Source organism: Dipteris shenzhenensis, chromosome 30 (genome assembly GCF_047967505.1).
Source record: "Dipteris shenzhenensis isolate YYH24624 ecotype China chromosome 30, Dip_SZ_1.0, whole genome shotgun sequence".
Classification (NCBI taxonomy): domain Eukaryota; kingdom Viridiplantae; phylum Streptophyta; class Polypodiopsida; order Gleicheniales; family Dipteridaceae; genus Dipteris; species Dipteris shenzhenensis.
The window spans coordinates 46,193,353-46,337,531 of record NC_141625.1 but is presented as its reverse complement, the minus strand read 5'-3'; the positions used below and the strand labels follow the sequence as shown (position 1 = coordinate 46,337,531).

At 42.6% G+C, this 144,179-nt stretch overlaps 2 protein-coding genes across 6 annotated transcripts; both read right to left on the bottom strand.

Moving 5' to 3' along the window:
* Window positions 1–23,213: 23,213 nt before the first annotated feature.
* Window positions 23,214–32,046, bottom strand: LOC147882222 (TIP41-like family protein). 3 transcript variants are annotated; one of them, XM_087401752.1, is made up of 9 exons: window positions 31,774–32,045; window positions 30,452–30,637; window positions 30,106–30,199; window positions 24,806–24,910; window positions 24,470–24,529; window positions 24,307–24,348; window positions 24,059–24,193; window positions 23,855–23,954; window positions 23,214–23,609 (listed from the first exon to the last, which is right to left on the bottom strand). In XM_087401752.1, exons 1-9 carry the CDS (start codon window positions 31,971–31,973, stop codon window positions 23,599–23,601), a joined length of 933 nt encoding a protein of 310 aa, XP_087257878.1. In that variant the 5' UTR covers window positions 31,974–32,045; the 3' UTR covers window positions 23,214–23,598. The 3 variants fall into 3 exon arrangements, with proteins under 3 accessions (XP_087257878.1, XP_087257880.1, XP_087257879.1); XM_087401753.1 differs by having other exon boundaries at window positions 23,216–23,698; window positions 31,774–32,042; XM_087401754.1 differs by lacking the exon at window positions 24,806–24,910 and having other exon boundaries at window positions 31,774–32,046.
* Window positions 32,047–55,451: 23,405 nt separating this feature from the next.
* EER5 (proteasome family protein) lies at window positions 55,452–128,255 on the bottom strand. 3 transcript variants are annotated; one of them, XR_015543934.1, is made up of 14 exons: window positions 127,904–128,255; window positions 127,680–127,816; window positions 127,504–127,597; window positions 127,300–127,389; window positions 94,651–94,716; window positions 89,531–89,620; window positions 89,346–89,402; window positions 81,339–81,400; window positions 67,943–68,030; window positions 56,971–57,047; window positions 56,782–56,856; window positions 56,592–56,697; window positions 56,274–56,461; window positions 55,452–56,026 (listed from the first exon to the last, which is right to left on the bottom strand). XR_015543934.1 is itself a non-coding variant. In XM_087401450.1 (13 exons), exons 1-13 carry the CDS (start codon window positions 128,078–128,080, stop codon window positions 56,330–56,332), a joined length of 1,251 nt encoding a protein of 416 aa, XP_087257576.1. In that variant the 5' UTR covers window positions 128,081–128,255; the 3' UTR covers window positions 55,452–56,329. The 3 variants fall into 3 exon arrangements, 1 of the variants encoding a protein (XP_087257576.1); XR_015543935.1 differs by having other exon boundaries at window positions 55,452–55,986; XM_087401450.1 differs by having other exon boundaries at window positions 55,452–56,461.
* Between the last annotated feature and the right edge of the window lie 15,924 nt (window positions 128,256–144,179).

Here is a 144,179-nt window from a genome sequence, read left to right as displayed (position 1 = left end):
ACCTATAGACAAAGAGGGCACTTGTGGATTGATAAGAAAGAAAGTCAAAACATTTGGTAACAACTTAGGAAGAGGTTCAGACCTTAGCAAGGCCCTACCCAATGGAAGGGCTTATGATGTAGTTGTAGTAATTCCGTAGTCAATCATAGTTTTGTTAACAAGCCCTTAAAGGATATTTGAAGCTCTTTTTTGAAATAGCTCTTGCTTTGGAAGAATATCATTATCATCGATAATATTGTGTTGTCACCACTCGGCTTATGATGCAGTTGTAGTAATTTCATAGTCAATTATGGTTTTGTCACAACAAGCCCTTCAAGGATATTAGGAGCTCTTTCTCAAAATAGCTCTTGCTTTGGAACTTGAAAATCATTATCATGAAGCACACCTCACAGAAAGTGGGGGTGTGCACAGGGAAATGGGGGTGTGCACAGGGTGTAAGATCATATAAAAGCAGATATCCAAAATAATAATTCATGATCTTTAGCAAATTCTAGGTACATTTCTCAATCCAAAAGGCATAATATGGCTCTCAAAAACTCCAAAAACACGGATATAAATGCAGTTTTCAATTTATCTTTGGGTACTATTTCTATTTGACTATATGATGTAAAATAGTCCATGAAATTGTATAACTCCTTTTTAGCTATTTGACTGAAAATTTGATCGATGATGAAAGGAAGAGTGTATGAGTTAGGAATTGTCACCTTGTTGAAATCTCTCAAATTGACATAGACTCTTATCATAGTTCACCTCTTTTTAGGGACCACTATTATAGGCAAGCATTATTCCAATACTCTTACTAGAAAGCTGAGTTTGGAATCTATGAGTTTCATCTTTTTTGCATAGCATACTTCTTCAATATTTTCGACTAACCTTTAGCAAGACTATCAAACTAGTTTTGCATCAGGTTTCAAGGGAACATTATGTACCACTCTAGATGGATATACTCCTTTAAGATCCTACAAGGTCACAAAAAAAAATCTATAAATTCCTTGCATAGCACTATGAACTATTCTTGTATACTAGAATCTAGATGTGCTCTTATTTAAATATTTTCCACTCCTTCAGGAGTTTCCAAATTGATCCTCCTCACATCAGCTTCCCTTACTATGGGATCTTTATTGTTAAGGGAATTAAAAGTGCTCTCTTCCATCTCATTTTGGAAGATTTTATACACATTCCCCAGCTCAAATGGGTATCAATTCCTTTTTGAATTCATTCGTCCATATTTTGGTACGTAGTAATAATGCTCATGGACAGTTTTCATGAGATCTTTGTACATGCCATGAATTTCCCACTTCGAGAAGCTATTTATAAATATAGAACACCACTATTGGGAAATCATCCACTGTTGGGGAATACAGAAAACCACTATTGGGAAATCATCCAAATGTTTTTGAAGAGTCCATCCATCCATTACTTGTTGCAAGAGCTTCCATTTGGACATGGTATCCTCATTTTTTAGGATGTGCATATTCATGGGTCCTCTTCACTCTATTATGCAATCTAGTTAACCTATGATTTCCCAAGTAGTAGTAAAATTTACATGCCTTGTGATAAACTGTCTGGGCCCCAAAATATTACTTCCCAATTAAAGTGCAATCAAGGTCCCCCTCCCACACATCAGGGTAACAATCCAAGTATGCATGTCATGAAGTTAAAATTTGTATGCACAATTAATGGTGTTAGGGTGGATGCCCTTTGGAATCAACTTATAATCTCAAGGGAGTGGCTATGCCCTAATTTGTCTAGTATAGCAATCCCCATTTTTAGATATGGAAGCATTGAAGGAGCCATTTCTTGAAAGTTTAGGGTAGGACAAAATGATAGCTCAACCACTACAAAAGTTGTGTGCTATTAAGCAAGGGAAGGGATCATTGATGGATTAGATGGATGGTGTTGTGGGTTAGGGGACTTACATGGTCCATGGTGTTGTGTGGTGAAGCAAAGTGGAAAAACGAGCAGGATGCATGCAAATGGCATGGGGAGATGCCAAGCAGAGAACCAAAAGAGAAGAGGGTGAAGAATGATTTAATGTGTCCACTATCTTAAGGGTGTTGTTATCCACCTTGGCCTAGTTGCATAGATGAGGTCATGGAGTGCTCTACAAGGGTGGGGACATGTGAGACAAGATGTGGATATGATGGAGGGTATGGACTATGTGAAAATAAAACTTATACTTGATGTTGTTTAGAAGCATAAAGTTTCTTTGAATGATTTAATGATGCTTGAATTTAAATATGCTTTTATTCCTATTGATGGTTTGGTTCCCTTACCCATGTCTAACTTTAAAAAAATCCTTAGTGTTAACCCAACCCGGTGCTGTCCTCGGCAAAGATGCCTCTCTTGCAATCCTAATGATAGCATGTGCGGGTGTTGGAACAGATGACAACATTCACACTCAAATTTGGGGTTCGCTATCATAGGAGAACCGTATGGTGACAGGAGAATATCGAGTTACACACACACACACAAAAAGTACTGAGCATTTCATTAACAAGATAGGTACATGGACAAAATATAATCAACTTATATCAAATCAACTCGTAATGTTTGAGTACAACTAAGCTGCCTCAGATTGCAATGAACACTCAATCGCTCCCTATCCTACCAACTCAGGTAAGAGGAAGAGAACTCGGCACACTACTTGTTCTCTTCTTTGCCTATTACAGTCATATCAACTACCTAACAAAATTTCCTTCTAAATGTAGATGCACTCGGTGTGTCAAGATGCAACAAGTGATTGGTGGTGATGCCGCACTCTTTTGCACCTCTACTAAGTGGTGCTCGATCAAGACTCCACCGCTTGTAAGGTCGGCACTTGGTGACTGCACTTAGACTTGTGTCTCCATGTTAGCCTAAATTGAGGGCTAACAATTTGCCTCGGATACCCTTAGCCATGTCCTCAGGAATTGGATGGGACTAGCCGTTGTTTGAATGTGGATGCTCCTGCGTTGAAGCCACATGGTCGCGCTGATGATGGTGCCTTTGTTATAATGGGGGAAGCGGATGAATTGGTTGATGAAAAGGGCCAGTATCATTTGTAGTGGAGGCTCAAGGATGAGAGCTAGGGTGCTCAGCTTTAGAAGTCCATCACTCTTTGGGTGGCCATGGATATAGTGAGCTCATGTCAACAGGAGGTTGATCAAGGTTGATAAACTAGTCCATGGTCCACGCTTTGGCCACTGGGTCTTCAGAGGGCTCGTTGATGTCCAGTGCTATTGCAAAAGTCATAGTGTAGTATTGGACCTGGTCACCCTCTCCTGTCACTTAGTATCGGGATCTTTTTGAGCTCCCTCAAAAGGCTAGCATAATAAGAAGGGAGCTCAGCCATTGTAGGCTTAGGCGGTTGGCAAATCTAAGCCATGATCAACCAGCACTTCGTCTTGAAAAATTATGCTGATGTTGGATGTGCTCTTCAACAAAATGGTTGAAGGCTGTAATTGCTCAATCATATACCAGTATCATGGCTATAGTGATTTGAGGACACCTTGATGCATAGAGTGTGGGGGAGTAGTAAACTCCATTTCTTCCATCTGTCAATAAACCTGAGAATGTATAGGCATCTCTTCTTGACCTAAACTCAATGCAAAACTTTTGTGGGTTGGATGGCTACATGGAGATCTATGTGGGCAAAATGGCCTCGGCGTCCAAAATGTACTTGGTCAACACCCACTTCACAAGTGTCCATCAAATTTTTGGCCTGTACTATGGCATCTTCTAAAGTGCTAGCATCCCCAAAATCACAATACTTCTATGTGGCTACCTCCTTGCACTCTACTTGGCTTGCTGGATTGAGCATTAAGAGTGCCTGGGCCATGATTCCTTTCGCTCCCTTTGTCTATGAACCACCTCCACCTTTGGTTGTTCTCTACTCCAAGGTGCCCACTTGGCTGTCTTGCTATGAGATGACAGTCCGCACACACTAACCTAATCATCGAATCCATCATGGTTTACTGGTTGTCGATGAGGTAGCTTGTTGGGGTATTCATCGGCAACCTAGAGGAGACAGACTAGTTATTGGAGGTGGGTATACACAAAAAGGTTATACTTTACGGATGCCACGCTTGGGCACCTGGATTGTTTAGGATTCACTGGAAAAGAATAGAAACTTTACATAAATGCTTCCTAATAGGGGAGTTAGGGGCTAAGGCACATACACCCTACCCCATCCTACTGGCTAAAACAGGTACGATACCTCTAGAAGGGGAAGCATTGTGTCAATTCATGGCATACCTCAACAAAGTTGAGAAGATGAATGGCAGTAAGATACCACACAAAGTGATGAAAGCTACACAACTCATGGGTTGGCACAGAGAGGGGATGAAGTGGATGGAATCATGGGGTATAACTGCCATTGATATACCAAAAGATGCATGTGAAATAAGAGAGATTCTGGTGCAAAAAATGGTACAAAAACTATGGCAAAACCTAGGGACAAAAATGTAGTTTTATAAACAAGAAATTAACTCAATGGATAGTTATGGAATGCATAAATACCTTGGGGAACACATATCAACATTTAAAAGACATTTGATCAGCAAAATCAGAAGTAGTTCACATGATCTCGAGGTAGAGAGGGGTAGATGGCCAAGACCAAGGATCCCCAGAGAGGAAAATATGCCCCAAAGGAGAAGTAGAAAATGAGCAGCATGTACTCTTCAGATGTAGAGCATATGCACACATTAGAGAAGGCTATGGGGAAAGTAGAGATGTAAATAATCCCTTGGAGCAGCTAGCCAAATAGCTAGGATGCTACTTAAAGAGATTTTAGAACATCACAAACAAGGTACTAGGTCTAGCTCACAAGCTAGCCCAACAAGCTATAAGAATTTTCTCTTCATTGGATATAAGGGATCACTATTAGGTAATAGTGATCACCAACCCCATAGATCTTGAAGGGTCTCACACAAATTTTAATACAATCATACAATCTCTCTCTCTCTCTCTCTCTCTCTCTCTCTCATGCACACGCACGTGCACGCATGCACACACACACACACACATGCACATGTGTATGTGCACGCATGCATGCACACACACACACACATGTGGATAGGGAAGCCTTGGCCGACTAGAGAGAGTGTGCTTCTGGGCTCACTTTTCAGACTCGCCAACAAAGAGCTTGCTCTTCAACACCCTAGTGAGACCGATTGCCTTGTACATAGTGCCATTCTGGGGGAGTGACCTCTCGGCAGTAGAGTGGAAGATATTTGAGCAACCGCAGGTGGTTATGGGATCCAAGATGATTTGAAGTAAGCCCTCAATCCCACATCAGATAGTACATGTAGAGTTTGCCATGAAACCTCTCCAAGTTGATGCTTCCAGACAGTGACTTACCTCCATAGAGTATGGCACCTAGCTCACAAGAGACTAGCGAGGCTAGCACTAGACGTCTTCCATTTAACTAGAAAAGAGCAAGATTGATACATGGTATGCACATGTCTCCACATAGTTTGCCAACCACAATATCTAGATGGACTAGTTGCCCCCTTTCTAGTACAACATGGACACACCACTTGAGTCGCTCCATTGTGATGAGATTAACCACATCATATGGTTAGATATCCTCCAACTATGCACATCTTGTACTTGGTGAGGGGACCAAGTGTTCACCACCAAGATTTAATTCTATTGTGACCATTTCTTGATAGTATGGGGGGAGGGAGTGATCATGAGACCCCAGTACCTTGACGATAGAGGAGTATTGCATGCATTGAGGATTGCTATGGGATTGCTATTGCTTAGATGTAGGTCTCATCACATCACCTAGGGATCGAGGCAGGAAGAGTTGTAGGCATACCTAGAGAGTAGTAGATCAAATTATAAACACTCGAGTTGAGACACACGAGCATTTCCTATGTGTCTGCCTAGCCTATTATAAGATTTAAGAACGCTATCATTGCCTCTTTCAGGAGGGCCATGGCTTTGTCCCACTATCCCAACTGATCCACTTCCATGATCAAGTTTCTATTATACTCTATATGATCAAGATGAGATCACACAAAGATACGTGAGTACAATAGATTAGAGAATGCATTGGTAGCACCATAGGGTGCTCAGGCAGATCGATCATAGTGACATGTCATAGACTTCTATGCATTTGAGTCAGCTCTAGGGCACATAAGAGTGGAGGATGTGGAGATAGTAGACATGCGAGCAGTAGCAAGGGATGATATAGTACTATGGACTACGTTGACACACACTCTATCCAATTTAATGGACCCATACCGAGCCGATCGACTCATTCTTGTACCCTTTTGTTCACAACCTCCTAAGCTATCTTACAATGTTTATGCAATTCCAAGATTATATTAAGCACAAAAGTGAATGCAATGACGTCCCCCCACCCCCCCAAAAAAAAAGAAAAAGAAAAAAAAAGAGTAACTTTTATTATATATGGGGGGTCAGTCACAAAAAGCCCAATACAAAATGTGGCCAAGGAGAGCGACGACCCTCAAGGCCTACATGCTATGAGCAACTAGAGGACACCATAAACAGGTGTGGGATCAAACCAAACAAGAAGCAAACTAGAGAATGCAACTACTGACACACACACACACATACGCACATGTACGCACGCACGCACGCACACACACACATGCACACACACACATGTGGATAGGGAAGCCTTGGTGGACTAGAGAGAGTGTGCTTCCGAGCTCACTTTTCAGACTCGCCAACAAAGAGCTTGCTCTTCAACACCCTAGTGAGACCGACTGCCTTGTACATAGCGCCATTTTGGGGGATCGGCAATAGTAGCAGAGTGGAAGATATTTGAGCAAATGCAGGTCGTTATGGGATCCAAAATGATTTGAAGTAAGCCCTCAATCCCACATCAGATAGTACATGTAGAGTCTGCCATGAAACCTCTCCAGGTTGATGCTTCTAGACAGTGACTTACCTCCACAGAGCATGGGACCTAGCTCACGAGAGACTAGTGAGGCTAGCACTAGACATCTTCCATTTAACTAGCAAAGAGTAAGATTGATACATGGTATGCATGCATCTCCGCATAGTTTGCCAGCCACAATATATAGATGGACCAGCTACCCCCTTTCTAGTACATGGACACACCACTTGGGTCGCTCCCTCGTGATGAGATTAACCACATCATATGGTTAGATCTCCTCCATTTATACACATCTTGTACTTGACCAAGTGTTCTCCACCAAGATCCAGTTCTATTGTGACCATTTCTTGAGAGTATGGAGGGAGGGAGTGATCACGAGACCCCAGTACCTTCACGATAGAGGAGTATTGCATGCATTGAGGATTGCTACTGCTTAGATGTAGGTCTCATCACATCAGCTAGGGATCAAGGCAGGGAGAGTTGTAAGCATACCTAGAGAACAACATATCAAATTATAAACACTAGAGTTGAGACACATGAGCATTTCCTATGTGTCTGCCTAGCCTATTATAAGATTTAAGGACGCTATCACTGCCTCTTTCAGGAGGGCCATGGCTTTGTCCCACTATCCCAACTGATCCACTTTCATGATCAAGTTTCTATTATACTCTATATGACCAGGATGAGATGACACAAAGATATGCGAGTACAATAGATTAGAGAATGCATTGGTAGCACCATAGGGTGCTCAGGCAGAGTGATCATAGTGACATGTCATAGATTTCTATCATTCGAGTCAGCTCTAGGGCACATAGGAGTGGAGGATGAGGAGATAGCAGACATGCAAGCAGTAGTGAGGGATGATATAGTATGACTGATCGAGGGATCCAAAGTCCACATGGAGTGCGACACACGATCATGGTTCGACCCATATCTGCCTTCTTTGGAGGAAATCCCTTGAGATGAGGTGTCACCCTTGATATTGCTCTTCAAATATAGAGGTCAAGGAGACCATGCCCTCCACCATAGTAGAAATAGCTCGATAGATGTAGATCTAGGATATTTTTGCAACCCACATATTAGCTAGCACAGTGTTAGGTTTTAGCTATTGAGTTTTTGTCTCTGAGACTTTTTTGAGCTATATAGTTTTAGCTTAGCATAGCACTCAATAGGGGCCTTAGCGAGCCCTTTGCTTTATCCCTTTGTGGCTTTAATGGGTTTTCTTTTCATTTGGTATACATTGTCCCATACGTCCGTGAGGCCTTTCCAGAACATTAATACATATTTCTTTCTTTCTTTCTCTCCACGTGTGTGTGTGTGTGTGTGTGCATTGTATACATACATGCACATGCACATATGCATGTGCATGTTTATATAGATGCAGAGAGAGAGAGAGAGAGAGAGAGAGAGAGAGAGAGAGAGAGAGAGAGAGAGAGAGAGACTTTATAAAGTCATAGTAGATTTGCCTTTTGCAAACTTTGTAAGAAATAAAAATTCAAAGCACCACCCTGCCCTCCAAGGAAATGCCGTTTAGTGAGATAGTGCACTACATCACGGTTTATTAAGGATTGAGAATAGGAGATAGGCTTGATAAAATTTAAAATGTTTATAAATGTATTAAATGGGTCAAAAATCACGATGGCCCTATAAGAGCCTTATCTCATCTTGGATTATTAGGAAATAAGAACTAGAGCCAAGGTAGAGAAAACAACAAATGTTTAGTTCATTTTTTACACCAATTAGAATCACAATAATTTTCAACAAATCTTCCTTTCTGGATTCTATGTTAAGGACCTCCTATTATGAACCGTGGTAGTTTGGGATAGCCAAGGTTATTTGGGCATGTAAACTATGGAACCTCAGGGTTGCTTAAATGGTTAGACAATTGTGGCTAAGCGGAGGAGGTTTTGGCTTTGAATCTTGCACAAATAATTGGGGAAGGTATCTCTTTTTGTCACACGACAATCTGCAACCTCCATAAATACTCCAAACACAGACCTTGCCAATACTTAGCTATCAGACTCCAACTCTAACAATGGACTAGAGACACTATCTCACAGACTATACGAGAAAACCAACACCAAATAGGCATATTGTATTAATGATGGTTTGACGACTCTATTGATGGTTTGATAGAGGGTAGCACCAAAATGATTAAGTTGATTGGACTGTGTTGACACAAACTCTATCCAATTTAATGGACCCATACCGAGTCGATCGACTCATTCTTGTACCCTTTTGCTCACAACCTCCTAAGCTATCTTACAATGTTTATGCAATTCCAAGATAATGTTAAGCACAAAAGTGAATGCAATGACGTCCCCCCCCCCCCCCCCAAAAAAAAAAAGAAAAAAGGAAAATAAAAAAAGAGTAACTTTTATTATATATGGGGGGTCAGTCCCAAAAAACCCATACAAATTGTTGCCAAGGAGAGGGATGACCCTCAAGGTCTACATGCTATGAGCAACTAGAGGACACCATAAACAGGTGTGGGATCAGACCAAAAAAGAAGCAAACTAGAGAATGCAGCTACTGACCAAGGAGTCATGCTAACCCAGCACCTGGTCTAGGTCAAGCACACAAACCTTTATTGAGCTGACAATCAAAGACTCACAATAACCTACTGTCAAACCAAAATGTAATGATGAGTAAAATGGTATCTTCTCGCACTACTCTACCAACCTATCAATCTAGTCAACCATTCACACTTCTAACCTAGTCTATTCATCTAATGCAAAATGCAAACAACAATGAAAGACACAAATCCAAACCATTTCACTTAAAGCAAAACACCAATTTCAAACCATATTTCATCTGAGAAGTGAACATTCCATAGAAATGGAATCAAAACTAATGGAAACAACTAATTCTTTGCAAATGCTATTCATAGCTTTTAAATTTTGTACTCATCTATACCAAAAAATAGATAGATTTGGATTTGATGTATTTCAATCAGACTTCCTCTAGCTTGATGGATTGCTTTTAGCCACAACCAATTCATGAGCTAGCTTTGGCCTTTTATAGACCTTCATATCTTTCAACACTCTTTTGCGAGCATCCACTCAGGTCGACCACTCAATAATCTCTCACACACTCAAGATAAAAGGAGATAACAATAGTCCAAGTTCGGTGCAATGTGTCCCAATCACTCATAAAACACTTAGACTAACGTGTCTAGTACATGACTCTCTATTCACTACTCTCTAGTAGAGCCTTTTGGCTTGATATAGTCTAGACCACTTTTGCACACCTTATGCAAAGATGAAAATGAAACACAATAGTGCACAACCAATTTGTTGAGAGAAGGGGAGCTAGGGGGTACATGATATTTGACATTTGATAAAATATGTGAGAGATGAGGAACATCAAATAGGTCCTCCTTTCATAGATAGAGTTGAATCGCCTGCCCTGTCTCCTTTCGATTGACTTTACCAATGTCAAATTTTGAGGTAAGCAAACCCTTTCCACAAGCCATGAGACCTCCATCGTAGTCGGCTCATTGGATCTACTAATGCTAATGATCGACTGATAGACAACTGCAGTCGAAGTGGCCAACTGTGGCACCAACTGCACCACATTTGATGTAGGGAAAAACCCATGTATCAGGGTGTGATCAAACCTAAGATAGCCTAATCCCAGAGTGTCCAACCCAACGTAACCATAGTCACACATAACCCTAGAAATGGAAAACCATCTACAACTTCTCACTGACAAAAGTGATCCAAAGCCAAAAATGGATTTAGGTGGATTACGAACATCATGAGGATAAATCCCCATGGAAGCATCTAAACAACCATCACTGGAATGTGCTTGCATCACTCAAGCATGTAAGGTCTCCCATGCATTGTCTATGAAGGCATTGCCAAGTTGCAGTGTAGTAGGCATTGGCTAGTAGAACTTTGGTAACCCCACTAAAGCTCTCCTAGCCAAAGAGATTGCATCGAGCTCTATAGAGGAGTTTACAATGCATTGTTCTAGAGAATAATGCATAGGATCTCAATACATCACCGTACCACCGTATGTATCCAACATAGGCAAATAACCATGCATCCAACGAATTGTCAATGCATCTCAACGAGGCATGTACCATTGTCAAAGCATGTGTCACTTCCACTGCCAAAGTGATGTACAGATCGAAAGCTCCTTGTGCAAGATTGCAAAATGGCATATGACCAGTCCAAGCAACAGCCTCAAATCGGCCTATCCACAGCTGATGTCCATACTTCACAACATCAATGGCAATCTGCTCGGCATCCAAGTGCATCCATAGTTCACTCTGAGTGCTCACAAGCTCGCCCACTAGAAATGACATGTTCCTGTAGCTTCCTTGTCAAAGATATATTTTCTTCCACGACATGAAACTAAGTTCCTCCAATTGAAACAAACATTGACCACAAACTATGCCACCACAGCCACAATATAGGCTAAATTGCAATGGAAGGAGCTCTCATAGAAGTAGCCCAGCAACTCCAACCTTTGTTAAACGAATCAGGTATGTAAGCAGTGCCTCGATTCCCAAGGCATAGAGGATTTCTATGAGGGAAGACTTTCCAACTCCCAAGTTATTGATTCGCAGCATCAAAGGATGATTCGCAGGCTCACAGCCCGTTAATTTTGCTCCCAACATCCGAGGTAGTAGAGACGAGTCCAGTGCGTAGTAGATGAGGCAGCAACACCTGTATGAAAGGAATTAATTCAGGGCAACGATCGTGAGTTATATGCTCTTCATCAAGGCATAGATCACCATCTGCCTATGCTTGGGCAGGGAAAAGATTACGAAAACTTTGCCATGGCAAAAGATAAAGCTTCTCCTCTTTGTCCATTAATCAGCAAGAGCTGCAGTAGCTATAAGTCATGCCTGGCTCCAGCAGTAACAAACGATGCAAGCTTCATGTGTTTGAAGATCTCATCATGGTTGGAAGCAGCTGCTCCTTAAAAAGAATAAATAATTCTGTCATCTATCCTTCTTCATGTAGAGCTTACAATCTTCTCTTCCATTCTTGTTGTGATGTACCCATACGCAGTAGTGGAGGTCAAGCAATGCCTATACGCAATAGCATATCCCAGGCGCCAGCTGACTAAGCACCAAGTCGAGCTACCTCCATCTTCATGCAACAGGCAATGCATACAATGCCACACCCATCTCCAAGCTCCCGGTAGATCTCTCGAAGCAGTGTCCATTCTCCTCTCACCGAGCTCCTCGTAGATCGAACCCCATGGGCTTTGATACCAGTTGTGGGAGAGGAGAGCACACACAAAGGGATAAGGGGAGACACTAAAAAAAGTAGTGGAGCAAAAGCTACTCCAGCTTATTCCTCTATCATATATATATGAGTATACATGGGCACTGTACAAGTGGGTGGGCACACTGCCCTTTACCCCAACAGAGTATTGCCATCCAACGATAAATTCCGACACTGGAAGAACTTCAGTTAGTCCTACTTGGTGAAGAACTCAGGACTCAAGCCATTCATGCTCGAAAAGGTCATTCTAATGATCAAGCATTCACAGCTTCAGACAGAAGCAGAGGCAAAGGTAGAGGTAGAGGAAGATAATTCCATCGAAGTGTTAATCATCAACAACAAATTCAAAGTCAGAATCAATATCAGCATCATCCTCAATAACATCAGCATCAGCAAAGAGGAAATCATTCCAACCAAGGAAGATTTCAAGGACAAGGGAATGCATCTACCAACGTGTCAAACATCCAATGCAACTACTATCATAAGTTTGGACACTATGAAAGAGATTGCCACAAGAAGCAGTATGACCAAGGCAGTCAATCCAGCAATAATCGAGGGAATTTTTGTAGAAGAGGAAATTATTGTGGTGGACATTCTAGTCATAGTAATTTTGCAAATGAACATGGGAATATGTTTCTTGCAAGCGAGGAAATGCAACGAACTGATACAATGTACCTAGACACTGATTTCAATCCAAAAGAGGAGTTCAACTATCAATTCGACCAAGCAGAACAGGATCCTTGGTATATCGACAGCGATGCATCATCTCACATGACAAATCATCAAGAATGGTTTACAGAAATGAAGCCATTAGAAAATCAAAAGAATGTCACCTACACAGCAGCAGATAATATACCGAATCCAGTTCAAGGGACAGGAGTTATCCCTATGAACAATGTCACTGCTACGAAAGGATTGGTGAAAGATGTACTCTATGTTCCAAAGCTCAGCAAGAACCTCTTTTCAGTAGGTCAAATGACAGAACACAACTACCGAGTCATCTTCGACGGAGATGAATGCACTATCAGAGACAAATCCAGAAGATGTCAACTAGTAGAGCAAAAGGTGTCAAGGAAGGACGCTTGTACATAATGCTAGCTACAGTACCAGATAAGCATGCCATGTCAACTTAACTGCAAAAAATGCCACTATCTATAAAATGGCACAAGAGACATGGCCATGTCAATTTCAAGTACTTGTTAGATCTCATGAATCAGAATATGGCAATTGGGATCCCAAAGCTACAATTTCTTGGAAAAGTTTTCAAAGCATGCTGTTTCGGCAAACAAAAGCGAACCAACTTTGACAAAATTACCTCTCGTGCACAAGGTATTCTTGATTTGATACAGATGTATGGGGTTGTGCCCAGACCTGCAGCATGGTTCACTTTACTACTTGACTTTCATCGACGACTACAGCAGGTATTATTGGGTCTATTTTTTGAAAGAGAAATCTAAAGTCTTTTCGAGATTTCAAGAATTCAAAGCCATGGTAGCCAGACAGGCAGAAAGATCAAGGACATGAGATCATATAGAGGAGGTGAATACATGTCTTTAGCATTCATGAACTTTTGCAAAAGTCACGACATTTGAAGACAATTCACTTGTGCAGATACTCCTCAGCAGAATGCAAGAGCTGAAAGGAAGAATGGTACTTTAGCAGACAGTGCTAGAGCAATGCTTAGTGAGAAGCATCTTCCAAATAAGTATTGGGAAGAAGCAATAGCCACTGCAAACTAGTTGCTTTATCGGCTTCTTATTGAACCGATACAAGGTATGACTCCTATGAAGCATTCACTGGACACAAGCCACACATTGGGCATCTCCGTGTATTTGGTTGCATAGCATATGCCCACATACATGATGCTCATTGCAGGAAATTGGATACGAAGTCACACAAATGCATCATGGTTGGCTACAGTGAAGAAAGCAAAGCATACAAGTTGTATGATCCCATCAACCGCAAGGTCATTATCTCCAAAGATGTAATCTTTGATGAGGAATCAGAATGGAAAACCTTAAATACATAGGAGATAGAAGCATCGACTTCACAATCATTTATAGAAGAAGTTGATGAAGAAGAGCAAGAATTGCCAAAAACACCCCAAGTAGAGCCATAGCACCTCAGACGGTCTACTAGGAAAAGCAGACCTCTAGCCAAATTGACATATGCTCAGAAAGGCAAAGCAATTCAGGTTGAAACCACCAACTATGCGCTTATGACTATCATCATGGCTACAGAAGAGCCAGTGTACTTTGAAGATGCAATAGACAAGCCAGAATGGCAAACTGCTATGAATGAAGAAATGGATGCTTTGTATAAAAATAATACTTGGGAATTGTGCGAACTTCCACTAGGAAAGAAGGCCATAGCAAACAAATGGGTATACAAAGTGAAGTACAATCTAGATGGAAGTATTCAAAGATATAAAGCTAGACTAGTTGCAAAAGGATTTGCACAGCAATATGATCAAGACTATGATGAGACTTATGCTCCAGTAGCAAAAATGGATTCCATATGGTTCTTGATATCACAACGACACTCAGTAGATGGGAATGTCTATCAGCTTGATGTCAAGAATGCATTTCTCTCAATGGTTATCTAGATGAGGAAGTCTACATGCAACAACAAGCAGGTTATGTTGAACCAAGAAAGGAGAATAAGGTTTATCATCTCAAGAAAAGTCTCTACGGCATAAAACAAGCAGCCAGAAGTTGGTACAGTAGAATCAACAAGTATTTTGCTGATCTAGGATACATGAAGTTCGATGCAAATCATACTCTCTACTACAAAGTTCAAGGGGAAGACATTACTATTACACTTTTGTACGTAGATGATCTGATTGTGACAAGAAGCAAGGATAACTTCATCCAAAAACCAAAACGAGACTTATCTGTAGAGTTTGATATGAAAGATCTTGGACTTATGCACTATTGTCTTGGTATTGAGTTCTGGAGAGATTCAACTAGCACATTCATGAGTCAGCTCAAGTATGTTGACAGTATCCTAAAGAAGTTTCATATGGCAGATTGCAAGATTGCAGCCACTCCCATGGAACAGAGTTTGAAACTTACTAAAGATTCAAAAAAGCCTACAATCAATGACAAGTACTATAGGCAGCTCATTGGATCTCTTATATATATGACTATCACACGGCCATATATTTGTTATGCAGTTTGCTCACTGGCACAGTTTATGGCAAATCCAAAACTGTCTCTTTGGAATGCAGCCAAAAGAGTCTTGAGATACATCAGAGGTACAAGACGGTTTGGGATAGAATATAGAGTAAGTCATCCACGGTTGCATGGATACTGTGACAGTGACTATGTCGGAGATCATGAGACCAGGAGATCGACACAAGGATATGCATTTTTCCTTGGTCAAGGTGCTATATCATGGTTGTCAAATAAACAGCCAACTATTTCTTTATCTTCGACTGAAGCAGAATATAGAGCACTCACTACAGGCGCATGTGAGGCTATATGGCTCATAAGACTATTGTCAGAAATAGGTTACTTTGATGAGTCAAAGCCAACAACAATATACTATGATAATCAATCGGCTCAAGCATTGGCCAAGAATCTAGTATATCACTCCAGGACAAAGCACATTGATGTCAGAGAGCACTTCATCAAAGAAAGAGTGTTACTTGGTGACATCACACTGCAGCATTGTGATAGCAAAGAGAATGTTGCAGAATGTGAAGGTATTCTTATTGTATATAATGTTGGCAAATTTGTGATATTGGTAAAAGATATAGGTCCTAGGGTCTACTAGTGTCTAAGGTTAGGTTGAGAGAGGGGTTTTGGCCACCTCTAAAAGATAAATGGTTTAGCTCGCACTTTTCACGAATTGGAGGTTATTGCCAATGAGGTATCTTAGTGAGGATTAATTGCTTTGTAAGGAGAACATTATTTTTCTCCTCATAGTCATTGAGCTCTTGCTGGTGGATCATGGTCTAATCTCCAATTTTTACTATATTGTGTAAAAAATCATTACCCTTCTCTTCTTCCTATGACGTGTCATCATTTAAATATTCACAATGTAAAACTTGTGATTATCTTTTGAAGTATTTTGTATCACTATCAGGCCTTCCAGCTTATACATTTTGGTGGCTCTTGATCTTTATGCACTTTCTTGATGTATTATTGGTACATGATTGCAATACAAATTTCTTCTTTAGAGATGGATTTCTATTTATTGATCTAGCATTGTTAAGAGAGAGTTGGAGACTAGGTCAAGGGGGACGATTGTTAGAATGACTTCTCAAGGCCTACAAAACAATCAGAAGGGGGAGATGTTGTTCCCATAAGGAGGATGGGGAGTCCATAGGTCTTGATTTGGTTTTGCTTCAAAGAGATAAGAGAGGGTTTGAAAGGGGCAACATGCCACGGCAGAATCAAAGGAAAGAAGATTGAAAAACACTTGTATTGAGCATCATTGTTGGGGAAGAGGGTGAGGCAAGGGTCTAGTCTTGAGTCGCTAATGGATGAGGAGATCTTGAAATTAAGGTAGAGGTTAATCAAAAGAAAGGAGGGTCGGAGAGAAGTGTAAATTTTGGGAATTTCGTGGAGGTCCCATTTGGGAAATTTAGGAAGGACTTCAGGGCTTCGGCTAAGGAGGCATGAGCTAACAACATACATGGTGTTGGAGCAGAGGCTAACAATGGATTTGCACATTCCTTATGAAAATCATCAAATTCAAAGAGTCTCTTACTAGCATTTGCATGCACATTGTCACTTTCCATTGGTGGGTTCTTGTGTTCTGATTGCCCCATCTAGGTTTATTTTATAGGGCTTCCGTGGAACCCTACATATCACTGGTAGAATAGTACAATCTTGATTGGAATCTTTTGTGGATATCTTATAGGTACATTGGGAAAGGTTAGTTGGTTCCTTCTACTACTAGCAAGCCAAGAGGGGTCAAGAGAGCATCGATTTTATGTTACAAGACATGTAGAATGAGATATTATTGGTGTTAATATTGCAAGAGAGATTGTTGAGATGTTTCTATATTCATGTTACATTTGCAAAGTAGTAAGGCATGTGGCAAAAGAGTGCCCATCCAAGGATCTGAGATCGCACTATCAGGCAGGTGACAAGAGTGTGTTAAGGTTGATTCGAATATACGAGAAAAGGAGTTTGTTTTGCAATTCAAGAACATAGCCAAGAGAAAGAATTTTTAGAAGGCTTACAAAAGAAGGATCCACAAGTCATAACTCATATGTGATGTTGATTGAACAAGCTTGCTAATCAAGGAGTGTGTGGGAGGATTTCATAAGAAGGTGGATATGCAAGATGCCTAGGGACATTAATACGTGAATATATAAGGTTTTTAAAGAGTAGAGAATCAAAGTGTGAGGATGGTATCTGCACAAAAAAGGAGGAAGAGGAAAGTACATGCAAGTGATGCAGATGTTGCTATGGAGGAAGGACGGGAGAAGGTATAAGAAGGTGGATAATGAAAGAAGGCTTGAGGACATTAAGGAGGAGATGCCTAGTAGGAAATATCATATGTTTGCAAGTGAAAATGTTTTGGAGAGTAGAGAATTAAGAAAGAGAAGGGTATTTTGTTGCAAAGGGAGCAAGACTTATGGGGCACACAAATGATACCGTATCAGTAGGGATTAGCTTTTTGGTAGAGAATTTGATGCAAGGAATAGTATGAGGAGGGCTGGAAAGTGATGGTAAGGAATGTGATATTTTCCCTCTCTCGCTTAGACTTTTGGTGGGGAGACTAGGGGATTCATTGAGGAGGCAGGTAGATGTGGAGAGGAGGTTAGATTGGGATGAGATGCAAAGGGTGCTTAAGGATTCAAATGTGTAATTTTCACCAAAGCTTCAATGTTAAGAGTCAAGAAAACATATAAGCGCTACTACAATAGACAAAGAGAATGAGGCAAATGGATATGTCACTCTATTTGTATTGCATAACATTGATCAATATCAACAAAGGAGCGATAGAGGAGACTGGCCAATGATATGCTAGATGGTAGGGGAAATGGTGCAAGAAGCTCAATATGCATGGGTTCTTTAAAGGTAGGGATACTTTTTAAACGTAATGACTCAACTTCATTGTTAATCATGTGATGGAATTCAGTAAATCAATAATATTGGTGGGTTCTGACTTGAGAAATTAAGCGTGGTTGGATGGACCTGCATGGTGAAACCTTACCAAAACCTCAAACTAAGCTTTTATATAGTCAAATTACAGCCTTTATAGTTAAATCACACTTCAGAAAACTTGACCACAGATGGTTGGAATCCAAATTGTAGCATCAATATCAACACTTTGGAGCAAATCGTGCTTGCATCTGGTGACTAGAGATCCCGAACAACGGGGGAAGAGCTCAATGATTGGGCTAGAATACAATTTGTAGTAGAGAGAGTGTGTGGGAAAGGGAGGGAGAGAGGGAGAAAGAAAGAAAGATCTATTAACGCCTTCGGGAGGCCTCGCAGGCCTATGAGACAAATTACTCAGCAAAAAAAGAGTAACTTCTACATCTATGAGAATTAGAGAGTCGAGGAGTACACATGGCATCCAAGCCTAGATTTATTATAGCACACAACTATGTCTGTAGTCCTAGTATAAAGTGGCCTTTACTACATTGGTTTAAAACTGAGGGTTTTTGGGTTCGGATTTGAAATCCTTAATCAGAGCTTGCCCATCCCAATAAACCGCCCATTTTCCTCTTCTCTCACTTTGGTGAGTTCACTATTCCTTTGTTTGAGCTGAATCAGAGTGAGTGCTTAGATATCCAAATCTTTGTACCCTTTACTTATGCATTTGTTTGAGGATCTTAACTCTTGCTTTTCTCCCTCTGAAGTATACCTATGCATGTTTACCATTCTGACTAATATAGCATGTATCATTTTCTACCCATTCAATTTGTGGTACTTCCTTCTTCAAGCATAGACATCAGACGATTATGTCGTCTATGTTTTTCTCCTTATCATCATGAAGGCATCCATCTTGTAGACCCCATTAGGTAAGATTGTCTTGTTGTATATTCTCTTTTCCTATTCCTTTACTTCAACATAAAGGTCTCCTCCGTTGACTTTGTTGCTAGCATCAGCAACCATTTCTTGCTTGATTGTCCTCACTTGGTTGGTGATCATCTGCTTAACTACAGAGACAAGTGTTGATGCTGGTGGACATGCATTGCACTTGTGTATAATCTCTATAATGATTTCTTGCTTTCCACTGCTTTCCATATCCTGCGCTTTTCTCCCAAGGGTTGCAAGTTGAAGCTTGAGCTCTCTGACTTCTTGTTGCAAGTAATAAATTTGCTCCTAGGGATGTAAGATGTTCCTCCATCTTTGGCATGACTTTTCATAGGGGGTGGGCATTGATAAGGCTGCAATGGCAAAATATGAGGGCTTGTTTGTTGGAGTCGAGGTGGAAAATGATTTCACCTTTGGGAGTTCCATAGCATCCTACGTAGATTTGATTACCCCTCTACTAGACCTAACCCTTAAGTTGGGCCAGGGGTCAACCCAGCTTGGTGGTTTATTTGTCTATGAATTGAGCTGAACTGAATTGAACTAAACTTTGAAACTTTGGAGTTGAGGAGCTAAGAAGGCTACAACCTTTGGAGTGACTCAAGATGGAGTGGCAGCATGGCCCTTTGGAATGGCAAACTTAGGAGAAAACACAACACTAGGGCTAGAAATAAGGGCTAACCCCCCCGTCTTTATTGTGATAGAAATCTGTTTGTACAAGATGGCTCACAAGGGAGCAGTAGCTAAGAATAATTCTTAGCAACTCGGGAGCACAAGGGGCTCTCAATTTATAGATTGGGATGGACAACTAGAAAGCGTATGCTTTTTGAAAGCTGCCCCCTACTTTCTGAAAGTTGGAGCTTTCTTAGCTTTCCCAAAAGCTGGTCTTTAGAGATTTTTTCAAAAGTAAGCGCTTTCTTCTAGAAGTGGGATCCTTAATTGCTTTTGACACAAGTGAGGCACCACTTGTCTTGTGCTTTTCTCCTTAAGAAGTGAGGGAATTAAGCACTCTCCAAAGTCCTATTCCACAAACAATATTGAACACTTTCACCCATTATAGGTTAGCCAAATGCATGCATTCTAGTTCTTGGACTAATCCTACTCCCTTGTGGGCATCCCCACAGTGAAATGCAACACAAAGCCAACTTGTTCTAGTTAACCAAAGTCACCAAAGTCAATATAAAGATTTTTCATTATTTCTTGGGAGAAGTACAAATCGATGACATCCCCTCAACTACTAATCAACTGCCCTCAACTAAAAAGCTTCTTGGTACGTCAAAAAAACTTGGGGGTACTCAGAGAAAAACTCCTCATGCACTCAATGGCATCTAGTACCAAGTAGTTCTTGAACTTAACAACGTACCTGCGGGTAACCTTGCCTCTATGTCTTTTCTTCTCAATGTGATACACAATTTGTTCTCATTGGAGAATCTTCTCCTTTTCTTCCACTTTTGGTGAATCTTCTTGAACTGCTTTTGTGGGTTCTAGTCCTCGATAGTTCTTTAAAAGACTCATGCCGAAAGCATTGCGGATCTTCCAATTCTCTAGAACTTCTAATCGGTGTGCGACTTCGTTTATTGGCTCACTAACTCAAAAAGGCCTTAATACTTGGTAGAAAGCTTTGGATATACCTTTTCTTTTCCTTTGATCTGGTGTTCATGAACTTGAAAAGTACCCAATCTCCTTCTTGGAGATCCATATCCTTTGTATGTTTATCTATAGCTCTTCTGTGCTTTCCTTTGGATCTTGCTATGGCTGTCCAAACCTTTAGATCTTGCTATGTGCTTTCCTTTGGATCTTGCTATGGTTATCCAAACCTGAGAAAAAATCGTCTGGAGGTCAACATACTGGTCATTTGTAAAAATCTTGTCCTTGGTCCTTAGAATAGGTCATAAAATCCTCTTCCCATAGATCACTTCACATGGGGCTTTCCCTGTGGAACAATGAGTGGTGTTGTATGCAAATTCCCCTAAAGGAAGGCGCTTTTCCCACTCATTTTTTAGCTCAAAGACATTGTGTTTTATGGGTTCCAAGGCTGTGGAATTTGCAATCTTGCTTTGACCATTTGACTAGGGGTGAAAGGAAGAAGAAAATCCCAACTTTGTCCCCATTTTATGAAATTAATTCCTCCAAAACATGCTGGTCATCCGTCACTTACTATTGATTTAGCCAACCCATGGTGCTTGAAGATTTGTGCCATAAACAACTTTGCCCATGTGGCCCATCTTCTTAACAAGAATAAAGTGAGCTTATTTACTATTGAATCCCATTATGTCATCCATGGCTATACTTTCCCAAGGAGCTTGGAGCTTGGGGCACCAGAAGTGGCATCAACAATCCTGGAGTCTTTTGTCTATCATATTTTGCCTTTTGGCAAGTACGGCATTCTAGTTACAAGCTTGTGGATGTCCTTCTGCATACCTAGCCAAAAGAAGTATGTTTCAATAGCTTGGGATACCTCAATAACGTGGTGCATGAGATTGCTCCATTATTTTCATCCCCATGTCACAGGTCGACCACACACAGATGATCGACCTTCATGAGGTACCCATCTGTGAGAGAATACTAGCTAGTTGCCTAGCCTTCCTAAATGTATCGCATGATCTCTTCGAAATTTGGGTCCTGTAAACAATGCTCTTCTGTCTCCTCAAGGTCATTATGTTGAGCTATGGTGACATTATTTGCTTGAGGTTTCCTGGAAAGTGCATCCACCACTCTATTCTGTACTCCTAGAGTATGCACAATCTAAAAATGGAAAATGGACAAAAAAAATTCCCATCTCAAATGCTTTTCTAAGAGCTGAGTTTGGGTCAAGGAGTACCGACGACTTTGGTGATCTGTCTTGAGCGTGAAATCAGCCCCCAAAAGATAATGTTTCCATGTAGTTAGAGCATGAATTAGAACACTACAATTGATGATGTTTGGTGTGACTAGGGCACCAATGGCATGCTTTTATAGCTAAGCAGGTTTCAAGATGTGAGAACACTCACGATGTAGTCTATGTGAAACTTATGCAATTGATTACTCCTAATAAGGCCTAAAATTTCCACTACCAAATCACGGTGTTTAACAATTGAGATTCGAGAATGCCTTAAAATATAAATCACAACCCCCGAAACCACCTTTGAAAGCAATTGAGATTTGCAAATGCCTTAAAATATAAATCACAACCCCCAAAACCACCTTTGAAAAATCTTTAAGTACTAGTAGAGGCACATCTCACTCACAAAATCCACGTTCAATAAGTTACACCACTCAAAACTCCCAATTCACCTATCATAGTAAACCTGCATGCCTTTATTTTGCTGGAGAGAGTACGCTTAGTATCCAATTCTAGTCCACTAGAAAAAAAAATACCAATTCTAGTCCACTAGAAAAAATTATATGCTGTGCCCTACGAGGGGAGGAATAAAGCAGCTTAACCACACACACCAAGTGGGGGGAGGAGGCTCCTTGAACAATGCCTCAAAAAGAAACCAATTCAGGAGACTCTCATCTGCATCAACACCCCCTTCATCACCTTATGCTTCATCATCTCTACATTTTCCATCCCCAAATTGATTATTCTGTTTTTTTAAATGTTTGGTACATATTTGAGGGTATCGACATTTACACAATCTATGTTGCAATAATTTAAGGAACATGAGAGATAAATTTCCTAGCAAATCAAAGTTCATATTCATCTCAAGACTTCAAGATGTAAAGACAATTAAAGACCTCAACAATGTTTTCTCATGCGACGAGAATATATCATTACCTTGCTTAGTCTGAATAGACCACGCAAGATAATGAGTGTATAGCTTCCCCTTGAGTAAACTAAAGAAGTGAGATCTGATAGCTTCCCCTTGAGTAAACTAAAGAAGTGAGATCGTTTTGTTTCAGAATTTCAGTGACGTAGGTCGTGTGCTAACCTGGGTGATACTTTAACGGAGATCTTAAGATGTTTTCCGAAGGTGTGTACAGGACTCTTGGAGATTTGAGCTTTCTAAGTTGACGGTCATGTTTTTGGCACTTAATGCTTTATTGGTTGTGGCCATGATTGGAATGCAGTTATGAATTTCAAAAGAATCAGACAAGATGAGGATATGCATGTAAATGGAAGTACGAAGGCTTACAATCTTATTAACAAAAAGCTATTTGCCAATTCCAGACTCTTGAATAGAATCACTGCTTAGTTATAGCATGGCCTTTTAAATATTCATAAGCTATATCTTTGTCAAATAAGCTATTTTTCCTGACAAAACTGCCCGGTTATTCCAGCACCTGGACCCTGCTTCTAATTGTAGTCGCCACACCATCAAATATGGACTGATTTCCTGCTACCAAGTCTCTCACCTCTTGTAAAGACAGCATAACTTCTTTAACCTCATAGGATGAGCATCCTTATGACCACCAGAGACACAAGAGAGAGATCAGTTGCTCTAGCACTTCCTTCTCCCCAGCTCCACAAGGTAAGCGCTTTGACAGAAACCTCATGGAATTTTAATAAAAAGAGGACCTTTCATCCCTTGTCTAAAGAACACAGTAACAAATATTTGTAAGGCCTGTGTGGGTTGTGCTTGAAAGAAAGGTGGGGCTGGCCCAGCATCAATATCAGAAACCTGAAATAGCAAGATTAAATTAAGTTGCACAGCATTCAATAATATTGTCAAGAAACTGATTGACTTTGGAATGCTGCTATAATGAAAAGGTAGAAGAGTCCCAGTTACCAAAAGCATTGGTACTTCTTCAAAGAGCCAAAACTCCATTGAAATTACCTGTCACCACTAGTTTTTCGGTGTGCAGCTCTCGTAATTGCATCCTGTCACAGACTGAGCTCCCATCACTAGAAGCTGCCATGACTGCTGGAAGACCTTTCTGTCCGACGAACAAGAAGACAGTCAAAAGCACATTCTCATTCATACATACAACACACTGATATAGAAAAGGCTTTCCATAAAGTTATGAACAACAGGTCCTACAGCCAGTAGATCTTCAATCTTGTCTTCGCGTATGCAGCGCTCTCGAAGCACTGTAGGAAATACATGGTAATCATCTTGGAAAACGCAGTGAGCACGAGTATCTCTCAATCGCATAAGCACTCCATCCACCCTAAGCTGCACACCACTGGCATTAGAGTTCTGATGTGATGCCCATCCTGTCACATTGCGACACAAAGGCTCACTACCAATAATACAAGAGTACATTTGGGCAAGGCAATAATACTCACCCAGTAACGTAGCAGCAGAAACCAGCAGGTTGGCATAACCCTCTGCATGGCAGTTCAGACTAAAGTTACTTGGAGCAGGATGAAACATATGCCATTTCAGACCTTGAAAAATCACACATTTGTACACATTGATAGAAGAAGAGGGAATTTCAAGACAACTTACCACTTTAACTGTAAGCAGTGAAACCCCATTGTCAGATAGCTCATCCTCATAAAGAACCACCTGCACCAGATAGATAGACTGATAAATGATACCTAGAAAATTTCAGGATTTTGTTAACGTCAACACCCTTGTGCGTGACTGAGATGTTGCATTTGCTCTTGTGCATACTTGATAGCCAATTAGCCATTCACCACCAGATAAATGTACCAAAGGAAGACATTTGTACACAGAGAGCAGAGTCCCATCATTGAAAGATTATTATCAAACAGCAATGGAACTCTTAACTGTCAAAAAGCTTTTTCCAACTTGAGTAAATAAAGTAAACACTCTTTCTACCTCATCATAAAACAGAATAGGGTCCCTTGCTTGCAATGCTATAAGGTCTATGCGATCGTCACACTCTGCCCACTCCAATTTCAAACCACCTCTGCTGTCAGTGGTCTGCAAAGTAACCATTGAAAATTATGCAGATGCATGCATACATATATTTAGTACTCTCTCTCTCTTTCTCTCTCTCTCTCTCTCTCTCTCTCTCTCTCTCTCTAGGGAAAGTGGGTTGCAAGTGAATGTCGGAAAAACAAAGATGATGGCAGTCTGTACCAATCAGCCAGAACATCCCCCTGAGATCACCTTTGATGGACAGATTATTGAGTATGTCAGCACCTTCAAATACTTAGGGGTTGATATCCCGGCAGATCGCAGATTGTGGCAATGTATACACAGAAGCATGGACATTGGCTGGGGGAAGTACTACCAGTTTGAGAATGACTGCAGGCACACTGACACCAGGAACTGGAAAATTCGAAATGTATTGTTTGATGCATATGAAGTACAGACAGTATTATATGGGGGAGGCAGTATTTCAGCCTCTACATGGAATGATATTGAGAAAATGCAAAAGGCTTTCTTACGGCGACACCTTGGTGTCAAACCCACTACTCCATACTCAGTACTTCTGTTGGAAACGGGAAGATCATCTGTACAGGATGGGCAACCGACATAAGAAAATGGTTCAGCAGATGGAAAGTGGAAGCATATTTGACCATGCCGCCTGAAAAGGTCACCATGCAAGAGTTTCAACTGTCTTTACTGAGCACTTTGCAAACTCACTGGCTGACAAGTGAAAAGAGGGTAAAGCTGGAATATTACCAAGACAACATAAATCCCACATGTTGGTCTACATACATGTCCATAGAGACTCATGCTCAGCCTTATATTAGCACACCTATCCCCCTTCTATATTGCAGAAACATGTCCAATTCGTACCAGATCTCATACATTTGCAATTGAGAAGGGAGCTTGGATGCATCAGCCAGACATGCTTGAGTCTATACCCTTTGTGACATGCAGACAGTTGAGACAGAGGCACATGTGGCTTTACAGTGCCCCCGATATGCACATATCAGGGAGGACTACCAGCAAATACTGGAGGACTCCGCTTAGCTGACATCAGTTCTCTCTACTGCCTCTCCGGCCGCATTGGGATCTTTCGTCACTCGTCTTTTTACCTGGCATCAGGAACTCATAGACTCCTGACCCCTCTCCTTGAGGAGACTCTATTTTACATCGTATTGAGAGGGGTGGGATCTTTTGTCACTCGTCTTTTTACCTGGCGTCAGGAACTCATAGACTCCTGACCCCTCTCCTTGAGGAGACTCTATTTTACATCGTATTGAGACAGGTCCCATGGGTCATTTTTGGCCCCCCGAGGATGTTAATAGACTCTACTTCTACTTCTACTTCTCTCTCAGCAGACAGACTACCAACCTTCCAATTCAGTATTCACAGCTTAGGCTGGGCCACTTCAGGATTTGATCTGAACCACACAATCAGGCAAGGCATGTTAATGTATGTTGATAGGGCCTCAAAGTGATAGCTACTGTAACAAACATAAAAAAGCTTTGTTTCTAGTATCCCATTGACTCCCCTGAATAATCTGGGAATCCTCACAGCCTTATGCAGTGCTCTGGGACAGCCCTAGGTCCCTTCACATTAGCTTTTTATCAAGATGGACAGGTACAAAGAGTTCCTTGGGGAGGAAGAATTAGTCTTTTCTTGTTCATTCTTTGGAAGGATCTTTACGGAAATATTCACAAATACTAGGAACTTGCTTACTTTTATATGCTTTGCTGCAGAAAGACAAACTAGTGTCAATTACTTGCAGCTCAGGAGGGGTAGATTTTGACCTAAGAAAATCTTGCGACTTGGGTGAAGAAAAGTATAAAGAGTATCTTTATGTTGGCCTTCTCTGTCTCATTAAGTGATTGTGGTTTGACAGACTCTTTACAGGCACTACTACAACTACTTAACACAGAAGTGAGGGCATGAAGCAACACATGCACATTACTAGGTGCCGATGTTGTGAGAGACATTTTTTGAATATCCATTCTTACTTGACTTGACTTCAACAAATTTTGTTAAGTAACAAATTTTCAAATTTCCACGACTTCATCTAAATTAGAGATTTTCTTTTTCAAAGGTTTAATTTTGAGCTTAAGCTAGCAAAACTTATTGTCGAGGGATACCATCCATATCATCAGTGAGCTTAGGTTACCTTTACTTTGCTTCAAGACTATGAACTTGAGAATGGGCCACAGACACATTTTGTTTAGCATCTAACAATTAACCTACCTCATCAAAAGCTCAATCAGCAAACTCAACAAGTTTTTTTTGTCAATTTTCAATTGTTGACAAACTACAAAATCCAATCAATCAATGCCCAAAACAAGGGTCTTTTTGAGGTAAATAAATACTTCAATAGCGTATAAAGTTTGCAATCATAGCACAACAAAATCCAGTTTCAAAAATATATAATCTGTTCAAAATAAATAGATTGAACTTACCTCAACATATAGCGAATGATTTCAAAAATCTGTCTACTAACAAGTCGACAGATTCTTATCTTTCATCAAGCATCACTTGAAAACAATATTCAAGCCAATTTGTACACATGCCTAGTGTATTCAATCCAATGAAGTTATAGGTAGAAAGAGCTTGAAATTGTAAACAGTGTGCTCATATATCATTGTTGAGGAAGGGATGCCCGAATTCCCAAGTATGGGCAACCACGGATGCACAACAAAACTCTCTCCAAATAGAACAACCCAGCCCACAAGTTAATAGAGTCACTAACACATCATTAGATGTGCACAAATCATCAGACATGCATAAGCACAAACCATCACAATGTATTTTCATTCCTTGCACTGACATTTGCCAATCTTCTGCTTCCCACATTCCTCCTAATATTGATTGGCGACAAGCAAATGAATGCTTGCTTTCATTGCATCAGAAAATCACTCACAATAAAGAATCTCTCATAATTGTGAACCCATGCAAATCACCAGCCAATGATGATCGTAATGGTCTGTCAGTCATGTTATCACTGAGGAGTGAGGCAACGAACTGTTGCCCTACTCTGCTAGCTCTGTGATCTGCTCACCACCTGAGCTCTTCACAAGTGCTAGGGTCTGCTACTGCTGCTGCACCCTGTTAATGCCTTTCATCCCCCCTTGTGCCGGGATGCACATCCAGAGGCTGGACCTGCTGGCTGACCCTGTGCACCCTGCTCCTTTGCTGTCTCCTTCAGCACCTTTGCTGCACTTATAGAGCGCAACTGCTGCAGCCTGCAAGTGCTACTTCAGATTATGATGTGCCCAACAATGAGTGCTTTAGAAGGACTGAAAGCCCCCTACTTGCCCTGGGTTCAACCCAATGCACAATCTCTTTTAAAGAGCACCAGACCAAACCTCTTTAGAGATCCGCCACCCTCCATCCCCTCCAATGCTCAGTCTCAGCCTCTCCCCTCTGGGACTCCATAAACATATACTCCGCAAGCCATCCCCGCTTCACCCCCACATCAACCCTCTGTTGCAGAGCACACTTGTCAAGTCCCCCCTGCCAATAGCTTCCTTGGTAAGGACAGGTGCTCTGCCTCACCCAAGCTTATGGCTCCCTTAACTTTATGGCATGATCTAAGGACCTTACAATGTTGAATCTAACATGGATGATTGTAGGTTGTGTAGTTACCAATTACTTGTCTCATGTGCCGTAGATGTACTATCAATAATTCACTGACTCAACTCTGATCTATATACTATTGTACTTACTAGTATCTACAATGTAATTTGTATATATAATCTATATACTTATACACGTTATATTATTTATTTCTATATTATTTTTAATGTTCCTAAAGTGTCTTGTTTTTAGAAAGTCAAGACACTCGTTTCTATGGCATCGGCCAGTTGCTAAAGGCTATGCACAAGGTGAATGTCTTCACTAGTATGAGGCTACAGCCAAAATTATCACACTTTAGACAATCATAGCTTTGGCAACACATCACCAAGGGCCCATTTACCAAATGGATGTGAACTTAGCACTTTTGAATAGGGACCTCGAGGAGGAAGTCTACGAGGAGCAGCCACAATGCTTTCATTTTCCAAATCAAGAAAAAAGATATGTAAACTTCGCAAAGCATTGTCCGGGCATGAAACTGCGCTGAGAGATTGGTACCAAAGGATCAGTGACTACGTCACAAGGATCATCAGATGGATGTGCATGGCCCACAACCCGGTCATTGAGAGGGTGTGTTCTGAGCAAGAGTTAATGCAGCATATATGGCAGCCCTTGAGGTTTTCCAGCCTTCTTGGCACCTAGGCTGTTCTCCTCTGGCAGTGTGCGATTGTACCTTCAGCACACACTGTTTAGCTCTATTGAGAAGCATTCTGGCTGTAGTGTTCTGCTGTCTGTATCCAGAATCCAGATTAGTTTGTCTATTCAAGTACTTGGTAATTGTTGGAGAGAATTGAGGTCTTTTACCATCCACTCACTGCTGTGGGACCGACCTTTGGTTGCTGTCCATTCTCTGACATAACAGCACTGAATTAAATTAATTTAAATATTTGTATAAAATATATATTGTCAGATTTGTGTGAACCTAGTGATCCATGCTCTCATGAATGCAATGTGTAAGACTCACAGGTTTTGCATGATGGCCTATCATTGAATCCTGTTTCAACCAGTAAATAAAGAAATCATTCACTCATCAAACATGTGATAAGGCTCATTCATCCAATCTAAGTTCATCCAGTCCCACAAGGCAAAAGCAAACTCTTGTTTAACCAGCAGACCCACAAAATCCTCACCCAAACCTGATTACTCTGATAAGTAACCCCATATTGACTGCAAAAACATGGCCAGCTGTAAATTCCAATAGTATCCCAGGCTTTGATTCCAAGAAGCACCATTGCCTTTCCGACAATGTTCACGCTTTGGAGTGCAACTATCCACGAAAAGAGCGCTAGAACCAGGACACCTGCCATGGCGTTTCCAAAACATTGATATGCTATAACATTAATAGTTAGCACAATACCTAGCTTTGCATTCACACACATGGTCCTCCAGCTTATTAAAATGATCTTGCCTTTGCATGTTTTCTCACAATCATAGCCGAAGACCAGTGACTCTTCAATTAACAAATTGATTGGTTTGAAACTGATCTCGAAAGAAAATAGATTCACAGGCTAGGAGATAACAAACACAGTTCAGAAGAAGGAATTAGAATTGCAACTTTGGTATGTACATTCAAAGAATTGGCAGTGAAACAAGTGATATTATGAAGGTAGGAAGTAAACCTCTTGAGTGTTGCTAGATTCAAGTGTTTCATTGCCGTTGTAAGGAGTGGTAAATGTATAATCATAATCCATTATAACTTCCTGACTTGGCTTGCTGATCACCAAAACCACATTCATCAGATAAAAATGGCAAAGTTGGTAGACTATGAACTGCCAGTCGATCCCTAGGCAATAATGACACTTTGCTTTCATAGCTATGCATAGTCCAAAACCCACTAACACCTCAGGTACACTGAGTGGCATCCCTGATACTCAAATTCACCGAGAATAAATCTCACAGGCAAAAAATTCGACAGCTTGGAGACAAAAGGAACAGGGCACAATATCTCCTAACAGTTTGCAGCACCTTCGAAATTTCCACTTTGCTGCAGCAGGAACTTCAACAGGAGGTAGAGCTTCCTTCTTCCAACCACACAAGGCATCGAAGGCATTAAAATGAAGACGAATCCCAGAGGCTTCATGGAAAAGCTCCAGTGAGCTCTCACCAAATACCATCTCAGGAAGGTGTGAAGTTCCCAGCATCTTTTCCCATCTGCATTGCAAAGTCCGCAGATTATGGACAAAATCGTTTTTAAGCACTTGCATAAACTCACTCAAACCTTTTTATAAAAGAGAGCAGTAGAAAGTCTTGTCTACTAAGTCACTGACAAGTTTCTTATCTTTTACTTGCTTGAATATATCCTCGAAGATCAAAAGCAGAGAACTGTTGACGATACATGGGGAAAACAGGCCCATGAAAATGCTAATGTTTATGTGGCAGGAACGCCACATAAGGCTACTTCTGATGTCATTGCTCATCTCAACAAAGTTTGTTTGGTTTTGATTGAGAAAACCGATAGCCTGGAGGCCACCAATGTGGCATTGCTGAATGAGAAAACACACGTAGAAAAAATACTGGCTGAAGTGAAGAAACAAGGGGGACGGATACAGAAGGAGTGGAGGAAGTAGAAAAACAAGAGAGGAGTGGGAGAAAGAGAGAGCAGAGTAGTATAAACGACAGGATGCAAGCTATGGGGACAGAGACGCAGCAGCTCCAACCCTGCTTTTACTTCCGTCTGTCATCACGATGGCCACTTACCTCAGGTCTCTATAAGTCAAATAGGTGGGACAGCTTGATTGGAAATACATAGTTGCATTTCTTCTACGACTGAAGCAGCATAAAGACTGGTCAAACTAAAAAAGAGAAAGAGAGTGATAATGAAGCAGAAATTCAGTAACTTATACTATGAATTGAAGCTGATCCCTTGAGACAGTAGCTTTCACAATCCAAACGTATGGACACATACACATTGACAATCGCTTCAATAATGAACTAAAGAACAGAATGATAAACTTCTGACTGCATATAATATTCCTTTCATTCAGAATTCGGCAGAATTCGGCAACCAGAACGTTAAGTGTGGACAGTTGGTGAAATAATCTGTGATTCTTAATGTTCCGAGTTAAAGTTAAACAAATTTCCATTTTTCCTCGTTAATGAACGGTCCATAATCATTTGGACCTAGAAATCGACATTAGATCGTAAGCGCCCTAAATCCATAAAAACTTCGAAAAAGCGCAACTTGGAGGAACAATCTAAGAGCAGAAAGAATTAAGTATGACATCTAAAACTCTGTGAGTTTTCCCTAAGATGAAATCGTTTGATTACTGAACGCAAATCTTACGTACTGTTCCACAGCATGCATTTTGAGGATGGGACACTTCTTAGTTTGTATTTTCCAGCCGCAAACGACTATTCCTCGCGTGTTGGGTCCGTCAAAGAGCCGGGCACCTAAACTTCGCAGGGCAACCTGTCGCTGCTTCTCTACCTCATCATGTGGCATCTGTTCTGCCTCTCGATAATTCTTTTGGGTTCCCCGAATGCTCATCGCAGCGCTCTTCAAATTGTTCGTTCGACTGACTACCAATTCCAAAGCAAGCTTCCGTAATATACTCCTTCGAAAAACAATTATTTCATAATTTCTTTATCCATGCCAATTAACATTATGTGAAAATTAAAGGTATCTATCGTTCATTCATTAGGCCTGCCTCTCTTTCTAGGTGAAACACCCATCAAATTGGAGGCCCCTTGGTCAAAAGGAAGAAGTGTGCAAAGAGGAATAAACAAGTGCACCAACCACAAATTAACACGTGAGAGAGCATAAATAATAACAATGATTTTATTTTTCCCATCTCACCTTCACGAAGGCCTACCCATGGCAGGCCAAAAATCATACATCATGTTGAAGGTTGGTACAACAAGGCCAAAAATGGGATTGTATTCGCATCAGGAGAGACGCGTACTTAGAATGTAGCGAATGCTATGGGGTCGACATCGATGGAAGGGAAAATTTTCTAGGAAAAAAATATCCTCTCAATGAAATTTTATTTAATGATTTCCTTGACCCTAATTGACCATGGCAGCGTGGGAAAAATATTAGTATAGAAATAAAAATTATACATCAAAGACTAATTCTTGAATCTAAATTTGGCATTGAATTGGGCAAACATGGGTGTCGATTTGCATTTGGGAAAAATTTGGAATTTTTTTAAGATGTAAAGATCATGAGCCAAAGAAAGGGATGCAAAAAATATCTTTGATTGTGATAAAATTCTATTTGCTCAAAGACATATAACTAGTGTTAAGCCCGTGTGTCTAGATTTGGGTAACAAGTACAACATTCATATTGATAGCCATTTAACTTTGGTATTTTTATGTTACCAAACGAGTAGTAAGCAACTGTGTGTCTAGTTTCAGGTAATGAATAGTGTAATCAAATGGATAACCATCTCATCATTGCAAGGATTTAGGGACTACTTCATCCATCATTGTAGAAATCTTAGCTATTCACGTAGAGAGGGTACACATATGTACACTGCATGCTATTGTAAGGATAATTGAGAAGCTTATTCATTTGTACATCATTGGTGCATATAACTTGAAGCTTGTGCAATGGAGTTGAAGTTGTTTGGAAGAGTTGAGAAAGTGCTTCCTTTGGCCAAGTAAGGATTAAAAAGATGAGAGAGCCAATCTTTTTATAAATGCCATCTCTATCTTCTCAAATAGGAAAATGTAGTATCCTTCTCTAAAAAATGACAACTAGGCACATCTTGATCTAAGAATTTCTAATTTAAGACTCTAGGCAACAAGACTTCTTGGACCATGAAGAAATCCAATCAAAGAGAGGGAGCATAAATAGTCCACTGACTCATTATGAAGGTTAGATATGCAACACCAATTTAACCTTGATCAATAGCATTTTGAGTTGAGCCTCCACCATCATTTGTTTTGACCCTATTGGCCTTGGGAGAGTCAGCTTATCTCAAGCTTGAGCCTTTTCCCCCTAAGTTATTCCCTAGTGCTACAATTTAGCTGGGTTTAAGGGCCAATAGAACGGTTTTGAATGCAATTTGTTTCCTTTTGCTACTCCATGTCTCCTTTGGGTAGAAGAGATGACGGGTTCTTCATGATGCTCTACTCTCATATTTGGGCTTGGAGTCTGCGTCAAGATGGGCTTGAACTCTAACTTCTCCTCTAGTGGTAGTGAGCCAATCTTTGTCAATTGCCCCTTCTTCTTCGCGACAATTGGCTCCTCAGACATTTTATTATTGATGATATATACCAAGGTGGCCTGGGGTGACTCTAAGACCACAACTAGGCAACTTCATGAGAAATGGGGTGTCAACTAACCTGCCTCTTGAGCTTTTCAGAAGTCGTAAGTTAGGAAGGGGTCCAAGAGGTTGAAGAAAGTTGTCTTCCTTGGGGCAAATGAGGGACTGTTTGTATAGAAATGGGGATGAAGGCAAGTCCTCACTATAATAGTTTTGCCAAGCATCGGCATCTATCCTAGGAGGAATGCCATTCCCTTGATGTAAGGAACCTTTGTCAAGGTGCAACAATGCCTTATCATATCGCTTATCTTCATCATTGCTTGTATCCGTCCCTTTCGGTGAGATTTTTGGTTGGACCTAAGCTTTGCAATCTATGTGAGCATCATGAATATCTCAACCATTATAAGTAGTAAATTGACACATCCCTTACAATAATTACAATAGCAAGGGAAAAAAAGAAGGCAACTCTAGGACAAAGCTCACGAGGAATTCTCAAATGGAGCTAGGGCTTGAGAACCATAGGTAGCCTTTGTCTCTACAAGCTAATGAGGCCTCAAGGACTGCACTGCTAAGGTGTGATTTATGACTACTCCCTCTATGGAGTCATGAGAACCATAGGTAGCCTTTGTCTCTATAAGCCAATGAGGCCTTGAGGACTGCAGTGCTAAGGAGTGAATTATGACAACTCCCTCTAAGGAATGATTTTGTGATGCCACTAACCCAATTCTAGCCTAAGGATTAGATTAGGAACAAATTGTCAAATGGATAGTTAGAGATCATGCATCACTCATTGTCAAAATACTTGTTGTTGCTAAGCATTCATTGTAAGCTCAAATACTTGTTGTTGCTAAGAGTTTATTGTAAGCATTCATTGTAAGCTCGAATACTTGATGTTACTAAGAGTCCAAGGATGTGCCACAATTCTTGAACTCTAAAAGAGGCTACTAGAAAGCTAAAATCCACTCAAACCTAAGCTAAGGCCCTCGATGACCATGACAAAACTTACGATTGGCAAAATTGAAGGAAGTAGATGGGCTAGATCATCTCAAAAGATAAGGGTGTTCCAACAAGCATAGCCCATAAAAAATTTTAGAGCTAGCTTTAAGAAGCATGAGTTTAGTATGTGTGTGTGCACATGTAGATGCATGAGTGTGGGCATATATGGGTCTGTGCATTTACAAAATATACGAAATTTAGCATGGATAACTTGGGATCAAGTTGCAATAGGAATATGTTTTGTTCATGCATCAACATTTGCAATAAATCAAACCATTCAAGAAGCTTGGGTTTCTTAATATATGATCGCTTGGCCTCTAGATAAGTTTTTGGCCATCCTTGACCATCTTGGTGGTTCGTGTCTTGACTAGACTCAATTGATCATTATGGTGTCAATAGGTAGCTATGGTGGTATCTTGTTCATTTTGATAGGCTCTCCATCCTATGATTTTGGTAGCTTATCTTTGTATCGCATGGCAAATTGCACTAGGTTTGACATGGGGTTAATTAAATCAATCAAATCCATTGTCATTTCATATAGTGGTGTCATGGTTTGACAATAAATGGGTCATGGATACTCTATTGGAGCCATGGTGGCATTCTCACAATTGACCTGAGATTGATTCTTTGGAATGGTGGGGAGATAAACAATTGTAATGGAGTTCCCTTGAAGCATGTAAAGATATAGATCCTTGGGTTTTTCTTCTTATTGGGCCCTTGTGCATTCAACATGTTCTAGAAGGTATTCGTTTATCAAATTAGAGTAGCTAGTAAGTATTTGTTTAGATTACTGAATCAACCTCGTGTATTTACTAGCTCACCTTTGAGTACCTATATCCAATGGTAATGTTGTTTGCAATGGTATCGATAATCACGTACTCATTTTGTAGTTCATAAAGGAGACTAGTTGTCATGTCATGCTCTTGCAACTAGAACTCACCACTTGCCAAGGCACCCACTAGTATGTTATGTGCTATGTGGTGCTTGGATTACCTTGGCACAAGCCTAATAGTATGAAAAATATTCCCATGTTGCATATTCTAGGTTGAAGGAGAAGACATCTATTGAGTCATCTATTTTCATTCTTTGTGTTGCTTGGACTAATTGTTGTTGCTTGGCATAGGGTGGCATCTATTGCCTTGGAGTAGTCATGTTGTATAATTTATAAGATGATTTAAGGTCTTTAGGTCACCTGTGGCAGCAACACCATCCCCCACATGTGCCCTTTTTGTTGGTGCTCATATTCAATGCATTGTTTTTTTTTCCGAAGAAAGATTTGGGGGTGGTAATCTTTGTTGCTACAATTTTGAAAATAGTTTTATTGCTATAGTTTCAAAAATAGCCATGACATTTGCATTTGTAGGTGATGCACAAATGCAAAAAACTTTGACCTCACTTCATTTCATTATTTAATGCTCTTGCCCCCACAATGTTATTGGGAATGAAATTTTTCAATGCTCAACCGTGAGGTAGTCAATATAGAATGCTAGGTGAGCTTATTTGTGGGCCCCCATTATGAGGAGTAGCCATTGTGTTGAGCACATGGACAACATGCAACTCTCAATTAGATATTGGGTGACCATGAGTGGATGATGGTTAGGAGACGGCCTATTGGGTGAAGATTTTGGACCCTGGGCTAGTTGTAGATCCAAATGTCTATTTTGAGTCTAGGTGCTTCTTTTAGATCCAAGGACTAGTTTTGATCCTGGGTGGCAATACCAAGTTCAAATGCTAGAATAGATCTGCATGCAAGTTTTGGGTCCAAGTACCACTTCTAATTGTGGGTGCTAATTTTGGATTCGAGGGCCGATTTTCAAATCAACGAACCAAATTGGATAGGTAGATGTATAAGACAATTAGAATGACAATCAAGCCAATGATCAATCGAATGGTACATTGGAACTATTTAGCTCACTCAATAGGAATGAGGGCTCCCTATCCTTGCCTTTATAAAGGGGGCATCAAGCCACCATGATTAATAAAGGGATCATCATACTGTTGGGGTAAAGGGCAGTGTGCCCACCCACTTGTACAGTGCCCATGCATACTCATATATATATGATAGAGAAATAAGCTGGAGTAGCTTTTTCTCTACCACATTTTGGTGTCTCCTTACCCCTTTGTGTGTGCTCTCCTCTCTCACAACTGGTATCCGAAAACAGTGACAGCAGCTTCCTTGAACGTTTGCTGCCCTTTACAGCACTCATCTGCTGCGGCAAAAAACAGCCCCAAAAATGGTCAAAATACATCCAGCAGATCACCCTGTATGTCAACTGCAACACCAGCAAAATGGCAAGTACAATGCCCAACCAAATCAGCCCCGAGAATGCTCACAGATCAGCAATAAAATAGCCCAAAAGCACTGGCAAAACAGTCATTTTCAGGACTGAATATCTCTTTCCTGGTGGAGAATTGCACTTTATGCCGAACTGGAAAGTTGTAGTTCACAAAACATACTACAACTTTGCTTGTGGAAGCAAGTTGATTTGGTATAAGCTGCAGGAGTTACAGCCTCTGCAAAACTACAAAAAGTTGCAGTCTACTGTCTATTTGTGACCAAGGTGCAAGAAACTGTTTTTCAAGTGAGAATATCTAAGAATCCACAAGGATTTAGCTCTTGAGGTCAACTGATAAGTTGTAGATTTTTTTACAAGCTACGACTTTGCTGTTTATAGCTATGGCATCTGGTCTTTCAGTGAAAAGATATCGCTATTCAAAGACAGGGACAGCATGTTATTTTACCCAAAGTGGCTGTGAGGTATTGTTGTAGGAATTTCTCTTGCACAATAGTGAATTGGGAACTCACAGTAAATTACAGAAAGTGATTGGGATCTCACTTCAGTCCAAGGGTATTATTGGCATTTTGGCAAGTCACTTTGGCACATTTGGCAAGTGGTGAATGCTTGATTTTGTTGCCAAGGATTGCACACTTGAGGTGATGCAGTAAATGCCATTTCGATGCATTATGGATTTGCATTGGTGGATGCCGCACTGATGTTTATGGATAGTTGAGCTGGGCTCCTATTGCCATTGGTTGAGCAGGCATTGCTCATTTGGTTCAGTGCATCTCTTACTTGGATTGCCAGGCATTGGCAGGTTACTGGGCTGCATATATTCCTGTTTATGCCTCTTTATGGCTGAGTGCTTTTGAGCATTGGATCAGCCAGTCATGGATGAGCAAGCATGCTCTATCATTCACTCATCACTCTCGAAGTCAGTCTACTTGCAGGTACAGGATGGTGTACAGGGTGTAGACTGCCATGCATGTGAATTCTATACTCGTATATGCCAGATGTATGACCATGATAGTGTTATGTTACAGCATGATGGGCTGAAATGTCCTGATGGGCTGAAATACAGCCTTGATATGCACTCCAAAGGTCGATCAATTGGTAGAAATAGGTCATGTTCAAGGGGGAATTCCAATAGCAAGTCTAGCTCTCGGACTTGTGTTAGATGTTTCTATTGTGGAAAGTATCGCCACATGAAAAAGTACTGCTGGAAATGGCTAAGAAAATGCAAGAAGAAGAGCAAGGTTAAGAATGACAAGAAGAAGGAGAAGAAGCATGTTGAGCTTCAAGGTGTGGATGCTAGGGTTTCCACTAACAGTAGCAGTGATGAAGGCATTCTTTTGTCTATATCTGACACCTCCTTCTTGGCCACTTATGTACCCATTCTCGGTGATTGGATGTTAGACCCATGTGCTTCATGTCATATGACCCCTCATAGGTCATGGTTCAGTGCATATCAGGAATGCATTGTGGAGAGTGGTTTGATGGGCATTGATCATTCTATGGATGTCTATGGTTATGGGGATATCCACCTTGTTATGCCTAGTGGCTCTATTCTTGTTCTACAAAGGGTTAGACATATACCAAGACTTGCTACGAGCAAGATCAGTACTGGACAGTTGGTTGAAGCAAGTTATCATGTCTCTTTGGGTGATCATGCATGGAAGATTGCTAGAGGCAATCTAGTTATGGCTAGGGGATCACGGGTTGGATTCTCTTATGCATTGCATGTATCAGGTGTCCAGGATACGATGCTTATGATTAGTAAGCAACCATCAGCTAGTTTATGGTATGCCAAACTTGGACATATGTCTACTGCAGGTATGGAAGCCCTTACAACATTGAGATACATTCCTGTTATGGATGTCTCTCAAATTTTGTGTCATGATTGTGATGATGGTCAGCAGCCAGGATCCTCTTTTGTGAGGAAGACAGTCAGTGAGAGGTATGTTCAGCCATTGCAGTGGGTTCATAGTGCAGTTTGTGGGCCTATGCCTACCATTTCACTAGGTGGCGCCTCTTACTTTGTGACATTTATTGATGTTGCTACAAAGTACATATGGGTATATCCGATTCGTCAAAAGCATGATGTATATGATACATTTCAGTGCTTCTTGGGTAATGCTGAAAATCAGTCAAGAAAGAAGCTATTGAGGTTGATGACTGATGGTGATGCAGAGTTTACCTCTTCTAGATTTCAGCATCTATGTGATACACTTGGTATCAAGAGGGAGTTGACCACTCCTCATCTTTCTGCTCACGATGCCTTAGGAGAAGGCATAAATCAGATTCTATTGGATAGGATTAGTAGCATGCTACAATATGCAGGTCTTACCGAATGCTATTGGGCTGAGGCATGTAAGACAGCTGCATACTTGCTTAACAGGTCACCCAGGAGATCTCTGAATGGTAGAGTGCCATTTGACTTCTTGACAGGCAGGGCACCATTTTATGAGCATTTATGTGTGTTTGGCTGCGAGGCTTATGCTCATGGTTCCCGATCGAGGAGGTGTATCTTCCTTGGATATAGTGAGTCCAGTAGGGACTACAGGTTATGGGATTCTTCAACTAGAGAGTTGATACGTAGCCATAATGTCTATTTCAGAGAGGATGCTATGTTTGGACAGCCCAGGACTATGAATAGTAGGAGAGTGGTGTTCCAGGAGGGTGTAAGTGCACTGATACCTCCAAATTCTTTGCAGGGGCAGCCCATATCCCTTGGAGTGGGAGGTTTTTCCCACGGTGAGCAGGTTATAAAGTTGGAACAGCCACGATTACTTCCTGATTTTGGTTAGAGACGGTCAGATGTCTCGAGTATTCCATAGGTTTATACTCCTATGGGGATTGTTGATGCATCTTCTATGGACAGTTACAATTTACTCCTAGGATGTGGAGTGCCTCTTGCAGATGAGGATGAGGCTATGCATGGTGAGGAGGATACCTTGGCTAATGATGCCGGGTATGATCCATTGGCTGGTTATGCCAGGACAGATGTGGTTTATGCAGTTATTGACTCGGGTCATATTGCGCATGGGCAGGAATCATTGATATGTTTGCTTCGTAAGTGCCTCCATGGCCAAAAGCAATCCCCTCGAGCTTGGCTTCATAGGTTTGATACTGTTATGAGAGCTCAAGATGTGATGCGTACTGAGACAGATTATGGTCTCAGTATTCAAGATGTGATGCGTACTGAGACAGATTATGGTCTCAGTATTCAGGAAGGTGATACCCTTCTGAGGTTACTTGCCATATGGTTCCTTATGGACAGGGATGCTTTGCAGTGGGAGTTGCATGGTCTTGATGATGTTTGTCAAATACTTGGTTGTTTCAATATGGAGAGGGGGAAGTTACTGACTACTCCATTGCATGTATTGGCTCCATACCTTAAACACTGCAAGTTTGACGATCACAGATCAGTTGAGCAGCAAGTTATGGTTGATATGGCAGCCATAGTACTTCATGCATCCATGACTGTGTTGAGACTTGGTTCTCACATGTTTGCCATTGGGGCTACACTTCCGGTTCTTGCTTCCGTTGCAGTGGGAGTTGGTAGCATGATTATGGTAGATTTTGGCAGTAGGGAAGCGGTTGTGGACATCAGGTCCTTATGCTTCCAGGAGCTGCATGTAGGTGATGCAGGTTGGGTAGACCAGCAGAGGTCTATTGTAGGGCATGTGCTTATGGTCACAGGTGGTACAGAGACATTTTCTTTGCACAATGACAGTTCGGGTGCTATGGACTTAGCACAGGAGCACGTGGTGTGGTGGTGAGAGTTCACTCTCCTAGTGAGATTTGGCATGAGATCTTGGTTGACAGGCATCTACAGCTTGTCATTTTCTATCCTCCAAACCTGATGTCTGATAGCAGTGTCTGATAGCAGCTTATCCTATATGCACTTTGCACATTGTAAAGTGCCGATGGGCATATGGCTGATTGTATTATATGTGTACTGTACTCCCTTAAAGGCACACTGCCTTTAAGTGGGAGGTTGTTGGGGTAAAGGGCAGTGTGCCCACCCACTTGTACAGTGCCCATGTATACTCATATATATATGACAGAGGAATAAGCTGGAGTAGCTTTTGCTCTACCGCATTTTGGTGTCTCCTTACCCCTTTGTGTGTGCTCTCCTCTCTCACACATACTACCCACGAGTGAGTAGAAAAAGGACCAACATACTACCCATGAGTGAGTAGAGAAAAGGACCATTATACTACCCAAGTGCTCTTGTGCATGAGAGAAATACTTTGTCCAGAGTTTATCTACATCACCATCAAAGCCCCATAGGTGGACTACACAAAATCAACATTGGTTAATCTCTTTATCACTTTGCTACATAATACTTTGTGTACTATCTATCTTCTACCACCATATTCTCCCATATAGTACTAGAATAAGTCTCTAAACAAAGCTTGTATTTAGTAATTTGTTGTTGAAGTGCGTAGATTTGGAGTGATGGCACAAAAGGTAGCCACTAGCAACATTGTATCCAATGCTTTCCTTCCACCATTAAGTGAAGGAAATTTGGATGGCTCTATTATTCTCTCTAGAAGTTTAAGATAATCACTATTCTTGGTACTCTAAATTTATGGGAGATGGCCAATAGAGTTGAGTAGTAGCCCAAACCTACTCTAGACCCCAACAACCAAGGACAATCAATTCCAACAGATGTTGCTTTACATCTAGTCTATAAGTGATGATCCTATGTGTGCCATCGTGACTAGTGTGAGTGATTTTGTCGCGACTCTTATTCGACATACTATCACTACTACAAAAGTATGGACAATTCTAAGGAACCAATATGAAGTAATGGAATGAGACTAGAATCCAAAACTTGGAGAATCATCTTATAGCATAGAAGTTATGTGAAAGGAGAAAGTGCTTAGAAGTTCTTAATAAGCAGAGAGAATCTAAAAGATAAAAAATGGTAGTTGTGGGGATGGCAAAGATAATTGAAGATTTGGCATGGAGATGCATAAGGATTATGCCCCCCAAATATGATTGGTTGATGACATCTTTGAATACTCAGGTAAGATCCTCCTAGCCCTTACTTTAGTCCCATGTTGCTAGAGCAAGGGATGTGTTTGAAAGCTAAGGAAGGGGTGATGTAGCATTCATAGCCAATACAAAAAAAAGTCAAGGGTAAGGACTTCAATTCGTATAAGAAGAAGCCCTTTTTTTTGCTTCTCTTAATTTATTTTTTCCTTTTTTTCTATTGGTGCTACGTAGTTTCTTCCTTTTCTTGTTTTCTCTTATTAAAATATTTAAAGTAACAAATTTTAAAAAATCCCTTATTTTTCCCATATTTTGTTATCTTTTCCTAATTAAAAAATTTTTAACTAATTTTTAATCTACGCCGCTACCTTTTAATCTTATTCACTACCTAATCTATTCCTATTCTATCACTTCTTAACCCCTACCATTTCATTACACGCTTTTCTCTCTCCTCGACTCTACAACTACCCTCCATCCTAGACTATTTATTCTATGCCTCTCCCCTATGCTCCCTACCTCCAAAGCCCTTAAGTTGATGTTGCTGCAACGTGAGTACACATCATAATGCCTAAGCCATCACTACAAGTCTCCCCCTAAAAATTGACGATGCCACCCTTCACATCAAGATACTCCACCGACTTTTGTCCTAGCTTCATTATTCACAGCCCCTTGATTTTTGGCCATCTTGTTCCTTCACGGAATGGACTCACAGGTTCTTTTAAGCCTTTACTCCTAAGTTTCATTGCACCCCCCCACCCACATCCCCCCCTCACCTTTCCCTTTTTTTTCTCTTTAACCTTTCTCACCTAATTATTGTCACTCCTGCTCCTTGTTGTTCCTCTTCTCCATACTTTTTCTTTAATACTACTATCCATTCCCCCTTCTTTAGCTCTCCCTATATATATATATATTCTCTTTCCCTCTTCTCCATACTTTTATTCCCTCCCTTCTCTCTATATATTAACCTTTTCCTCTCCCTTCTATACTTTTGTAGCTTTTCTTTTTCCCTCCCACTCTCTACTTCTATAAATTCCCTCTTATCTCCCCTCTTTTCTAATTTTATTTTTTATTTTCCTTTTTCTTTTTTTACAATACCTCTTCTCTATTTTCATCTAAGATAAAGAGAGGGAGAGTTCTTGAATATTGACTTCTCTTTCATTTCCTCTTACATATATTCCATCTTGCAGATAGTTGTGTGGAAATGTAGAAATCTCTTAGATGTGTTGGTTGCATGGTTTGTGTAGTCTTTGGGTATGTTGAAAGCAACTGATTGGTCACTCCCACTTAGTCATCATTACCTACTCTCTCTTCACTCCATCTCTTTGCCACTTGCACTCTTCCAAAATACCAACAAAGTGGAGTACACTTTAATTGTCTCCTTAAATGAATATTTCAGTGTCCATGTGTATAGAATTATCCCTAGTAGTAAATAGTCAATCATTCTAAAAAATAAAGCATTCAAAAATGTAAAACTTTGTCTTTTGATGTTAGATAATGAGACTTTCTACTCAAGAAAAAACCAAAATTTTTGGAATTCTCTCTATGGTATTTCTATAAAAAAATGTATTGTATTTGCTTCATATGCACAAATTGAATGATTTTATACATCATTTTACTCCGCTCTCTCTTACTTTTCTTTGCAGACATGCACATGTCTTGTAGATTAAAGATACTAATACTCAACTTGCAATAACAAGTGGAACAATGAATTCTAAGGGACTTGTCCAATTCATCCTCATTAGACCTAGATAAGCAATCTAGTAAAAGGGATGAGAATGTTATGAGAACCTAGTAGAGGGATAGCCATTTAAAAGTAAGTGCCAATAGTGGAAGAGATACGATCAATTTCATTACATGAACAATTGAGAAACCAAGCAATTCAAGCCAAGAAATTATAAAATTTTGAGAATTTGTAGCCTTAATAGAGGTAGAGCAAGAGATGTATCATCAAATAGAGGTAGTGGATATCCACATTGCATCAAAAACAAAATAGAAATCAAGGCAATCCATCAACATCATCATTCTAGAGGTAATTATCAAAATAGGGGTAATCCTTCAAAAAATAATAACTTTTAAGGTAGACAAAATTCATCAAGAAATATGTCAAGCATAAAATTGTTATCACAAATTTGGGCATTAAAAGAGAGATTGTAGAAAGGAACAATATAATCAACAGGATAGCATAACAACAACAAAGGAAGAGAAAGAGAAAATTATCACAGACTAGATCAAGTCACTATCACTTTGCAATTTAGAAAAATGAATCCTATGGTCCAAACAACCAAGCAAACATGTGACTGAAAGCATGGAAGAATCAAATCAATAATCAAGTAGAAGCAAGTATACAATTACCATGTTAAGAATATAATAGATGATAATCACAACCCATGGGAACAATAGAGCATCATGGTCAAAACAACCAAGAAAACATGTGATTGAAGGCATGGAAGAATCAGATCAATAATCAAATTGAAGCAAGTATACAATTACAATGTTAAGGATATAAGAGCATCATCTCACATAATAGCTAATAAAAAATGTCTTATAGAGAGGAAACCGTTTGAAGGATAACAAAATCTAATCCGCAGTATTGATAATACACCAAATCTTATTTAAGGAATGGACAAACCAACCTTGTATAATTTCTTAGGCAAGAAACAATTGATAGATGATGTACTCTATGTTTCAAATCTTAGCAAGAATCTACTCTAAGGAGAAATGACAAGAAAAGAACTACAGAATCATCTTTGATGGAAATCAATGCATGCTTAGAGATGAATCAAAAGGATGCCAATTTGTTGAAAAAGCAATGACAAAAGTCTTCTTAGCCTCAATATGAGTACATGCAATGGCAGTAGAGTATCAACTCATACCACTCTCAAAATTATACCAAAAAAGATATGGACATGTGAACGTTAGAAGGTTGATATAGCTCCAGAGATATGGACATGTGAACTTCAAAACGTTGATATAGCTCAAAAATCATAATATGGCAATTTGTATCCCAAGACTCTAATTTCTTGAAAAATTACATGAAGCATGTTGCTTTGGCAAATAGGCAAAAGTCAGTTTTGGCATACAACAGAGCAAAATATCTTATTTGACTTGATGCACTCCACCGATGTATGGGGTTATGCACAAACCAAAAGCGTCAATGGAGCATTATATCATGTGATGTTTATTGACAACTACACTAGATACTACTAGTTTTGTTTACCAAAGAGAAGTCAAATCCATGTTTGGAAACAAGACTAGGGAAAAAAGTCAAGCAAAATGAGTGTCTTTCAAGAAGACACTAGAGTGCTTAAATAGCGTAAATTGGATTATTGCAAATTACTTGAACTACCAAGAATCAAAAGATAGCCTAACATGACTCATTGACACTACACTTCCTTGTGGGGATATGGTTGAACTCATTCTTATATTGTCTTTGAGAGTACTTGATTTGTAAAAATCCCTAAACCTTCAAAATATAATGAGCCTTTCTATATGATAGAAGCAATGATGATTGTCTTTATCCTTGAAAGTTAGCCATGTCTTGTAAAGGTAAGAGGTCAAATGACTTGCAAACCTTCATCCAAAATTTTCATTTTTAGGCAAACAAGTAGTTTGGTTGAGATATCTAGTCGTTAAGAAATTATTTTTAAACCTTTTAATGGAGAAGAATTGCATGAATAAGTAAAGTATTCTTTTCACATCCAATATATTCTAAAGATAGTAGAACATGTGGAAGTTATTTTGCTATTCTTTATGGTAAGTTGCATACCCACAAAGTAACAATCCTTGTCATACAATAGTTGTCAAATTTAGACCGATTCTTTCATGTTTCCAATGCAAGACTAAACTTGCCCCATGATCGATACCTCCTTATGTACACCATACACTTTTGGTTATCATATGAGGGAGAACGTTTAAAGCATAGGGGCATGCATGACACAAAATGTGTTATTGATTTCTTGCAACATAATGAATTATATATGTGATTATCCATTGTATATAGTTTGAAAAAAATGATGATTTTTTGAAATAATTGCTCTTGTATTGGAGCATGTAGGATTTTCCAATTTTTATAACACTCTCATTGCATCATTCTACTATTATGATACATTGTTGATGAACTCCCATGCATCTTAAAGTGTGTTATTATAATGAGACCTTATGAATATAAAGACTAGATTGACAAATTTAGTTGGATTGAAATTATGTTATGTTTTAAATGTTGTAGAGATATGAGTTTTCTTTGTTGTTCCTATGTTAGAAAAATTGATTTGTGTCACATTTGAAGTAAAAAGGTGTACATGTAGATTTTCTTAATTCCAATAGATTATCACAATTTTCAAGCTTGGTTGGTGTGTGACTATCAAGGGGAATAAGTGTTTTTCTTAACATTATGGCAAGTTTTTTTAAAGACAATGAGGGTGCTCTCAACGGAAGCAAGAACGGAAGAGGGAGAGAGAGAGAAACAGAGAGCCACACAAGTTTTGGTGGGTGCAGAACACCCTAATCTTCTTTTTCATTCATTTATATATGCATTTGAGTATTGTACATAACCAGGGTAAAGGCACAGTGACCTTTAACCCCCCACAACCTCCCACTTAAAGGACAATGTGCCTTTAAGGGAGAACAATGAGTGAGCATACTATCCAATGCCCATCAATACACGACAATACTCAAACCGCTGACTAGGTAGACTCTTCTCAGCATATCTGTAGGGTTATCTGTATGAACCTTAACAAGCTCTATGCGCTTGTCCTCAAGTATCTCCCTGATGAAATGGTACCTGACCTCAATTTGTTTGGTCTTTGCATGAAAGACCGGATTCCATGCTAGCTGAATAGCACTCATGGAATCACTATGCAATGTCGGTACACCTGTATGAATCCCCAAATCTCCCACTAGCCAATCAAGCCATATAGCCTCCTTGTAACCCTCTGTGGCTGCAACATACTCAGCCTTTGTGGTAGACAAAGCAATGCACTTCTGTGCGTGAGACATCCACGACACTGCACCACCTACAAAGGTGAACACATAACCAGAAGTGGATCTCCTACTATCCACATGCCCTGCATAGTCTGAATCTGTGTACCCAAGTACACGCATGTCTCCTTTACCAAAGCAGATGCACATCTCCTTGGTACCCTTCATGTACCTCATGATGCACTTAACTGCCTCCCAATGCCTCTTTCCTAGATTAGCCATATACCGGCTAACAACTCCCACTGCAAATGTAATGTCTAGTCTAGTAGCTATCATAGCATACATAAGACTCCCGACTACTAATGCATAAGGAACCTTGGCCATCATGGCCCTCTCCTCATCTGATTTGGGACTTATCTATATGACTCAGTTTCACATATGCAGGCAATGGAGTACTCACTGCCTTCCCCCCCTCCATCTTGAAATGCTGCAATACTTTTGTAACATAGTCCTTCTCTGAAAGCCAAAGGAGTTTCCTACTCCGATCACGCGTGATGCGCATACCAAGAATATGACCTGCAAGTCCCAAATCCTTCATATCAAAGGCCTCATGCAACTTGGCCTTTAATGTATCTAGCTCATAAGTATTCTTGCTCGCCAATAGCATATCATCCACATATAGTGCCAGGATTATCAAGCTATTATTCTTAGCCCTTTTAGTGTAGAGGCAGTGATCAATTTCACTCCTTCTAAAACCCTGGGATTGAATGAAAGCATCAAACTTCTTATACCATTCTCTAGGTGCTTGCTTAAGACCATAGAGACTCTTCTTCAGCTTGCAAACTAAATGCTCTTTGCCTTTTTCTTCAAAGCCTTCCGGCTGCACGATGAAAATTTCCTCATGCAAATCCCTATGCAAGAAAGCTGTCTTGACATCCATCTGCACAAGCTCCATATCCTCTGATGCCACTAGTCCAAGCATGCATCTAAGTGTGGTCATCTTCACAACCGGGAAGAATATCTCATCAAAGTCCACACCCTTCTCTTGCTTGAACCCTTTAGCGACCAAATGGGCCTTGTACCTAGGCACATCATCACCTGTGACCTTCATTTTGTAGACCCATTTACATGGCAATGCTTTCTTTCCATGTGGCAAAGAAACCAAGTCCCAAGTCTTATTCTTCATAAGTGAACTCATCTCTAATTGCATAGCATACTCCCACTTGCGTTGATCCTCGCGCATCATAGCCTCTCTGTAGTAAGAAGGCTCCTCGCAATCAATAAGCATCACATAGTCTACCCTTGGAACAAACCTATCAGGCGGTCTAGACACTCTAGATGATCTTCTCAAGGGCATTTCAGCTTGTTGTCCCACCTGCATATCAGTCACATTTGGCTCATCATTTCCGCCAATAGATGATCCATCATCTACCCTTGATTGTATACCTGTGGGAGTGCTTGGTGGTACCATTTCTTGTACATTTGGTGCATGAACAGCTTGCTGTCTATCAACATCTGCAGGTGGATTCACATCCTGGAAAGTGATTCATCTTCTTCTCATTGAAGACTATATCATGGCTGCGTATGATCTTCTTTGCTTCTAGATCCCAAAGATGATAGCCCATCTCTCCACTTTCACCATAACCCAGAAAGATGCATTTCCTAAACTTAGGATCTAGCTTCTTTCGAAGCTCTTTTGGCACATGTGCATATGCCTCACACCCAAATATACGCAAATGAGAGTAAGAGGGCTTCTTGCCACTCCATGCCTCTTTAGGAATACCACCATCCAAACTCTTACTAGGTGATCTATTGATCACATGCACTACAGTCTTCATTGCCTCAGCCCAAAAACCACCAAAAAGACTTGCATTGGAAAGCATGCATTGCAAACTTTCTTGAATGGTACGGTTCATCTTTTCTGCAACTTGATTTTGCTCTGGAGTACGAGGAGATGTGAGCTCCCTCTTAATCCCATGTGTATCACAGAAATGCTGAAAGTCATGAGAGAGATACTCTCCACCATTGTTAGTCCGTAGGCATTTAAGCATTATACCTGACTGATTCTCAACCAAGGCCAGCCATTTCTGAAATACCTGGAACACATCACTGTTTCGAGCTATAGCATAAGCCCACACTTTCCTAGTTGCATCATCAATGAATGTCACATAGTATTCAGCCCTGCCTAATGACCGTGTAGGCATGGGACCACATATGTCTGAATGCACCAATCAAGCTTTTCAAACTCTTTCTTTCCCCTTCTTTTATGGACTGATTTAGTCTGCTTCCCATAGAGACAGTGCTCACAAAATTCAAAATCAGAGATTCAAATGCGGTACATAACCCAAATGGCATAAGAATTTCATTCCATTCTGGCTCATGTGCCCCAACCTGCAATGCCACAAAGAAGTGCTTGGCTGCTCAATTATTGCAACAACATGATCAAATACCCTTGATACATGTAAGGGATACAAAGTCCCACACTTGGCACCCCTGGCCAAAAGCATGAGCCCTTCTTAATTTTCCAACTCTGAAAGCCAAAAGTGGTGTAAAAACCAGCATCATCGAGCTGACCCATTAAAATAAGACTCTTGGTCAACTTAGGCACATGTCTCACATGTTTAAAAATAAATGCAGACCCATTTGCAAAAGAAAACTTTATGTCACCTACTCCCACTATGTCACATGCATAGTCATTTCTAAGATGCACATAACCTGTCTTTTCACTGTCATAAGTGGAGAACCATTCCCTATGGGGAGTAACATGAAATGAAGCACCAGAATCCAAAATCCAATCCTGGGAATATGCATCATCTGAAGTGGTAAGCAACTTTGTAGATAAACTAGACATGAAGAGAACGTCATTGTCACTATCATGTGTGACTGCATTGATCTCCTCGATCTTCACTTTTCCGTTGTCCTCCCTTTGACTCTCTTCCTTTTAATTTGCACCCCAATTTGCATTCTTTTTCTTATCCTTTTGCTCTCTTTTCAGCTTGTAGCAATCCTTTTTCATATGGCCCTTCTTGCCACAGTGGTAACACTCAATGTTCCGTGCCCTAGATTTGCTACGAGACTTCCCTCTTTCTTGGGACTTCCCCCTGAACTGTGATCTGCCCCTTTGCACATTTAAGGCTGCATCCTGCTTATTGCCGTCCATAGACTTCTGTCTAATCTCCTCGGCCAACAAGCTACCCACAACATCATCAAATTTTAGTACTCCACCAGGTGTAGAGTTACTGACAGCTGTACGGAAGGTATCCCATGAGAATGGCAATGAACATAAGAGAAATATTGCCTTAGTCTCCGCATCAAAATTCATCTTTTGAGCCTGAAGCTGGCTGAAAATAATATTGAATTCATTCAAGTGAGAAGCTATGGAGACCCCTTCTTTCATTTGCAGCTCAAACAACCTCTTCATAAGGTAAACTTTATTAGAGGCAGTTTCCTTCTGATAAGTGGCACACAGTTTCTTCCACAAATCTTCCGTAGCCTGCTCATTTACTACTGTGAAATAAACTGACTCTGCAAGATAAAGTCTAATAGTATACTTTGCTAATGCATCCAACTCATTCCAATCATCCTCAAACATATTTGCAGGCTTAGCTTCAATCCCTGCCAAGGATTTAATCTGCTTCTTTTGAATAAGCACATCCATTATCTATTCTTTCCACAAAGAAAAGTTTGTCCCATCAAACTTTTTACTGTTGAAAAACTCCTTTTCATACATGGAAGAGGATGCCATGATGCAAATAAAGCAAAATCCCAAATGCTAGTGCCTATAAGAGAGAATCACACCAAATACCAGGTGCACCCAAATGTGTATGCGACAATAGAGTGAAATATCACCAAAACTCAAAGCTCAAAGCATCAAAATATGCAACTAACTCATGTGCATGTACTATGCATCCATATGAGCAAATCTGGCCCAAAAGAAAATGCCAACTGTAATGGCAATCCAAAATGCCAATAAGTGCCAAATGCCTCAAGCATAAACACCGTCCATGGGCATAAGCATCAATAATATCTCATCCAAGAGAGCATAACACTATCAATGCATCAACTGCAATGTGTCAAAGCTATCCCTCAACATAAAATAGCATCCATGTGCAAAGCGTCCATAAAAATAGCATCCCACAAGGCAATCTGGGCCTATCAACACATCCAATAAGGATCGCAATGTATTCAAATGGCCTATAAATCATCCACTGCAACCTAATGCACACCACGAATGAGTGCACATGGCTCAAACTGCAACCAGAGTGATCTGCATAAGGTATGCTCAAGAAATCATGGTCCCACGAAAAAGACCGCTAGAACCTGAGATGCCTCAAAACATGGGCGCCATTGCATAATCAGACTCAACAAGAAAATCTGCAAATATCTCTCTTCTGGCGGAACTCCAAAATCCCAACCGATGAGTGAGAAATGGGAGTCAACACTTATCCACTGCCATGTGGCATAAATCTAAGGTTTCAAAACCTTAGAATAAAAAATGCATAACAGAGAGACAAAATCGAATACACAGAGATCTATAACTCTGAAAATACTCCACCGAATCACGCAAGAACTGACAAGTAGGGGTTTTTGGGCATCCAGAACGCAATGGGACAGACGGTTTTGGAAACCATAGTCTCAATCACTGGGTCCAACACACGGACTAAAAAACGTTTTTGCTAACAGATCTGCAAATGGTTACTCCAAACTTGAGTTCCAACACTCAGGAAAAAAAAATGTAGGAACTGACACAGTGAGTCAAAAATCCAATGAAATGATCCCAGATTCAAGAATGAAGGTGTTTCCAAGCTCCTGAAGTGAAGTGGACACGAAAAGCAAGCAATAGTTGCCTCTATAAGTCAATACGAAGTCTCTGTCGTCGAACGGAATAGGGAAAAGCTTAAAAAATGACTTTTTCTTTGACAACACTTAACAGGCTCTCAAAACCACTTCGCAAAGCCAAAGTGACTTTTCCAAAGGTTCCTCCAAGGTCTCTACACACTCGGATGTAAGTAAAGTCACCCACAAAGCTTCCCACAGAGCTTCTCCTTCCTCCCATAGAGCTGCTGAGCTTCCAGGCATTCACGCACGCTCAGCTAAATCACCCGGACTCTGATACCAGTTGAGAGTGCTCTCAACAGAAGCAAGAACGGAAGAGGGAGAGAGAGAGAAACAGAGAGCCACACAAGTTTTGGTGGGTGCAAAATACCATAATCTTCTTTTTCATTCATTTATATATGCATTTGAGTATTGTACATAACTGGGGTAAAGGCACAATGACCTTTAACCCCCATAGAGAAGGGTGTTGAAGTTGCAGCACATTCAATTGGAAAACCTTTTTGTACTCTTTATACTCCCTTCTCATCATTAGGATCTCATGAGTATTTGTTGGGGTCCCTCCTTTACTTTATCATAGCCCCCCTTCTAGCAAGAAGAATCCCCCTTTTGGTAGTGGTAAAAGATTTTTTAATGTCTAAGAGAGTTGCCAGACCTTGTATAGTAGTAAGTCAAAAAATAAAGCAAACAAGATTAAAGTTGAAGTTACAAGGGCCCCTATATAGGTTCTCAACATGTAGAGTCAAGCGTAGCTCTTCCACCTATGATATTTTTAGATATATATTTGAACGTCCATGCAGCAATTTTTGAAGGAAAAATTTTAACCCACGTATGGTACTTTTCTTGTCCAAAATGTCATCTATCAAAGAAGCATAAAGTTGGATTTGACATGTAAATTTGGATATAATGCAATTACTTTACAGCTTGATGAGATATATTCCAAAGAGTAAATAAAGAATCTAAATGCGATAGATTCCATTAAAGCTGAAATTTCCAATTTGGACTAAAATTAGAGCAGTGATGGGGGGCGCTACTCATTTAGTGTTAATATTTGATCTATTCAAAATTTGCAAAAAAAATTCAAACTTTTGAGTGGATATTTTCTACTCCCTAAGACTACCATCTCCAAAATCAAAGAGGGTAAATAACTTTGGAAATAGCAACCCTTCCTTAAAAGCGAGATTGGGTAGTGCAATAGGTTCAATGCATCCTACAAATAGCATGATGAGGTAATAAATGCTAGGGGGAATCGACTAGAGGATCACATAGTTGGAAGTGTATTCCATGTGAGTTTTTTCATCTTGTAAGGGAACATCTTAGCATCACATAACATAATCTTGTCAAGTGTAGCTAACTTATTGGGCTGATGTCTTATGTTTAGCAAATAGATTCAAAATTGTTGATCATGAAGGTTTTGTTTGATAGAATGTTGGAGTTATCAAGAAGTTACTACATATTGTTTTTTAAATGCATTTAATTAGACCACTATGTGCACAATCAAAGTACCATAGCTTGTAAAGCAATAGTTGAGCCTCTTTAAGACATTTCCAACATATTGAATAAGGGAATGAGGTAAAGTAAATTTTGATTAATGGTTTTTGTTTTATGGAGAGTTCGTATGCTATTCATGAACTCTATGAATTCAACTTGTTTGAGTATGTGCGCTTGAATTGTCAACAAGCCAAAATTTCAAGGCAAAACGAGTCTTCTCCTTCATAAGAGAAAGCTACGATTATAGAATGACGAGTCAAAAATCAAAGCAACAACTACCATGACGGCTAAGGTTGTAAGTGTAATGGTTGATAAAATTGTTAGGAAATAATCATGCACTTGAGCTAAGTAATAACATATCATGGTCTTGTGCATACAGAAGTTGAAACCTAAAAATGGGGTTGCCTAATTATTTGTATAGTTTATTTCTTTTTGTTACACAAGAGTGTTCAATTCACAAAAGAACATCTCTTGGAGGCACCGATTAGGAGGAGAAGTGTGACAACTAAATTCAATAAGCTCTGATAACTATTGAGTAGGAAAACTTCAATAGTAAAGCAAATGAGAGTTATATGTTGGCTTCTTAAGCATAATGGATATGAATTCCTTGTTGTCTTTTGTAATGAAAGTCTTAAACTATAGTCGATTCTAGAATTTGCAAACAAACGCTTTAGAGGAGTAAGAAAGCGCTCCCAATTCAATAGTCATTGTATGACGAGGATTCTTACTTTGGCTTCTTGAGCATATCATAGATATGAATTCCTTGTTGTCTTTTGTAATGAAAGTCTTAAACTATAATCAATTCTAAAATTTGCAAACAAACGCTTTTGAGGAGTTTTTTCATAAAAGAAAGCGCTCCGAATTTAATAGTCGCTGTATGACAAGGATTCTTACTTTGTGGGTATCCAACTTATTGAAAAGAATAATGAAATAACTTCCACATCCAACATATGGTATGTATGTATGTATGTACATGCATGCATGCATGCATACATATATATATATATATATATAGAGAGAGAGAGAGAGAGAGAGCATACTAGATTTGAAAATAATACTTCTTCATGTTTACTTTATCAATCATTAATGCAATTTTTATCCATTAACGATTGTGAAATTTGAATGAACGTTTGCAAGTATTGACCTCTTACCTTGGCTTAATTTCAAAGATAAAGACAAACATCATTGTTTCCATCTATAGACACCTCATTGCATTTAGAAAGAATCCTACACTTTGCGTATAGGGACTACCACAAATCAAGTACAAGAATCGAGGTATTATCCAATATGCACAATAGATTTAGAGATTTTACCTTCGAGCAAGTCTTCAATATAACCATGCATTTTACATGTTCCCAACATAACACTATCTTTGCCATTTTGGATTGAATTCAAATTTATTATCTACCTTCAAAACTTAAGAGCATTGGAATTGTTGGGCAAATTTCAATATGAATTTGCAAATATGGATGACACAAAGGCTCTACATTTACTAAGGGAAACACAACTACATTTGAAATGGGAACTCCGACGCACAAACTAGGCAAAAATTGATTGTTCTATAAATTCCCTTTAAAACCCCTCTAAGTAAGTGGTCTTTAATTTATTTGAGTCTTGTAGACTTATCTATTCAAAATCAGTCTGAAATTCTCTTCAACAAATCCCCTTAAAAACCCCTCTAAATCATATGTGGTCTTTAAGAATCTTGAAAGTAAGGAAAACAACCTAACGGTTGGTTGTATATTCCCAATCTCTACGACAATGAACAAGACTCAATTTTCTAAATTTGCCAAATATCAATTGAGAAAACTCCTTAAAACAAGCAAAATGACCAGTGCAAACAAATCCATTGAAGCTAGGTGTGTGAAATGAGGTAATTGGCATCTACATAGAGGACTTGTTGAAAGAACATTATACATCTTCAAATCAACTAGGATGTGTCGTCCCTTAAGGTTAATCTGATGAAGCACCTTGATTAACCATCCTTCACCAAAAAACAGAGAGCCCATATGAAATGATGACATTATATGACAAGTATCAATGATAGGCCAATTGAACACATAAGAAGCAATGCTAGAATAGGACAAGAAACACATATTCGAGGCCATTTTCTTCTACACACCAAATCCCACCAACAAAAAACTAGTCTAGGAATTAATTTCAACGTGCAGTTCCAGTAGTTTTAGAAGGTCAACATTTTGGACTCCTTGCCCTCAAACTTTGGCAAATGACTTTATAACGTTGTGGGCTGCAAAATTCTTGCAAGAGACTGAACCATGCAGGTACACATTGTTGTGTATATGTATGAGCTCACGAATTTGCAGTGGTTTTTGTAGTTTATATAGTATATTCTGTTCTATAACAATTCAGGTTGCTGAAATCATACATGCTGGATCCTAGAAAGAACAAATGATACATGCTGGATTTCTGACAATTATGTAGGGAGATTGCTACTTGTCAGCAGATAATTAACAAGAAAGCAGCTTCTTATATGGTACAAAATTATGAAAGACACACAAGATTTTACAAAGATCTGATTTTTTCCTTTCCAACAAGTCAAAAAAGCTACAGGGTACCGTCGATACACTCATGCATGAGAAGGTGATGTGAAATTCTAAGAATACAGAAACTTGGATTTGAAAACGTCCTTGATCTTCCTTGATGAGCAAACCTTTCTGAATACCACCTTCAAGGCTGACCAATATACCGACCTGAGTTTTGAGGCCAGTAAAAACTCCAGTGCCAGCTTCTTCCAGCAGGTTCCCTTGCACTAATTCATGAGGCTCAATAAGACTTGTATGTTCTAAATTCTGCAGTTAAAGGGGTATCCACACCCATAACTCCAATGCCAACATTATGTTTGTATAAGAAGTTTTAAGAACTCTGCTTCTCTAAGACATTCTAACTTTTACAAGCACATATGCATACCTGTTACAGCTAAATATTACACAAAGAGCTAAGAGAAACTGAATCGTGGGACAACGGAAAGGCAAGAATGACATGAATCAATGCAGAGCACCCCTAAAGCATTTAAAGCATTTATACAACTACACGTACTGTTTAAAGGTACTCCTTCGTTCAACTAGAACCGTTGAGTGACACGCATAGGGACCTCAAGAATTCACAGGACGTCCACTCAGCTTTGGGAAAGGGTCTTGCTTGCTTAAAACTACAACTTTGCTCTTGTGGGAGAAGTACCCCTTCATCAGGTTTTTGTGAATCAATATGGCCATGATGCATTCAACCTGCTTACAAGAAAGTACATCCATTAAAGCAACACAACCAAATATGAGATTGGTTTGAAATGACAATAATGGTGTAGAAAGGAGACACAGGATGGTGGCATTCCAATGGTAATAGATGGAAAGCACATACTTCATCAATGTCCATATCTATTTCAAGCCACTTCAAAGCCTTAACAATGACATCCATCTTTACTTGATGAGCCTTAGTAGGGTCTTTCTGTTTTTGAATTGTGTATCTGCAAAGAAGCAACGACTTCAGGTACATATAAAATTTCAAGTCTTTAAGAAAGGTTTGTCTTTCTGGAATAATGTCTACTCACATTTTCTTCATTAGTCTTTGATAAACCTGGAGCTCCAATTTCTCTAAGACAAGGTAAACCCCTGACCGCAAGAATCTGTTCGAGAACATTGTCATTTTTAGTATGTGTGACAAAGATCCTTCAGGGAAAAGATAGAGGTCAAAAGGAAAACAAACCAGATCAGACAGCAGCCACTCGCAAAACACTTACTCATCTTCAAATACTTCTAACGCATGCCGTAGCAGTCTGATATCCCCCCTGCGGAGTGCTTGAACAACGTTCACATACTGTGAGAAGGAATAAAACTATAAAAATCAGTCTCCTTGTTGCTTTCCATCACTATCACACACTGGAATACAATCAAGAATGCGTAATCAGATTTGTAACAAAAGGCACCGGGATAAAACAATATAGAAAGTTGAAACGCACAATCCAAATTACCTCACGAAGTTAAACTGCACTGAATAGTATTTATCAGCCTTCTAAACTAAACAGCAGAATCCAAGACACCCATAGAACTATGTGTGCTCAACCCATTAAGCCCTTCGGTATTCTTTTTTTTTGGGGTGAAAAGCTGTAAGATTACAGTTGATCCAGCCACAACAAAAGGGACCACTGTTCATATCTTTCTACCCTCTTCTCTTAAGTCTACCACACCCAAAAAGTTGGGCGGTGGCATCAGGAAAAACAAATAGGAGTAATGCTCATTTGCCCAATTATCAAGGATGCAAACAGGCAACAACTTGCAATAAGAGCAAGCAGGAAAGTTGATAACTTTTATAGTAGTGGCCGGCTTCCACTCTACAAACAAAAGCAGCAGACTCTTGGGGAGTACTACTTATTGAAAGGGTTTCCCTACTTTGTGCCTGAACCATATCTAGAAGACCCAAACTTCAGCACATTAAATGGTAAAAGCCTCTCTGAGGACCTCAGAGATCACAGCATGGCATCTGCATGAATCCTGTTGCAACTGTTGCAATGGCATTAAGCTCCTAATGATGACTTCTCATGGGTCAAATAGACTGCTGTTATCAAGTGTTGACATCGAGCTGCTGAGCTCCCCGTCCTGCTGCTCCCTGCTGCCCTCCAGCCTGCACCCCTCTCCCCTCCCTCCCCGTCCTTCCCTTCCCCTCCCTCCCTCCTCTCCCTGCCAGCCCCTCCTCCCAGGCTGCTGCTCCCTCACCCGCTCCCTTCCATCCCGCTCCCCTCCCTCCCTCCCTCTCCTGCTGCCTACTCCCCCGCAACCTCTCCCTCCCTACCCCCGCTGCCTTTCCCCGCCTCCCCCTACCCCCCCCGCTTCCCCTCCCTCCTTACCCCCTGCTCCCCCTACCCTCCCCCTACCCTGCCCCTCCCTCCCTACCCCCGCTGCCCTCTACCCGCCCCTCCCTCCCTCCCTACCCCCGCTGCCCTCTACCTGCCCCTCCCTACCCCCCCGCTGCCCTCTCCCCTCCTCTCCCTACCCCCCCGCTGCCCCTCCTTCCTAACTCCCTCAGCACCTCCCTCCTTACCCCCTGCTCCCCCTGCCCCGCTCCCCCTACCAGCCCCTCCCTCCTTACTCCCGCTGCCCTCTCCCCTCCTCTCCCTACCCCCCCGCTGCCCCTCCTTCCTAACCCCCTACTCCTCCTACCTCAGCACCTCCCTCCTTCCCTCCCCCTCCCCTCCTTCCCTACCCTGCCGCTCCCTTGCCTGCCCCCTCCCGTCACCCTCCCCCCCCCCCTTTTCAGCCCCTTCTAGAAAAAAGAGAGATTTTCTCTTTCTGGCAGCAGGTTTTCGGACGGACAGAGCATATTCGTGTTTGCGTCGGCCATTCCACCTTGATTGACGAATGGGTTCCCATTCAGCCAATCCTCGACCGCTTCCACCGGCCGCAAAAACGGTCACCTTTTCCAAAGATGAGCTTCAGCAGCTCAAGACAGATTTAGAGCATGAGTATGCCACCTCACTCTTTGCTCCCATAAAGGTTCCCACCCCTCCAGGCTACAGGCTAGGGATTGGATGCTATTGGCTTTACCTGGAGACCTCGCAGGGCACCTCACCAATGTTCGTCTGCTTGGACGTGGGTTCTTCCAAGTGGTCTTTGATTCTTCAGAGTCAACGGGTTCAGTACTCAAGGCTAGTCCTTTGGCATTGAGCTCCAAGAGGATCTTTTTGACACCCTTCACTTTGGGTTTCGATCCGTGGGTTTCGATCCAGTAGAGGAAGATAGCAAGGTTACCTCACTTTTCATCAGATTCCCCGACCTTCCTCACGTTTACCATCGACTCTTACCGTCCATAGGAGCCACTTTTGGGTTGGTCACAAAGATCCCCCCCTCCCTGGCATGCCCTCTTCAGCAGCAGAGGCTGTCAGATCGGATGGGGTGCCACAAGTCAGGGTCATCATCTCTGACCCTGATATTACAAATGATCACATTATGCTTCAGCGACCAGATGGTTCCTTTTTTCGACAGAAAGTTGAGGTTGATGGGAGACGGGATCAGTGTAGGATTTGCAAGACCCTTGGGCACTTCGCTAGAGATTGCCCAAGAAAGAAGAAAAGGCCCAAACGGTTTATTCCGCCTTCTCGTCCTACTTCTTCTACACGCGCTACCAGAGCCCCCCCTTCTCGCCCAGCATCTTCGAGACCAGCCCCAAGACCTAGACCCTCTTCTTCAGGTGCACAGTACGATCAATACGTCCTGCTCTTGTCATCCCCCGTTGGATGCCTGTGAGAGTTGCTGACACTCCGCCACCTCTACGAGGCACCTCAGACCATTCTCAGTTACAGGCAGGTGATATTCCTGCAGGCGTAGATGTGGTTGCCCAGTCCCCCCACCTGCTCATGAGGAGTCATGAGGAGGGGCAACCCATTTCTTTAGGTCCTATCACTGATGTTCCTAATCAGCCCCTTCCCTCTGTTAGTCACACTTCACCTCTTGATAGTGGTAAGGGGGTTTTTTCTCTTACTCCCTGGAGTGCAGGGATTCTTCGCACTCCTATGCCAGTTCCCTCCTACAGGAACTCTTTTGCAGTACTGGCAGATTTGGCAGAGTTTGAGACAGAGGAGGAGTTTGTACCCTCTACCCTGGGGGAGCCGGTTATTGGGATTCTGTTGGATAGGGATTCCCCCTCTGCTGGAGTGGGGTTTCTTTCACCAGTTGATTTCCCTCCACTTGACAAGAGGACTCTTTCACAAGAGAGAATTTTCTCCACCACCAAGTCGGGTAGGGCCTTTCACACGGCCTCATCCTCCCGTCGATGAGGATCGTTAGTTGGAACGTTCAGGGCCTCAGTGGTATACCTCATCGCCGTCGTAGGCAGCTGATTCGTAACCAACTCCATTTAGGTGTTTCAGGTGGCCCCATTGATATCCTTATGCTCCAAGAGCATAAGCTGGATGGTAGAGATTGTGCCAAGTTAGGTAAGCTTCTTTCTGGTCATACTTTTTGGTCACCTGCCTTGGGCACCAGGGGAGGCATTTGCATTTCTATCTCTTCTTCAATGCTCCCCTTGGTCATTGGACATGGAGTCGTGGTCCCCTCCAAAGCACAATGGGTTATTTTGCTGATTGGTGGGCGTAAGGTCGCTTTCTTAACCTTTATGCACCCAACTTGAGAGGGGATCGTGTCCTCCTTTGGAAGGAGTTGCTCTCTTGGTCCCATATTGCAGATTCTTGGATTATTGGGCGCGATTTCAACATGGTTGTGATGCCTTCAGACAAAAGAGGGGGTAGGGAAGGTGGCATTCACTCCCTTGAGAGAGCAGCATGGGATGCCTTCCTTTTTCAGTTCAGTGGCAGAGATGTTTGGTATGATGATGCTTTTCACACTCAGCCACAATCTCTTCTGTTTTCTTGGTCGAACAGGAGAGTAAAGATGCCTATCCACGCACGGATTGACAGATTTTACGTGGATGATTGGGCATTGGACAAAGGTGGGACAATATGCATCAGCGCTGGGGTGTCCACTTCAGAGCACTTTCCGGTTGTTTTGGTGGTTTCAGAGCCTTGGGCGAGAGGCCGCTCTGCCAGTACAGGATGCCAGATGCCTTCTATGCAGAAGAGGGCCTCACAGAGGCAGTGCTACGGATTTGGGTTTCTCACCTGCAGGGTGGGCAGTCGTCCCCATCAGATGTGGCTTTAGCGCTCTCTAACATTAGCAGCTTTTATTATTATGTTGCTAGTATCAAGAGAGATGAGATTCGCAGGCGAGAGATTGCCATTCGACAACAACTAGCAGCTCTCCAGAGAGAAGAGCAGAAACGGCCTACAGATGCTTGGATTCAGGAGCGCCTTGCTGCAGCAAGGGCTCATCAACAGACACTTTTAGATCAGAGAGCAGAGTATGCCTTTCACGTTAGAGAGTCTTTCTGGACGCAGATTGGAGGTAGAGTCAACAAGCAGTTCTTCTCTACTCTTGGCCCTAGACATAGTAGAGAGAGTGTTTCGCAACTTGTTGACTCAGATGGGGTACTTCAGACACATCGAGGTGATGTCATGCAGATTGCTTCAAATTACTATGCCTCCTTTCTGACTACAGATGCTGATTCACAGGCCAGAGATGATGCTAGACAGGTTATTTGGCAACATATTCCTATGTTGGTGGATCAAGGTATGAGAGCCTCACTTGATGCACGCTTCACCAACATAGAGTTCAGGACTGCTCTTACTATCCTTCATAAGGATAGTTGTCTAGGGTCAGATGGACTTACACCTTTTTTTATTATTTTTTGGGATCAGATTGGGGATTACATCGCATCAGCCTTGGAGGGCGTTTGGGACTCGGGTGAGATGCTGGACTCACTCTCGGAGGATCTCATTCATCTTATCCCAAAAGGAGGTTGCAGAAATTTAGTGTCTCAGTGGAGACCGATCACCTTACTGGGCACTTTGTATAAGATCTTGGCGAAAGCCATCAGCCTGCGATTGCAGCCCATCCTGCCAGATCTTATACATGACACGCAGACAGGCTTTGTCCATGGCAGAAGCATTTTTTATAACATATTCTCATTTTGGGAGGCTTCTGAGTGGGCTATGCATGAGGGCCATAGACCAGCAATTCTACTCCTGGATTTCGAAAAAGCATATGACAGGGTAGATTGGGGTTTTCTAGAGGGAACCCTTCTTCGCTTTGGATTTTCAGATTTGTGGATTAGAGGGATTTCTGCTCTTTACAGGTCAGCCCATAGCCAGGTACTCATTGGTGGAGTCAGGGGAGACAGGTTTCAGATATCCAGATCAGTCCGACAGGTATGCCCTCTAGCCCCCTTTCTATTCTTATTTGTGGCTGAAGCTATGAGCCTCTATATTAGAGCTCAAGCTGATATTTTTGGGCTAAGACTTCCGTTGAGACAGGAAGAGGAGTTGCTGGACAGTGAGCTAGCAGATGACACGGCTATTTTTTTGGATGCCACTCCACAGACACTCACCTCTTTTAGGACAGCCTTGGATTTGTTTTGCATTGCAGCAGGGGCTCACATTAACTAGAACAAATCCAATGGTTTCTGGATTAGTGATGAGGATACTCTAGATTGGGCTGCTGATATTGGCTTTACTTGGATTCAGAGGGGTGTCTCCGTCAAGTATCTTGGATGCTAGGTTGGGGTGGGCATTTCTCCAGCACAGCAGTTCGCTCTCGTGTTGGAGAGCATCAGGAGGAAACTCCTATTTTGGAGTTCGGTTAGACTTGACCTTGCATCCAGAGTGGTGGTTGTAAACCAGGTACTGTTGGCTACAGCCTGGTTTGTTTACTCTTGTTGGTACCGATCTACAAGCAGTATCACTCAGCTCAAAAGACCTATCAAGAATTTTTTGTGGAGTGGATTAGATGGCACTTCAGCTGTCATAGCCAGGGTGGCTTGGGAGACTCTTATTCTACGGACAATCCTTCCAGACTCTGAGAAAAGCAGTAGCAATCCTGGAGGTTCCTTGTATGTTTGTCCAAATGGCCATCAAAGTGTGTATAGTATCTGCCCAGATACTGGCCATAGTCTGAGAAGGGTGAACCTGGGAGTCCTCCAAAGCCTCTGTACATCTTGCTCTCCAAATATGAGAGCCAGACGTACAGACTCTGAAAAAAGCAACCCTCCTAGTAGTAGCAGTCTTGGAGGTTCCTTGTATGTTCGTCCAAATGGCCATCAAAGTGTGTATAGTATCTGCCCAGATACTGGCCATAGTCTGAGAAGGGTGAACTTGAGAGTCCTCCAAAGCTTCTGTACATCTGGCTCTCCAATGCCATGCTGTAACACTAGCCAGAATCTCCCAAGATGTGTCTACAGAAGCATGGGAAGCTCTGAATGGAGTAAACGGAACATCCCGGAGGGAGCAGGACTCCACAAGGTGTCGTCAAACAAAGAAAGGTCATGTCCCTCGAAGAAAGCTTGTGGACCAATGAGTGACAACCAAGCAACTGATCCCCAGGTCATGAAGAAGGGCGCTCTATGAAAAATGCAAAGTATCCTAGCAACACCCTTCCAAATCGTCCTCGCCTGAGTGCACTCCCAAAGGTGGTGCTGCACTGACTCAACTGCAAAGTGGCATCGAGGACATGTAGGGTCAGCCCCGAACCTGGATCTCCACAGGTTCACTGCAATCCCTCCATGAATAGTAAGCTAGATGAATAACGTGATTTTCCTATTCTTGAGGGATTTCCAAAGTCTCTTCCAAAAGTTTTTCTTGAGAGATTTTCCTATCCCAATGAGGAGCTCTAGAGGGCCTCCAACCTTTACAACTGAGCTGGAATCTCCTGGCATTTCTGACCGTGTAACGAAAGAAGGGGATGCTCTTCTCTCGGTGCCCTGCATCTATCCACTCCCATTCCCCTGGATCCCACTGCAAGGATCTAATAGGGGAACCTCCATACAACCAAAGCCTCCAAGATCCAAGAGCCAGGAGAATGGGGTCTGGATCAAGATACCACTGTGAGTCTCTACCCATCTCCATGTATCCTGCAATCCTGACAGGCTGAAAAGGAGCCTCCAAGAGAATGTCCTCTGAAGATCTGTGGAGTCTGCCTCCTGCATGAACTTGAAAGACAAGGGTATCCTTATGTGCTTCCCGCAAGGCTATAACCTGCAGAGGGATACCTGTCCTCGTAAAAGCCCCCAACCAGGTGGACTCCGAAATAGGCAAATGGTCTGTATCCATCCACTCCACTGGTATGGTTGCATCTATCTGCTGCATCCTGGCTACACTTCCTCTGAGGTGACTAACTGAATGAGCTCTCTGATCCTCTGGAAGCATCTTGAAAGCTTTCCAAGCACCCATAGTGGATGCAGGTCCCAACTCCCATCTAGACCACTGCATATAGTGTGACATGCCCAGTGATCTGCCATGCTCATCTAGTATGCAATCATTCCACATGATGGGCTGCCTGTCCATTTCTTCACGAGAGGAGGGTGGAACTCTCCGAAGAGTACTTCTAAAGCTGTCCCAAGCTTTCAGAATGGCAGCCATGAGAGGTGAGGTAGAAGATCTGAGATGGGTTGACGTAAGATCTATCTAGGGCTGTCCATCCAATTTCCTCCCAGAGAAGGTGTGCATGTCTGTATACTGCGTAAGAAAAAATCCTTCCATGGCTCCTGACCAGGCATCAAACCTCTGACCACCATCTTGCAGAGCAAGACTCTACACTGCAAGTCCGGATCAATAATATTGAGACCCCCTTGCTTTCTTCTCTGACTCTCCTTCAAGGATGAGGTGGCATTTTCAGCCACCACCTGGGATTTTTGTTTGCTCATTCTGAGCTGGTTTTTCTCATGCTTGACATGATGTACTCCCGCACTTGAGCTTGCTTTGCGGTTTTTATTCATACTTAATGAAGTGCTTTTCTTGAAAAAAAATAATAAACTGCTGTTTACTGTGTATTGGGCAACAAATGTGGCTGTATAGTTGCCAGTCAAGATAGATCCTGCAATGTTCCTCGTTTCTCTACCGAAACTCGCAGCACATCTCCTAGCACCAAACCATTGGTGAGCCAATACAACTCTAATCGGTTTTGAAATGGGAACCCTTTGTTTTTGTAGAATCCCTGTGTGAAATGTGAAAATTCAGTGTAGGTTCTGATGCATAGCTCATGTTTCCTCCTGCGACCAATGAGAGTATTAAGTTGTTACACTAATAAACTAATCACACCTCACAAACCAATGTCTCCCTAGACTGATGCACGTGTCACACACATGACGACCTCCCCATGACTATATCTGGACCAGTAATTGGATCTTGTCTATTGCCCCATGCCAACCAGTCAATTTTATCATCTCTGTTTCACAAGGAGTCCACACAAGGACAGCCATTATAACATTAACCAGCATCATGTACCGGTCCACGTGTTCATGCTCGATTGAAGTGTCTACGAGGGTTAAGCTCCCATCACAAGTGTGCATGCGTGTGCGCTACATGGTTCTGTGTGTACACACGCATGTGTGCGTATGTGTGTATTCCTACACCTTATCATCCAGCTGTTGCCTGTTCATTGTCCATGATCCATTCTAGGTCCAGAAACCTAGCTTTGTCACTACATGTGTCTGTAGTGTCTCGTTCATGTGAGCACGTTGAATGCTGCCCCTTTCTGATTGTGAGAGTTCCATCAATACAAGCCGGTTGTTTTTTTGTTCCCACTTGCTTCCCACTATCCCAGCAATTCTTATATGCAATGTCTCACCCTTGAGTCTCAGGTAAAATTTGGATCCTTGCTAATAGAAAACTCTACTCATGTTTTTCATTAATAATTTGAAAATAGAATACCCTTGCTACTTCTCAATAATAGTAATTCGAAGCTGTACTAAAATATGACACAATGTTTTGGGCAGCAAAGTACAATCACAAGAAATGGGGATGCGTGTCAAACACAAATATCCCCAAGCCTGTATGGGAGAAACCATTCTCCTTGCCACTGTTCTTGCAAAAGATCATAGGTCTTCAGAGCAGGTTGGCCCTTCCTCACCTAAATACAAAGTCTTGATAGAGTGCAAGCATCCTGCCTATGCATGCCGCAGTGTCTTATCTGCACCATGAGAGATATAGGACCCTCCTATGTGGTTGCGAGCAAATTTAGAGGCGTGTGCATACTCAATAGCAAGGCAAGATGGCAAATTGAGGGTGGGAGGCATGTGAGAATGTGATTGTACGACCACTCGTGCAAAAGACTGTATGGGTGAATCAAAATAGAAAAATAAAACCCCTTGCCCCCAAAGCCAAGTACCTTGGGCAAAGGTTCCCCCTACCCTCCATGATCAAAGTAAAAGGTGAAACCTCTTCCCTTTCCAAACCTTTTGTCCTCAATTAAAAAAGAAAATGTAATAACTTTCTTCCTCCTCTATGAAATTTAATAATATTACAAACCCTAGCCCTACCCGATCTACCTTCCCCTCAACTTTTTCCCAAACCTCTTGTCTTTATTGGATCCCCCCCCCTCCCTTTTTCCCAAAAAAACCTCTTGCCTTGGTTGGATCTCCCCCCCCCCCCCCAAAAAAAAGGAGGGCGAAGAGGAGAAAACCCCCCTCTCCCCAAGTTCTAGCTGCAAAGAAACCAAGGGTGGAACTCAAGCAACCCATGTTGCCATGGGGCACAAAATATACTAGCTCCTAATCACTAAGCAAGATAGCTTTCAAACCCCAAGATTGCTACTAATGTGCCAAACAAGGACATATCAAATGCCTTATCACCTCTCCCCTTGTCGTCCATCACTTCTAGAGCAAAGAGATGTCTTGCCTAACTCTACTACAAGCTTTTAATTAACTAGGATAAGTTAGATCCCATATAAGCCCTATACCTTGCCTCTTGCATTGCACAAGTGTCCAAGCCTCAGTTGTAGCCTAATGGTTTTTGAATCTCATATCTGCTAGAGAAAAAAAAGGAGCTCATGGCACTCATTGATGTTACACGATGGTATGAGCAAGGCAAGCCTTCTAACTTGACAGCTTAACAAAGTAGGTATGCTCTTACACTCTTTTCTTCCCATTCATGCGCCTGGACACTATTCATTTAATGCCGATAGCTTAGAGTCACACCAGCCTCTGGACAAAGATGTACCTCGACTTGGGTCAACTGCGCATCAAGGGGGCTCCAATACCCCTCCAATACATTCATATTACCAAGGTACCACGAGACGGTTAGGACCACACACAAAGGCCCCACAATTTCCAACGATTAGAACCTTGTCTTTTCTCTTCATTTAGAGCGTAGCAGCTCTCAATAACAATTTTATAAAGTGATTTAAAAAGACTAAAGATTTTATTTTAAGAAAGACTAAATTCACCATCCAAAACACTACAACATATCCAATCTTACAAATTGAGAAACTTGAATATATTAGAATTGCAATAAGCCATTTCTTTCTTAGAAGTGATTACTGAGGTAATTCTTACCTTACGCCAATGCGAGTGCAAATTTACAACCTTCATAAACTTTGATCCCTTGTTGAATCAAATACACTACTTAGCTCAGAGCACTAAAAAGGCCCTGGTCCTTTGTCCTAGCTTCATGCAAACCCAATACAATGAAGCCACTCCTTGTTGCCAACCCAAGAAACCTCTTGCAACTTTATTAATACACCATTAAAATTTGCTATAAGTTATAAGCTACAAGTTTGAGTAGGGCTTTTACCAAACAACAACATCAAGAACACAGCACCGCCCTTCATATTTGGCTCACTCAACAATTTGGCTATATATGTTGGCCAACTCCTCCAACAAGGACAAACGAATGTGGAAATCTCATCTTCAGAGTTGCGACTTTTATCCAACAAACTCTACCTATTCACTAGGAAGGAAGCAATTGTGGGGCCACAGTGACATCAAAATGTCTAACGTGAGCTAGTGCATACTCCCATTCTCATACAAGCCATCATGGTAAGTTGATGGAAGTTTCAATATCTTAAAAAAGTAATTGCACGTGTCATAGTGTCGTTATTGAATGCAACTATAAACATGAGAGGGAGATTACATCAAAGATTCCAATCCATACCATTTTACTCAATAGTGAAGATGTATGGGCACTTCAAGACACGTGTCCGCCGACCTTTTAGACTTTTTACATGTGGGATTGTGGTAATTAAGATTAAGGTGGCCTTACACACATCTAGATTGTTCTTTTAGGGATATCTCCTCAAGAAATTTTTTATTGGAGCTTTTGGACTCATAATTTTTATAGGAGTATGAAGCTTTACCCTTGTTTGGGAGAAGATATATGCAAACAAAGAATGTACCTCCAGCAAATTGTATTTTTGAAGCAGGGCCTCCTTAGGTAATATTCCAAGAGATAATTTTACTGGCACCAAATACTTCAAAATCATCCTGTGCAACAAGATCATCACCACTTTATAATACAAAACCGTGCAGTCCACATTGTTACTTCACATTTTTCCTATCAATCACATCCTATTTGTCCACAAGGTTCAATTTGTGTCCCATCCAAACATGTCACATTTGCAAGCATTTAAAGATCAAGCATACTAGAACTTAACAATAAGATGTAAATTGTGTCCCATCAAACATATATTTCACATTTGCAAAAGTTTACAGACAAAGGATATAATGACTTCACAATACAAATGCAATTGATGGAAAAAACAAAACTCAAGTCATAAACCATATGACCATATGTCAGATGACCATAAACTCAAGTCATAAACCAATTGACTATATGTGAGATGACAAAAAAGATCCCAAAATTAACAATTCTAACATGTAATCTGAGCTGTTATACCTGACAAAAAAAGATCCTAAAATTGACAATTCTAATATGTAATCGGAGCTGTAGCCTGTCATACCTACTGCATAACACATGGAAACTTTGTTTCCTTGGTCCATCCCCATACAAAAGCTCAGCATGATGCTATCACTATCAATCAAATTCAAAACCTGTTTTTCACTATCATTCTTAGGTAGCCTATTACTGCCCCCTCCATTGAACATTCCCATTGACCATTATATACCCCTCTACATTCTTAATTACACAAACTCATATTCGACTTCTTCATGTCAAAAATCTAGACAACCGCAACAATTCTGCTAAGCAACATAATGATATCCTTTTATTTTAGCTATCACCAAGCTTCTTCTTTTTTTGCAAGAAAATTACTTCATTAAGTATGAATGAAAACCACGAGAGCAAGCTCAAATACGGGAGTACATCATGCAATGCAGGAGGGAAAAAAACAGCTCAAAATGAGCTAATAAAGAACCAAGGCAGAGGCTGAAATGCCATCTCAACCCTGAAGGAGACTCAGAGAAAAAGGGAGATCCTCTCCAAACTCTGAAAAAAGTAACTCTCCTGGTAGTGGCTGCTCTGGAGGATCCCTGCATGCTCGCCCAAATGGCCATCAGAGTGTGTACTGTGTCGGTCCAGATACTGGCCATAGTTTGGGAAGGGTGAACTCCATTGCCTCTGTACACCTGGCTCTCCAAATATGCGAAGCTGCAATGCTAGCCAAAATCTCCCAAGACGTATCTACTGAGACATGAGCAGCTCTGAAAGGAGTGAAGGAAACATCCTGGAGGGAACACGACTCCACTGAGTGTCGCCATACAATGAAAGCTGAATCTAGATCATGTCCCTTGAAAAGCACCTGTGGGCCAGTAAGAGATAACCAAGCCATTGAACCCCAGGGCATATAGAAAGGTGTTGTATGAAAGATGCTGAAAATCCTAGCAACACCTTTCCAAATCATTCTCGCCTGTCTGCACTCCCAAAGGCAATGCTGTATTGACTCAACTGCCATGTGACAACGAGGACAAGTAGGGTCAGCCCCAAACCTGGATCTCCACAGGTTCACTGCAATCCCTCCAGATCTTTCTACTCTTGCGGGATTTCCAAAGCAAAAGTTCTTCCGCACAACTGCGAAAATCTGATAACTATCCCAATGTGGCGCTCTGGAGGGCCTACAACCTCTACTGCTGAGCTGAAATCTCCGGGCATTTCTAACTATGTAGCGAAAGAAGGGGAAGCTCTTCTCTCGGTGCCCCTCATCAATCCATTCCCACTTCCCTGGGTCCCACTGCAAGAACCTATTAGAGGAACCACCATACAGCCAAAGTCTCCAAGACCCAAGCGCAAGGAGAATAGACAAGGGTATCCTCATGTGCATCATGCAATGCAATGATCTGTAATGGAATGCCCAAAACGCTCCCCACCAAGTGGACTCTGTAGGCGGCATGTCATCTGTATCAATCCACTCTGGCGGAATGGTCCCTTTGGAGGGCAACCAACTGCTGGTGAATACCTATCTCACGCCTGAGGATCTCGCCCCTCCTGATACGAGCAACTGAAAGATAAAAATCAGTAATATCAGAGAGGGCTGCAGCTAAGTCTGAAGAAGAAAGCTGCCCATCTTGCAAATGAGATACCCAGGTCCTCAACACTGTCTCTGTAAGGCCCTCCTCTGTATAAAAAGAATCTAGAATCCTAACACTGGCAAAGCAACGCCTCACATGGGGATCTGACACCATCAAAACCACTAGAAAATGATCCGAAGTGGACACCCCAGCTGCAATGCAACAGTACCACCGGTCAAGAGCCCAATCATCCACATAAAATCTATCAATCCATGCATGTAAAGGCATCTGCAATCTCTTGTTCAACCAAGAAAACAAGAGAGAATGTGGCTGAGTGTGAAAAGCATCATTGTGCCAAGCATCCCTGTCACTGTACTGAAAAAGGAAGGCATCCCAGGCTACTCTCTCTAGGGAGTGAATTCCACCTTCTCTACCACCATTTTTGATTTCAACCATGTTGAAATTGCCCCCTATAATCCAAGCATTTGCAATATGTAAACAAGAGAGCAGTTCCTTCCACAAAAGGACACGATCCCCTCTAGAATTGGGTGCATATAGGCTTAACAGACCAACCTTATGCCCACCAATCAAAAGTAAAATCCACTAAGCTTTGGAAGGGACCATGATCCCGTGTCCAATCACTAAGGGGAATATAGAAGACCGTGTCCAATCACTAAGGGGAGTATAGAAGACGAAACAGAAATGCAAGTACCTCCCCTAGTGCCCAAGACGGGTGACCAAAAAGTATGGCCTGAAAGAAGCTTACCCGACTTGGTATAATCCCTGACATCCAATTTGTGCTATCAATCATCAAAATGTCCATGGGACCCCCAATAACACCTTGATGAAGTTGGTTACGAATCAACTGCCTGCGGTGGCGATGAGGTACACCCCGGAGGCCCTGAACATTCCAACTGACAATCCTCATCTGCGAGAGAAAGAGGCCGGATGGAATATCCTACCCGACCTGCTTTTGGAGAAAGCCCTCTCCTGCGAAAAGTTCCTCCTATCAAGAGGAGGAAAGTCAACTGGGGAAAGGACACCTATACTTGCTAAGGTGGAAACTCTGTCCACGAACGTCTAAAAGATGTGCTCCCTGAGGGTAGAGGATACAAACTCCTCCTCTGACTCAAACTCAGCCAAGTTTGCCAGAACTGAAAATGAATTCCTGCGAAGTATCTCTGGCGTAGGAGTGCGAAGGAGCCCTGCGGAAGGAAAGTGGAACCAATAACCCCCTTACCTCTGTCAAGTGAAGACAAACGTGTAAGAGAAGAAGGGGGTTGTCGCTACATGACCTCTGCATAAATCTTCATGACCTCAACCACGACTTTTGCATTGTTCTCAAGTAAGGCATGGGTCTCTAGAGAAAGGTTCTCCTTAGGTCAGGAGCAGTCTCATCTGCACATGGAATCAGAATAGGAATGTCTCCTGCCTAAAGAGACGGGTCCGGAGCCCCATCAATGGTAGCCTCAGGTATTGGCTCCCCAACTCTGACAAGCACCCAACGGTGGACGACCGAAGCAGGATGTACTCACTGTCCTGTCTGCACTGTAGAAGTATCACGACGAGAGGCTGATGGTCCTGGCTGTGAAGTCTAAGGTCTAGCAGCGCGTGAGGCGGTAGGAACTAGTCGTGATGAAGGTCCAGATCGGGTGAAGCTATTAGGCGCACCCGTGGATCCTTTTTGTCTTTTCTTTTTTCTTGGATCTCTGGCAAAGTGCCCAAGGGTCCTGCAAATCCTACACTGATTCTGCCTCCCTGCAATCTCGACTCTGTCTGAAGAAGCGCCATCTGGTCGCTGAAGCATAATGTGGTCATCCGAGGTGTTAGGGTCAGAGACGATGACCCTAACACGCGGTACCCCATCAGACCTGACTGCCTCTGCTGCTGAAGTAGGCATCTCACTGAGAGGGGGGATCTTAGTAACCACTCCAAAGGCGGCTCCAATGGAATGTAGCAGTCAATGGTACACTTGAGGAAGGTTTGGAAATCTGATGAAGAGTGACGTCGTCTGGCTGTCCTCCTCCACAAGATCAAACGCCAAAGAAAAAGGGGTTTAAAAAAATCCTCCTGGAGCCCAGTGCTAACGGGCTAGCCTACAGCACTGTGCGTGCTACCTCCGAGGAGTCAAAAACAATCTGGAAGAAACCTCGCCGAAGCAATCGAACATCTGTGAAGTGCCCTGTGAGGTCTCCAGGTAAAGTGGCGAGCATCCAGTCCCTGGCCTATAACCTGGAAGGGTGGGACCCATGGATGCGAGCAAAGAGCGATGTCAAGCTCTCCTACTCAATATCTTTTTTGAGCTGCTGCAACTTGTCTTTTGAGAAATAGATGGTTTTCGCGGCCGGTGGAAGCGGGCGAGGATTGGCTGAAGGCTAGGCCATCGTCGATCAAGGCGTGAAGGCCGACTCGAACACAAAAAAAGGCTCCGTCCGACCAACAGTGCTGCTAGGAAGGGCTAAGAAAGAAGAGGATAGCAGGGAGGGAGAGGGAGAGGGAGAGAGTGAGGGCTAAGGGGAGAAGGGGCAGCAGGAGGGGAGAGGGAAAGGGTGAAGGGGGCAGCAGGAGGGAGAGAGTGAGGGCAAGGGAAGAAGGGGGGCAGCAGGTAGGGAGAGGAGAGAGTGAAAGGAGGGAAGGGGGACGAGAGGGTGGGCGGAGACTAGGGATGAGAGTGTAGGAGGAGAGGCTAGGGAAGGGGGAGGAGAGGGTAGGCGGAGAGGAAGAGAGGGCTAGGGAGTAGAGGGTAGGGTGGAGAGGCTAGGGGAGTGAGGGCGGAGAAGAGAGGGCAGGCGCGTAGGAGGCCGTACGGCAAGGAGGGCAGCAAGGGAGCGGGGAAGAGGGAGCGGGGTAGAGAGGTTGAGGGCGGAGAGGCTGAGAGGAGAGGGCGGAGAGGCTGAGAGGAGCTACAGGAGGGAGAGGAGAGCGTAGAGGGGAGAGGGAGAGAAGGCCGTACGGCTTGGTGATATATTCTACTCCATCAAGTGCACAAGCTACAATATTCATTTCACCAGCATTTATTTCAAAGGTCTAGCAATACTATGCTTGACCACCTTGTCATGGCTAGTTATTTTTATTTTCATATTGAAAAAGAATCAAGGTAACATAATTTCCGTCATGAGGATAACAAGAGAATGGCTGACAATCCATAGGAATCATTAAGCTTGTGTTATGGTCTATAAATTACTTGTATTGATTTCACTCAAGAGATAGGCATACACATACTATCGCACACGCACACACACACACACACACTCACACACACATATATGTATGTATGTATGTGTGTGTGTGTATATCTATACATATGTAATATATGTATGTGTGTGTGTGTGTGTGTGTGTGTGTGTATCTATACATATGTATTATATGTATATGTACATGTGTGTGTGCACGCACGCGCGTACGTGTGTGTGTGTAGTTTCAATCTCATGAAAATTACAAGTTTCAAAACCATCTATCAAGCATAAGGGGGACTAGCTACTATGACATCCCTACCGACGTCATCAAGGCCCAATAGTGGGTGTAGACATACAAACATGCATGCATGCAAGCGCGCACACACACACTTTTTATTTTGTGAAATTTATATTTGTTTATATTACAAGAAGCAGTTCCCAAAGACAGAAATCAGTTGTTACCAACATTAGAAGATTTCAATATAAAACAAGGAGACCAAGGAATCTATCTAACGAGCACTGAGACAATCATAAAAGATTGCCTGAGTGACGTCCCGAAATAGTGAAACTTGAAAAAAGTGGAATCCCCAAAGACTCTATGATTTTTGTCCTTCCATATTGAGTCCAGAGACCCCAATATCAAACCCAAGTGAAGAAAAGATGAAACTCAGGCCTTGGTGTATAAATGCCAAATATCCAAAAGAGCTTGCCAAACGACTCAGTAGGGAATGTGGCTCACAGACGCTATTGTAATAGAAACTGAAAGTCACAAGTGACAAGGTAGTGCAAAAAGAGATGGATCAAGGATTCCCTAGGAGCTGAACATCTGTAACAAACAGCAGGAGCAAGAACAGCTCCAAAGCTGTCACAATCTTTTTTTTTTTGAAAAAGATGAATTCTATTAATGCTTTAAAAAAAACCATACAAACAGCTTCCAAAAGGAGCTGTCGATGAAAGGAAAACAGGTTGCCAGCTATAGGAAAGCCACCTACTTTCGGATCTCATGGCTCATGGCCTAGAGAGATTCTGAAACGGCTGAAACAGGAGCTAGCAACCAAGATGGTGGTCTATACATCCAGCGAAATACTCCTCGTGGAAAGGGTGTAGAAGATTCCTACCAGCCATGCCTAGCAGAAGCGCTTCCGCCTCACTCTCGAACCTGGAGTACTGCGCTCCCAAATGGCGTGCAAAGTGAAGATGATATCTTGCTAGATGGCTACAAGGGTAGCCGTTGAAAACTGGCTGGCCTCCAATCACCCGACTGCACTGAGCGACCCAGATGTTCCGAGCAGTAATGCTAGATACTGTCTCCCACACCTTGTCCTCCGGTAGAGGGGGTGGGCGAGAACAGGAGGGTTGACTATACAGGAGACCTGCTGTCCATGTATCCTGTATGTTGGTCAATGGTGAGACATGACCAATCGCAAAGGTGTGTCCTCGCTCCGTGAGCCAGGCCACCATTCCCCAAGTGAAGTCCCTGCTCATCCTATGTGTGCTAGCCACAATCCTGAGGTACGCCAACCATATCCATTGTGCAACCTGGCAATCCCACAAGCAGCGGGGGATCATCTCCAAAACCCCTTCTGTGCAGCTAGTGCATCTGGCATCTACCCGCATCTACTCCATCCAGGGCCAATGGGCAGATCCCCCTGAGCCAACAACCAGAAGAAATAGGAAATCTTGCGTGGGTGCAAGCTCGTCCATAGGCGAGGCCAGAAGCGGGAAATAACCTCTCGAGACGTCTTGCCCCAGTCAAAGGCATTCCCGCAAGGGGGATTATGTTGCTGCCTCAAGTTGTAAGTGGCACCCGATACGAGTCGTGTCGGAAAAGAAGGAGAGCGGGCTGGCTAGAACCACTCTCTTGGGTCCCACAGAATGTCGCATAAGGGTTTGCCCTTCCAAATCCACAGGCCATACCGCTCCCTTTGGAGTCGATAAGACTATGGTGGGATCAATGTACCAAGTCGTAGCCAGGCGGCCCACTATCCTGACCCTTTGCCACTCTAGATCCTCCAGGTTCACCTCTGACTCATCCTCGAACTCTGTCTCTGCCTACAGCGAGCCTCCAGGTCCCACCCTATAGAACCGGGACTGACATGATCCAAGAGACTCACGAAAGAAGCATATTTTAAGTAGTACTCCTATCCGTGAGAACTGTCTTGACTAGCAGTGGGGGGGCGAAGGGCTCCGCCATCTTTCCCATCACGAATTCCAGATCATCGCCTCGATCTCCATCATCTCGGTGCCTGCCCCTCGCATGTAAGAAATGACATGTCTGAGGGCCTCCATCTCTCTGGGAAGTTGCCGCCAAGCCCCAGAGGATCTAGCTGCTCCACTATCCCACTATGTCCAACCAATGTGGGTCCGTTGACCTAACATGTGCCCCTCTGAATATCTGACCTCCACGTGCCAGATGAGTGATTGTCTCTCAAACTCCTATCTACGTGACGGCCTAGCCCGAATGAGTCCTCCTACCAATCTCTGCCACACTCTGTAGAGACTCCTCATCAGCGGAGAACCCTTCTCTGTCAAGGGCACCTCGAAAGAGATCCATCTATAGGATTGTTGTCACTCACCTCCTATCGAGGAGTATTCCCAAGAAGCTCCCGCTAGAGAAGGAACTTCCAAGGTTCAGCTCCTGGGGTGAGACCTCTCACTACCAACTTACCCAAGAGGGCTTTGCTCTGCATCTCCATATCAATAATGCCCAATCCACCCTACACCTGGGGCAATATCACTGTCTGCCAAGCCACTCTGGCTCTGGTGTTGCGTGTTCCATTCGATCCTGACCAAAGGAAGTTCCACACCAAGCGTCGTGGCTGTCCCATGCAGCCCCGATGGAAACACCAGCAAGAGGCAATGTACCGAGCTATGGCAAGACGAACCTAGTTAATCACCAATGCCCGACCTGCAAGCGAGAGTTTTGCGGAGCTCCAGTACAATAGCTTACACCAAACACTCTCTAGGATCAAGCTGAGCCGCTGCTCTGCTAAGATGTCAATGCCAACCTGGTAGCCCATGTACCCGTTGTCTCTCCTCTCGGGATCCACCGAAAGCCAAAATCAGCTCCCCAATCTTAAACCTCCTAGATCTCCTCCAGGCCTATGAAAAAACCAACAGATTTGGTCCAATTTATGCAAGCACCTGAGACCTCGTAGTAAATGGATAGAGCACCTCTGACCCTCTCTAGACTGGATGCTGATGAGCCGTCCACATAGAGAGCTACATCATCTGCAAACTCGGAATCTAGGAGCTCCTCCTCCTCCCGGATCGAAAGCCTAATCCCCGTTAAGGCCAAGTGCTCAAGAATGTAGAAAGTAACCGAGGGCCTCTGCTACAAAAAGGACTAGATACGGGTGAAAGGACAGGCATGTTTCACTGAGCAGGAAAGTAGAAAGGCCTCTCCTGTGTGTCCCCCAATAATCACCTGACTGGAACTACCTGAATAAAGAACTGACACCCCTCTAATCCATCTCTCTAAGAAGTCAAGTCTCTGCATGGTACCCTCCAAAAAAGACCACTCCACTTTGTCATATGCCTTCTTGAAATTCAAAAGAAGAATGGCGAGAGGCTACGACTCCTCCTTGGACCAATCCACTGCCTCCCAGAAAGTGAAGATGTTATCTACGATGCTATGCTCCTGGACAAAGGCGGTCTGCATCTCATGAATGATGTCTAGTAAGTGGGGTCTCAGACGCAAGCTCAAGACCTTGGCTAAGATCTTGTAAGCCGTGTCAAGCAGGGTGATCACACTCTACTGGGGATGTCTGACCTATCTCCCCCCCTCGGAATCAGGCATATACATCCTCTGCTCAAGGAATGTGGGAGGGATCCGGTGTCAAAGATCTCTTGGCAGGCTACCCTGAGTAGGGTGGAAATATACTCCCACAAGCACCGAAAGAAGCTCGAAGTCATGCCGTCCTCTCCGGGGCACTTCTGGACCAGGAGTGCTTGCAAGGCTCCCAAAGCTCCTCATCAGTAAAGGGCGCCTCCAAACGTCTGCTAAGACTTTGTGTAACAACTGGAGGGACCTGCTCCCATACTGCCTCTCTAGCCAGAAGAGTGGTGGGCGAAGCCTCCTCCATCTGAAAGAGCTGACAGCAGAAGATAGTGGTCATCTCAAGGATTTCCTAAAGGTCAGTGTGTATATGTTTTTGTGAGTCCCTAAGTCACAGAAGAACTCTGCTCTACGGACCTCTAAATCATGTAGCCCCAATCCTGACTGCTCCGCTGAATCTTCTCAGCCACCACCCAAACCACCTACCCCTCTAGGGGTCGGTCCTCGGCTGTCTCCAGAGCACTCCATTATCGCCTATTGTACTTCCACCTTCTGTAGAAGCTCATCTGGTATACGGACACAACGGCGCTGATCCAAGTAAAGGACCATCGGAGAGTAGTCCGACATTGTGGTACTTGCTCAAATGCCGATGGAGCTACCACGGAGTAGAGCCCAATCCCCTATGTAGAATCCGTTTAGGTGCTCCAATAGCCCGTCATGACGCCACTGTGTAAAAAGGAGAACAACAAGTTGCCCAGAAGATTGGTAAACTCAGCCTCACACCATGGATCCCTACCACTGATCGTAAAAATAAACTACTCCCAAGTACTCTCCCCAGGGAGAATCTCTACAAAAGAGGCTCCTCCCTACTTACCCTCCATGAACTCTAGGTTGTTAAAGTCACCTCTAGCAATACATGAGTCCACCTCTGGGGGGCAATCTGTAAGCCGCCTCCGGAAAGCTGGCCGATGCTTCCAACACGTGGGTGCATTCACATTCATGATACCAATCCAGGCCTCTCCTACCTAAAGACCCATCCATACTACACGACCTGGTATGAGCTCACCCTCCGCAAATACCTCTAAGACCGCCACCTAGGATGCTAATATGCATAACCCTTCACTTCTGCCAACCGCGGGGAACCAACTCGCATGTGGTGGCCTGAGGACTAGGCATCTGCATCCCTTTCCCCAGAGATATGAGAAGAGGAAGCTCAATCCTGCCTGCCCGAAGAGCCGACTTGCTGATGAGGAGAGGTTGGCGAGGTGGCCTTTGCCTTGCCCTTGCTCTCGGGCGAGGAATCCGTCGTCGGTCCGATAGGGGTGCACGAGGAAGATGCCCCAGGCGAAGCTACCACTGCGTGAGAAGGAGCTGGGGGTGAAGGGAGGATGGGTGGTTAGGGTGATCACAGTGGGAGGAACAGGTGGAGGAGGCAAGGGGAGAGGCACGGAGGGAGACTGCAGAAAGAGGGGAGGCGGGTTCGGGGGGGAGGCTGTGTAGGATCTACCACTGTCGAAAGTAAAGGTTGCTGCGGCAATGGCCCCTGCGGCCCTTGAGGCTCCTCCTCCGAACTCTGTTGGCTACGGCAAGCAATGGAAGCTCAAACATGAAAGCAAGAAGGGAAAAAACGAGATGTTGTAATAGATTACTGCAAAAACTGCGAGTGGAGACCCAACATAATAAAACCCTAGGGCTAACTGCCCTAACTGTTCTTTACCTAGGTTCGCTACTTGGCACTCTCGACTCTCTGGAAAGATAGAACCACAGAGTCTTTGGTGATCTAGTTTTTTCTACTTTTGTTTTCTTATGTTGTTCTTTGCAGCAATCGCTCTTCGATTGTCTGCAAACTCACTGCATAGATCATGATGTATATTTGTCCTACACGGAGATTTTCTCTTGATGTAATCTTTCAGCTTACCAGTTTTTTGGGATAGCTATCTTGTAATATAAAGCATTCAAAGTTTTCACTTTTAAAAAAAAGTGTGTGTGTGTGTGTGTGTGCACGTGAATGGGCACTCTGGAATCTATGGAAGGATAGAAATCATAGAGTCTTTGGCGATCCTACTTTTTCACTTTTGTCTTTCTTCAGGCACTCTTTGCAGCAATCTTTCTATGATTGCTTGCAAACCAAGTACATAGATCCTAATGTGTATCTGTCTTATATTGAGATCTTCTCGTGATGTATTTTTCCACATCCTGTTTTGGGATAGTGATTCTGTAATATAAAGCAACAAAATTTTCACCCAAAAAAAAACATGTGTGTGTGTTCCCATGATGTGTATCTGTCTTATATTGAGATCTTCTCGTGATGTATTTTTCCACATCCCGTCTTGGGATAGTGATTCTGTAATATAAAGCAGCAAAATTTTCACACAAAAAAAAGTGTGTGTGTGTTCCCTTCGGCCTTCTCTTGGCCATAGCCTGCTTTATGACAGAGATGTTTGGCTCCTAGGGAATCCTTGATCCATCTTTTTTTGTTTTGTCCTGTCATTCGTGACTTCCTGTTATTTCTTCAGTAGCGCCTCCAAGCTCGCTTTTCATATGCTTCCTTTGGCAAGCTTTTATAGATCGCCTTCACCCACGGCACCCACAGTATGATCTATTTTTCATGTGGGTTCATTATTGGGCACTCTGAACTATATGGAAGGACAGGAACCATGCAATCTTTCGAGAGTCTCCTTCTATAATCTGCTTTTTTGGATGTCGCTTAGGCAATCCTTTTGTGATTGCCTATCTGTGCATCACTTAGAGTATACTGTCTACTTGTCCTATAATGAATTTTCCCGATCTTGTAATTGTTGTTCTCCATTTTGGAGACAGTCTTTTTGTAATATAAACACACATGGATTTCACTTTCTTTTTTTTTTAAGAGTGAGTGAGTGTGTGTGTGTGTGTGTGTGTGTGTTTGCCAGATAAATTACTCTGCTTAGTTGTCCTACAATGAGATCGTTTGAAATTATAATGGCATGTCCCTTCTTTAGGAATTGCTTCTTGTAACATAAACATACATGGATTACACCCAAAAAAATGTGTGTGTGTGTGTGTGTGGGGAAGACAAGACAACAACCCCTTTTACATAGTGAAAAGACAAAAGAGTCAGGGTAAAGGATAGAAAGAGAACATTATAGAATTAAGGAAGAGTTTGAGTATGTAGGTAAAGCACCTACAAAATTGCATAAAAAGTATATAAGAGCTTTGATAAGAAATGACAATAATGTTTTTGCAAAAACATTTTTGCAAAAAGAATTGGAGCAAGGTGAATTCTTGATAAGCATCTCTTTTATTGAAAATGAGAGTCTGCATACCTGCCACCATCCAACAAGAAAACATGATAAGAACCAGCTTAACTTTAATTGGGAGGACAGGTGCCATAAACACCCCTCCCTTGCTATCAGGGTCACAATAAAATAGTGGCTTAAACACAGACTTAAGCAACTCGATGTAGACTTTAAGGGTGTAAAAAAAGGAGCCTAGAGAAAATTTGAAAAAAAGAAAAAAGAATTTTCAATGTTAGTTTTAAAATTTTAATAAAAATAATTAGGGGAAAACCAAGTGAAATTAGGAAAAATTATGGGGAAGGAAAAGGAAATAGGGTAGAAAATTGGTTAAAGATGCGAGGGGGGGGAGAGGGAAGAGAGAGGCAAAGAGAAAAATTTAGAGCTTTAAGAAAGAAATTAAAAACAAATTAGGAGGAATCATTAGGAAGTGTTTGTGTAGAAGGGAAAGGAATTAGAAAAAAGACGAAAATAACAAATTAAGAAATTAAGTGGATGCAAAAGAAAAAGGAGAATAGTAAGTGTGTGTGTGTGTGTGTGCGCGCGTGAGCATGGTGTCATGGCTTTGTCAAGGAATGTAGGAGAGACATGACGAATCTGATGGTCTGAACCAATGAGACAAATAGTACGACTGCAAAAATGGGAGTAGAAGCAGTGACGGGTTAACAGAGGAGTCGTTGTGCAATGGTGTGTGGACCTCCTCTTTACACCAATGACAAAGCACATGGAAAATGGGAAACCATGCTCAGCTCAGAAACTGGAGCCCACACATCCATGAGTTTTTGGTGTTGATTTTCAATTCTTCAGGATTTTTTATTACCAAAATTTCGTCCCTTGGGAGATGGAGATGAGAAGTGGATACGAGCAAGCATTTGCTAGTGACTTCAACTGCAAAAGGACAACAAGGGATATACAAACCAAGGGGATGGCAAATAGCACAATGGAAGCTAGAGGGGAGGATGGATTTAAAGTGAGAAGCAAAATTCACCTTTGACAATCTATTTAAATACTTCAGGAAACCTACAATTAGTCAACTTAAAACCACGGCAATGAGGCTCCAGAAAAGCCAAGAGAGGCAGAGGGTGTACAGCAGCATCACCTTATATTATTCAGCTTCAATGAGTCACAATGTATGAGAGCATACATAAGCTTCTGGTCTGCCTGCCATAAAGTCAGTCTATAATTAAACCTTCCATATAAAGTAGAAAGGACAAGATCGCATATACAAGCCCATCCTAACACATGCACAGACACCTATTTGCTGACCTTTTAGAAGCCAGTTCTACAAATTTTTCACTTCCTTTCAACAAAGGTGTGTTTTCAATATTCAAAGAACACAACTGGGAACACTGGATCATCTATGATGCAGACTGCAATAATTGAGATTATCACAAAGGCAAAAACAAACTAAAGTAATGATGAGTTAATGAAGCCTTATATAAATGTAAGAAGGTTTAATATAAAAATAAGGACAATGGCATCCTCTCCACAATGACAATCTGTGGAACTCAGGTGAGGTTGCTGTCGTTTGCTGGGCCAATACTTGAAAGGCTACAGACAATGGGATGGGATGGGATGGAATATCATGATATTGCAAAACTAGTTCCAAAGGTCTACCCAAATGGGGCTTCTATTTCATCTCCATCATCGAAAGACATCCTTAATGTAAAGCCCCTAACTGCCGCCTTCTTTTTGCAAGAAAATGAACTTCTACTAAGTAGGACCAAAACACATGTAAGGAAACCTAGACTTACTCAAATTGGCAATGAGGCTTTGTATAATATCCTGCCAGATCACGAACGGGTGCCTGCATGGGACTCAAACTTTTGCCTTCTAGTTCTCGGCCATGTAGTTAGACTAGCCATGACCTCCCAAACCAATTCAATCGGGGTGCATTAGGGTGTATTGGGTGGGTGTGGGGGGGGGCGGGGGGGGTGTGTGTTGATTTTTGCATGGCGGGTGATGTTGGTTCCGTCTGGTCAGCTCTTGGCATGCAGACATATTGCTCCAGCTTTTTGTCACAGATGCTTGGCTCCACAGAAATAGGTGCCTCATTTATTTAATTATGTTCAAAGAGTTATATTTATTTGGTCAAAGTATTGACTTCGTGTGCGTGTGTGTTCCAAAGCTTTCTTTAAAAGCCTGCATGCGGATAGGCGTAAGGAGGATATTTGCAGAATCAAGAAAGATGATGGCACCTGGACCACATCCAAATCAGAATTGGAATCGAAATGCTCTCGTCATTTCCAACATCTCTTCTCTCCTGAGGCTGATTATTCAATGCAAGTGAATGCAGCTAGGTCTCAATTTCTGATGCATGTTCAGCCCATATTGTCCCCGGAACGGGCTCGTGCACTGGAGCAGCCCTTTATGCTTAATGAACTGGATGATGCTCTCAGTCACTTACGTAAAGGCAGCTCTCCTGGTTGGGATGGATTGACTGTAGAATTCTTCCGTGCATTTTGGGGTGATCTCAAGAACACTCTGCTTCTTATGATCAATCATGCTTGGGCAGAACAATCTCTCCCTCCTTCTTGGAAACATGGCCTGGTCAAATTGATCCCCAAAAAAAGGTTGTGTGAGACAATGGCTGATTGGCGACCCATATCTCTCATGCCAGTCATCTACAAACTCATTGCCAAGATGATTGTTCTCAGGGTTCGATTTATCTTGCAAGCAGGACTTCATCCTAGGCAGTATGGGTTTGTTCCCAGAAGACAGATTACTGATAATATCTCCAATGCTTTGCTTGCAATTGAGTATGCCAAATATTCTAAACAAGATGTTCTCATTCTGCAAGTTGACATTGCCAAAGCATTTGATACTGTCCATTGGGATTTTATTTCTCAGACTATGCACAAATTGGGATTTGGCCCTCGGCTAGTCCACATTATTTACTGGCTCTATTCTCATGCCACTGCGCAGTGTTTGCTTGGTGGTGGGTTGTCAAGAGCATGGACTATGACCCGCTCAGTGAGACAAGGTTGCCCTCTTAGTTCGCTACTATATGCCATTGCTACTCATCCATTATTGTTGCATATGGACCATCTTATAACTACAGGGCATCTTCATGGCTTGCAAATTCCAGGGGCACAGCCGTTTCTGGCACAGGCATATGCTGATGATTCATATTTCATGCCCAGGAACTCTCAAACTGACCTCTCTCACTTGATGCATACTCTGAATGATTTTGGCATAGCTGCTGGACTGCACATTAATTTTCAGAAATCCAATCTTTTAGCATTGAAAGAAGCTGATTGGCATGCACTTCTCTGGCCTGGCCACATTCTCCCTCCCCACACTCTTGTGAGGCATCTAGGATATCCCATTGGCTGGAATATTACCCCTCAACAACAGCTCAAATGGGTGCTTCAAAAGATCAACAAGAAGCTACAATACTGGCATTTGTCCACTTGGCCTCTACATGTTCGACTTCGGATAGTCCCGTCTATCATTATGACATACGTGCAATTTTATTTGCCTCTTCTTCCCTGGTCTTTTAAGCATTTGGCTTCCTATATGTCCCAGGCTATGGAGATATTTTGGAAAAGCAAATCTCACAAAAAGGCATTGCGACTTCTTCCTATGCAGGCTGTTTGCTCTCCTAAGACTCATGGGGGCCCGAATATTCTCAATCTTCAGTTTCATATGCTGGCAAGAAAGAGCACTATGATTGCTGATTTTTTTCAGCAAAAACAGCCATGGGCTATTATGTTAGCAGCTATGTGTGGAAACATGACGTCCCATGCATATCGGCATTGGATTACAAATCACTGGGAAGCAGTCATGAGCACATTTCAGGGGAAAATTCATGGCTGTCCTGTCTCTACTGCTTTTATTCATGATTGGAAGAGAATTCTCCCTTATGCTAAATGGACAGGTGCTTCTTCCAATCATGGCAACTCTTTTCGCTTGGAAAGTATCCATTGGAGCAAGGTGTTTGAATCGCCTCTTGCTTTACAGGCGCCGATCAAAGCATATAACCTTATGAAACTGGGCATAAGATTTATCGGAGATGTTGTGGATCAACATGGTTATGTGCTTTCATTCCCACAAGCTTGCAGGACATTCCCCTTGGGTCTGCATCATCGGCCCATTTGGAGAATACTTACAACTATGTTGCAGCCATTTGTTCCTGTGCCTCCACTGTTTGTACAGGACAGATTGTTGGACTGGAATCTGACTTCCTTATCCCCTGCAACCTGTTCGCTTTCAATGCATAATCTGGCCTCCTCGACGGTTTACAGATTTCTTCTTCCACCGCCATGGATTGATAAGCATGCCAACAATCTTTGGAATTTGGATAAGCCTCTATCTTGGTGGCAATCACGACTCAAGAAATTTTGGAAAGCCAAATTGCCATTAAAACAGAGGCTTTTCTTTTGGAGATGTATAGTGGGAGCTTTTTCCATAGGGGTGAAATTGGCAGCACATCGCATTGCTTCCTCTTCCTGCCCCCGTTGTTCTTATCACCGTGAGATAGTTCCCCATTTGTTATGGTCTTGTCCGCACTCTCGGATATTGATCACTCATGTTTCTCATTTGCTGCGGCTTCGGTTTCCCTCTGTCAGATTTGGGAAACTATTCTGGATGTTTGGATGCTTCTCATCCCAGATGTCTCCACTCCTCCTCTTCTTTCACTGGACTCGCTTTTGGGTACTCTGGACTATTTGGACACAGAGATTGCACTCTAGGATGGGACAACGGTTTCCTCAGGCGTATGTTTTCTTCAGAATGTTCCTCAAGCAATCTTTACATGATAGCTATGCTGCGAGGGACTTGGATGCGACTAGCCTTGAAGTGTTTTCTGACTCTTTTTGAGTTCTTCCATTAGGCTCTCTTTTGGAGTCTAATATCATGTACATTGATCTCAAGTTAATAATATAGTTACTGGTTTCACAAAAAAAGTGTGTGTGTGTGTGTGTGTGTGTGTGTGTGTGTGAGAGAGAAAGAGAGAGAGAGAGAGGGTGTGACTCGAGAGCAAAGACTTTCACAACTGCCAGCTTGCCAGAAGGACATCGACGTTGTTTTAGAGAGAGAGAGGTTTTACTTGTTTTACATAGCCTGGCTCATCTTCTTTCTAAAGAAGTGACGATCAAAGGCTATGAAGGAGTCTACGCAGCCTGGGATGTTATTCAATGTGTTCACGTCATGTGCAAAGAATTCACGCAGAGAAGGCACGAACCTGCTGATACTTGCAATCGATTTGTCGCTAATAGCAACTAGATAGTATTGCTTGTAGCACAAACGAAGAATAAAAGAGGCGATGGAATTTTACTGCTGTGACACAACCTTGGTGCGTAATGGTTCAAGCCGAAGTTTTGATGATAGGCTAAGGCCTTGAACTTGAGCAGGGCACCATGAGGACTTGAGTACATAGCCATTGCAATTCCGTCATAATCCAACTAGTTAGCTGGGAACCAACGAAAGGACCAAAGCGTGCACTGCCAACTGAAAGGGTCGCAAACGGCGAACTATAAACGGACGGGCAATTTCGTCATCTCTCGAGGACATCCCGCAAAAGGGAGCATGGCGACACAAGCCTGAGCGCCGTTTCCTTTGCAAAGATCACCAGAGTGAGAACGAGGGATTCCGAGATCTTGAGGTATACGGAGAAAGCATGTGTAAGTGCATGAGAAGTTGCATACATTGTGTGTGAAAGTTTGCAAATTCTTAGATAAGTTGCAGTGATGGCTTCACAGCAGGATGCCATACCCTCCCATGAGGAAAGTGCCAAGAATGATAAAGCTATGCAAGAGAAGAATCAAAAGACTAAGGCAAGTTACAGACATTTACTGGCACAGATCATGGAAGCTAGAAGGGATCCATTGTTTCGTAGGCTTGTAAACCCTCATGTAGAGGAACGGCAACTGAGAGTTTCTTTTGGGCCAACCCAGAGGGTGACAACCAAAAAGAGATCCCTGGACGGAGTTCCTGTTCTTCCTGTAGATGATGTTTCTAGGAAGAGCAAGAAACCTTGAAAAGTGGACAGCAAAAAGAGGAAAGTAGGTAGTCAAGAAGGAAGTACATTTTCCAAGAAGAAGAAGGCTAAGCATCATCATAGTTCTTCAAGTTCCTCTTCTTCTTCTAGCTCTACCTTTTCATCCTCATCATCGTCTTCTTCTTCTGGATCATCAAAGCCAAAGCATAAGAAGAAGGAGAAGAGACCAAAGAGTTCAAAGAAGGTGGGAAATCTGTCAAGCTTGCAACCTTTAATGGCCAGTATGGCCAAACAAAAAAAGCCATGCAGTTCATTAGACAGTTTGATGCAGCTTTTGGCACAGAGAAATTTTCAGAGTCTTCGAAGCTGCACATGGTTAGTTTACACCTAACAGCAACGGCTAGTGCATGGTGGAGCGCACAAACTACAGTTGGCATTGCTCCAAGAAAGTGGAAGGGCTTCAAGAAAGCCTTCTACAAGCAGTTTATGCCCAAGCAATTCAACGACCATGTCCTTGCCGCCTGGGACAGCTTGCATATGGATGCAGGAGATACAGTAGAGACCTACAACCAGAAATTTTGGGATGCATTTTTGCAAATCACTCCCTTCAAGAAGGTCTCAAAGAAGAACCAGGTAAGAAAATACAGGTTTGGTCTTACGCCAAAGATACAAGGTGTGGTTAGTACCCAGTAACTTAATGGCATACAGGATATCATGCACACAGCCACTATGGCGAGTTTAATGAATATGCAAGATCCCACCACATTGACTTCTCTTTATGCTGGGACAGACAAGAAAAAGACAGCCACACCTCAGTTAGAGAAAAAGGAGTTTCCCAAGGCTCAGAAGAGGGAATTTCAGCCTCAGAAGCCGAGGGGAAGAGTTTGAAGAAGAGCATAAGGAACATCTTGCTACAGTTTTCCAAGAGCTGCGAAATCACCAGCTCTATGCAAACAGCAAGGAAGAGATTCATTATTTGGGGCATATAATATCCAAAGATGGGATATGGATGGATCCGGCAAAGATCCAAGCCATTCAGGAATGGCCAGAGCTGAAGACTATGCATGAAGTCCGTAGTTTCATAGGCATGTGTTCTTACTACAAGAGATTTATCAGGCATTTTGCGGATATAGCCGCTCCACTTCACAAACTTACCAAGAAAAATGCAACTTTCAAATGGGGAATTCCACATAAGAAAGCATTCACCACACTCAAAGAGAAGCTGACCACAGAGCCAATTTTGATAGTTCCATATTTGTATCGACCATTTGATATGGATTGTGATGCCTGTGGGGAGTGTGTTGGTGTTGCATCGCATCAGAATGGTCATGTAGTGGCCTATGAGAGCAGGAGACTCCGGGGTGCAGAGAGATATCTGGGAATCTATGAGAAAGGGTTGATGGTTGCCATCTAGACACAGAAGCATTATCTTTTAGGTGCAGACTTTACAGTTAAGACAGATCACTTGAGTCTGAGATATTTCTTGACTCATACAAAGCTCTCCAAGAAGCACATGAAATGGGTAAAAATGCTGTCAATGCAGATTGTCCATACTCCGAGAGCTCAGAACAGAGTGGAAAATGCCTTATCTCAAAGACCCCAGGTGAACAATGTTGTTGGCTATGGCAAGCAATGGAAGCTCAGAAATGAATGGGAGAAAGCCAAAAATGAGCTGCTGTATTGAAAATGCTGCAACAACAAAAGGAAGCCAAAAATGAGCTGCTGTATTGAAAATGCTGCAACAACAAAAGGAGGCTCAAGAGAGAGCCAAAATGACAAAACCCTAGGGCTAAATGCCCTAACTCGACTAAGTGTCCTAACTGAACTCGACAGTACATGAACTAATTGTACCAACAGTCCTGATTGACTGTAACTAGGCCTACACGGCACATACCAAGGATTAAGTGGCACCTATAGATAGCCCATAGAATGGCCTACAAACCCCCCTCCATGGTATGGGCTGAAGTATCCTGGACATGGCTCAGGATACCTAAATATCTAATGTCATAGTTGCACATGTTCGTCCTATAGGGATATAGCAACCTATGATTGTACAGAGTACGACAGATCAAGTCACAAAGGGTACTAAGTTTAAAGCTTGCCGAAAAGCCTCAAACTTAGGTCGAGATAGAGCCTTCATAAAAAGATCTGTCAAGTTGTCTTCAGTGGAAACATAAGACAACTGAATTTTACCTACTGATAATCTCGCTCTGACATAGTGATAGTGAACCTCAATATGCTTTGTGTGAGCATGGAAAATAGGATTCCGTGCAACAACCAAAGCACTCTGACTAACAGTGAAGATGACGATAGGAGCAGTCTGACATAGAGATATGCAACAAGTAACTTCCGAAGCCAAACATACTCCACTGTAGCTGTAAAAGCTGCTCTGTACTCAGCTTCACAGCTAGAAGTAGCAACTATACTCTGTTTCTTGCTGAACCAAGAAACACATGAAGTACCAAGCATGAAACAGTTGCCACTATGTGACACACGAGTGTCCGAAAAACCAGCCCAATCACTATCAGTGAATCAATGCATGACAATTGAAGTATCAGCCCCATAAAGAGGGAGGCCATGCCTAGCCTACAGGATGCGAGGACAAAGGGTCTTTGAAAGATTTACAGTTAGCCTATCACAAAGGTCCGCCAGCACAACTAATGATCTTATCGTCCCTCGGGACAGGAAGAAATCAGCATTCATGGAGTAAGTTGTTGTTGATCTGTGTCATGCTTGGCTCCTGCAAGAGACTAAAGTGTAGATAATTACATTATCCCATAGGGATATCATCAATTCTAAACTTCGTAACCCAAACAAATCAGGGTCCACTCGTATGCATTAGGCACCACACACATTATCATCTATCTGTATGAGCAAGAAAGTATAACATATTACATTTTCCATCAATAAAATAAAGTGAACAGCAAAGCTAGCAAGTGCATATGTTTTCTTTGGGACAATGACATGTTGAGAGATTGATTTTATGAACATAGGCCTACGAGAGAAAGATGTCCACCAAATAAATCACATCAGTGCATCTCAGGTCAGGTCAGCCAAACTTCGTAATAAAATGGCAAACAGCAGGAGTAAGAAGACTTATACATTCTTTCTTTTGCATCTTTAAATTACCCCAATAGCAAAAATCTGTTTGACCAAAGTACTTACAGCCAGAAAGTTGTCATTGAAAACTTCCAGTCGGCCAGTATAATAATTATATGTCACCTGTCATGTTAAATAGCTTATTGATGAGTCTACGACTGTCTCTTACAAATGGAAACACAAAACAAGCTTAAGACAGGAATGGCCCTTTGTAATTTTACGATGTAAAAGTACAAAAGAGGCAGCTAAACCTTGTCTCTGATTGGAAACTCTTCAAAATCAAAAACGCGAGCTGTTTCAATGCTTCTAATTACACTCCTGCAGAGGTGTACTGTTCCAAGCTGCAAAAGTCAAGAAATTTCAACTTAGAATGAATACTGAAGTAGCCTTTTTATTTAAAAAGAGAGAGCAGTTTAAGGCTACCACCTTCTTTAGGATTTTTCAAAGCACCAAACCCCCATACCTTCTCAGAATCCATCATCACTACATACAAAATCGTAAGAGACCTATTCTTACCGCAAAACATATAGCCAGCTATTATAAGCCAAAGTTAGAGCTGCATTAGAGAGCCCTTAGAATCTAATGAAACATCCATGCAGATACAAACTTCAGGTCTTTATAATAGTTCTCACATACTTGGTCATAAGCTGCATGGCGATAATTTTTTAAGTTCACAAAAAGGATTTACATTCTCACATACTCAGTAACTTTCATAATAACTTTTATAATTGCAGCCTTGCATTTGAAACTTGAGTCACAACTGATTGCATTCATACGTGATTAGAAAAAACTCACAAGCGTGCAAGTTTACATCTCCACCGTGTTGAGAATCAAGCTTAAACGACCATCAAAAGTGATACATTCTTGGGTCACATCTCATCCCTATGTACTCAGAAATAAAGAAACAAATAGGGACCCTACCAAATTTGTGGCAGGCACTTATGTGGAGAAATTGAAGAGTAAATGCATGAAACATATCCTACAGCTTTTGATGCTACACACGATCATCACTGGAGCTCTCATTTCGACATAATCATGTTAGTCATTCTGCAAGTTTCTAGTAATGCAATGGACAATCTGTCAATCATCACTTGGAGGCTTCATGGCATGACCACATACTACATTTATGTAAGGACACTGCTTTCAGCTCCATCTTTTAGAATTTGAGAGTCCAATTCTCTCTCCATCCCTTGCATGAGTAACACTGAAAGAAAACACAGGAGGCCTGTTAGACTGCAGTGCCTACACACACAGGTAGGAAGATGCACACACACATGGATTGCACCAATGGGAATGCCAACCTGGCTAGAATAAAAACATACAACGGAATGTGCAGCAACTAACTGCAAATACACAATGAAGCCCAAATATAGCAAACCCTCACGAGGAGGTGTGGAGGTGAGAAGGTGAGGAGGGAGAAGCTTCTTCAGAAGCTTTCTGGTGGCTTCTTGTTAGAAGACAGAGGTGGAGGTTGCTTGCTACAGCCAACACTCCTGCAGCAAAAGATTGTGAACATGTTCACCCAGAAATCACACAGTGCTAATTCACTCCTTGTCTTAATGTGTGCACAATTGAATGTAGAAAGAGAGAGTCTAGACACAGACTTAGATCAACATTAGAATAGAGCAGTAGATCATGTATTATAGATTGCTCCAAGCATGATCAGCCCACAAGGCCGACACAGTCTGTGGTATTCTTGCAGATAGCCGACTGGTTGGTCCAGTCAGCCGACCTGGGGCCAGGCCTATAAATGGCTTCAGCCCCCATAAACTTCTGTACTGCCCCGAGGGCCTTCTGCTTCGGGTATCTGCTGCAACTCCTGCAATTCTGCATCAGCTCCAGCCCCCTATCCTTATCCCTGCACAGACATCTGCTCCTGTTCTGAGCCTCTGCTCTATCTGCCCCGACCTGCTGTCTTCTGTGCAGACTTCTGCTGTTGTCTGCAGTCATGTCTGCAGGGCCTACAAGGCCTGCTTTCACGCAGCCTTTGCTGCTGGCCATAGGCCTGGTACCTGCCCCATCTGTGGGTCCTTCTGCCCACCATCTAGGGCTTGTGCTGCCCTCCAACAGCAGTCTGTTATTGCTGCCCACATGGCAGCCCACAGCCCACATGCTGCCCATGGCAGCCCTGCAACCCATGTGAGATCTACCCCCCTGGCAGCCTCTCTCTGCCCACATGGCATCTCTCTCTCTCTCTCAACACCTGCTGCTGGTACACCTCCCTTACGTCCTCCTATATTTGGGAGCTCACAGGCTCTATCCAATAAAGGCAAAGCTAAGTTATAGTCAATTTCAATATCTGTCTGAAGGATTGCAGTCTGACCTTTCTCATAATAACTTGGAGGAAAATTAAACAGATCCCATGGTTTTCACGGATACTACTTTACATATACCACTCAGTATCCAGTTCATGTGGAGAAGTATAATTTCAATAGATTTAAAAAATTACATCTCTTGTTTTATTCTTTCTACCCTAATTTATGAGACATCTATTAACAAGGGAAGAATTATATCTCCCTAACAGGACTAATTAGAGACTAACCATGATTGAGAGATCTGGGCTCAAAGCCAGATGACTGAGGAGGGTAGTCTAACCCGCGATTGACCATGCTCAGGGTTAAGATAAGACTAACCTAGTATGGGTGTTGGCTGAGGGCCAGAACACAGTGTAATTTGGGTCTCAATGGACCTAAGGTTGAGATTGGAGCTGCCTACTCTTACTAGCTCTCTCACCTGAGAGCTGAGTAAACAACATCTGACAACCTTACTAAACCTCCTGATCCTGTACCAGACCAACAATGATCACAAGGTCCTTTATGTTGAGTTTGGGATGAGAAGAGAACGCCAAACCGCGAAGTTGCATTGAGAATGCAAGAATTGTGTTACAAAGAATAGCGGAAATGAGGAATATATCCTCTACAAAGGAAACTAATCCTAACACTAACCCTAGGGGGGAAACCTTCCTAACTAAAGGAAAAAGTGCCCCGAGCATGTGTTCACATCACAGTACTCACAATCTAACAGCTGCAGTGTGAACATGTATAGAGAAATTGATCAATCACCAAAAGAAAATAAGCCTAAAGCTTTGCAGACAGCTTCAAACTTTTGTCTAGATACTGCCTTGGTGAACAGATCGACAACATTGTTTTATGTAGAGCAGCAGGTCAATGTGGTCTCCCCTGCATTTCTGACATAGAGATAGTGAATCTCAATGTGCTTGGTATGCACATGAATAACTAGATGCCTTGCCACAGCTATAGCACTCTGACTGTTCGTGAGAAGGGTAGTGGGTGTCTGCTAAAACTCATGAAGATCTCCAAGTAACCTTTGTCTCTTAACCAAGATATGCATTACCTGTGGTGGACAGTTGGGTTTCATGATCACCTGCCAGTCTGAATCACTGAAAGAATATAATTGCAATACGTCCTCCTTGGATAAAACAATCCAAGATTCTGTGTATCCTGTAAGTAACAGAAAATAAACTTAACTGCTTGTCAAATCTTAGTACCTGGATTATGCATAGCTTGCTGACCTCAGAAATAGCGAGCTGAATATCTGATCTAGTGTTGCACAATAGATAAGACAGCCAACTGGCTGGCTGTACATATCCATATCATGGGGCTCTCCTGCTTCATAAAGACCCATCTTCAGCCTGCATTCCACTCGATCAGAAATGGCTCCTGACTGCAGCTGCTGACCCAACCTGTTGATGTGGCAGACTGCCTACCTGCCACGTGTCCTATGCCTGCCTCTGATGCCTATGCCTGTCTGCAGGCTGCCAGTATGCCCTGCTGCTATTGCTGACTGTGCAGCAGGTATGTACCTGACCTGCTGTCCTGCTACCAAAGAAAGACCACCTTCACTGCAATAGCACTCTGATAGGTCAGCATGAGCAAGCCCACGAGGCTAAAAAAACCGAGGATACATTGGTAATCAAGAAATTGGCTCAAGGCTCATCTTGATGGGCTGAAGTGGTTAAGGGCAAAGCTTTTGCCCAGCCCTCTACTTCACCAATTGCATGAGAGTTCAAAAAGAGGAGCATGAAAGGCAAAAACAAGCAGATAACATCATCATCAAGGAAGGATCCCAATGAAAACACTAATACACTACCTCCAAAGTGCAGTAGGCTGCCAGCAATGCAGTCATGCCATGGGCAGCAGATGCCTAAAGATTAGATAAAAGCGGCCTCTATATTTATTTATTTATTTGTTTGTTTGTTTGATTGTTTGTTCTTTTTTTTCCTTTTTTTGGTATATAATAGAACAAACATCAACAAAACAGGCATGACAAAATTTTGACATTGAAATCACACCTGACCTAAAGGTTAGAAAGAAAGCAGCCCTGAAAATTCCCCACTTCGATTTGCATACATGCATACATACATACATCCATCCATGCACACACGCACGTAGGCATACATACATACATTATGTACGTACGTGCGTACATGTGTGTGTGTGTGTGTGTGTGTGTGTGTGTGTGTGTGTATTTTCCATCTAGGCAGTTACTCGCGCAGACATATTGCCCCAGCTGTTTGCCACCGATGTCTACATTCTGCTGAATCTGTGCCTCACATTTTCTGGCACTGTCCACATACTTGTGATTTCCTCGCTCTCATTTGTCAGGGGCTTCGAGCGAGATTTCCTACTGTTACTTTTGGCAGGTTCTTCTGGTTATTTGGTTTTCATCCAACTAGACAAGGTTTTGATTTATTTTTTGTTTGGGTGCGCTACTGGGCACTTTGGACTCTATGGATGGACAGAAATCATAGTGTCTTTGGTGATCCTACTTTTCCATCTTTTGTTTTTTTCAAACGATCTCTGCGGCAATCGTTTTATGATTGCTTTCAGACTCGTTTGATTGACCATGATGTATATATGGCTTATACTAAGATTTTCGGTTGAGTAGTAGTTACTCCACTTTTGGAGTACCTATGAATGTAATAAAAAGTGTGTGTGTGTGTGTGCGTGTGTGTGTGTGTGTGCAAACTCACTACATGTATATTTGTCCTGCATGGACATTTTTGCTTGATGTAATATTTCAGCTTACCAGTTTTTTTATGGATAGCTATCCTGTAATATAAAGCATTCAAAGTTTTTACTAAAAAAAAGTGTGTGTGTGTGTGTGTAGCCCAAACTCATCCTCTAAAACTAAATAGTGTAGTTTCAACAATCCTAGTCATACCAAAAGCCAAGATCCACAAATGTAATAACTACAAGACAAAACACAACAAATTTGTTTCATTGATTTTTTCCTTTTATGTAACCCTTGTGAAAAACTAAAATCATCGATTTATACAGTGAAACTTTAAAGAATCTTGTATAGCACAAAAGAAAGAGAAACTATAAAAATGGGAACTAAGCCAACTTGCCTTAAAATAAACCTTGAAAAGCTGGCAAGTCACATGTAAAGCTCCAACGCGTTTTGGCCCTTTCCCCTAGCATTCACAAAATCAACCACCTCAACCAATGCTGTTTGTATTGTTTTGATCCACATGTTATTATTGCACATCAAAACAATAATCAAGACTTCTAGAGTGGACCCGCCCAAAAAATTTGTGTTCACCTATGCTAGGTATCCTTTTCGCAAATTAAACTCTTTCACAATAAACATAGTTAAATTTATTGAGAGACATCAAAAGGACAACCAAATTAGCAATACTCAAAAGGGTAGACAAACCCATCTAGAAGTCCCAATGCTTCACAAGTGCTATCTTCTTGAAACTCATTAGCCTAAGTTAGTCAACTCGCTCATTGTTGCAACATGAGTCTATGAGATTAGGTGTCCGCTCTATCAAGCATTTGACAAACGTTTGAGAAAATCTGCATGCTTTGCTTCTTATGAGGCAGTGTGATTGAGGAGGATTTTGGGGGACATGGGTGTAGTGCAGAACAAGCCTATGCAGTTATCATGTGACAATCAAAGTTGCATGGCGATTGCAAACAACCAGGTGTTCCATGCTCGCACAAAACACATTGAGATTCAATATCACTTTGTACATGAGCTCATTATTATGGTGTACTGTCTGACTACAGAGAATGCTGCGGATAGCTTCACGAAGGCTCTTGGAAGAGACTTGGTGGAGAGGCATCTTCATCGACTTGGCATTGGGCCAAAAAAGTAAGTTCACTTGCCGGTGGACATTGAGGGGGGGTGTTAGATATCAATGCTCCACTCTCGTGTAACTACGTAGGAACCAGCTAACTCTACTTGTAAGCCCCCCATATGAGGAGAAGGCATTTGAGTAGCTCAGTTATCCGGTAGGTCCTGGTTTGGACACTAGATGGGGGCCGCCCTCTTTGGATAGGCTGACTGCCCAGTCAGCTACCACGGCTGGACCAACCAGCCCTTGGCTGGCTGGCCGACCAGCCTAGTTGGCTATAACTGCCCCCCCTTGGGCAGCCTATAAATAGGGCTGCCAGGGGTTTCATTTCCTGCTACTGCCACGCCCTTTCCCCACCTTGGAGCTCCCTGTGCAGCCATATGCTGCATACACCCCATGATAGCCCCCCATAATCACTCCCCCTCACAATCAGATGCCGCCCCAAGTCCTCCTCATATGGAATCTCACAGGTTGGGGACATTGACTTCCATCACCCCCTCTCAATGACGCCATTGTGGGGTGATCCCCATGCCTCAAATGAGGTGTTCCATGTGCTCCCATGAGAGAGCCTTTGTGAATATGTCGGAAAGATTGTCGGTGGTTGGACAGTACATCAGCTCCATGTCGTCGTCGATGATGGGCTCCCGTACGAAGTGGTAATGGACAATATATTTCGTCTGTGCTCTGTGCATGAGACACGGGATTCTTCGCAATTGCAATGCAGCTCCCCCCACACATTGTGTGAGCTCCTGGGCTATTGTATCAGTCTTCCGCTGTGCGTACCCTTGTTGGTCGATTTCTAACTAGACGGTCTACCTGAGCCGGCATTTATCCGCGGTGATCTGAGTATAGCAGGGATTCCACTAATTTCTCATATTCAAGCAGCTCGAAGGGCGCAATGTGCGCATTGATCTATGTCAGCTACCAGCTTAATGCAGTTCAGCGCGCTCCTCCATTGGGGCAAGCCATGGCTGCTCTACTACAAGAGTTTCAAGATATCATGCTTCGCGACAATCTACCACCTCAGCTTCCACCGCACAGACCAAAACACCATCGTATTGAGTTGATTCCAGACTCCACTCCTCCAAGTAAGTTTCCATATTGTCTTTCCAAATCTATGGAGGGGGAGTTAGAGCACCAGTTGTCTCAGTAACTGTGCGCCAGTTTTATACAACCATCATCTTTGTCATTCGTTGCTCCGATTCTATTCATACAAAAAAAAAACAAGTCAGCACGCTTATGTGTTGACTATAGGACACTCAACAAGCTCACAGTAAGCAACAAATTTCCCATGCCCCGCATTCATTGAGTACATTTTTTAACAACTCAACGGTGCAAAGTACTTTTCAAAGATTAATCTCAAAAGTGGCTACCATCAGGACTGCACTTTTGAAGCTGACAATCCAGCTTTCAGGCGAGCTCATTACGAGTTCGTGGTTATGCCCTTGGTCTCAAAAACGCACCACCCATGTTCAACAAGATGATGTCACGAGTATTTACTCAGCATATTGACGTGTGCCTATTCATCTTTTTAGATGATATTCTTATATTTTCAGCTACAGCAAAGTAGCATATTAAGGATGTGCGGAATGCTTTACAGTTATTGCGCGACAATCAGCTCTACCTTAATGCCAAAAAGAGTAGATTTGGGCTGATGGAGATTCAGTATCTGGGTTACATCATCAATGCGGATGGCATTCGCTTGGATCCCGAAAAGATTCAAGCTATCACTAGTTAGGCTATCCCCACGATGGCTCAAGAGATCCGATCATTTGTTGGTCTTTGCCAGGCCTATAGCTCTCATATGGATGGATTCTCGACTTATGCGACGCCTCTTACAAATCAATCTATTGAAGGGGGCGAAGACACGCCAACAGAAAGTGACAGTTACAGGTAAAGCTTTTAGAGGCCTTCCATGACTTATAGCGGTTGGCCACCACAGTGCCAGTTATGAAAATAGTGTCGTGGGATGATCCTTTCCTGGTCATCACCGATGCAAGTAATGTAGCCATCGGAGCAGTCTTACAACAGGAAGATCGACCCGTGGCTTACTACAGTCGGAAGCTCAATGACGATGAGAAGAACTATTAAGTATATGACAAGGAATTGCTTGGGGTTATTCAAGCATTGAAGCACTGGAAGCCATTTCTTTATGGGTGGACTTTCACGGTAAAGACAGATCATCAAGATCTTAAGTGGCTTCAGACAACACCAAGTTCACAGTGGAGTGATCGGCAACAAAGATGGAGTCAGATCTTTCAGCAGCTCGGGGGTATGATTGAGTATTGTTGGAAAAGAGTAAGCTGAGCAAAATGGAGACAAGAAGATGGACACAAATGAAGAACTGTCTCATAGAATGAAGAGAAATGAGGGCCATATGTAGGCTACCTCTACATCCATACTGACATCATAGATGACCTCATACCAAAGGCCACCAAGCTCCTAGAATCTCTCCCCTATCCTCTAGAAGCATCTAGCTCCACCTAACACACCTAACTGCCCCTCTAGCACACACATAGGACCACAAGTGTGCCTATGGAGAGGCAGGACATTGACAAACCCCAACAAACCCCCCCTCAAGGGACTGCCTCAAGCTATGTCAAGGATACAGCTAGCACAAGGTGTAACATGCCATCTCATGGTGGTCATGGATCTATCAATGGCTAGGATCTCAAGCTAGCAAGGGTTCCCATGGGTATAAGGTATACAGAGTTGGGAACACAACCCCCCCCCAATGGTTATCTCCCTTGCATGTACAAACAAAATGTCTGCAAGAGGTACCATGAGGGCAAAAACAAAACCCCCCCTAATGGTTATCTCCCCTGCATGTACAAACACAAGTCTGCAGGAGGTACCAAGGGGACAACACATACTCACATGGTCTACATCATAGGTAGTTTATTACAATCATTTTGGAGGACTATCCAGGCAGAGTACCTTGACAACTAGGGGAGATACAAGTGGAGCTCAAAAAGCATACTCATCATCTCCTGGATGATGTGGGCTTGACAAGAAGCCTCTTCTTGTAGCAAAGCAAAATATCCATGTCAAGGCAAGGTCTTACCACATGGGCAGTGTCTAGTGCCTTATAAGATGGTACCATGATAAAAGAAGTGAAACAAGTGGATCTGAAAATCATATCCTTCGAGAGAACAATTATCTTGTCATCTCCATAGTTGGTAGAGAAGCATATCTTAGGTATCTGACCTTCATCTTTTTCTTGTGCTTGGAGTCAAATGAAGGTGCCATGAGAGGGTAGATCTCTGTCAAACTGATCTGATTCAGTCAAGCAATAATAAATGCATCTTTGACAGTCAAATCTTTGAAGAAATGCTGACCTTTGACCACAATTTTTTTATGCATATGCTTGTAAAACTGTCAAACTGCAGGAAGGTGCTCCAAAGATGCAACTCAAATGTGCTCTAGATCACATCCAATGATCAAACATCCTAAAGAAAAAAGATAACTGATATAATTCCAGAACTTTCTATCATGAAACCTCTGGAAATAGTTGCAAGCGGAAAGAGAGATCATAGTTATCCCCAAATTGAGCAGTTCGAGGCTGGAGGCCGAAATTGGAGCAACAGAGTGAAGCACTCAAGGGGCTTTCTGGAGCAAAAGAAAGCTCTCACTAAGGAGAAGATCCAGCACAGAGGTTGGGCGAAATGGTGCGCTGTTTTGCCCAGGGGAGCTGCTGCAGGCTGAGTCTATATTTTGACATTTTCTCCCTCGTTACTGAACCAAATGGGCTGCAAAGTGACTCAAAATGATCGTCTTGAGGTCGCCCATCTACTCCTAAGAGGGCTCGAGCAATGGTGCAACAGGCAGGGAGTATTCTGCAACAGAGAGATGGCGAAAAACTGCGCTATTCGGGCTGCATAGGGACAATGTCGAGAAATCCTTTGGGGGGTATGGTCGCCTATGTCTGGGGGTTCTCCAGCTCCAAGGGCTCGAGCAATAGTCGACTGTAGGTGTAGAATTCGAAGCTCCAAGAGCTGGGCTGAAAGGGGGAAGAATGGTGAAGAGGGTGGAGGTGGAGAAGAAGATGATGAGGTGGCGGGATCAGGCTCAAGGAGGCTGGTACTGCTCTGATACCATGTTGGAAAAGAGCAAGCTAAGCAAAATGGAGACAAGAAGATGGACACAAATGAAGAACTGTCTCATAGAATGAAGAGAAATGAGGGCCATATGTAGGCTACCTCTACATCCATACTGACATCATAGATGACCTCACACCAAAGGCCACCAAGCTCCTAGAATCTCTCCCCTATCCTCTAGAAGCATCTAGCTCCACCTAACACACCTAACTGCCCCTCTAGCACACACATAGGACCATAAGTGTGCCTATGGAGAGGCAGAACATTGACAAACCCCAACAAGTATGTCCCTGGCAAGAACAACCCCGTCGCCAATGCTCTTAGTTGGAAGAGTTCCATTCAGACCATTCAAAAGGACACTATGCTCGAGATACAAGGAAAGGACCTTGACAGTATGAAGGCACAGTATGCGGATTCAGCAGAGGTTGGCACTCAGTTCCACTTAGCCACCACTCTCAATCCTGGCCATTATTCAGTGCAAAATGGTTGACTCATCTACAAAAACAGGTTGCGTGCACTTAAAGACAAAAGACAAACACTTCTCCATGATGCCCACGACTCCCTTGCAGGTGGCCATCGAGGCATCAATGGTACATTGGAGAAGTTAAAGCGCTACTTTTATTGGCCAAAGATGCGGAAGGATGTTTACAGTTATGTGCACGAGTGTCAAATCTGTCACAAAGTCAAGGCATCCCACAAGAAGGCAGCTAGTATACTTATGCCTTTGCCTATTCCGGATGGTCCTTTCCAGGACATAGCCATGGATTTTGTAAGGCCTCTTACGACATGAGCAAGTATGCACGACACACAATGCTTAACTATTATTGACCGTTTTAGTAACTTTTGCATGCTTATTCCTTGCAAGCATACATCCAACGCAGAAGATGTACCACGCTTGTTCATCCGATATTGGTATCCTATTGGAGGGTTGCCACGGACCATTATATCTGACAAGGATTCGAAGTTTACCTCTCATTTCTAGAGGGCCATGTTTGATAATTTCAGTACCAAGTCGCAAATGTCCGGCGCTTTTCATCCGCAGTCCGATGGACAGATAGAAGTGTATCATGGGCTGGCATTCAACGTTCTTAAAGCATATTGTCATGATACACAGTCAAAGTGGGAGCAGTTTCTTCCACTTGTGCATGCCATCCTTAATGACACTTATTCATCGAGCATCGGTCGCACTCCATATGACACAGCTTTTGTTAAGCAATACTCTCAGTCCAAAGGCAGTCACGCACGAGCTACGTAGGTCAGTCTCCTAGCCTTAGGATCGGTCGTAAATAACTAGTACCCACTGGAGAACTAGTCACAATAGTTAGGTTCAGCCTAGGTTAGTCGTTAGGAGGCATTCTTAAAGGCCAGGTCTAGACAGCCAGCAAAGGCTGATCGGTCAAAGGTTGACTTGTCAAAGGCTGCCCGGTCAAAGGTTGACCGGTCAAAAGCTGACTGGTCAAAGGCTGCCCGATCAAAGACTGCCTGATCAAAGGTTGAGTGGTCAAAGGCTGCCTGTTCAAAGGTTGACTGGTCAAAGCCTGCTCGGTCAACAGTTGACTGGTCAAACGTTGATTTGTCAAAGTCAAAGGCTGACCAGTCAAAGGGTGATTGGACAGCCTAACCAGCCTTATATAAAGGACTCCTTGGGGCCTTTTCAGGCATTCAGTCTTGAGCCTCTCCTCCAGCTTCAGTGCAACTCCCCTCCAGCCCTAAGAGCAGCCTAGGGGTGCACCCCAGATCTGGCCCTGAACAGCAGCAAATCCTTAGCAGTTCAGATCAGCCACCTTTGGAAGGTGTCCACGCAGCACTTTAGCCAGGGTTTGGAGCAGCAAACGGAGGGACGTTTGAGTTCTGTTTGATCAGTTATTTGCAGTTTTCTTATATAGTTTACAGCAGCTCCTTTTCAACTCTCTTTCTCAACTCCACATCTCAGCTTTCTCTCAGGTTTCTCAGCTCCATATCTCACTCCTTAATCTTTCCGTTCAAATCTCACTCATGTAGTAATACTACATGTAACATGCAATGGTAATCTGATCGTGTAATTCACAGCAAGACCTTCTCTAAACCTTTAGCGAGGAATTAGCGTTGTTTACCATACAGAGAGAAAGGAGATGAGGGTAGAGAGAGAGTAGAGTCGACAACCGATTGGGTCCCTATACCCACTGAGGGCCCCCCCCCCAATCAGGCGAGAATTTGCTTTACACTTGGAGAACTAAGAAATACAAAGAACACCCTTCCAGAGAGCACGGAACGCACTTCTGAAAAGCAACTAATCAACCATTCCTCATGTGTTCAGTTCATACTACCTTTTAGCATTTCTCACAGTGCATCAAAGGACGTGAAGGATTGTATTTACAAGATGGGTGAGCTTGTGAGGTACTTTACAGGATACAAAATGTGAATATTGTATTTACAAGATGGGCGAGCTTGTGAGGTACTTTACAGGATGCAAGGTGTTCATATTACTAATATTGCGTACTTTTTTCTTTTAGGTATGTGAGCTCAAAGGAAATAGATCCCACCACGCTTGAGAAGGCTCGAGTTATGTCAGTGGAGGTGGTTTGTTTAGTGGAGGAGACATTTCCACATTCTATTCTCACAAGCCAACTACATCTCATAGTGCATTTGGTTGATCTGAGGATCTCAAGGGCTGCACAGGAGGCTGAAGTGGAGCTGTAGGAGAGCTGAAGGCAGGAGCAAACTCAATTAGGGCTGCAAGGGGGCCCTTTTTTAGGGCTGGAACTGAGCCAACCCAGTCTGTAAACAGCCGACTGGGTCGGTCTGTTTTACAGACTCGTTGGCGGCCTACAACCAGCCTATAAAAGCCCTCCCTGGCTCATTTGCCAAGGGAATTTTTTCAAGGGGGCCCTTTTATAGGGCTGGAACTGAGCCAACCCAGTCTGTAAACAGCCGACTGGGTCGGTCTGTTTTACAGACTCGTTGGCGGCCTACAACCAGCCTATAAAAGCCCTCCCTGGCTCATTTACAAGATGGGCGAGCTTGTGAGGTACTTTACAGGATGCAAGGTGTTCATATTACTAATATTGCGTACTTTTTTCTTTTAGGTATGTGAGCTCAAAGGAAATAGATCCCACCACGCTTGAGAAGGCTCGAGTTATGTCAGTGGAGGTGGTTTGTTTAGTGGAGGAGACATTTCCACGTTCTATTCTCACAAGCCAACTACATCTCATAGTGCATTTGGTTGATATGAGGATCTCAGGGGCTGCACAGGAGGCTGAAGTGGAGCTGTAGGAGAGCTGAAGGCAGGAGCAAACTCAATTAGGGCTGCAAGGGGGCCCTTTTATAGGGCTGGAACTGAGCCAACCCAGTCTGTAAACAGCCGACTGGGTCGGTCTGTTTTACAGACTCGTTGGCGGCCTACAACCAGCCTATAAAAGCCCTCCCTGGCTCATTTGCCAGGGGAATTTTTGGGAAGCCTTTGCAGGCTGCCTTCCCTGCTTACCTGTCCAGCCTTTGGGGACCCTAAAGGGCTCCTAACCTAGGCTAAGACCTAACCTATAAGATGGAAACACTTAACCTACTGTTCTCCAATGGGTACTAGTGAACAAGAACTGAATTACTGATTTGACCTAAGGCTAAGAGACTGACCTACGTGGCTTGTGCCTGACTGTCCCTGGACAAGGGCTCACAAAGGGGTCATAGCATACGACAAAATCTCCTATCTGGGAACTATAACGCACTTGTCGATATAGCCAGTGTGTCACTTTGCACCGGCATGTGACATTCCCCCCTTCTTAACTTGGCGGTAGGTTCATTGCTTCCAAATAGTCCGCCAATATCTGGGAAAACTCCTGGAAAAAAGCTTCGTCCAACCACACTGCTTCATGGGTACCTCAATCACAAAACTTGGTGTAAAACTCCCGGATCCTGCGTCTTGACCCATGCTTGAATTTATGAAGAAGGATCTGTTCTAGCTGCAAAACTTCAGCTTCATCAAGAACTTCAGGTTGTTGCTCGTCGGAAATCTCTGAAAGAGGAGGTCTAAAATATGGCTTCAACCAAACTACATGGAACACGTTGTGCATAGTCCAACTGTCTGCTGGTAGGCGTAACTTCATTGAGACATCGTTGATCTTTCGAATAATAGGGAATGGTCCAAAGCTCCTAAAGGACAGCTTAGGGCATCGCTTGCCCACCTGCTTCAATCTTTGCTTGATAATGCGTAAATACACCCATTGACCCTCTTTATACTGGACATCTCGTCTCGATTTGTTAGCCTGGCGCGTATACAATGCTTGAGCTTTGCGATGCGGCTTTTCACGGACTCCGTAATCTCTGCCATTGATTCGGTGGTTTTGTTAGCTTCAAGAGATGGAGACACCATCCGGGTGAGGAGTGAGGTAAACCGCCGTCCAAACGCCGCTTCATAAGGTGTACGACCAATACTCGAAGATTAGGTATCGTTCAGAATGGCCTGCACAAGCGGAAGAAATTGCTCCCACTTTCCCTTAGCATCATGACAAGATGATTTCAAAATATCAAATGCCATACCATTATACTTTTCCGTCTCGCCGTTCGATTGCGGATGGAAAGCGCTAGACGTCTGCAGCTTAGTACCAAAATTATCAAACAAAGCTCACCAAAAGTTAGACGTAAACTTTGAGTCCCTGTCGGATGTGATGGTCTTTGGCAACCCTCCAATGGGATACCAATACTTGATAAACAAACGAGCTACATCTTCAACGCTAGCCGTTGTTTGCAAGGAATAAGCATACAATATTTGCTAAAGCGACAAACGATAGTAAGACATTGAGTATTACGCGTACCTGCAGATGCTGGAAGTGGCCCCACGAAATCCATACCTATGTCCTAAAAAGGACCGTCGGGGATTGGTAATGGCATAAGCAAGCCTGCCGCTTTCTTGTGGGAAGCCTTGACCTTTTGGTTGACAATTCTGCACATAGCCGTACACGTCCTTCTACATTTTTGGCCAATAGAAATAGTGCTCTAACTTCTCCAAAATCACGTTGATACCTCTGTGGCCACCGGTAAGGGTGTCATGGGCATCATGAAGAAGCAACTGCCATTTGTCTTTGTGTACACATAAGTCCTCTAATGAGTAATGGCCTGGAGGTTGGAGCAAGCGTCGTGGCTAACTGGACCTGCGTGCCAAACTTTGCTGACTCCGCGTACTGTGCCTTCATGCTATCAAGATCCTTTGCTTTGATTTCGAGCACAGTGGCCTGCTCAATGGTCTGGATGGAACCTTTCCGACTGAGAGCGTCTACAACGGGGTTGTTTTTGCCGGGAATGTACTCGATCATTCCCCCAAACTGTTGGAATATCTGGCTCCACCGCTACTGCCGATCGCTCCATTGCGTACTAGGCATTGTCTGAAGCCACTTAAGGGCTTGGTGATCTGTCTTTACCGTGAAAGTCCGTCCGTATAGAAAAGGCTTCTAATGTTTTAATGCCTGGATGATACCGAGAAGCTCTCTATCATACACTGAATAATTCTTTTCGGCATCGTTAAGCTTTCTGCTGTAGTATGCCACGGGCCTATCCTCTTGCTGTAAAATTGCCCCTAAGGCGACATTGCTAGCGTCTGTGATTACCAGAAAATGGGATCATCCCAAGAGGCGATCTTCATAACTGGTGCTGTCGTGGCCAACTGTTGCAAGTCATGGAAGGCCTACAAAGCTTTGCCTATGACTTGAACTTTTTGTCTGCGTGTCTTTACCCCCTAGAGTAAATCTGTAAGAGGGGCTGCGTATGTTGAGAAACCCTCCATGTGCGAGCTGTATGCTTGACACTTACCCACAAAGGATCGGATCTCCTGGTCTATCGTGGGGACAGCCCAACTTGTGACAGCTTGGATCTTCTCAGGGTCCAATCGAATTACTTGAGCACTAATGATGTATTCCAAATACTTAATTTCCAGCAAGTTAATTTTTGCGTTGAGATATAGCTAGTTATCACGTAATAACTGTAGGGCACATCGGACATCCTTATATGCTATTCGGCTATAGCGGAAAAGATAAGGATATCATCGAGAAAGATGAACAGGCACTTCCCAATATACTTTGCAAATACCCGGGACATCATCTTGTTGGATGTTGGTGGTGCATTCTGTAAGAAAATAATACGTAGGTGCTCAACAGATAACAGGATCTCGTACACAAGAGAGAAAAACAGATAGTATGGAGAATCAAAAATTTGATTACTGTAGAACTAATACAATAGATGGCGCTGCCTCCCAGCCGTGCGCTCCTGTGAAAGAAGCTTCGATGGCGAGCTGAAAACAGTAGAAGACGGAGGCTGGATGCTAAGGAATCAGGGTTGCTGTAGCCAATGATGAAATGGGCTTCACGGGCTCGCTCTTATATAGCCACCAGTCGTAGTCGGTTAGGCTCAATTGGGTGACCGACCCAGTCCACCCAAAACGGTCGACTCGAGGTCGGTCTCGAAATAGGCCACCGACCACATGATAGAACCAGTGCGCAAAACAGAGCAACTAACCTACAGTTGCCATTCGGCCCAGAGCCATCCGAGATCATCTGAGGCTCCAAACGGGCCCCGCAACCCGAGAGTGGACTGCCCCGAGAAATGCTCCGTCCACCCTCAATGCGGTCAGTCATGGGATGCCTTCCCGCACTTGCATGTAGCCTAGTTGGCGGTGTGCCAACTCTATCTGAAGCCGTCCAGCCATCAGGCCACACATGGCCCCCATCTGGTGTAAACCAGGACCTACCGGATAACCTAGCTACTCAAATGCCTTCTCCTCATATGGGGGGCTTACAAGTAGAGTTAGCTGGTTCCCGCGTAGTTACAGGAGAGTGGAGCATTGATATCTAACACCCCCCCTCAATGTCCACCCGCAAGTGAAGGCCCAATGCCGAGTTGCCCTTGGTATAGATGATGCCATAATCAAGTGTGCCTTTGATGTATTTCAGCACCCGCATCCCTGCCCTCCAATGGTTCTCCCGGGGCTTATTAGAATACCTGCTTAGTACACCAGTCGCAAAATTGATGTCCGACCGTGTGTTGCACAGGTAATCAAGCTACCCACAAGCCTTCTGTACTTCGCTTCATCCACCAGTGGTGATGAACCCTCGTTTGAGAGCTTCACGTCAACCTCCATAGGGGCACCAACTGTCTTGCACTCAGCCATGCCAAATGCCTTCAGTATCTCTCTAACATACTTTAGCTGTGAAATGAAGATCTGTTTCGGCTCCTGCCAAACTTCAATCCCCAAACAGAAATGCATAAGTCCGAGGTTTGTCATTTCAAACTCTCTTTCTAGCAAATGCTTTGTCTGCGATATCTTCTCTTCATGGTTCCCTGTTATGACAAGGTCATCCACATAAAGGACCACGATCATACATCTGCCTCCTTCTCAAAAGATATACATATTTGCATCAGGTGGGCTCCTCCTGAACCCGTTTTGCAGAAAGTAGGCATCAATTCGCTGGTACCATGTGCGTGGGGCCTGTTTCAGCCCATAAAGTGCCTTCTTCAATTTACAGACTTTACCTTCTATACCGGGGATCTCAAAACCTGGTGGTTGTTCCACGTATACCTCCTCCTTGAGATCTCCATTCAGAAAGGCCGATTTTACATCCATCTGAAACACGAGCCAACTTCCCTCGGCAGCTAAAGCCAAAACACTGCGAATTGTGATTAGTCGAGCTGTGGGAGCAAAAGTATCCTGATAATCAAAACCATGTACCTGTGCGAATCCTTTTGCCACGAGCCGAGCCTTGTACTTATCCAACGTGCTGTCGGACTTGTACTTGGTCTTGTACACCCACTTGGTTCCGATTACCTTGCGTTTTAGTGGTCGATCCACAAGGTCCCAAGTGTTGTTCTTCATTATGGAGCCATACTCTGACTACATAGCCTCCATCCACCTATCATCACCCTGTGCCTCTTCAAGACACTTGGGTTCTTCACTACGGATCACCTCTGTTATCAAAGCATAGTTGACCAAGTGTTCCTGCGCCCTTCTTTGCTCCTCTAATCTCTTGGACCGGCGATGTTCGGATGGTTCCTCCTCAATGGCTAGAGGTTCTCTGCCGTCCAAAAGCTGCTTTACCCACTTCGGGAATGGCCGTTGCCGTTGTGGTTCTACAGGCTCTTCATCTTCTTTGTCTTGAATCCTCCCAAGCACCGTTGGGGAAATTCGGTCTGCTGTTGATGGCGGTACTAGATGGATATCCTGGTCCTGGTTGTCTGGGAAGGAAGCATCCTCCTCCAATTGAGGCGGCTGTTCTGAGAAGACCACATCGCGACTTACAATTACCTTCTTGGTAACAAGGTTATAGAGACGGTAACCCTTCGCCTCTTCACTATAGCCCAAGAAAATACACTTCCGGCTCTTCGGTTTCCATTTGGTCCTAGTAGCATCAGGGACATGCACAAAGCAGTCACATCCAAAAACTCTGAAATGTGCAGCTAAAGGTTTCTTACCAAAAAAGCCTGCAGTGGAGTCATCCCGTTCACAGCCTTCGTGTAGCTACGATTCAAAATGTAAACTGCAGTGTTACATGCTTCAGCCCAGAAAGTCTTTGGCAAATCTTTCCCTTTCATCATACTCCGGCCCATTTCGCAGATGACGCGCATCTTGCACTCTGCTACTCCATTTTGCTGTGATGTATGTTGCGGGGGTTTCTGCCTCTTGATCCCGTGACTTTTGTAGTAACTCTCGAATTCAGTTGATGTGAACTCTCCACCTCTGTCTGATCTCAATTTCTTCACCTTCCTCCCCGATTCTTTCTCGACCATTACATGCCATTCCTTGAACCTACTAAAAGCCTCGTCTTTAGTCTTCATGAAGTATATCCATATCCTTCTACTGTAGTCGTCAATCAGCGTCATGAAGTAGTAGGAACCACCCAAAGCTTCCGTCTCCATCTATCCGCAGAGGTCCGTGTGAACGAGCTCTAGAGGAGCCTTTGCCCTGCTGGCCTCTTTAGGAAAGGGATTCCGATGCTACTTGCCCATCATGCAAGCTTCACATACATCGGGCAAATCTGGAATTTTTGGTAGGTCTGCAATCATTCCACTTTTATGCATCTTCTTTAAAGAACTAAGGTTTAGATGACCAAACCTCTCATGCCACAGCTTAGTGTTCTTCACATTTGCTCGAGCACTGAAAGCTGAGAGTTCATAGATGTTGTTGCGCCGTGTACCTTTACCAACGACCTTCCCTTGAAGGTCTAGAATCTGTGCGCCATTCTTGTCGAAGTGAACTTTGAGGTCCCGATCCGTGATCGCAGAAACGGACAACAAGTTCCTCTTGATATCTAGCACATAAAGAACATCGGACAACTGTTTTACAACTCTATCTGACTTGAGAGCAATCGTACCTTTTCCTTTTGCTGGACATTTTGCATCATTGCCGACTGCTACCAGGATGTCATTCCCTACCGGCTGTAGAGAGGTATACCAATCCTTCCGAGTGGTCATGTGGCGTGATGCACCACTGTCAATGATCCAAGGTTTATCCGCAGGTACATGAACTGCCTCCGTGCAAATCTCCTCAATTGCTACGAACAGTTCTACTGGTACTGCCTGCGCGCTGTTGCTGGACTCTTTCTTTACTCCGTTCTTCTCATCTACAATCTTCTTCCGGCACTCATTCTGCTTGTGCCCTGCCTTGTTGCAATAGAAGCACTTGATCTTCTTCTTTCCCTTTTTATCATCAGAAGAAGATGGGTTACCAGAGTCCTTACTCTTACCTTTCTTTAATCCGGTCTAGAAAGCCGAATCTTCTCCAGTCCTCGTCTTTTGACGCATCTCCTCCTCCAGAAGCATTGCGCTGAAATCCTCAAAGTTGAGGGACGGATTTCTGTTCTGCGTGTTCAGCGCCGTAACAAGACCGTCGTACTTTAGTAGGAAAATCCGTATGCACCTTCGTGCTAGATTCTCGCTGGTGATGGTGATGCCAATCGGAGTCATCTGATCGCGCAGATTCTTCACCCTGGTGATGAACTTCTCTACCGCTTCAGATTCAGACAATTTTTTGTTCGCGAGTTGAGTCTCCAGATTCTGAATCTGCATCTAATTCGTGGTCTCGTACTGATTTTTCAAGACCGTCCATGCCTCCTCCGCTGTGGTAACATGTTGAATTAACGCCATGACGGAATCACTTACACTACAGACAATAGAACACAACGCATCTGCATTTCTTCTACTATCTATTGTCCTGCATTGGCTATATCCGGTCTCGCAACCGGCCTCACGTCCACCCCAGTAGCAGTATCCTAAAGCTCGTATGCGCTTAGGATGGTCTTCATCTTGAACTTCCAGAGTGGATAGTTAGAGCCGTCCAACTTTTCGCTTTTGCCGAACGGTGGGATTCGCAGTCTTACGGGCTAGGCCATCTCTCACAATATGCTCACAAACACAAACACACTACCAAATCTTCTTGCTAGAGTCTAGGCTCTGATACCATGTAAGAATATAATACGACGTCTGTGCTCAACAGATAACAGGATCTCGTACACAAGAGAGAAAAACAGATAGTATGGAGAATCAAAAATTTGATTACTGTAGAACTGATACAATAGATGGCGCTGCCTCCTAGCCGTGCGCTCTTGTGAAAGAAGCTTCGATGGCGAGCTGAAACAGTAGAAGACGGAGGCTAGATGCTAAGGAATCAGGGTTGTTGTAGCCAATGATAAAATGGGCTTCACGGGCTCGCTCTTATATAGCCACCAATCGTAGTCGGTTAGGCTCAATTAGGTGACCGACCCAGTCCGCCCAAAACGGTCGACTGGGGGTCGGTCCCAAAATAGGCCACCCACCACATGATAGAACCGGTGCACAAAACATAGCAACCAACCTATGGTTACTGTTCGGCCCAGAGCCATCCGGGATCATATGAGGCTCCAAATGGGCCCCGCAACCCGAGAGTGGGCTGCCCCGAGAAATGCTCCGTCTACCCTCAATGCGGTCAGTCATAAGATGCCTTCCCCCACTTGCATGTAGCCTAGTTGGCGGTGTGCCAACTCTATCTGAAGCCGTCCAGCCATCAGGCCACACATGGCCCCCATCTGGTGTAAACCAGGACCTATCGGATAACCTAGCTACTCAAATGCCTTCTCCTCATATGGGGGGCTTACAAGTAGAGTTAGCTGGTTCCCGCGTAGTTACACGAGAGTGGAGCATTGATATCTAACACATTCTTCATACCAAAGGGCATGACGACGAACTCGTAATGAGCTCGCTCAGTTCCGAAAGCTGTCTTTGGGATGTCAACTTCAAAAATCCGGACTTGATGGTAGTCACTCTTGAGGTCGATCTTTGAAAAAAATATTGCACCATTGAGTCTTTCCAAGATGTACTCGATGCGGAGCATAGGAAACTTGTTGCTTACCGTAAGCTTGTTGAGTGCTCTGTAGTCGACACATAGTCGTGCGGACTTGTCCTTTTTTGCCACAAAGAGAATGGGTGCAGCAAAAGGCAAAGAAGAAGATCTAATAAACCTTGCGCGCAGTAATTGAGACAATTACTGCTCTAACTCCCCCTCCATAGACTTTGAAAGTCGATAAGGGAACTTACTTGGAGGTGTCGAGTCCGGAAGTAGATCAATGCGATGGTCTTCCGGTCGGTTGGGAGGCAACTAGGGTGGCAGATCGTCCCGGAGCATGATGTCTTTGAACTCTTGGAGTAGATCCACCATTGCTTGTCCCATCGGAGGAGCGGCTTGAACTGCAATGATTTGGCACTGGACATAGACAAGTGCACACATTGCACCCTTGCGGGCGGCGCGACCTGCTTGAATATGAGAGATTAACGAAATCCCTGGTATGCTCCCATCACCGCGTATCACGACGGGGCTCAGGTAAACCTTCCACAATCGTGAAGGTGTCATGCAGCCAATCAGGCGTCGGAACATGCTCACGGAACCATTGAATCCCAAGGATCATATCGCACCCCATCAAAGGAGTCAAAATAAAATCCCGCGTAAACATGGCCTTCTGAACTGAAAAAGTGAAATGGATGGCCTTATGCGTGATGTGTGTGCGCAAGCCGGACGTGAGCCCGTCCACTGCAAGCTCGTGAGGCACCAAGGTGCACCCCACTGTCTTGGCAAGCTGAGGGGAGATGGCATCCTCTGAACTCCCCATATCAAATAGGACAATAAACTGATGCCCGTTAGCTGTGCCGTACACTCGAATGAGTGCCTTCTTTTGATCTGAGAACTCGCTCTCCTTCTTACCTTGAAAGACCACCGTGGAAACGGCATTCAAAGCAAGGAAGACGACATTTGTAGCTGAGGATGGAGGCGGGACTGGAAGAGCCAATACATTGGCGACGGACGAAGTAGGTGCTTTCGCAGCCTTTTTGGCAAGCCACTTCGGACAATCCTTCTTGCCATGCCCGGCGATGTCATAGCAATGAAAGCAACGATGTTCTTGGTGATACCGCTTTTGCTCGTCGGACTGTAGATAGCCTCCCGTAATACCTGCTTTAGCCTTCTCATCCAGAGTCATCTTTGGCTTGGACTCCTTCTTTTGACCATAAGCCTGGCCGTCTTTCTTTGGGAACTGGTTGTCCTTCTTTTGATCCTTACCCGCAGTCCATCATGTCTCCTCTGTCCGAAAGAGAAGAGGAAGCTGCTAGGTATCCTGCTGAAATCTAACTCTCGCCACGGGTCTCTGCCACTGATCATGAAAATGAACTGCTCCCAAGTGCTCCGCTCTGTTGTTGGCATCTCAGAGAAGGAGGCGCCGCCCTGCTTGTCCTCCCCAAACTCCAAGTTATTAAAGTCCCCTCCAACAATCCAGGAATCTACATCCGGAAGACACTCTGAAAGCCTCCTCCAAAAGGCCGGACGGTGGTGTTTGCACGCTGGGGCATACACGTTCAAGATCTCAATCCTGGACTCTCCCATCCTAACTCCCATCCAAACTACCCGTCCTGGGATAAGCTCGCCCTAATCATAGACCTCTAGAGCCACTGTATGTGAGACCGAGATGCAGACCCCTCCGCTCCGTCCTACTGCATGGGACCACCTCTGGACCTCTCCCTTGGAGGAGGTGGTGTCACCGTCTGATGTCTGATGCTGAGAACATATGCTCCTGAATCAAAAGAATGTCCACTGTCCGCCCTACCACTGCCCTCTGCAACTACTGCCAAAGGATCAGGTACTTTGATTGACTAAGTCTTGTCATGGAGCCTGTGCACGTTCCAACTCACTATGGTCCAACTCATGAGGACGAGGATGCAGAAAACAAGGCTCTCCTATGAGTGAGTGCCTGTTCCAGAAAGGCTGCCTTATGTGACTTTGCTGGGGGTTTGGAGGGCAAGTAGTCCGTGTCTATACGTCGACGTACTAAGGTGGACAGTGACTCAATGCCAATCTTCCGTGCCCACTTCATCATGAAGGAGACTTCCACCCTGAACAACTCTGTACACTTCTAGAGTGGCCAGTAGAATGCATTATCAACCTTTGCCTCAAACGGCAATCAAATAACTCCTACTGCCAAACCATACATCAGCTTCTCTCGTGTGAAGCCTAGCTGAAAATTCACCTCCGCACCATGGGCATGCCAAAGGTTCGGTCCCTGTAGCCCCATCCACTCATCCATCATGCATGAAAACTGATCTCCCATAATAGCATCAAACACCACTAGGGACCACTTCTCCAACCCTGTGGATGCGAACTGGAATCTCCAAACTGGATGTGTCTGAGAGCCCACTACGCTGATCAAACCCCCTTTCCGGGGCTGCAAGACCACAAACATTACCTCCAGGAGTAGAGGGTAAGAGTCCAGAATCTCCAGATAATTCCGGGGTCCCAATCTCCAAAAGTGCCGCAGTAAGGGACGCCTAGGCTGAAGATTGGGAGCTGCTGACCGGGAGAACAGCGAAGGGTTTCTAAAGACCTGGAAGGGTTAGCACTGGATCTGAATACAACTTTCTTTCAGCTTCTCAAAAGCTGAGTTTTACTCCAAAGCAAAAGAGGTGGTCGGAATTTATTCAAGGCTATGACTTGGACATTGAATATAAGAGAGGAAAGGAGAATGTTATAGCCGATGCATTATCCAGATGCATTTCCACTATATACAAGGATTGGATTCATGATATTCAAGATGAATACTGGGGATACCCGGAAGCAGCTGAGATCTTCATGGCTCTCCAAGATCCACAATGCCAAGATTTTCCTCAATATGCCTTGAAGAATGGTCTTTCATGGTATATGGATAGAGTATATTTGGTCCCTCATTCTTCTTTCAAGCAACTGATTTTGGAAGAGATGCATAGCTCACCAATGGCTGGACCCATTGGTTTGGGCAGGACCTATGACAAAGTAAAGAAAAGCTTCTATTGGAAGGGGTTATGGAAAGATGTCATGACTTATGTTAAGGGCTGTGTGCATTGCCAGCAAAACACAACTGAGAACACACTTCCAGCAGGCCTTTTACATCCCTTACCTATCCCTGAGGGGAAGTGGACTCACATAAGTATGGATTTTATTGTGGATTTGCCTACTACAGCCAAAGGATGGAATAGTATATTTACAGTTGTGGACAGGATGACAAAACAGCCCACTTCATTCCCACCAAGACCACATATACTTCCTCTCAAGTTGCTGGTCAGTTTGTGGAATCAGTTTGTGGAATATACATTCAGGTTACATGGACTCCCACAGCAAATCATAAGTGATAAGGATGCCAAGTTCATGAGTGGATTTTGGAAGGAGCTCTTCTCTCAGATTGGGACTAAGTTGGCTCCAAGTGCAGCATACCATCCTGAAACAGATGGTCAACCTGAGAATGCCAACAAATGGATGGAAGAGTACCTAAGGCATTTTTGCTTTGATACTCAAAAGTCTTGGGACAGGTGGCTGTGTTTAGCAGACTTTTGCTATAATTCTACCAAGCATACCTCAATCGGTATGTTCCCATTTGAAGCATTATATGGGTGTCAAGTCCAACTACATTCCATCATTAGGGACCAAGTCCTTCTCGACCAACATGCCAAGGATGAAGTGGACAGGTTGCAAGCTGTTTTGCAGTTGGCCAAGGATAATCTCCTCAAAGCCCAATCCCATATGAAGGATTATGCAGACCAGTGGAGAAGGCATGTGGAATACCAAGAGGGAGATTGGGTTTACCTCAAACTGCATCTCATAGGTATGCCACTTTAAGGGGAAACACTAATGCTAAATTGGCTCACAGATTTTATGGTCCATTTCAAATTCTAAAAGGGTGAGAGACAAGGCCTATAAACTCAGATTACCAGCCACTGCTAAGATCCATGATGTGTTTCATGTTTCCCTACTTAAGAGACATTTGGGACCATCCATTCCCATTGCAGCAGAGCTTCCTCCTATGGATAAATCAGGTCAAATTGACTATGTTCCAGAAAAGATATTGGGCTATAGAGACAAGATACTCAGAAACAAAGTGATGGTGGAGTATCTCATCAAGTGGAAAGGATTACCTGATGAGGAAGCAACATGGCAACCAGAGAGCGTCTTGCAAGAGTATCCAAATCTTATGCATTGAGTCCATGCTTTCTTGCTCTTAACAGGCTGGACTGTTTCTACACTCTCTTTCATTTTCAGTTGTATTACTTGCCTTCATTTTGAGGACCAAATTTCTGTAAGTAGGGGAGGATTGTAACAGTAGGGCATACTAGGGTTAGCAGTACCCATTTAAATGGGCCGAGTTAACTTTAAATGAGGGTCCCATCCATTGTTAATACTTTAGTATTTTCTTGTACTTATAATCGGGATTCTAAGCTTCATTATGAGTCTGCCATGTGGCAGCCTGTTGTACTAATCCCATAAGCAAAGTGTTGCTTATCAGACTTCCCAAAATTATAAAAGGGCCCCGGGGCTTCAGCTGTACTTCACTTCCAATCAACACTAATACCATGTGGCAGCCTGTTGTACTAATCCCATAAGCAAAGTGTTGCTTATGGGACTTCCCAAAATTATAAAAGGGCCCCGGGGCTTCAGCTGTACTTCACTTCCAATCAACACTAATACAAGGGCACCTCTTTCATTGAGTGCTTGTACTTCCTAAGCATCAACTGTGAGTTGTACATGCAAGGACAGCAGCATCTAGCAGCCATGCTAGCGAGCCCAGTGGAGCTGTACATCCATGCCCTCTTCCAAGAAAGAGTGACCCTCCCTCTACCTAATTCCTATGTTTTCTACCAGTTCTTGCTATTTACAGCTTTCGTAGTCCCTAAAATTAGCAGCAGATAGCAGTTCTAGTAGAAGCCTTGCTTCAGCCTGCCACTCTGGAATATCTTTAGCCTCCTCAAAGGTTTGTGGCTCGTCAATCTGAGCCACCATGGAGAAGTTGGCTAAGGGTGAGGACATGTAGCGTCAACCTCCAGAATTCGTCTCGGGAATGTCTGTGACCCGATATTCTTGCAGGGTTCTCAGATACCATGTCCGTAACTTCTTTTCACCAGAAGTTGACTTCGGAGGCATAGTTGCACGAAACGGCCGTTTCGGGCCAGGAAACGGAACCTCCGAAACGGAAATGGCTACGCCGTTTCATAATACCTGCTTCTTTCAAAAACCCCAAATCACCTTTTTTCTGCAAGCGATTTTTCTGCCTTGACTTCTTGTTGCTTGATGTGTTGCAGTTGTCCATCCATCCTACCTCACGTTCACCTCTCCATCCCCTCTCACCTGAGAGACCTCTCTCGGATCCTCTCCATCCTCCTCCTACCTCTCGAATCTCCATCCTCTCTCACCTCTCCATCCTCTCCATCCCTCCATCCTGCTTCTAGGTGCTACCTCTCCATCCTCTCTTACCTCTGTTTCCCCGATTTTTCCACTTTTCTTTTCTCCCATTTCCGTTTCGGCTGGCAACTATGTTTGGAGGTGGCTCTAGTGCATCTCACTCTTCCTCTGGCTCCTCAGAATCTTCGGCCTTCTCCAATTCTATGGCCAACTTGGGTATGGGGACTTTGGAAATTTTAATGGCATCCACTTCTGCCTAGGATCTTGCTTCTTCAAAGACCACGTCCCTACTGATCAGTATCTATTTTTTCATAGGGTCGAAGAGGCGATATGCCTTGGATTCTTCACTGTACCTAACGAAGACGCACTTCCTATTCGTGGAATCCAACTTTGACATGTCATCTTTATGCACATGTGCAAATGCATCAGAACCAAAATTCCTCAAATGAGAAATAGCACGCTTCTTACCATAGTAAGCTTCATAGGCGTCATATCTGCAACGGCCTTGAGGATGTCAATTGCCGTGTTGACTGCTTTCGAGAGATCCTTCCCTTTGATCATGGTCAAACCCATCTCTGTAACTGTTCGATGCTTTCGCTCAACAACCCTATTCTGCTGAGATGTGTGGGCACAAGTCAGCTGGCACTTGATTCTATGCTACTAGCAGAAAGTATTGAACTCTATAAAGGTGAACTCCCCCCGTCAATCAGTGCGGAATGCTTTGGCATCCTTTCCCGATTCCTTCTCTACCTTGCCTTCCATTCTTTAAGTTTCTCCAATGCTTGAGATTTCTTGGCCAGACAGTAAACCCAAGTCATCCCACTGCAATCATCGACGAATAGAAGAGAATACCTTGATCCTACGGACAAGTTTATTGACATTGGTCCACAAATATCGAAAAAGGACCAACTCCAATGGTCCCTTGGCTCTCGATGTAACCTCCTGTGGGAATCTCTCCAGGTGTTGCTTGCTCTCCAAGCAAGCCTTGGAGACTCTATCTGTGCCTGCAATCCGTAGAAGTCCCTCCACCATCTTTGACTTGCATTTCTGTCAGAGTGCCGTAATTGAATGACCAAACCTCTCATGCCACAAATTTGAGTGCCCGTGCTCCCCATGCACCACTAAGGCATATAACCGATATAAACTATTCTCCTCGACACCTTGGGCCACCACCAATCAATTCTCCTTGGATGCGGCGGTGACTTCTCCATTTTCGAAGAGTACTGGCATCTTATGCTTATCCAATCTGAATCACGCAAAGCAGATTCTTGCAAAGATTCCGAACATACAGTACACCAAAAATTACCTTTTCATCTCCCGCTGTGGTGATGAATGGTATACTGCCTATATCCTTCACAGGGCAAGTCCGGCTGCCCCCACTGTCACCTTCGAATTGGGAAGGGTACCCCCTCAGGCCTCCTCCTACAATAACAAGGTCCCAAGCACTTTGAATGTCAAGGGCTTGGTCCTTTCTCCTACTATCACAGTGGTGACAAAAAACCCTTGCAGCTACGAGGTAGCATACCAAGTGTCAGCAGCGCCAGCTAACTGAAATCCACCTTCTGACCAAATGAGGCCAATTGATCTCTCACCACTTTGACTTTCGTCATGTGGTCATGAACAGACTCTCCCTCATCCATGTCCATCTTGAACAGCTAGTGCTGGAGAGTCAATATACAAGAATAGAGCTTGCGGCAAATAGGATAGAACTCCGCAAACCTCAATCGAATTGGAGTCACTTTCGAGTAAACTCCTTCCTTCGATGTGAGAGCGTCTAGAGCTGGGTGTGAGTAAAGAGTGAGTGAAAGAGAGCAAGAGAGAGTGAGAGCTCGAAGCTTGGAAGCTGAAAGCTTAGTTGCAATAGAAGAGTGTGAGAGTACAACACAATGAAAGAAAGATAAGGTTTTGTCCTAACCTTAGTAGTCACTAACCATAGTTAGTGAACTAACTACGGTTAGGGGGAAAAACCTCTTAAAGAGCGAAAAGTGCCCCTAACTAGCTTATTATATTACATTGGTCACTGCTGAATTATATCTATAATTCTAACACCCCCCTGCAGTGCCAATGTCATGTACAAGGCTGATCAATCACCAAACGGATATAAGTTCAGGGCACTGCGAAATGCCTCAAACTTTTCACGTGATAGTGCTTTGGTGAAAATATCTGCAACGTTGTCATGTGTGGACACAAAGATCATACTGATCTCTCCTGCATGCAACTTCTCTCTGACGTAGTGATAGTGAACCTCGATGTGTTTCGTGCGAGCATGAAACACTCGATTCTTTGCCACTGCAATGGCACTCTGACTATCAGTGAGAATTGGAGAGGGACCCTCCAAAGACAGATGAAGATCAGCAAATAGACGTCGCAACCAGACACATTCAATTGTTGCTGTGAAAGCTGCCCTGTACTCAGCTTCACATGATGAGGTAGCCACTGTAGATTGTTTCTTGCTCAGCCATGAAATGCAAGATTTACCCAAAAAGAAACAATTGCCACTAGTGGACTGCCTAGTGTCATAATCACCAGCCCAATCTGAATCACTGTAGGCATGCATCTGCAAGTCACCCCCCCTGGAAAATAGTAAGCCAAAAGACTTTGTGCCCTGCAAATAACGGAAGATGCGCTTAACTGCCTGCCAATGCATAGTTTTTGGGCTGTGCATGTACCTGCTCACCTGAGATACTGCAAACTGAATATCAGGTCTAGTGTTGCAGAGATATATGAGGCATCCAACAGCCTGACTGTAAAGTGTGGCATCAACTGATTCTCCTGCATCATGCATTGTGAGTTTTAGCCCCGGCTCCATAGGAGTGGCTATGGGCTTACACTCTTGCATGTTAAATCTATCCAAGAGTTTCTGAACATACTTGGACTGAGACATAACAGTGCCACGTCTCTCATGAGAGAACTGGATCCCCAAATAAAAGTGAAGCAGCCCCAAATCTGACATGTCAAAGTTGGTCTGCAAATCAGCTTTGAAATCTGCAATTTTTTCTTCATTGGACCCTGTGAGCAGTAAGTCATCGACATAAAGAAGGATGACTAATATTTCCTCCCCATCCATCTTGATGTAGAGGGTGCTCTCAGTAGGACTATTGTGCAGCCCCTTGCTGGTCAAAAAGGCATGTATCTTGGCATACCATGCACGAGGGGCCTGTTTCAGCCCATATAAAGCTTTGTTGAGCTTGCATACTTGAAGTGCATTTGCTGTAATATTAAAGCCTGGAGGTGGTTTGACATACACCTCTTCCAGCCAGTCCCCATTTAAGAAGGCTGTTTTTATGTCCAACTGATGAACATTCCACTCAAAATGTACAGCCATTGCAATTACTGATCGGATGGTGGTCATCCGGGATGTAGGAGCGAATGTCTCCTCATAATCTATGCCCTTTTTCTGAGCATAGCCTTTAGCAACCAGCCTGGCCTTATATCTGTCAATGGAGCCATCTGGCTTCCGTTTGACTTTGAATACCCATCGATGCACTGGCATTGATCATAGGGACTACAGTGGACTCTGTGCTTTCCTCACATCGAGATGGCTGACACGTCAGTAGAGGCGTGGGCCATTCTGAAGGATTTGTATGAGACAGATAATACATCCGGGATCGCTTCTTCAGCATCAGCTCTACAACTTGAATATGGATGAGGGAGATTCGGTACATGACCACTTGACGAAGGTCAAGGTGGTTAGGGATCAACTAGCATCGGTTGGTCAAAAGCTAGACTCCGACTAGTTGGCCTTGATGGTACTTGGGAGGCTACCAAGGAGTTTCAAAAGCTTCGTTAAATCCCTAGAGAGTGGACTTCATCATCCACTGGTGGTTTTACCTTTTCATTTTGTATAGTTTTTGTTGGCTCACCTTGTATCTTACAGGTTCCCTATGAAAATGCGGATCGTGCTCTCCTAGTACAACAGGGAATTTTAGTAACAAGTTCAAGGGGGGTCAAACCATAGAAGAAACTCCATAAGAGAGATAGGCATACTCAAGTCAATTATTCCATATGTGTACTTGTCAACAATACAAGAGGCTTCTATATAGAGATAGCCTTTAGAATAGTCAACCCATGTGGTATCCTCTAATGCACATCTCACCTAATGGTAGTCCTTGCTTCACATCATCTTCTCATGTTTTCTTGGGTGGCTACTTTAATTCATATAACACCATATCTTAGCTCATACCTTTGCCTCGAATTATGTGTACATGGCACCATATCTCTCAACACCTCCCCTTGGTTCCATGATGCATTGGCTACTTCAAGGTGGTTAGATGTGAGTCTATAAAAGTCCATCGCCTCCCCTTAGTGGATACTTGCTACTTAAAGGTGGTCAAGTGTGGTATTACAATAACATGATCAATACCTCTCCTATGTGCTCACATAGCTACGCTCAGGTGGTCAGGTTTGATACCTGGAAACTAAGGTCTACTCATTTGGTGACCTTTACAAAACATGGACTAAAGGTGGCAAGGTTTGCTTCTTAATACATTCTGGGTGTCCTCTTTGTTTGGTGTAGCTTGATGCATGATGCTTTGTCCTTCATGTGCCTCTACTGTATGTTTGGATGCCATGTTTTGTGCTATGGTCATTCATTCACTTGTGCTTTTAGCATGGTTATGAGAGTGATTTGTGCATTCAAGCTTTGCTTTGTCATTTGTTGCAAAGGTCTTACCAATTGATTTTTTCATATTGGCAGTGTCTAATTGCATTCTTGGATGAGCGCGTAGGGATCAAAACGATGATCGATCACAGGTAAATTCATAGTGGATTGAAAGATATGGCTTGTCGAAGTTTGATCAAGAAGATGATGATGTGGCAGTGGGAGGTCTCATGTAGGTCTCATGTAGGTCTCGTGTAGCATAGAAAACTATGCCTAGCGGGACAAGTGTGCTTGGGTGGCATTATGCCATGCCAATGGCATGTTTACCCTGTGGCAAATCCACAACATCCCAAGTCTGCAACTCATCGTGCATGGCATTCATCCAATGCACATTATCCTTTGCCTCTTCAAACGTGACAGGCTCCTCCTCATCAAGGAGAGTACCTGCATATGCTGATTCCACTGAATTAGCACCTTCCATGTGCCTTGCTGCATTGCGAGTCCTGCCAGATAACGGAGCATCAAGTTTACTCTCCCTGAGAGTCTGTAACAGCCAGTTTGGGACTGTTTTTGCTGCATGTATGTATGCAATTTCTTGCTCCACCACTTGTTCCACTGCCTGTGGAGGGGGCAAGACATCCTGTGGCGGAACTGAAGCATCTGGAGGTTGCTGTAAATTCTGATTTGGATCAGAAAAATCAGCAGGGGAACCCAAAGCAATGGGTAGCAACCCCTCAAAGACATCCTCTGAAGACGAAGGCATTTGAAATTCAGCCTAAGTATGAGCTGAATTTTCAGAAAATATCACATCTCTACTTACTATAATTTTGCGTGTAGCAGGATTGTAGAGACGGTACCCCTTGCTTTCTGCACTGTATCCAACAAATATGCATTTGATGGCTTTGTCTAACAATTTGTGCCTAAATTCAACTGGCACATGTGCATAAGCAAGGCATCCAAAGACTCGGAAGTGATCCACTGAAGGCTTCCTGTCATTCCAGACCTCAAAAGGAGTTTTTGTTTTTAAAGCCTTAGTGGGAGCCCTGTTCAAAATGTAATTGGCACACATCAAACCCTCTAGCCAGAATTTAAAGTCTGAAAATTGAGCCATCAATGGCAGTGAGCTCAACCTCTCCTCTGCCACGTACTGAATATGATGAGTCGTTGGCACAAGTGACTTTCTTACCAACGGGAGGTGGATGCAAGGAAGTAAAAAGACACTTCCTAGAAGTGATGTGCTTGGATGCACCGCTGTCAAAATACCATGTGTTCAGTGTTTCATTAACACTGAAAGCAGATGCATCTGTAGAAGAGTCATAGCTGCAAGTCAAAAATGCATATGTATCATCACTGCAAGAGGCTGTACTATCCTGAGCATCTGGAACAGCCAACCTAGAATCTGAAATGCAAGATAAAAAGGCATAATCCTGTCCAACAAAGTTGGCTGCAGCATCCCCACTGTCAGATGCATGAGGGGCTGAATCTGAAACAGCCATACCTGAACTGTTTTTCTTTTCTTTTGCAAGCCTTTTCCTGCATTCTGCTATGTGATGACCTGGCTTTTTGCAGTAGTGACAAAAACCCTTCTTTTTGGGCTTACTTGCATCATTTTTAGCCTTTTGTGAAGGCTGTCCTGACCCACTGGAAGGCTGATTTACTGATGTCTTTGCCTGTCCCTTTGTTTTTTATTTAAATTTTGAGAGCATGGCTTGTTCACCTACACATGAAGCCAAATTTTTCCTAGTCTGCTCTTCCTGAAGCAGAAGTCCTATCAACTCATGAAAAGTGAGGGGATTTGCACCCCCCCTCAATGATAAGTTCAGCGAAGTGTGAAAGCTGAGATAAGACTCTGGAAGAGAATTCAGAGTGGTTGTAATCATCTCTGAATCAGGAATAATTTCATCTATGTTTAACAATTGCTCTCTGAGATCCTGTAGCTTTGTGAGGTGGACTGACATGGAGTCACCCTCCTCCATATGTGTATTGCTCAACTCTCTTTTCAAGAAAGATACCCTTGCATCATTCCGTGCTGCATACATGCTTTCCAAGATATCCCACGCTGCCCTGGAGGTCTTACACGACCGGATATGCGGAATGATAGATCTTTTCACTGAAAGAGAGATGCATGACAAAGCTAAGGCATCCCGTGAATCCCATCTCTTCTGCTCTGAAGTAGTGACTGTAGCTGCACCAACAACTTGTCCTGCAGCTGCACCCTGTGCACGACCTCTTCCACCTCCTTGCTGAGGAGGGGTAGCAGGTGCAATATCTGCTGGTCGGATCTCATCCCCATTGACATAATCCCATAAATTTCGAGAAATCAGAATATTACGTACCATGAAACTCCAGAGGGAGTAGTTGGTACCATCCAACTTGTCTTCTTGTGAAAGACCACCGAACTGGAACTCATTCTGATTTTGATGGGCCATTTCTGAGAAAAAGATTGAAGCAGATACAAAGCTGAATTCCCTTACTGGGAATGAAATGCACAACTCCCAAAAAAAAACACAGCCAAGCACGGGCTGTAAATGCAACTTAGATTTCTATACTTGCACTGTCAGAAATCTGTCCAAGCATCAAAAACTCTCCAAAATCTGCCAAAAGTGCTTCAAACACTCCAAGAAAGGCAGTATGAGCTGATTACTCCAAAAAATGCTCTCCCAACACAAAAGCCCCAATTTGTGGCTTGAAATTGCAACCAGAAAGGGGTAAAATTACTAAAAGCCCCAAATCTGCAATTTTTGAATAAAAGCCCCAAATTTCAGACTAGATCTGCAGATCTGTCTGTAAAAGCCCCAAATTTTAGACAAAATCTGCAATTTTTGCTCCAGATGTAGCTCCGAAACTACACAATGATTGCAATGTCTGCAATATACAAAATGCCCCAAATGTACTCCCAAAATACTGAGCCAAACAATGGCTGTCTGCAAAATTTTCCTGCCAAAGATCACCTGCTAGTTCTCTTGTACGAAACCAAGTAGCTACCTGCTGTACGGAAGCAGAATGAGTACGGAATCACTGTATTGAAAACAGTACGGAAGTGCCGTATAGTTGGTACGGCACTGTGCGGATTGTACGATTGGTACGGCGAGCAAGTACGACGGCAGGTGTACATGCAGGTACGGACGTGACAGCGCAGGTACGGAAGTGACGGCGCTATACGACGAATCTGTACAGGGAGAAACGACGTAGGTACGGCGATCTGTACGGCGCTGTACGTAAGCTGTACGGCGCTGCACGGGAACTATACGGAGGCTTTACGGGATCTGTACGGAGGCTTTACGGCACTGTACGTCGGGATTCCGTACAGTCGTACAGACTGTACGCACGAGTTGAAGCAGGCTGAAGCTTGAGGCAAAGGGCTGGAACTGAAGGGAGCAGGGAGCCTGAAGTTCTTGAACCTGCTCTGATACCAAATGTGAGTAAAGAGAGTGAAAGAGAGCAAGAGAGAGTGAGAGCTAGAAGCTTGGAAGCTGAAAGCTTAGTTGCAATAGAAGAGTGTGAGAGTACAACACAATGAAAGAAAGATAAGGTCTTGTCCTAGTGACAAAACCTAACTAGTCACTAACCATAGTTAGTGAACTAACTGCGGTTAGGGGGAAAAACCTCTTAAAGAGGGAAAAGTGCCCCTAACTAGCTTATTATATTACATTGGTCACTGCTGAATTATATCTATAATTCTAACACTGGGAACCGCCGTCCTCTGATACCATGTTGGAAATGACTTGCATACCTCACTCAAACAATAGAGCATAAACAGCGTACACGAGAGAGAGAGAGAGAGAGAGAGAGAGAGAGAGAGAACTCAGATATAATTCCTCCACCAAGAAGTCGGCAAAACACAGCTCAAGGTGAGCACAAAAGGACCAGCAAGTTCTGGACTACAGACTGAGAACTCCCTGTAGGGCTTCTCCTGCTCCGCGCTGCCTCTGTTGGCTTCTGTAGCTTATGGAGACGTGAGGGGGAAGGGGGGTTTATATAGGAGGCTGCTGCCCCTTTGGATAGGCCGACTGCCTAGTCGGCTACCAGGGCTGGACCGACCAGCCTGGTCAGCTATAACTCCCCCCCTGGGCAGCCTATGAATAGGGCTGCCAGGGGTTGTGTTTCCTGCTGCTGCCACGCCCTTTCCAGCCTGCCTTGGAGCTCCTGCTGCGCAGCCATATGCTTGCATGCTGCAGCCCATGATGGTCCCCCATAATCCATCCCCCTCGCAGTCATACACCCCCCCATGTCCCCCTCATATGGGGGCTCACAGGTGGGGGACATTGACTTCCAACACCGTCACTAGGCTGCAGTGTGTAACCCAAACATTCTAGGCAGTAATGCTGGCCACAACCTCCCAGACAGTATCCTTCGGCTCAAGCTCTAAGCACTGATGAGAAGGAAGCATGAAGCTTGTATACCCTAACTAATGATGCTCTCCCCATGTATCAAGTAGGCTGGGAAGATCATCTCTATGGAGAAGGAATGTCGCCCCTCTATCAACCAACCCACCATGCCATGTGAATACCCATCGGATCCTTCACATCTTAGCAACAATCCTTAGGAAGCACTACAAGATCCTCTAAGCCACATGGCAGCTCCACAGGCAGTGGGCAATCATCTCTACATCCCTTGCCCTGCAACAATGACAAGCCTCATCTCTCCTCATTTGCTCCAGTCAAGGGCCAACAGGAAGGCCTTCGTGGGCCACCAATCACAAGAAGCATGAGATCTTCCTCAGGTAGAGGCTAGTCTGTAGGCAGGTCCAAAATCTAGTGAGGACCTCATGTGGTACTTGTTGCTCCAACCAATGCTGCTCCCACCAGAAGCTCCATGAGGGACATCCAGCTATAGTCGTTTGCGGATGCGGGTGGTGTAGGAGAAGAAGTGCACCTAAAGTCTCCTCTCCAACTACCAATGTGGCTTGAAGAACCGTTCTCAATAGACTAGAAAACTCATGTAGCCAACGGGGAATCTCTATGGCCTGCAGACTCAAGGAAGGAGTCGTCTCAAATGAGTGAAGATTTCAGCTTGTAGAGCTTGTTCAGTTATACTGGATCACCCTCCACCTAATCTTATAAAATCAACATGTTATACGAGAATGAGATACATTGCACATCTGCAAGGTTGATGGAATCCGGGAGTCATCAAGGAGACGAGCAATGGAGTACGATGGCTCGGCAAATAAGACAGGACAAATGGGAGAAGTGACTAGTGACCACAAGTGGATGTGTCGAAGAGAGGAAGATGATGAAGGAGACAAAGATGATTGAGGAGATTGTCATTTGTACACCAAAGAATGAGGAAGAGTGTGAGAGGACAAGAGGCTAGACCTATGAGCTCAATAGAGTGAAATTGTAATGGGAAAGGTGGGCCTATGGGAGACTTTGACGATGACCGAGGAACGAAGAGCTACGTATGAGGAATGCATGGGTATGGGGAGCGCCATGGTGCATTGTATAAGAATGCTGTGGTAACAAATGCAGAATGAATGTAGGGGCACAGGAAACGCCATGGTGCGAGTGTATGAGTGCTGGAGTACGGAGGCACTCAAGTACGAATGTACAAGGTGCCATGCTACACATGCACAAGAGAATGAACATTTGAGTGAGAAGAACGTACAGGGAGAAGAACTTCATCTCCATAAAATGATGGCACATCTTTGCTGTTGAACTAGTTTTGTTTCCATTCCATGGATTGCACTGAGTTAGAGTGTATTGATCTCTCATGAGCTCTCATCAATAACTTCCCCTTCCTTATGGTTGCTTGCTTCATTCACATGTTGGAGGGAGAAAAACATCGAGATACCTTTGTGCGAGGACATCTTGTTTGAGCAGCAGATTGCTCCCGTCTTAGAGAGTGTGCACTGGAAGCTTCTCTCCTGGAGCTACGCCAAACTTTCTTTGGTAGGGAGAGCTTTGGTGGTTAACTAGCTCCTGCTGGAAAAGGTTCGGAATATAGTGTCTTGCTCGTGCTTTTGCAAAGGATGAATGGGGCAGCTTAGACCCTTGGTATGTGATTCTTGTGGGCAGGGTTGGATGGCACGCAGCTAGAGTAGCTCGGCAGAGAGTCAAGCCCTCCCTGGCAAGCTTCTTGTACAGGATCTTGCTCCAAGCTTTGAGCCTTGGAAGCTTCTACTTCAGCAGGGCTCATTAATGCATGTATTCTTAGTGCATTATAAATATCTACATGAATATAGGATCATGCCCAAACTCATCCTCTAAAACCACAACAAATAGTGCAGTTTTGATCTCACGACAGTCACTCACAAGGTTGAAAACCATCACGCATAGCGCCCAACGGTGGGTGTAATAGTATAAACATATGCTCTCAAAACATACCAATCCACACACCCACACATACTTGAGCATCCATTTATAAAAAGCTCTTCGTACTGAGTTTCTTGCTTTCCAATTTGATGAGCTAGCTCATCTCAATCACAAACACCCTATTACAGCAACGCATCCTTCACAATCAGCCAACTTTCACATTTCATAAAACAGCACTAAGGTACCACAATGATTGGGCCATTGACGGAGAAGAATGACCACAACACTTACTGCAAGGGCTCCGAAAACCTTCATCAAAAAGGAACCTGCCCCTTTTAACTTGTCTGGGGTTCTTCCAAGCACTGCCATTTCACTGTCCGCCTGAAGCACGAAGATGAAGAGCAACGGTATGAGTATATGACAGCATTTTGAAAAGAAAAATCTCTGAAAGAGGAATGAAGCAACGCCAGTTTACTTGCGGTTCTTGAATCTAACCATTTCAGCCATTGTTCTCAACTCATAAACGATAGTGTACAACGCATCCATCGCCCAAGCTGTCTCCCAGTTTCGAAATTCTTGCAGGAAGGCACTGCACAGCTGAGGAAACTCCAGAGCTAACAATACGAAAAGAACGTCACCCAAAACCGACCATAAGCAACCGTGAAGGATACTTCGCTGATTTCTCCAAACCATTGTATGCATCCACAAAGTGTTTGTGATGATAGCTCTGCATACAGCGCATGTGCTGCACGAGCATATCCCCAAGTTGGCCATGCTTGTCAGTTTGCTTGACTATCCTGGACGCATCCTGTGGTAAGATTACAAGCGCAATGAGTGGCTGCAAAATTTGAACTTGAATTCTAATTAAAGAGTTCCTGCGAGGGACAAGTCTAACCTTAACAACGTCCAGAGCCATAGCGACGGACCCTCGGTAAGAAGTCGTAGAAGTGATTGTGAGAAGCTCTCTCAAAGCGTATCCATCCTGCGAATTGAGAGCATCGATTATTTGGGTCACGTAATCAACGAGCCGTCGGTTCCCTTCCTGGATCACGTTCGAGGAACCGAAAGCCATTTCTGAAACCGGATGCTATGCAACACCACTGAACCAACTAATTCTTGTGACAACAGAAGACATTCTTCTCAACAGGTCACAAAACTTCAGGTTTCAAATTTTCAAGGTTTTTCTTGAGGATCTGGATATTTTTTCGCTAAAATATGGCTAAATTGTCCAAGTTTGCAAAATTTCGAAACTGCTTTTTACAGGTGGAAATGTAAATTTTGCACGTTCATTGTATATAGTTTGCAGGTTTTCTATGAACATTGATCATTTTATTTTTATTTCTTTTTTAAATCCCACATGTTCAATTAGATCTAGTCGTGAGGTGAAATGTGAGGCCATCCACTCGTGTAAATTGAAAGTGCTCGTTGAATGGCTTGAAATTTGAATGTGTTGAATCATCTACCATTTTAACTAGGAGGGTTAGTTTTGTCTTGATGTTTCTAGTTTGTCGAATGTACTTTTGATGTGTCTTAGCAATCGATGCAATAAATGAACTACATCTACCCTTTATTTCTAATCTCTATGTTCTCTTGGCGTGTTCCTACGTGTGTAGTGAGCAAAAGTATGAAGTTGTGCTTTTATTTTGATCTTTGTTTTGACTGATGGTTTACCTTTGTTATGGATGCTCGGTGGAGGTGGGAAGATGACTTTGGATCTACTTTATATGTGATCTTATTTTTGTGATTGGCCATTATTTTCTCTCGTTTACTGTGTCTACTAATGTTCAATTAATTCGACAAGTTCCTCGAGCTCAATGTTGAAGGTGAAGCAACTAATAATCAAACAACACATCAAAATTCCTATTATGTGTTTGTTAACCATGGCTTGGCTTCTGTATGAGTAAGGTCTTAGTAATCTCTTCTTCTTTCTTTGATAGTTTCTATATGATATGCTTCGTTAGACCATATGCAACGTTCTTGATTTCTTTCATTTTATGCTAATATCTATGTGACTTTGGCCATCAAGGAGTGGAACTCTTCATGTGAGTGGAATTCATACGCATATTCTTGTGGAAGTACATTGATTCATGAATATTGTCATCTATTGATTTGGGCATTTTTGTTATGGATTATTGTTCGACTTTGATTTTGAACTAGTAAAAGAGCTTCTGTTTGCATTGTTTTTTGTTGCAAAATAAATCTTGTTCAAACACATTTTAAAAATTGACTTATTTTATTTATGGACTTACCTCTTTTGATTATTATTTTTTGCATCTTGAAGAACATGGTGTCGTATGCTTCCAACTATACTTGCCTTGCTACCACACAAAAAAATGATGCAAATGAATAAAATTGGCTTTTATCTCACATGCTTCCAAAGAAATCGGCATGCAAACGTCCCCTTAATCCCATCATGCAAGCAAATGCTCATATTTGTACACACACACGCACACACATATTTATTTATTTGTTATTATTATTATTATCAACGTAAGTGTGGGCAGAGAGATAATAGCTTCCTTGTCCATAGTTTCTTTCATATATTTATAAGCCGAGGGAATGGGACCTTCCTTGGGAGTCACGATCGAGAATTTCATGAATAATATAATCATGGATAGTTTCTTGGACAATAGATTTTTCATATGACAAAATTAGATTTTTCCTTAGTATTGAAAGTGTCAAAGGATCTTGTTGGAAACCGTGTTTGCTTCAACAACCCTACTTTCTAATAGCAAAGGAATTCCTTAGAACTGAGTGTCAAAGAATCTTTTTGCAAATAGTGTTTGCTTCAACGGTCCTAGTTTCTAGTAGCAAAGGAGTTAAGCTTCATTAGAGAACTACATTCACACAGCACACAATTATATTTGAAAACATCAACACCACATGGAGCACCAAACCTATGTCTAAACAAAGAATCGAACAATTGCAAGGAGAAAGAAACCTAGCAATACCTCCGGTAAAAGCCACACATAGCAAAAAAGAAGCTAAGCAAGCAATCTTAGCACAAGCAATGGTCAACCATGAACTATAGTCATGCAGAATAGGCAAAATACATGAAATTTATGATGGTTCTTTTTTCTAGTCAGTCATGGGGAGTCAATGGCCCCTATATAGGTGAGGAGGGATAGCCCCTCACCCCTATTGAATGTGTCGAATAGTTCTAATAGAGCGGTCAACTAATTGCTCTAGCCCAACTATTCTTTCAATCGAGCTATACGTCAACCTGTCCAACTTCATCAAAGGTACTATTGAGTATGGCATCACCTTCACAAATTGATTTCAAATTGGGCAAGAGATTGTGATTTCTCAAAGTCTATTTTGGGTTACTGTTTTATGTTTAGTTCATGTATCATTTTTTGGATCATTATGAAGCAACCCATAATGGCACTATCTTCTGTAGAGGCTAAGTATAAGGTAGCATGCCTTGCTTTATGTGAAGCACTTTAGTTGAGGTGGATATTGGAGGATATAAGAGATGCACCAAAGGGAGCTATAAAGACGTTATATGTGACAACCAAAGCTCGTTCAATTGCAAAGAATTCTATGTTCCACGCTTGCTTGCACAAAGCACATTGAGATTCAATATCACTTTGTGTGTGAGCTCATCATGGATGCAGATGTGGAATTGGTCTACTACCCTACAATAGATAACCATACATATATCTTAACCGATTCCCTTGGGAGAGATTTGTTACATCATAATTATCTTCGTCGGACCATGAAGGTAGTTCACCCCTAGATGGACATTGAAGGGGCCTAGGAATGCATTTTCTCAATGCTTCACCCTCAGATGATAGTCACTAGAGGGTGAGAAGTGTTGTTATGTTGTAAGGCCCCCATTATGAGGAGTAGCCATTGTTTCTAGCACTAAGCATCAAGTAGTTCCCAAAGACATATTGGATGGTCATCGAGAGTGGCCAAATGGTTAGGAGACAATATTTGTAGACCTAGCACTCAGCTAGGTAGGATTCACTTGGCTGAAATTTCTAAATCCAAGTTATAGTTTTGGCTCAAAGGGCCAATTCCTAATCTGAGTGTATCTTCTAGGTTTGGGTGCCTGTTTCAAATCCAAGGACCAATTTTGGGTTCAAGTGCTAGTTCTAGGTCTACGTGGTAGTTCTAGATCTAGGTGTAAGTTCCAAGTATCAATATCAATTCTAAGTCTGAGTGCTAATTCACAATCCAAGGGCTAGTTCCAAAATCCAAAACAAAGGAGCATGTAAAGCATGGTACCAATTGAGCAAGCCACTCAAGCCAAAAATGCAAATCTATAAAATTGAACCAAATTGGGCTCAAGGTCCTTGATGGAGAATCTAGGAGAATGCGAAATCCCCAGAGGACATCATCCCCTTGAAAAAATAGAGCAGCTTGTCCCTAGAACACTCTAAGTCCATCTCCACTAGATAGAAAATAGAGTAGCTCATCCCTAGAGCACTCTAAGTCCATCTTCACTAGTTACGATCCTTAGCCAAGAAACCTTGATGTGCTCTTATGAAAATTGGTAGCAAGATTAAATTAAAACCATTCATCCAACTCTTGAAAAGGGTGATGTATTGCAATAAGCACATCCTTGCTTCCCAATGGTTCTCTCAAGGTTTATTTGAGAAACTGCTCAACACATCAACTGCAAAGCATGCTACCTTATACTTAGCCTATACTTAGCCTGTACAAAGATAGTGCCACTGCAGCTTGCTTCTTGATGATCCAATAAATGATATATGAACTTAAAATAAAATAGTAACCAAAAATAAACTTGTAGGAATCACAATCCTGAGTTACAATATCTAGTCAAGGTACTGCCTGATGATGCCATAGTCAATAGTACATTTGATGTACTTCGACATGCACACCCCTACTTTCCAATGGTTCTGTCAAGGCTTACTTGAGAACCTTCTCAATGCACCAACTACAAAACTAATTTCAAGCCTTGTATTGCACAACAATATATCATACTCCCCACCAACTTCTCATCCACAAGTGAAGAACCTTCCAATGAGAGCTTTGTGTCAACCTCCATAAGTGTGACCATTGACTTGCACTCAGCCATGCCAAATTCCTTTTGCATTCCTTTGTTAAGAACTAAAAATGTTGTTTCATTGCTGCCAAACTTGCAAGATCCAAACAAAAAATTCATGTCCCAAGTCTATTAACTCACACACAAAACTCATCAGTAATTGCATTTGTTTTATCTTTTCTTCGTGGTCTACTATCATAACAGACTGTCCACATAGAGGACTATGAGCATGTACCTGCTCTCTTTACAAAAATACATACAAGATTTCATATGGACTTTTATGTAGCCTAAGAAATAAAGAAAAAGTTGTATATTCACTAATACCATACTTTGGGGGCTCGCTTTAGCTCATACGTGCCTCCAAAAGTCAGCATAATCTAGGCATTTCAAAGCTTGATGATGGTGCCATGTATATCTCCTCCTCAAACTCTTCATTCTTCACATCCATTTCTAACATTTATTATCATTAATGGGCAATGGTCATTCTCACTGCGGGAGGAAAGTTATAATTATTATGCCACTGACCCTACCTTGTACTTCTCCAATGTACCATTGGATTTATATTTGAGGTTTCAAACCCACTTAGTGCCAATCACCTTCTTTTTGCTAGGTAGGTATATCACACATGCGTGTGTACAAGCCTTAAGGAAGAGTTTGAGTATGTAGGTAAAGCACCTATGAAATTGGATAAAAAGTATACAAGAGTTTTTGACAAGAAGTGCCAATAATGTTTTTGCAGAAAATTAGAGCTTGGTGAAGTCCTAACAAGCATCTCTTTTATTGAAGAGGATAGTCTGCATACCTGCCATCATCCAATAAGAAAAATAATAAGAACCATATTTTGACTTAGTTGGGAAGACAAGTGTCATAAAATACATTGATGAGTTCTAAAAGATCCTCCCCACAGAGCATCTAGGAGAAGATAGTCATGTGGAAGATTGATCACCCACAGGATAGGACAAGCGTCACCCATGATAGGGTCACCCATAGGGTTAGGTAAGGACTTTAACACATGGTAGTACATGTGGTCGACTAGCATGATTCTTATCTCCCACATCACCATAAAACGTGGAAAGAGCCACATCATTAGCTTGCAAGGTTCCATTGCCCCATCAACATTGCGACATGTGATACATGGTGGTCCACACAACCACGTAGTAATCTTACCACCTCATCATTTCCATGTGTCACATACAGTGCCACCGATGTACTATTAACCATCACTAAGCATATTGTGCACTCTGCATGTGTAACACTCCTACCACATTATCACTATGCTCCACAACAACACATCTTCATAGCCACATACTGCACCACTTTTTTACCCCCTTTCTTGATCAAAGTTTGGCAAGCCATATTTGTTGATCTAGGAAGAATTTGGAGGTAGTACAAAAAGAAAAAGTGCCTTGTTTCTTGAGCTCTCACACTCATCATATCATGCACAAGTTTTGACACTTGCATCTGACTACTTTGAGCCTCTACATTAGAGCCACGAAGCCTCTTGATTGATGTGTTTGATCCCAACACATTAAAAATAAATAGGAAAAGAAATTATTTCTTTCTTTTCATTGTTGTGGTAGTTGGTTTGGCATAAGGGGAGATTTAACTCCACAATGCTATTCGAGCCCTTACCTAAAATCACCAAACTAGTTCCTATTAGAGTTAGTCCCTTCCCTCACATGTTGTTTCACACTCCTTACATATCTTGGAATGCAAGCATTTACAAGATAGTGAGCAAAGTTCATAGTATAAAGAGATAATGGCATTGTATCATTGGAAATATTGTAATTTGTTTATTTTGTACATCACATGCCTTTAACAATAGTCTCAACATCAACAACATAATCATCAACATTAGTATCCAAGAAGAAATCATTCAATAGAGTAAAATTTTAACGAAGAGAAATGCATCTAGTAACATGCTAAAATATGATGCAATTGTTGTCATAAGTTTGGACATTATGAGAGAGATTGTTACAAGAAGAAACATGATTAAGGTGTTTAATCCAGTAGTAATAAAGGAAATTTCATGGAAGAGGAAACTATGTTGCAAACATCAGTCACAATCGTTACGCCAATTAACCTAACATAATATATCTCATGATTGAGGGTATGCAAAAGTCAAAGTCATTATGCCTGTCATGTACCGGTTGGAGGATGCACACGTGTGAGAGAATGATGCAAAATTAGAGAAGTATTGGCCCTCCAAATGGGGTGGAAGGAGTGCCCACGTGAGTGTACTTTTGCTATTGACCAATCTACCATGCTCATGCAATCCACAAACCACATATATTAATGCATAATGCCTCATGCACACATTCCATGCATACGAGAGGTCACAACCTCTCATTCCTCTTGGAATCCATCCCTTGGGCATACCCCATTATTCTACCCTTAGCCTATGACACTTTATGCCTAAGATTTATTAATGCACCCATGCATTCCTACCCATTCCTATCCTAGGACCTACATGTGTGAGTGCACCATTTATATTAATCAATTAACATATCCAATACATTATCCATATGGCATTTAGCCATATGGATAAATCAATTAACATATCCAATACATTATCCATATGGCATTTAGCCATTTAAACCTACCTAGCCTACTTACTAATTATTACATTTAATCATGCTAGCCTAGTACATTCTAGACTACAAAATCGTGTCGTGACATGCCCTCTTGCTTGGGACAAAGATGTCCTCATCTACTAGGTATTCTTCTTTGTCTTCATGATCTTTAGCACTCATTAGGTTCTTGAATATACGTCCATACAACATCTTCAATGTTTCATCTTCATTTCTGGGTCCTGCTAACAAGTCCAACATTAGCATGTTCCTTCAAAGCAAATTTTCAAATAAGTCAATAAGAAAGACATAGTGTTTATCTTTCTTGTTGTGTCATCCATATACTCCTTTGCTTTGGACATTCCTACAAAGACTAATTTAACTTTATCCATTAGGGTTAGTAAGAATACATTTCCATTCTATTTTTCCTTTCTAATAGGATACCATTTCCTAATCTATCTCTCATATGCTTGCATTGGTCCAAGTTCCAAGTGACCAGTTTGGAACCATTAGTTTTAGGTTGATCAAACCCAAAACTTACAAAATAGGCCTAACTTACAAGATCAAGATCACCAGATCTTACTTTAGTACTCATTCTAGACCACTAGGTCTAATTGCGGATCCACCCATAGTCATGCGTCCATGACTCACCAATTACTTGAGATCTCTCCAAGGTCACCAGACCTTACTAAGCGTTTACATATCCACCACCTATGACCATGTATAGCACCCTCTTGCTTGGGAATAGTCCAAGTACTACCTTGGCTCATCAACCCAACCTAAGAGAATGACTTAACCATCTCTAGTACTCCAGCTTCAAGACCCTTGGCACCATGGATGCCTTCCAAAGAATCCTTATCGAGTGTCTCTATATGATACCATTGTGTACATTTCCAAAGTAATAGTTGTGCACGTGCTCCATTCTTGAGTTTTTCCTATTTTTACGCATGATCCTAGATGCAAATGCATTTATTACTTCATTAGCCTACAAGCAAATGCATTATTAATTCATTATCGTAAATGCTCATCTTAAGTTTAAGTAGATCAATTCTTTGACCCTTGTCATCATCACACAATTGTGTATTCTATTCGAGTTTCCTCCACTTTTGTAGCCTTCACTTTTTCTTAAATAGTGCTCTATAGCAGTCCCCTCCTTGCTAATTGTGAAGCGACCACACTTCATCTATGGTACCCCTTGATTTTATGCTCTCATAATCTTTCCTAAGTTCTATATCCTACAAATTACTTCTTTTTCAAATCCCAATTCTTTTTATTTTCTTTGATATTTCCTTTATTTTATATCTCGAATAATGTAACTATTCTTCTTTTTTTTTCCTATCACGTTTACTAACCTATTTCTGTCCTTTAATTATCTGACCTCTTTTTTTAAATAAATAATCCTTTTTCCTTTTGTTTTCTCAATAATCTCTCTCTTTTTTTTTAATGTTGTCTTTTAATTTTAATTTTTTTCTTTTAAGCTTTATGTTTTATAAATATATTTTAAACTTCTTTTCATTCTATCTTTTTTTTAAAAATTACACTACAAGAGAAGGGGAACTAAGGGAAGGGGGAAAATTAGGAACTAGAGGGACTTAGAGGAACTTAGAGGAACTTAGAGCAAATGAGGACTTAGAGGGACTAATAAGGAGAGGGGACTAAGTAAGGAGAGGGGGTACTTAGAGCCTTAGAGGAGGGGGGGAAAAGAGCCTTAAAGAAAGGGGTACTTAGAGCCTTAGAGGAGGGGGTACTTAATTAAAGGGAAGGGAGTTGATGGCATGACGGCTGCACACTTGGCAGATTTGACACGTGGCAGGGCAGAGGTCAGAGGCAGCTATAGGAGGGGCATAGGCAATAGGTATGTGGGCACGACAGAGTGCTATAGGGGTTGCATGCAACACGGATCACGACGCTACATGATAAGGATGATGGGGTGACATGGTTGCAGGCGACAGATGTCAAAGGTGACACAACGTGCTTTTTCCATTGCTATTTGCGATGCAAATTATGACGTGCCATCCGGTTCTCAGGGGCACAAATAATCGAGCTAACTGCAGAGGCTAAGCTTGGGCTGCAGCGTGGCTGTGATTTGCGGCATGGGTCGCACGTGCAGTTTGGGGCACTGTGTGCCATGCGACACAAGGCCTTACTCAAGGCCTTCCAATAAGCCTACACAAGGCCTTATGCAAGGCCTTATACAAAGCCTCATTAAAAACGAGTCAAAGACTCAAATGACCACAAAGGTATGCACCATGCGGGCATCTGCGGCCATGACAGGTCCACACAATCAGACAAAAGAGATAAATTTGGCTACCATTATGCACCATATCCTTAGTCAATATTACCACTTATCCCTATTCTTTCTTTTTATTTCATTAGTCACTTTTCTTATCACAAAATCTACGGAGAGAAAATGAAGAATTAGAGAGCCCCCTGGTAAATTTCTTTGTGCATTGCTATCACGCTGATGTTGCAGCTTCCACATGTCAAGTCCCCACAGTTAGAGGATCACTATTCTGATACCACTTGTCACGTACCGGTTGGAGGATGCACATGTGTGAGAGAATGATGCATAATTAGAGAAGTATTGGCCCTCCAAATGGGGTGGAAGGAGTGCCCCCGTGAGTGTACTTTTGCTATTGACCAATCTACCATGCTCATGCAATCCACAAACCACATATATTAATGCATAATGCCTCATGCACACATTCCATGCATCATGCACACATTCCATGCATACGAGAGGTCACAACCTCTCATGCCTCTTGGGATCCATCCATTGGGCATACCCCATTATTCTACCCTTAGCCTATGACACTTTATGCCTACCATTTATTAATGCACCCATGCATTCCTACCCATTCCTATCCTAGGACCTACATGTGTGAGTGCACCATTTATATTAATCAATTAACATATCCAACACATTATCCATATGGCATTTAGCCATTTAAATCTACCTAGCCTACCTACTAATTATTACATTTAATCATGCTAGCCTAATATATTCTAGACTACAAAATCATGTCGTGACAATGCCAATGAACCTAGCACAATATATATATTGATTGAGGTTATGCAAAATATTGACAGTGATTCCAAACCCAAAAAATCATCATGTTAACATGTAAATCAAGATAATGGTGCATTATCTCATATGACTGGATATCAAGAACGGTTTATAGAGATCAAACCATTAGAAGGATCCAAGAATGTTATCTACATTATAGATAACACACCAAATCCATTTCAAAGGAAAGGCAGAGTCCCTATGATTAGTTTTATTTGGTACAAAAGGATTACTAAGAGATATACTTTATGTTACTTAAACAAATGATAGAACATAGTTATGGAGTCATATTTTATGGAGATGAATGTACAATATAATATAAATCAAGAAGAAGTCAACTAGTTGGAAAAGAGTGAAATAAAGGATGGTTATTCAAAATGCTATCTTTCGTACCAGATTTATGTGCCATGCTAGTGGACCATCAACCGATGCCACTTTCCACAATAAGGCACAAGAGATGTGGTCATGTTAACTTTAGAAGTTTGATGTAATTAACAAATTAGAATATGGGACTTGGCATTCCAAAAGCCCAAATCCTCGTAGTACTCTTGATTCAATTTATACTAATGTTTACTAAAGACATATGTTCACATCCTCTATCTCATCTAAGAACATTTATCTTTTTGCCTATCTGGTTCTCTATCATGACTTTGAACTCTTGAGATCTAGAGTCACAAGGTACATCAAAGCTACAAGACAGTTTGGAACAGAATGCAAAGGACGTCATGTGGATACTATGATAGTGACTATGTAGGTGATCATGAGACTAGGAGATCCTCACAATGGTTTTCAAACAAACAACTATTTGTTTCTTTGTCTTCAAGAGAAGCAAAATACATAGCACTCACAAGTCACAATAGGGTGCATTTGAGGCTATACGACTCAAGAGATATTGTCAAAATAGATTACTTTGATTGTCAAAATCCAATAGCAATATACTATGAATCAATCATCTCAAGCATATCCAAGAATCTAATATATCACTCAAGACAACGCACATTGATGCTAGAGAGAACTTCATTAGAGAAAGAGTGTTATTGGATGACATCGCATTGCAAAATTGTGATAGCAAAGAGAATGTTATAGATATCTTTACCAAACCTCCTCATGGCAGTACAGTAGCCATGCCTCACATTGAAAAGTTCTTCCACCTATTGGCCTCTCCAAGGGTGTACGTGATGACCACACCAAATTAAATTCATATCATAGAGTTTTTCCTATTATGTGATAGATGCCTTTGAAGTGATAGGTGACATAATTTTTGAATGTTATCAATGTGGCTAAAGTTTTTGGATTGTAATCAAAGGAAGGACATTCCCTTCAAAACGTGTGATAGAAAAAATGTTTAGTCCCTATTCCATCTCTTATAATCATCTTAAGGGAAGGCCTACTCCATGATGTTGATCTTGAGGAAAGGCACTAAAGATTCATCTCAATAACATTTTTCCTAATGTGTAGCACTAACATAACATAACACAAGGGTTGGAAACCATAACCCTAGTGCTAACCCTAAATGGGTTTGCTCATAACCATAACCCTAAACAGGTTGGAAACCCTATCCTTAGCCTTAAAGGCTTTGTATATGTTCATTCTTTTCAACTAATGTAGTTTTTTGTTAGCCATTTTTGGTGTGCTCTCTAGCTATGCAGTCTCTCATCTCCATTCTGCTCCTCTGCCTCTCACTATCTTGATTATTCTAACTATCCTTATCCTCTAGCAATACGTATAGTGGAAAATTATTTATTTAAATAATCCCACAATACATTTTTTTGTCACACAGCTTGAAGATATCTTGGCACAAGCTCCCATGGTTGAAGCACTTAGGTTGTGAGGCATTTTAAAAATTGATTATGTCATAATTACTATTGGAGGAGCTTATGGCTATGGAAGTCGAGAAGATTCCAACTATAGAAGTGGAGAAGGATGGATACACAACCTTTAATTTGCTAGGCATCTTTTCAGCAAGTGCCTTGGCATACTTATCTATAGCATTATGCAAGTAGATTGTAGTCATGTGTTGCAAAAGCTTGGTAGGCGATACTGCCCATAACAAAGTGTATCAATGCCAATAAGACATCTAAATAATGCATCTCTATAATATAGATATTGCATCATTCCTTCCACAATCTTTATTGGTTTCTTATAATAGACAAAGATGAAAGGATTCATCCCATTCTCTAGCACTTCTTCTTTGAAAGGACTTGTGTATGCTTGAGGAGTGTGATCAACGCCTAGGTATATGAATTCTTTTTAACATATTCATTTTTGCTTCTCCTTGGAAAGAATGAGAAAAAATATGAGGTGAGGAAGATCACAAGTAAGTTGAAAGAAGGGCAAAAGGGAGACAATGGAAAAAGGAGGCAAGATACATCAGTTAAGAGAGTGTCAAACTAAAAATTTGAAGGTCAGAGGTGGGAAAAAGGAATCTACATTGCAAAAGCGAGGAAGGGGGGGGTGCATGTTGAGAGGGGGTGTGAAGAGTGAGAGGGGTCCATAAGCTAAGAGAGTGGGCATGGAGAGAGGGGATGTAGGGACGGGTTGTGAAGAGGGGGGACATAGTAAGTCAAGGGGGGGAGGGTTTACTTGATAGGGGGATCGAGACAAGAGATGAGTAAAGAGAGAAGCAAGGGAGGAAGGGAGGCACATTAGTGACAGAGTGCAATCAAGGATGTAGTGAGTGGGGAGTGAAGAGAGACTAGGGGGGGGGTGTGAAGAGTTCGGGAGAAAGGTGAGGCACAATAGTGAAGGACTGTGAAAAAGGTGGAGGGTGCTGAGAGGGAAGGGGGTGGCTCAATGAGGGGGGGCATACATAGCAACAATGAGGGGAGGGAGGGGGGGTGGGGGGGGGGAGGGGAAATATTGAAGGAAGGGGGGTTGTAGTCAAGAGGGAAGGGGGGGCACAATGTGAGGGGCGCATAGTGACGGAAAGGGGGAGGGCATGATAGGGGGGCATAAGGGGGCAGGGGGGGCATAGTTAGGGAAAGGGGAGGGGAACAATGGCAAAGTCCAAGAGGGAAGGGTGGGAAGGCATAGCAGTGAGGGAAGGCGCATCAAATTGAGGGAAAGGAGGGGATCCACAACCAAAGGGGGTGGAAGGGGGAGCATGCTAGGAAGAGGAACCATGAATGGGGGGAATGAAACAGGAATCATGAGGGGAGGGTGCAAGTATGAAGAGGGAAGCATGAGCACAAGGCACAAAATAGAAGCGTTGGGGTGTCCTTGATGGGGAATTCCCATCCTCCAACCCTTTCCTCATACCAATTTGTAGGTAAATCATCGAGAGACAAGGCAAGAGGGCATGGGATTACAAGTTCCTATAATTGATCCATGAGCACACAATAAGATAAGAGCTTGAAATCTTGTAAATTTTCGGTTTTGCCTACCCAAGACTAAGGTTGGATCCAAGTTGGTCACTTGGGGCTTTGTCCAAAGCATGAGAGAATAGATACACATTATTACTAACATGAACATGAGCTTTTTTTTTTGTAGGAAAGATTGATCTTAGCAAGATGGCAAGGGGATGTATTAATTTAGACATCAAAGATAAGTATTCTATCTTTTTATTACTTTTTTGAAACTTGATTACTTGGAGACATACATAGTTCTTGACTTCCTTATCAAGTTATCATAGAGAAAGGAATTAAACAAATGAAGCTTAAGAAGACTATGATGTGTGATATTGATTATGGCCTATCAATTGAGGACAATTAATCCCCAAGCAAAAAGGCATGTCATGGTAAGGTTTATGGCAAAGATTGTATTAGGCTAATCAATCAAATGTATTAAAATAGAAGGTAGATTAGGTAGGTATAATGCTTGAGAACAATGGATAATGTATTTTGACTAACTCATATATTTATAAAGGATGAGAACTTATACATGCTATGTCCTTAGTCCTAGTGAGTAGGAATTTATAGGCTGCATGGATGTAATGGTCCTAGGGTGTAGCAATGGGTAGGATGCGTGGGTGGATTTGAATGATAGGTTTTTATGAGCCATAGGCTAAGGCTAGTTAAATGGTGAATGTGTTGGATCCCATGGGCCACTATTGAATGTTTGTTACTTTTTCATGTCTCATATTCATTCTCTCCTCTCTTGTGTTCTCACAATTTCCCCTTAATTCTTAGTGTCCATGTTGCATGCATGACAAAAATACGTGCCCCATACACATGGCCACTCTCGCATCAATGTAGCATCATAAATATGTTTGGTACTTCTACAATTTTGTAACATTATACTTCTTTCCTTGCATCTTATATTGAATTAATGATCAAGTCAAATTGTTGTTGACATCAATCTTGTCCACGGTGGATCTACATTAATTTCCTCCATGGCTCTTTCCATGAAATATCAATGCACTTTGTACATGAGATTGGCTTATTATAGCATATGATTCAAGCTAGAAGAAGTAATTGATCCTAGAGTGATTTGAGCTAAGTAGGTGATTCAAACTTAATAAGTGATTGATTTTGAATCATGAAATGCTTTCTTGCAGCTTCTTGAATTGTTGCATTGTTTGTTTTGAACAATACATATTGTGAAATTGTGATCACAAAAAGTTTGATGTCTACCTAAAGTTGAAATCTAATTATAACATCGATTTCTATCTATTGAAGTCCACCAATGAAATTATATCTTGGTGATCTAATTGTTGTCCATTCCTTGCAAGTGTCAAAAGGGAACTCGGGGCTTTCCATTGAAATCCACCAATGAAATTGTATCTTGGTGATCTATTTTTTTCTATTCCTTGCAAGTGTCAAAAGGGAACTCGGGGCTATGCTTTCCCACATAGATCAATGGTGAAACAACCAACCTCCCAAAACACCTATCCCTATTTAGTGTTTTACATATAGTGCTATCCCTATATGCTTTTTCATAATTCTACTTTTTAATCCAAAAATTGTAATGACGTGTATTTATTTTGGCATGTGATATCTATTTCTAAGTCATATGTGTGGCCAATTTGCATATCCAATTCTATTACATTATGTTTTATTGATTACCATGGGTCATACTTGAATACACTTTGCTTAGAGCTCTATCTCATTTGTTGAATTTTGGCATCATGTTTATGCAAGGTGCTCAGATAGAGAAAAAATCAAAGAAAGTTCTCAATAAATATCATTTACATGATAAGAAGCCACTCTCTACTCATTAGTACCCATAGTTTATTGCAAGCTTGATTTATTTAAAATTCACAAGGCTAGATATCTCATATTCTATTGCTATACTTAGCTAGTTCATGAAAATTTCCAAAAAACTCACCTCCTTGTAATAGCTTAAAGATTCTTTACATACTTGAATGGTACATGGGATTAAGAATTGCACTACCACAACTCAAAGTTCATGAACATATTGATCTTGACTATGTAGGTGGATATAATTTTAGCTTGGTTCAATAGCTTTATCATGGCCACCAATAGTGGCCTTACCATTAACAACAACAAAATCAACCAATCCTATTTGTGAACCAATTTGGTTCAAAGGAAATTAATAGCTTTCTAGATAACCAAATGTGGTCTAGGAGTAGCATTGTGTGTGTGTGTGTGTGTGTGTGGGTGGGTGGGTGTGGGTGTGGGTGTGTGTGTGTGTATGGGTGTGGAAGACTTTACAACACCCCTTTGCATAGCGAAAGGACAAAAGAGCGAACCTAGACAATGAAACAAGAGAACTTAAACCTAGGCTTAACAAGCTTGATGTGGTTTTTGAGAGAGTGCTTGGGGTAACAGTGAGTTTTAGGGGGAGAGCGTATGACAAAGGTGATGAATTTGGGAAAATTATGGAGAAAAAAAGAAGAGATATGCAAGAAAAAAGGGTTAATGAAATCACTAAGATGGCATGTGGAAAATTATGAGAATTGGATTTTGGAGAAGGATGGGGTAAAAAATATTAAAATCAAATTAGGAAGAAAATAGCAAGAACAAGAAAGGCATGGAGATGGAATTTTTTAGACTATGGATGGAGTTTGGTAACGAATAGATTAGTTATTCAAGAAGTTGGGGTCAACAAAAAAATTAGAAGGATGGAGTATTAGTAAGGGGAAGGAAGAAAGTTAAAAAAGGGGGTTATTAATAAGTAGACAAATAAGAAGGACTAAATTAGAGTTTCTAAATAAAGGGTTAGGGAGGTTAGGAGTAATAAAGGGTAATAATAGAGTATATAGTAGTGTAATGGAGAAGTGGGTTAGTAGAATTTAGAGCAAAGGAAAAGGGGGGTAGGAGTATGTAAATAAAACAATAGAAAAAACAAGAATTAAAGAGGGAGGGAGGGGGGGGTTGAAAAAAATCGAAATAATAAATATACAAGACCTGAGAGTCTTGTAGTACAAAGGCAATGATGAAGAAGGAAGCTATGTGTCCAAGGTTGCATCAAATGTGTGCCAGTGGGAATTGAAGGGGCCACTAGTACTTTACGTAGAGGCGTAGGAGAAGACATGCACAGTCAGAAAGCTGGCAGTAGCATAGCAGCCAAATCCAAGAGATTGGAACCTTGGAGGCAGAGATCAAGGTGGGAGGGTAGT

What these genes read in the sequence shown, in the direction of transcription:
- LOC147882222 (XM_087401752.1), bottom strand. Translation starts at nt 31,973, where the DNA reads ATGAGCATTCGGGGAACCCAAAAGAATTATCGAGAGGCAGAACAGATG. An exon ending in AATCTAGCAACACTCAAGAG is followed by an intron (nt 24,911 to 30,105) that starts GTTTACTTCCTA and finishes GTTACTTTGCAG; the next exon opens with ACCACTGACAGCAGAGGTGG. An exon ending in CACTGCTTACAGTTAAAGTG is followed by an intron (nt 24,349 to 24,469) that starts GTAAGTTGTCTT and finishes ACTGCCATGCAG; the next exon opens with AGGGTTATGCCAACCTGCTG.
- EER5 (XM_087401450.1), bottom strand. Translation starts at nt 128,080, where the DNA reads ATGGCTTTCGGTTCCTCGAACGTGATCCAGGAAGGGAACCGACGGCTC. An exon ending in AGGTTTTCGGAGCCCTTGCA is followed by an intron (nt 94,717 to 127,299) that starts GTAAGTGTTGTG and finishes TGTGAATGCTAG; the next exon opens with GGGAAAGGGCCAAAACGCGT. An exon ending in AAAAATACAATTTGCTGGAG is followed by an intron (nt 57,048 to 67,942) that starts GTACATTCTTTG and finishes TCCTTCTCACAG; the next exon opens with TATGTGAACGTTGTTCAAGC.